The 144179-nt window shown below is 35.4% G+C and overlaps 1 protein-coding gene and 1 long non-coding RNA gene across 3 annotated transcripts, besides 6 other annotated features; one reads left to right on the top strand and one right to left on the bottom strand.

The window, feature by feature from the left end:
* Positions 1–28856: 28856 nt before the first annotated feature.
* FGF10-AS1 (FGF10 antisense RNA 1) lies at positions 28857–54114 on the bottom strand. Its single transcript, NR_108034.1, has 3 exons — positions 53933–54114; positions 47497–47609; positions 28857–30455 (listed from the first exon to the last, which is right to left on the bottom strand). It is a non-coding gene; the product is annotated as an FGF10 antisense RNA 1 (long non-coding RNA).
* Positions 52481–53782: an enhancer, noted in NCBI's record as "VISTA enhancer hs516". NCBI's record gives its function as "enhancer in: limb[4/6]" and the evidence as "EXISTENCE:transgenic organism evidence [ECO:0001131][PMID:17130149]".
* FGF10 (fibroblast growth factor 10) lies at positions 53426–142599 on the top strand. Of its 2 annotated transcripts, XM_005248264.5 has the most exons (4): positions 53426–53698; positions 53790–54488; positions 132316–132419; positions 137654–142599. In XM_005248264.5, exons 2-4 carry the CDS (start codon positions 54164–54166, stop codon positions 137849–137851), a joined length of 627 nt encoding a protein of 208 aa, XP_005248321.1. In that variant the 5' UTR covers positions 53426–53698; positions 53790–54163; the 3' UTR covers positions 137852–142599. The 2 variants fall into 2 exon arrangements, with proteins under 2 accessions (XP_005248321.1, NP_004456.1); NM_004465.2 differs by having other exon boundaries at positions 53426–54488.
* Positions 56103–57150: an enhancer, noted in NCBI's record as "FGF10-int1 enhancer". NCBI's record gives its function as "enhancer in cardiac outflow, forebrain, lens, pharyngeal arches, pancreas, motoneurons, dorsal root ganglion" and the evidence as "EXISTENCE:transgenic organism evidence [ECO:0001131][PMID:22303449]".
* Positions 56987–57016: a protein binding site, noted in NCBI's record as "GATA site". NCBI's record gives the evidence for it as "EXISTENCE:protein binding evidence [ECO:0000024][PMID:22303449]".
* Positions 57045–57072: a protein binding site, noted in NCBI's record as "ISL1 site". NCBI's record gives the evidence for it as "EXISTENCE:protein binding evidence [ECO:0000024][PMID:22303449]".
* Positions 72700–72869: an enhancer, noted in NCBI's record as "experimental_85945 CRE fragment used in MPRA reporter constructs". NCBI's record gives its function as "activates a minimal promoter by MPRAs in K562 erythroleukemia cells, with activity observed for both the introgressed and non-introgressed 5:44370164 variant alleles {active_cell/tissue: K562}" and the evidence as "EXISTENCE:reporter gene assay evidence [ECO:0000049][PMID:34662402]".
* Positions 113794–114008: a silencer, noted in NCBI's record as "fragment chr5:44328940-44329154 (GRCh37/hg19 assembly coordinates)". NCBI's record gives its function as "represses an EF-1alpha promoter that drives an FKBP-Casp9 reporter gene in an ReSE screen in K562 erythroleukemia cells {active_cell/tissue: K562}" and the evidence as "EXISTENCE:reporter gene assay evidence [ECO:0000049][PMID:32094911]".
* Positions 142600–144179: the final 1580 nt, after the last annotated feature.

Raw genomic sequence — 144179 nt, 5'->3', positions numbered from 1 at the left:
CATAATCCTCGATCAATCTTATAGTTGTATGTGGGATTTTTATACCCTAAAAAATAAAGAATATGCCTTCTTTTCTAGAATTGAATATTTATAAAAACTTGATGAAATGCCAGCATAAAAATAAGGTTATTAACAAAGTTTAGAGATAATATCATGCAGATCATATATTAATATGTAAGAACAGAAAGGGTAAAGTTGCTTATATCATCTTAAAAATTTTTTAAATTAATGTTAAAAATTAATAATGTTAGAAATTATTGAATATCTAGAGACTGAAAATACTGGAAATAATTCAAATTAAAACTCATGCGATATAGCTAAATTATGGTTTAACAGGAAATATATAGCCTTAAATTAATATATTAGAGAACAAGAGAAAAGTAGTGAGCCAACATTAAATTCAAGAGGCTAGATGAAAAACAGTAAAATCACGAAAGTGATAGCTAGAAAATAAGAGAATGGAAATTAATGGAGTATAAAGTAACATTAGAGTTTTTTTTTGTGCTTAACTTTTGAAAAACTCATAAAATAAATCTTTGGAAAGCTTCATTAAAGGAAAAAGTGATAAGAGCAAATAAATATTACAAATCAAAAAGAATGTAGCTACAGATAAAGCCATGGTTAAAAAATACATGAGAATACTTCATGTCAATAATTTTAAAGTTTTAGACAAAAAAAAATTAAAAAGGGTATTCAATTTACCTTTGAGACTAGTATAAACCTGATATTCAAAGCAGAATTAAATAAATTAATGTCACATCAAATTCAGAAATGTTAATAAAAATCATGACCAAGTGGGTTTTCTAAGTAACGCAAATATTATTCTAAATTAGTATATTCATTAATATAAGAAACATGAATGGATTAAGATGAAAAAATACTATGACCTTGTAAAAGTTTGCTATCTAGCATTTAATAAAATTACCCATTTATGATTTAAAACTATTGTAACCAAGAACAAAAAAACTTAAGAGTACACATTGCTTTTAATGGTGAAACTTTAGAAGTATTCCCAATAAAGTTAGGAAAAATTCTTTGTAGTACTAATTAGACTGAAATAAATAAAATTAAGGAAACTGGACTTAACAATGAAATAAAAGGGCATTTCCTTTTCTCAGTGGCTCTGTGAATGGGCAGCCCATACTCAATCCACATACAAACTTTCTATTGATGGCAATGGGATTAGTGTGAGGTTTAAGTACAAAACAAGCAACTGGGATCTACTCTTTGTTTAAAAGATTTCCTATGCAGGATGTTAAAGAGAGGCAAAGGCCCTGTCATCCTGCTTGAGGGCCAAGTCCTCCTGTTTAAAATCTTATGAACTCTTGGGTGATCAAACTTGTTGCAATAATAAGCCAGGCAGGGTAACAACATAAGTACTGAACATAAAAGTTTTTCAATTTTAAAAGCTTTCTTATGGTCATTAAACATTTCAGACAAACACTCATTATGAACTAATTGGTAGCAAATGTTAATTTGAAAACTTAAGCTGACTTCAAGTTATAGTCTTTTGGTTTTGTGATTTAAAAAGCGAAATATTGAGAAATCGTGTGAGCATCTTTCCGTGCTTAAAAATTCCAATCACCAAACCCTATTGTTCTTTAGATGCCGACCCTGAATAAATTGAGCCTTCTAATCCCAGAGTTAACTTCTCTAAATTCTTTATGTCATGAAAATAACTTCTGATCTCCTGACATTTTTCACTGTCATTCTCTAGATCCATTGAGACATGTTTGTGTAATTCTCAAAAGTTTTGAAATCTTGAGGAAAAAAAACAGGCATTTTCTATAGAGATGTCTACCCCTTCTTAGAATTCCTTTACCTTTTTCTGTTATTCTATAACATCAAAATTTATGGAGCATCGTAATAGGGACTAAGCTAAGTATCTCAGCAATTTTCTTCTCTTACTAACCCCAGATTCCCCAGGCTGCATGATTATTTTTTCTTTCATAGACTCTACATTTGTTGTTCTGGTACATAATAATATTCTTACCTTCTATCAGTTCCAGCAGAGGGTGGGAAAGTTGAGGGTGGGTAGGGAGGCACACCAGGGCCAAACCTGTCTGATAATACATACATGTTTTTTACTCACCAAAATTCCCTTTTTACCACTCCCAAGGTTTTCTCCAAGGCTTTTCACTGCTACTCTATTTTTATCACCTCCTTTAAATCTTGGGTTAAAACTCACACCTAAAAGTCATTTTTATGAGCTCTACTTGAGCTGAGTATTGCTTTATATTCCTCAATTTAAAATGCAAGTTGTGAATTTTGATTTTTAAATCATTGTTATAAATATGTGTTAAATATATTTTACTTCTGTGTATTCTTTCATACTTTAAGCTTAGCCTGAGTTATACTTTCTTTTTTCTTCCCTCTTTTTTCTTTCTTTCTCCTTCCCTTTCTTCCTCCCCTCCTTCCTTTCTTTCCTTTTCTTTTTTCTTTTCTTCCTTTTCTTTCTTTCCTTTCTTTCTTTCTTTCTCTTTCTTTCTTTCTTTCTTTCTTTCCTTTCTCTCTTTCTCTTGCTTTGTTTTTCTTTCTTTCTTTTTTCTTTCTTTCTTTCTTTCTTTTCTTTCTTTCTTTCTCTTTCTTTCATTCCCATTCTTTTCCTTCCTTTCTATACTGTCTTATTTTATTCCCCAAACTGGTAGTTCTTTAAAAATACTTGACCAACTAAGAATTCATTTTTATTAGCGGATATAAAATTGATAATACTGCACATGAAGGTTGGTCAGAAATTATTCAGAGGCAATATAGAAAAAAGAGCTTCCACTGATCTGTTTCACGGTTTTCATTATATAGATGCATGTGTGTTTATATCAAGGTGAATAATATAGCATTTTGGTTATACTATGATATAGTGTAACCATAGACTGTGGTGCCATATCCACGTTGTGATCAAATCTCAACATGGATACATCCTGGATGACTCTGGCTGAGTTACTTTACTTCTCTTCTACTTAGTTTTTCAGTCTGCAAAATGGGGATGATTATAAGCACCCACTTCATAAGATTGTTGTGAAGATTAAACAGATTAACATATGTAGAGGACCCAATATAAAAACTGCACACGTTTTAGTTATCACAGCTTGAGAGTCCCAACTTCAAACTCCAAAGAACTCTGAAAACAAAATTACTTCTATGATTAATTCGAAAGCACTGAAGTTAACTACGACAAAACTATTTATGGTCTTTCTTATTTCTTTTAATGTGACTACACTTACATTACCATACAGAAACATTGAAGTATTTTAAGGACCTTACTGGGGGATGCAATGTTAAATTCAATATATAAAACATGCTACATTTCTATGCATATATATGCATGTGTGTGTATATATATATATATATATATATATATATATATGTGAAATGCATCTGGCCCCAAGAGTTTTAGATAAAGAATGCTCTACATTTCTGCACTGATATAATTTCAGTTCAAATTTATGAATCTGACCTTGGCATACTGCATTTGATACATGAGTTGGAAATGAGTGATTATTTCTATTTTTGAATGTATATCACTCCCGAGGACCTTTTCACCTTCTCGTCTCATGATCTTCCTTCTCTTTTCTCTGCTCTTTATTTTGTGCTCCTCCTATCATCCTATATCAATTATAAATTGCATTCAGAGATGAGTGATGGTCAAGTGAAAACTTGACTAGAGAGTTTCAGGTATTTTTATGCTATGCTAAGAAGTCCAGTGATGGGAAGTGCAGGGCTAGTAAAAGTGGCCCTTAGTCTCAAAACAGTGTCAATGTCCAAGGGAAGAGGCAACCCCAGCAGACTTCCATTTACTTCCTATTGTCTGAACTATGCACATGCTCACTTGTAGCTGCAAAAATGGTCGGGAATCCTAGTTATGCTTTTGTTTAAAATATTTAAAACTAGAGGCAACAAAGAATAAGGAGATTGAGATGGACATTAGTCAACCAACCCACAATATCTGCCACTTTATCCACATGCAAAATGACAGGTGGTGTAAGAACTGAATTAGAATATATTGTCATCAGCAATGTATCAAGATAAAGAGAAAATGTTTCAATTGTTTAGGTCCCCTATTTTATAATGTAACCATATTAGTAACCTTAGTGGTTACTTTGAATGAAGAATTGAATCTTCTAATCTCCTCCTGCAACTATATTTCCAAGCTTTTAGCCTGTAGCCTTTCTTTTACTTTCCCTATGTACAAGTTACATTTAGAACTCTTCTTTATTTTCCCATAACTATAATTAAAGCATGTGCATATGAATATCCATGATTCTGTGAGGCTATCTACGGAGATATCTTTCACAAGCATGAAGAATAGGAGTAAGAATGTTGTTGTATGTGTAAGCATGTGTTTGTATTCACACCTTCAGTGCATCTCAAACTTTAAAAAAAGGTGGTATTACCAAGGAAAAATGAAAACAAAACACTCTTTTCCATAATCTCTTCTTCTTCCTTTGTATAAACCTTTCTCTGAGAAACTTCAGTGCTAACCTGTTTTTCTCTGTTTCTTCCCTGATCCTTTCTTGCTGTGGATGTCTCCTCAGCAATAAGTAAAAGACTAATAGGAGCAATCATTAAGTTTGTAAATTCTATGAATTAGTGAAATATTTTCTGTACATTTTCTCTTAAATTAGCAATCAACAAATACTTTATTGGCATATTACCAAAGCCTACTATAGCTCCTTTCACACTTGTTTTATAAACAAATATTTCATCCAATCCTCTTGTTAGCTTCCTAATAGACTAAGTGCTTTTATTGAATTGACCACAAAAAGGTATAAATATTTGTGCTGAAAGGTTGCAGAACATTAAAAAACTATCGGCATATATAAACTTTTTAAAATAAGATTTTATTTCTGTGATTATTTTCTCCTGGCCCTTGTCTGTGTTGAAATTAGCTGCTATTGTGTTGATCAATTATAACTTTTTGTAGTCCTCTGGTATTTTTTTCCTTTACTCTGTTAGGCTAGTTTGTCATGAACAAATTCTTTCCCCTTGCTACTCATGTTTTTAATATATTTAGCTTATCTCACCCCAATTAACCCCGTAGGAACACTACTAGAAGATCTTTCCATACTCCATACTCAGAATTAGCTATTCATTCTTACTCTTTACTCCTTATTTCATAAGAAGTACAAAGGCAATAATATGGCCTCTATTTCTTGTCCCATTGTCACCAACCATCACTTCTTCTAAGGAAATAAATTCAAAGCAGTCTTTCAACATTATAGTATATTCTACTCATGAACATTCAGTAGTCATTATTGTTTATTCTTTTTAGAAAATTCTAACACCTCAGAAGAATAACAAGGACATAAAGGACTCCTCTGAGATTATTAGTCCATGTTCTTACTTGGGAATTAAGCTATCCCAGAGTGAGTAAGTCTCAAGTGCTTTTAATTTCAGAGAAAGAAATAAATCTATTTTCAATTATTATTTGGTTTTCTAGTTCTAAGACTCTGGAAGGGTGTGGCAATGAGGAGTACTCTGTATCATTATACAGCTTCTGGTGTTGGGGTACTGACATCAGAACACTGGATGGTATAGCCATGATTCTAACAAAATAAAGTCTTCTAGGTTTTCTAAAGGTGAATGCAATTGGTGATAATAACACTTCACTTCTGTAAGTAACATTGTCAATCATAGTCAAAAGCACAGTAGTTTTAATAAGTTAATCAACCAACCAAATTGATATATACAAACTAATCATTTTACTTGTTTTATCACATTTTCTGTTTCATTTTGTTTGTGTCTCCTCTGATGCCACCATTTGATAAATAGCACCATTTGTAGATAAAATGAAGTTATATAGAGAGATTAATTTCTAAAGTCAACACAGAAGATAAAGATGTCAGAGTCAAATTTACTACAAACCTGTTATAAGAAGATTCTTCTGCTGTCTCTCTATAAATCTATCTCATCATTTTTCTCTCAAAGTTGAAAGGATGGCTCATTTTGTTTTGTTCTGGCTGAACATCTGATATATAGATGATGTATTCTTGGAGGTGAAGGGCCATTATGTACAAAAGTATAAAAACATCTTATAACACAAGAATTACATAGCATGGCAAGATTCCCAATTTTTAGAACCAATATAAAACCAAAACTGATTGGGAGATCAGCAAAGTCTTATCTCTCCTGATATTTATTACTGAAAACATATACATATTCTCATTGATTGAAATGTCAGGCAGAATTGTCCACACTATTTAAATTATTGTTATTATTACTGTTATTGTTTTGGCAGAGACCAAATAACTGAATTCAAGTAGGTGTGATGCACACATAATGCGTCTTTGCTATACTTCACCAAATTGCCCATGCTAAAGTCACCAATGATTTCCACAGGATAATTTTCTGTTACTAGAAATCTGTTACTGTTGACACTACTGACCACTTTTTCCTTCTTTTTATTAACACTATCCTTCGTTGGTTTCTAGAATCCCATTATCTGTTACTTCTGTCTTTACTTATTCTGAGTTATTATGGGTTTTATTTTTTTCTTAAACCAACTTTTAAATATTACTATTTCCAATATTCTTTTTCCCTTTACTTCTTTTAGTTGCTCACAGTGTCACTTACCATCTTGATTTTCCCGAGTTCCAAATGTACAATCTCTAACCTGAGATTTTGATTCATGTTTTCTGGTCCATTTACCGTGTTGACTGGGATGTCTCACAGGTATATTAAAGCTAAGCACATGATCTTTATTCAAACTTTCTTCTACAACATTCCTTTTTTTATCAATAATTCTACAACCTGTTCAGTTTTCCAGAAAACTCAGTCATTTCAGCTTTTTTTGCCATAAAATCCTATGTAAAATTACTCATTATATTCTGTCAGTGCCACATCTTAAATATCTCTAAAATTTGTTCTCTCTATGGCTGCTATTGTAGTTCAAGCCAACATGTTTTTCTTTCTTAGGTTATGACAAGAGATTCCTTGCTGGTCTTCCCCGTAGCAGCTTTGTTTCCAGTATGTCAGCTGCAATAATATTACCAGGATAATCTTTTGAAAATGTTTACTACAACTCAATTATTATGAATTAAATTGTGTCTCTTCAAAAATCATATGTTGATGTCCTAACTCCTAGTACCTCAGAATGTGAACATATTTGGAAATAGAGTCACTACAGATCTAATTAATTAAGATGAGGGCATATTGGAGTAGGGCGAGCCCCTAATTCATTATGACTGGTATCCTTACAAAATGGGGAAATATGGACGCATACATGCACACAGGGAAAACACTATGTGAGCATGAAAGCAGAGATGGGGTGACACATCTACAGTCAAGAAACACCAGAGATTTATAGGTAACCACTAGAAACTAGGGGAAAGGCATAAAACTTATTTTTTTCTCACACCCTTTATAAATTAACCCTGCCAATACATTGATTTCATATTTCTAGCCTCCAGAACTGTAAGACAACAAATTTCTGTTGTTTAATCCACCCAGTTTGTAGTACTTTGTCATGGTAGCTTTGGCAAACTAACACAATAATTATTATATAATATTTTTGTACTCTAGATTTTTAAATTTTCCAATGGCATCCATTATTTATTGTTTCAAACACAAATGTCTTACCATAATACAGTATATAAGACATAATATGATCTTGGTCATATTTACCTCTTCACTTTTGTTTCTCATTGCTTTTTTCTCTACTATACTTCTATATATTTCTCTTATTTTGTGTGTGTGTTTAGTGACCTTCTACCTGAAATGGCTTTTCTGCCATCACTGACTGGGTGATTTCAACCTGTTCATTGCGGTGCATCAATGGCATCTCATTCTCTGTAAATTATTTCAAGGCGGAGTTAGATTTTCATCCCTCTGTTCTCTTGGAATCCTTTTTCCACTCTTTTGCCATGTTTACCAGGACACTGTCAAATGTCACTGACTTTCCCTGACCACCCACTAGTTTCTCATACATTGAATTCTTTAAGGGAAAGGATTTTGACTTGTTCATCTGGCACCAATGGAAGTTAAATATTTTGAATAGATAAATGAGGCCAGACATTCTTCCACCCTCTCTTTACTCCTTCACAAACCCTTTCTCTTTTTCAGCAGGGTGCCTAGATAACCTATGCATCCTTTTATAGTTCTACTTTATAGTTAAAAGTCTAAATTTGTTTGTTATTATTTTAATCAGATGTTAATCAGATTATATGTTTCCTTCAAAGTTGATATTTATTTACAAGCTGGGGAAAGAACATGTTATAAACATATTTTAAAGTCCTGTTGGCCAGGATTCACAAATTTTGAACATTCAGTGCAGGAAATCATTGGGCAAGGGAATAAAGTGAAATGGTTTTAGCCTATCAAATGTCTTTCCAATTCAGACCCATGGTTTAGAGCTTAATACGAAACTGTACCTCACAGCAGTGGGCAACACTAAAGTTTAAAATGAAATTCAATAATTGCACAAGGTCCTTGGCTAGAAATGCACTGCTATAGAAGACAATATTGTCAAGTGGAAGAGGAGAGACAAATTACTCAATACAGCATTGCATTTAATATTTGTTTAGTAATATTTATTTTAGCAAATATTTGTGACAGTTAGTAGACACAATTCTGGTCATAGTTCATGATAATATTTCCTTAGAAAGAAATTTAAATACAATATTAATTTCAGGAAATTGTGAACTCCACTTGCTGAATTTTTTGCACTGTGACTCTCAACTGATTGTATTGTATTTTAATATTCCACTTAATGTTCAGTTGGGATCACAAAATTTCAAGTCAGAAAGCACAGCATAGGTTATCTAGTTAAAATCATTTTTAGAGTAAATTACTAAGGTCTGAGTAGGCTAAATAACTTGCCTAAGTTCATGCAGTTGTCTGGTAAGTAAAAATAGACTATAACTCAGATCTTCTAACTTCTTATGAAGTGTTCTTTCCTTCTTAGTATATTTACTTCTGTTGGAAGGAAAATCCAGTAACAAAAATGTAAAGAGTAAATATACTCTATCCTTCGATTTCACAAAGAACACCAGTGTATCATAAATTATTTATTTTACTTAAAAATGTAAGTCCAAGATTGCACATTTTACTAATCTAAAATTGTATTAACCATAATAAACAGTGAGTATGAGTTTGGGAACTATGCTTTGGTTGACTCATGTCTATTTAAAATGCTACTTACAGTAGTTTGAACTATAGTTTTTTCTTTTCAATTAACATCCATCCAGAAAGCAAAGCCCTGCCTCAAACCATTTCATTGACTACCTTTTTATAAAACAGTCATTGTAGAATACAAATATGTGAAGATATTAATAAAATTTTATGTATCAGGATTCAAAGATCTGGCATTACTGTGAGATCAAAAGTTGCTGGAATTGTCTATTTCTCTATTGTTTTTATGTATCAAATATGAAGTTCTTTACTTTCAGTATTGTGTTGAGTACAGGAACATGGAAGAGTACTTCACACACAGTCCATGTTCAATAAATAGATGTGTGGTTAAAAAGGTGTATGTATGCCGAAGAAAACACTTTAGATCCTTTTTAGACTCAGGCAAGAAACAAATTATAAACACATTATTAAATAAAAAGTTTTGGCATTACTATAGAGCTCTCTGTCAATGATTGTATGCTTTGGCTCCCTAGAGTAATAACGTACACAAAATATTATATTTGGGGTTTCAGTTCTAAGAAAATTGTGTTACAGTTTTGCCCACTATTGTGCTTCCCGCTGTGGCCTACCAAATAATTCACCGTAGAAAGTTGAGTTGCCTTTTGTTATTGATAGAATTTCCATAGAAATTATCCTTTAAGAAATAAATGTTCTAAATAGTATTGTACTTAGAGTTAGGATTTGTAGCTTCTGTCACCAACAAGCTGTCTAACTATAATGGGTTTACCCTGTAGGGTAAGATTGAAAAAATGCTTTAATGCTTTTTCCAACCTCTACCCGGATCTCTATTCTACACTGATCAATCATATTTTGAAGAGAACTCTTTGCTGTCTAGATTTTATATTATATGAAGAGTTTCATTTTCGTCACCAAGACTCAATTTTCTTTTACAAAGTTTAGTCCAATCCAATTCAAATGTCAATTCTTATTTCAAATTCAAATAACATATTTCTCTGCTTTCCAACTTCAGGCCTGGACCACCCTGCTAAGGAGAGGAGAATGGTGTGATCTTGTGCTCTTTCCACCTTTTATTCTTTGTTTCTGACTTTCTACGACTTTCATTCTTTGTTTCTGGCTCACTCCTCTGCCTCTAGATCTCTTTTTTCAGTTGAATGTTGAGGAAAGAAAAGAATGTTAGAGGAAAAAGGCCAACAGTCTTATATGTCTACGTTCTTGACAGGCAGCCATGTATGACTTTTATAGGCAGGCACTCAAATATAAGCATTTTTATGAGATACACTTGTGAATTCTTTAGAGGCCTACATAGAAAATGTCCATACTATTCACCCACCAAATGCCCTTTCTAGATGGTATCAGTTGTATTTTCCTAAATTCTGCAGTGACAACAAACAAACCCATGCCTTAGTGGCTTATAATAACAAAGGTTTAGATTTAATTTATATTACATGTCCTCTGCAGGTTGGCCTTATCTTTTCTCCCACTTCTTTATTCTGGGGTTTGAAAGAAGAAACCAGCCTTTATCTGAGACCTGCTGCTGTCATTACAGAAGAAACCACAAGGTGGTTACAACTTAAAGAAAATTTTAATTGAGAGTGTTATATGCCACTTCTGCTTATATCCCATTGGCAAAGCAAGTCACACAGAAAAGGCTGAAGTTGATATGGCAGAACGTATAATTTTACCACAGGTAGGGAAATAAATATTTTTAACAAATAAAACAATCTTCCACCATGATCGCTTGTACTCTGGCCCTATCCGTCTTTAGCTTCTACCCCTGGATATATACTTCATACCCTCTATTTTAATTGAGAGACATTCATACTAGCAAGCCTCTCTCCTGGGTGGAGTCTTTTTAAGATGGCTCCAATATACATTATAATACATCTACTTACTGCCGATATCTGATCACAGTGTCCATGGCCCTAGAGTCATGTACGATTTTCATGTTCAATAATAGGAAGGCATACTGTTCTTCGGCTGCCATCTCTTCTCATCTTGTTATTGGGAACTGCTTTAACCTGATTTGCATAGTTAACATTTTCCAGAATTAACAGGAACTAGGATGTATGTTCTATCTGCTCTTTAACTCAAGATAATCTATTTCTCCCAAAAGCTTCCTTATCATGATCTACTGTGATGCACCATTAGGTAGGCCAAGAAGTTTCTTATGTTCAGTAAATGTCAGACTGGGGAATGAGATGCCAGTGTTTCATTCCTGAGGAAACCTTCAGTTTCTTTGAGGAACTCCTTGTTCCTTTCTTGTCTGAGCAGAGGAGCAGGCACTTCTCCTTTCATTAGAAAGGAAAGATGATGAAATGCTAGTATACTTCTTTCTAGGCTAAAAGCTCATGAAATATATAAATGCACTCTTTGTTAAGCTCTACTTTTCTGTTTATATAGTCTAGGAGTCATTATGAGGATTGAGAGTTGAAGAATCAGGTTGGCCATCTCTTCTTAAGCTCTGGCAATGATGTCTGGTATCTCCTTGAAACTCTGTAAAATACGGAAGTTCCTCATGGCTATTACCCATAACTTTGGGAATTTAGCTGACATTGAGACAGACAGACAGACAGACACACACACACACACACACACACACACACACACACACACACATACAGTCTTCTTTGATACCCTTTTTATGTAATCATGGACAAGTCAATTAGCCTACACAGGACTCAGCCTTCTCATGTGGGAAGAAACATTATTTACTCTAGAGAACTCTAACCAAATATTACTAAAACCACTACGACAAGTGGGGAGATACTTTGAACAGGAGGTGGGAGGGACACTTTGATCCTGGACTTATTTCTACACTAATAACTAAGGGTAAAATTTGGTACTTTTTTTTTAAAAGCACAAAACATATTTTGAACCATTAAACATTTGCCTTCATTTTAGGTTGCTTTTCTGATTAAATAAAACACAATTCCAATTGTAGCAATCAAACATGTAGGTCCCCATTAGGCCAATTTTAAAACACTTCCTATTTTGTACACTTCCGAATTTTCCGTCCCCAACTATTCCTTTCACGTCGTAGGAAATCTATTTCATTGAAATAAAGAAAATGTTTTAAATTAAGACAAAAAAGGTCCAGAGAACTCTAAGTTCAGTCCAGTTATTCTTTGAAACTGCAACTGATGAAAAAAAAAAAAAAAAGGCTTTGCTGGCCTCAGTTTATTTTACATTCTTAATTTTATTCAAATGTAGATATTTTGTAATTTCCACTTCCTTTCATTTAAAAAACATGAGCTGTCTCAGGGGATTATGGAGATAAAGCTTCATGAAGTACATGTATCCTGTGGAAGCTGGTTTGTACATCATGCACGCCCTTTGCGAATAGTCCGAGATGTACCTGATGTGCTGTGAACTCTCTGGACCTATCACGTTGTGTGTATAGCACATAAGCTAAAGGAATGCATAGCTTTTCTGTTAAAAAGGCCACATAAAACAAAAAGAAGAATCAAATTTCCACTAGACTTGCACATAAAAATTTTAGTTTCACACATTGTTAATCTTATTTCAGATTTTATAGGGGTTGTTTTCTACTTTTAAAACAAAATATTGCAGTAAACTGGTGTCTCAGTATTTAAAGATTTAATAATTTTGACATGTCCCATGGCACATACTGTACTATGTGAAATTTCCTTTTAAGGTATCGGTTCTCAGTTGGGAATATGTAATTTTCAATCACATAGTTATTTGTTTATAAACAGGCACCATACACTAGAAAATAGCACTTGAAAGTTGAAAGGAATTTTTAATGGTCAGCTAAAAGTTTATGCAACAGGTACTAGAAAAGTAGGAAGAATAAAGTAAGAGGACAATATTGGGTTTTCTTTTTAACGTTAGGTACCTCACTCTAGTTTCCAGTTGCATCTGATATCTAACTCTAGTATTTGATAATCTAAAAACTGTCATACTAGGGGTAAAAAATGACCAAATTCCCATGGAGAGTCTAGAGGTGAGAAAGCACCAGGTAGGACAACCTAAAGAGAGCTCCATATCCTTCTAGCTTGCTCATACAGCTTTCCTGCAGGGGAGGGGGAGTAATTGGTATAAAAACTGTGTTACTTTTCTTTCCAGAAGTAATTACAAATTATCTCGGGAGCTGCAAGGTGATAAACCCTTCAGAGAAATTGAAAGACCAGAATTAATTGATTTTTATTCTTTGCCACATTGAAGGAGAAAATGGGTTCTTGTATAACACAGAAAAGCAACCTAAGCAAGAAATTGAAGGGAAGAGGTTTTGAGAAGGCAGAGGGAAATCAAACCAAATCAAGTACAATTAATGACAGAATATTACACAAACAAAAATGGAAAGAAGAAATTTGATCCATTGGAGGGATCTTTGGGAAGAGATGTATAGTTTCTGGAAAGGAAGCAGTATGTCCTATTTCTTTGAAAAGGTGAAAGAGTCTTCTAGAGCTAAGAAATGTGAAGAACTTACTTACAGGAACTACAAAAATGAAATAGAGTGGAGATAGCCATTTGTAGAGCTTACATGGACAATCAGTAGTAGTTCTCCCTTCCTGAAATGAATAGCTTAATCTTGATAGAGAGTTGTCTGGGGCTTATAAATTTACTGGCCCATTACTGTACCTGGAACAAAATAGTCAGTCAACAAATGTAGCTTAAGATGAGCAAATAAATTAATGAATTCTCTGCCTCATCACCACTTAATAACCATGTTGAATGGGGATAAATGATATAAACAGAAGAAATCTGAATTTCTTCTAGGAATTATGAAGAAATTATGAAGTCCTAAGCAGGAAACTAAAATATTTGCTGGTAGCGTGGTCTTATCTATGTTTCTATTTTAGGATAAGAGATTTTGTAGATATAAGATTAGTAAAATAATGGCTAGTTAAAATAAATAAAGAACAGGATCTGGTTGCTGAACTAGGGATTATTCTGCTAGACTGATGAACACCTGGAGTATATTGCACAGAATCATTTGGAAGCCTGCCAAATTTATACTATAAAATCAAAATCTAGGAAAAGGGAAACATTGTCAGTTAAAACTGTAAAACTAGATATAATGAAGGGTATCAGCCATTACAATAGAACAAGTTATGTAAGTGATACAGATTTTTTTAAAAATTCCTAATAAAAATCACTAAAAATAAAGTCAAAATTACTATTATGTACACAAAGCACAGAGTATCAGCAACATTTGGAGTATAATTCAACATAGTAAAACACTAAGATTTGTCATTGGAAATGCACAATCATAACAATGAAATATGTAGTTTGTTTAAATAAAGACTTGGAAGAAGAGGTAGATGGAGTCCACATGTCATGAAGATACAAGCTTTAGTGGAACTCTTCAATTTTGCTTTCGTTATCATGAAAGAAAATACCTCCATGAAGATAAAAGAAAAGAGAATGAAGTGAAATGGTAGAAAGAATGTTCCATAACTGAGCTTCTGAAAGAAGGTCTTGTTTCTGCTCTTAAGAATGAGAGTGAGCTTGGACCCTGAAACAGTGTCAAGAGATGCCTCAACATAGGGGTCCAGGGATAGGTATTATTAGAACAGCATTCACCTAAGAAGGTAGTCCTTCTAGTTGGAGAGGGAACCTGGATCTTAGTTGAAAGGTAAACAGCACTGAATGAGAGATTTAAAGATCAAGACATGACAGAAGATAGGAGTGGTCAAAGCCGGAAGGATTAAGGGTGAGCTAGTATGTTATGGAAAAGTTTGTGGCAAGCAATTCATAATTAAAGCAATTGACAGAGAGCAAGAGAGTGTTTGTATTACTTTCCTAGGGGATGTTTAGTGTACGAGAGGTGGGGGTAGAAATGTTAACAGGTGACAGTAACAGCAGCATAAAGGAATCAGAGAGCACAGACCCGAAAAGAAAGACAAATATCATGGTGTTGGAAATGTTTAGCTTCCTTGTATTCTGTTAAATTCTCTCCTGGGAAAAGGCGGTTTGATATAATCATGTCAAGCACAGATTTTAGAATAAAATAGGCTTAATATGAAACCTGACTCTGGAGGGCTCTGTGACCTTGGGCAAAAAAAAAAAAAATCTCCACATTGACCTCAAATTCTTCATCTGTAAAATGGGAATTCTAATAGTAATCGCTATAATGTCAGGAAGATTAAGTAAGACTTTAATAAGATGGCCAATTCAAAGAGTGTACCTTGCACATAGAAATCCGTATATAAATGTTAGTCTACTCTTATTAATATTCAGCTAAAAGTAAATTATCTGATACATCCTTTTTTTTTTTTTTTCCTCACTCTGTCACCCAGGATGAAGTGTAGTGGTGCCATCATGGCTCACTGCAGCCTTGACCTCCCAGGCTCAGGTAATTCTCCCATCTCTGCCTCCTGGGTAGCTGGGACTACAGGTGCACACTACCACTGCACAGCTAATTTTTTTGCATTTTTGTAGAGATGAGTTTTCACCATGTTGCCCAAGCTAGTCTCAAATTCAGCTCAGGTGGTCCTCCTGCCTTAGCCTCTCAAAGTCTGATAGGTTCTTCATTTGTCTTGAAGTAAATTGTTTTCCCCTAAAAGTCCATCAAACTGACTGTCAAGGAAGACTTTGTTGAGGGGTGGAAATGAGAGGACCTCTTGAGAAAGTGATTCTGCTGTGTCATCTTAAAATAGGCTTCTCTGATTCAATGTGCTAACAAAGTATATGAAGTTCTTTTAAGTGTGCTCCTTCTGACTCAGTTGGACTAGCGTGGGGGCCTGAGATTCTACATTTATAACAAGAACCCAGGAGATTTCATCCTACTGGTCCATGGACTACACTTTGAGTAAAAAGGCCATAGAATACCCAAAATTGAGTAAAGAAAACATGGCAGGAAGTCAGATATGTAACATGGGTTTCAAGAAAGCAAATTTTAGAGGCCGCAGAAAGATTGGTAAGATTTATTGGATCAAGGCCTGAAAAGAAGATGGCTCAAATCCAAAACCAATGACATAAGTCACAGTTTTCAGAAGTAAACCTGAAGGGAATTTCCATATACCCACACCAATCAATTAAATAACATAAGAATAAGTACAGAAAGTTAAATAAAAGGAAATAACTAAGGAAGGAGAAAAAAGTGACCTAAGCCTGAAAGAACAATATTAGCAAGTTGATAAATCTTAAAATATATTAAGGTTCATTAAGGCACCTAAAATTCCTTTTAAAAGCCATTCTATTAGAGATGGAAATACTGTATTATAGCATATAATTCCTCTAAATGGGTTCAAATGTTTCTATTTAAATAGACTATATTTCCTACTAATTAGAGATCACTGACAGAATCTTTGTAAAATCATGATGAACCTAAAAGTTCTAAAAGACCCTAAATGACCAAACATTTTATTTAATAGTAGTTTCCATTTCCTAATGAACATTTCCATTTAGTATCATGTTCATTAGAAGCAATGTTTAATGAACATGATGTGAATTAATTCCTGATTAGATTTGAGACATTGTTTTCAAAAGATAATACAGACAAAATATTTTGCCAATATTTTTTTCTTTAACCAATGATCCTGTTCATCTTTAAAGAACATATCCAAATGTAACTTTGTTGGTAAAGTAATTAATTATTATCTTAGATAAAATTAGTTACATTTTCTATGTTCCCATTAATCTTAGAGTGAATTTCAGTCACTGTACTTACAATGTATTTTGGTTTCTCATTCACACATGTATTTTCTAACTTGATAGGGAGTGGCTTATTTTTATCATTATAATCTTTGTGTTCAGCAAAGTACATGATATTTAAAATCAAAATTTTAAATATAAAAATTGGAGTCTACACACATAGAGCATATGCATACATGGAACATAATTCAGTCTTCGATTACATTCATCAAAATATAGTGTCCAGAGTAAGGAGGATGTAAGTCCCAGCCAACTGAGTGGTACACAAACTATGTCAAAAGTATACATTTTAGAAAATGCAGGATAGCCCAGTCATTAAGTGCATAGGCTATACATTCCAGTCCAGACTACCCTGGATTCAAATGCCTGCGCTGTCATGTTAAACAACTTTGGGAAGTTGTTTAACCTCTGTTGCTTACGGTTTCCATGTGAATAATAACACTACTACTGCATAAAGCCGCTGGAATGATTACATACAATTATATACGTAAAACACTTAAAGCAGTGGCTAGCACATAACAAGCTTGTTATTGTTATTGCTACTATAATTATTAGTGATTATTAATTATTCTAGGTACTGCCCTTTAAGCACCAGTGACAAGCAGCCCAATCCAGGGAGAAGTGACCAAGAGAGCAAAGCACTTGAAATCATTTCTTAAGGAAAGTTAAACTATCTCAAGCTGTTAGGCTGGAACTGAGATGGAGAAGGGTGGAAGGGACAAGAATTAGGATAGCTATCCTAAACAAAAAGGCAGTGAATAACTTTGAGTTAGGACACTCAAGAGGACAAAATTGGACCAAAATTGGAAACCACATGGAGGAAGATTTAGGCTCAAATAATGGAAAACTTTTCTCATACAGAGTAAATCTAATGGAACATCTCTAGATGTATTTAAGCAGGACTTTAAGACCTCATTGTTAGGGATGGTAAACATGAGGTTGAATCATTGAATGTTAGGAGGGCTAGGCTAGCTGGTTCATCTGTGACTTGAACTCTATCCTATTCATTTTACAGATGAGGAACTGAGGACTAGAAATACAAAATAACTTGAGGCTTACACACAGAGAGAACAAATTAGTGGCAGATCCTGGCCTAGAACCCAGTTTATCAGATTCCCACTCTAGGGTTCTTTTCTAGGAAGTCCTCTTGTTAGCAAAAAGAAAGCACTTTCCAGAACCAGTGGGGGTGTATTTCCAAGTAACAATGTGAAGCAAATGTACAAGTGAGGCAGAGGGAAGTATGTGAGAAAAAGTGAGTAGAGCAAGCCATGTAGAATAAAGTCATTGAGTCCTGGATATGTAATCCCTAGGGTTTCTCTGGTGACTTTTTGTATCCTATTATCAGACATGGGTTTATTTGTATGTATACATGATCACAGAGCATTATGTTTTATTTATTTAGTTAGTTATCTAGTTATTTAGTTTTTTGAGATGGAGTTTCACTTTTGTTGCCCAGGGTGGAGTGCAATGGCGTGATCTTGGCTCACCGCAACCTCTGTCTCCCGGGTTGAAGTGATTCTCCTGCCTCAGCCTCCTGGGTAGCTGGGATTACAGGCATGCGCCACCACGCCTGGCTAATTTTTGTATTTTTAGTAGAGATGGGGTTTCACCATGTTGGCCAGGCTAGTCTTGAACTCCTGACCTCAGATCATGCACCTGCCTCGGCCTCCCAAAATGCTGGGATTATAGGCGTGAGCCACCGCTCCTGGCCTAATGAAATGTAAAGTTTTATGAGTATAGATTATATAAACCTGAGAATGTATTTGCTAATTTTGCTCCATGTGTCTCAACTATTCATCTGGGATAAATGTATTCTAGGTTTCAGTTCAATGAAAAAAATAATTAAAATCAAATCCCCTCTTTCATTTTTCTACCAAGAGGTCAGTGAGTCTATGCTCAAATATCTCATTAGACATCATCCAATTTTAAATGTCTTTAACAATAATAACAAAACTGAGTGAAAAAGGGAAGAGAAATTTCCTTTGCACAAAACCCATTTGGTTCATAGGAGAATTTATTCCCTTTTTAAAGCATTGATCATATGAAGAATAAAAGATAGATTAATGGGCTGAATGATAAAACATTAGATCATTGAAGTTTATTACAGATAAAGTAATAAACAAATCTTGACTGGGCAATAAACTATATTATATACTCCAAGTAAGTTTTATAGTCAGAAGATATTTTGTTTCACTGTGGGAAAGATAGGAATGTTTTCAAGATTATCCTTGTTCTCTAATTTCTCAAAATGTTCGAGATTATGAGTTCTCTCCTTTGTCTTTCCTTTATCAGAATATATGCCTATTACAGCAAAGTATATGTTTTATTCACTGATACACTGTCATGTGCTTAGAATAATATTTGACATATAATTGTCACTTGATAAGTATTACTTGATTACATAAATTAAAAATTGAACAAATTGACAAGTGGTAGATAGAACAGGGAGATAGAACAGGGAGAAGAATAGTTCATGGAAGCTACTTTAATTTTACCAGATTTATCAAACAAAAAGGAACTTCTTATAGTAAAAATAAAATCATTGCTTATCTAAAGTTCAAATTTAACTGAGCATTCCGTATTTCATCTGGCAAGTGCACATTTAGAAAAGAAAAAAGAAAAAATCTTAGGACAAAAGTGCCATCAATATTTACATATAATAGGGAAAGAAAGAAATTTCTTCCAAGACTATTTTGATACATGTAAGGAAATCAAATTATATGTGTTTAAGAAACAAAACAAAACTTAAAAAGTATCGAAAGGGTTAAAACTTTCTTTAAAAACACAGTTTGGTTTATAAAATCTTGCTAGACTCAGGGATGTTATGACCTGTTCCATCATGTGTGTATGTGGGTGTGTTTTGGGATAAACCCTAAAACAGCTTTTAAGTGTTTTTTTATACTTTGTTATTCCCTACTTGGAGGTCATCAGGGATGAGCTGCTGCTGCTGGTGGCAAACATGGCCTTCTACTTTGAGTTTTACAGTGTAGTCTCAAAAGAATTATTACATTAAAAGTAAAATAACACATCGATTCACAGTGCCGAAACATCAAACAGGAATTATTTTATTCACTGACACAGAGAAGTAGGTACTTGACAATCCTCCTGGGCTGCCCTCTTACTGATCCTTCAGTGCTCAATTTAACAATTAGAAAAAGTGAAAGAGATATTAATTATTTGTGAGTAGACATGTCTCCCTAATAATATCATAAACTTCAGGAATACTAAGAACCATATATGAAGCATCTATCTTTTGTGTATCTGGTAAATAATAGGTACTCAATTATGGATTGAAGAAAATTTTAGGACGAATGAAAGAAATATAAATAGGAGTGTCAGCATCTTTTCTATTTTTTTTAGTTAACTTCTTAGTATGTTTTTCTGTTCTCATCGGTATGTTTAAATGAGTAAATGAATGAAATTCTGGTGCCTCCGTTTCTTTATCTGTAATATAATAATGTACCTATCCAATGGCATTGTTATGAAGATTAAGTAAGTTAATGTGGGTAAAGTGCTTGGAATAGTGATTGGCGCATGGTAAATTTTATCTATCATCATCAGCAGAAGTGGCAGCATTTTTTATAGTTAGATCTTTTTCCAATGAGAGCTTCAGACTGGACTTCTTTTGTCCTAATAGTCGCCCCTCCAGTTAGAAACCTGGCCTTGGGCTGGATAGGCCCTTTTTTGAGGTTTTAAAAGAAGTGTCACCCCTTCTGGATGAACCTAGGCTCAAATGTTCCTTGAAAAATGATGTGTCCCCTTCATGTTTACTCGATCGTTTATTTTTCTTCCCCATCCCTGCTTCTTTATAATTCAATCCTGAACGTTGATTGTCATAGCTGAACTCTGTTTAACTGTGTTCTTGGATGCCTCAATATTTCCCTTTTATTCTAATAAGCCTATTGTGATGTCATTGTCTCAGCTGTTTTTAATTAAACTACTTCAATGGATAATGGAGAGTGACCCTACAAACTGGCTTTTAAAACACAGATCTGTTCAACACAGAATAACATGTTTTATACTAGGTTGTCTATTTACTAGTTTTATTAGAACTCCCTACCATCTATTGCTTGAATAGACTCAGATTAAGATTCAGATTAAGTAGGTTATAGCCTGGAATATCTAGAATACTGAGCTAGTTAATGTTCTTTCCTTATATACAATCTCTCTCCAATTGTTTTAGACCAGAATTATATTAACAATTATAATGAACATAAACTATGTTTAGCAACATTAATTTATGATTATTATATAAAGTTGTTAAAATTTCCCTCTTCCGTACTGCCAAATTCACCGTCCTGAATTATCTTGCATAATGGTTGAAGATAGGAGACTATTTCCATTGGGCTTTCTTGCTTCAGCAACACTTTCTGATGAGATCATGTTCCAAATATGCTAGAAACCCCTGTTCCTCTCCCTGCTTGCTGCGTCGTGGAATCCAGGGATGGTGAGCCACCCTCGATTTGCAAACTGTACTTAATTCACTTCACCTTTAATCTGTTTCACAAAGTATTTTCTCTTGTAGTGAATATGTATGTATAATGAATATATATAATTAATTTTTAAAATATTTTTAGTGCTAATAAAACTATTCTTTTTATAAAAATGTGTAATTCAATGCATCTCTTACCTCTTTACTTATTCATATCCTAGATAATCTAACCCAGTGGCTGTCAACCTTGGCTCTTCAGTGTGTTAAAAACACAGATGTCCCTCCTTACTTCCAGAAAAGTGAATGGAAATGTTAGGGGTGGAGCCAAGCATTATATTTTAAAATAAACTTTATAAGACATTCTGATGCTCAGCTGTGAGATTCTTCCAATTGCATCCTAACTGAGAAATAATTAATCAAGCTAGTAATATTATTATTGCTTTATTACAAGCTGAAAATACTTCTTAAAATGTACCTGCATGGATAATAAAGAAGACATTCAATATCCAAAGATGAGAAAGAGTTGTATATTAGTCTTACTTCTTTGGATCTTGGCAAATTATTTTGTAATTGGGAACACCTCTTTCTTGGAAAGTCTTAGTCTCTAGAGAGGAACAGTGGAATGGTAATGTTAAAAAAAATTACCTGGGGTACTCTTTAAAATATGCTCTATATGAGTGACATTAGAGTCCTTCACTATTCAAATGCTTTTTTTCTTCCTTTTTTGTTTTTTGCCTATTAATTCTTCATGTTGAAAAGGGCAAACCCAAAGTACAGTCACATTATGTAAATGAAGTTGAGTTAATTATTAGCAATAATTTGCAATGTGATGAAAAGATGTATTCATTTGAATTTTAATAATCAGTTTTTATTCATGCACTTCTAAAATAACTTGTGGCTTAAGGAAAATAGAATATATAAGTGCAGTTGAGAAACTTTTTCTTAATCCCAAACATATTGCATACATTTTAAATAATGCTAGACAGAAGATACCATATCATGGTGCTTCAATTATATATTATAATATTAATAAAATTCAGAAAATTTGCTAATCAATATGCATCATGATTAAACAGATAAATTCCCAAGTAGTTTTGTAGCCAAATTTTCATAAAACTCTCAGTTAAGGAGAAATAGCCTTTCATGGAAAGGTTGTACTCCTAAGTTTAAGTAACTGTTACTTGGTCTCTGAGTCATATAATGTACATTTATTTCTATATATCATAATGATCCCTTAAAATAGAATGTGGTCTAATAATTCCTAATATCTATTCAAATATACACGAATAACTCAATTACTCAGAGGTCCATTTTCCAGGTTATGAATTATTTATTTCTTTTGTTTTGAAGAGGTTATTATAGCTGTCAGGGGCAAGAGAATAGTAAAGCTCCAGAACCTGATGACAGTGTTTATAAGATATTTAAACGTGGAAAAGAGGCATTAGTTACAAAATGGAATAACTTTTAAATTAAGGAAGAGTCAAAGCAAAATGCTTCAGTATTTCTAAGACTCTTTCCATATGGATTATTGAACAACAACGTAAAGTGAACCCTCCAAGAATTCCCATGAGATTTTAGTTTGTAATGAAATACAGCAGATAGGATTTTTGCCAACAGTAGATCTAGGAAAGGGGCTGACATCAAGAACTGTAGCCATGATATTTATTTGATACTACTAGCAACCCAAACCAAAGTTCTGACTGTCATTGATTGTGTTTGGCTGCCCTGAGCTCACTGAATTCTGGGATGATTTAAGTTTTTCCAAACAAAGAGTATTTTATTTGGCTTTTCCCCATGGATTAAATTGGAGCATAAGCAATAGAATAAGGCAGTGCTAAGGGTAAATGCTATTAACGACAAGTATTGATGTGACTCAGGTAAATTCTGTATGCCTAAGACTTCTGTGAACAATGTTCAGCTAAAAGCTATCACTAATTCAGTTCTTTTGAGTGTCAGAAGGTTTTTGGATAGATTTTACTGCCAAAATGGCAACAAGTGATCAAATGAAGAAGCTGTGAGATTTGTAACTACCCAAGATTTTACACGTTTTTTCATTAAGCCATTTTATCTATGTTCCCTGAGTTCCATTATACATTAAGAAGGATTTGTAACCACATATGCCTATGGAAAATGTATTCTCTTTTAGACAACCGAATTGACATGTTCATTATTGCAATACAATTGCATTAGATTTGACTTACATAATGAATGGGGAATAAATTAATAGCTGACACAATCCTGTTTTGGGATATTCGACATCTTCATTATCAGAAAACCAAAGCCTTTATGGCACTGATTTATGTACACTAAAAAGTTACTTTAAACTATCTTGCAGTCTCTTATACTTTAGTTAATTTCACCCAAGATATTTACTTGTGAACGATACAATGCTATACTACCTCCTAGAAAGCATTCTTCCATGGAAACAATAGTAGAATGGCAATAGCTTGCTTATGAGATGGAAGGAAAAACTCAAAAATAGGTCACTTACCAGCTAAATTTTATTGCTTGGACCAACTTAATCCTAGAAAACATCTGTGACAATTGTCCAATACAGTCTGGACTACTCCTAAAATGTTTGATTTTTAAAATCCTTATTCTGGCAATTCTTCTTTTAATGTTAGTGTACTGAAATTAGAGATGTGTTTTGCCTCTTTTATAGCTCTATTACCCCAACAAAAATAATACTTAAAGTCTAGAGTTAGCTATTATTTAAAAAAAGAACCTCAGCTATAAAATGTCAATGACATCATGGCCCAAATCAACAATTACCAAAGTTCTCTGGACGTTGTAACTAGAGCATTTAAGTGAAACAACAACAACAACAACAACAACAAAAGTTGTGACTCTAAAGCTAAAAATGTTCTTTCTCCCAAAATGTTAAAAACAGTGAACGCAGACATACTTTGGGGGAAGGGAGCTGGATTACAGATCCTTATCATAACTTAGAAGCATCAAATAAAAAATTAGGAAATTAATTAACTACTAAGATACTTAAGTATTAACAAGAAAAATCAACTAGACACACATTTGGAAACACCTAAATAATTACAGTATCATCTATCAGCTCTTCTAATGCCTGAAGACACAACATTTCTATTCATCATTCAGATTCTTCTTGAAGTCTGCCTTTTGGAATGATCATAATCAGAAGCAATGTTTTCCTAAATTCCACCCTGCCTGGATTTGAATGTGCTCCTCATGAACTGCCAAATGCATTTCCCAAATTTCATGTCCTTATTCTCAGTCCCTCTACCTAGAGTCATAATATATATTTGACGATAATATTTTACAGTCTGAAATTCAAGGATCATGCCCTTGAAAGCTGTTAGAGACATGGAAGGCAATGCTATTTTGTAAAACAGCCAGGTGAAAAGTCATAGAAAGGAGCATGACCTACCAAGAACTGCACAGTAGGTACCTACCCCGGAGTGCTCAAATTCAAATTATTGAAAAAGCAAGCATAGAGACAACAAACAAAAAAACACAAAGCTAGCCCAGCAAGATAGATTAATGAGATAGCTTCAGCCCAACAGCTGCCATGTTGCAACATTTAGCCTAGATCAGTGGTTCTCAAGACAAGCTGCAAATTACAGTCATGGCAGCAATGGAAACGAAACACAACTATACATGCCCACCACTTTCCTCCAGAAATGGTGGGCAAATGGTCTGGGGTGGGGCTCAAAGCACTGGAATCTTTTAACAATTCCCTAGCTGATACTAATACCAAAGTTGAGAACCATCGGTCTAAAAAAAAAAAAAGATTTTATTGAATTACATGAATTTATATTTTTCTGCTTAGATATTAATCCCTATGGGACAGAAAGAGGCTGCTGACTTTCATATTTACAATGAAGCCAATTTACTAAGCTGTTTTTCAAATGCCAGTGGGAAGTTTCCCTACACTGTCTTTGGTCACACATTTATTCATTAGAGAGATAGTTGAGGTTAGGGATACAGTCAGACATACAGAACAACTGTAACTGTGTATTAAAGTTATGCAGAAAAACAGAACCAAGAGGATGTATACGTGTGTCTACATGTGTGTGTATGTGTGTGTGTGTGTGTGTGTGTAGAAAGAGAGGTATGGTGTATGTGTGTGTGCATGTGTGTTTGTAGATGAGGGGAGGGAATTATTTTAAAGATTTGGCTTACATGATTATAAAGGCTGGCAAGTGCAAAATCTGCAAGGTAGGCCAGCAGGCTAGAAACCCAAGGAAAAGTTGACGTTTCAGCTTTAGTCTAAAGATAGTATGGAGGCAGAATTCTTTCTTCCCCAGGAGACTTCCTCCTTTTTACTCTTAAGGTCTTTGGCTCATTGTGGTTGAGTTCACCACATTATGGAGAGTAATCTGCTTTACTCAAAGTCTACTGATTTAAATGTTAATCTCATCTAAAAAAAATATTCACAGCAACATTTAGACTAGTGATTGACCAAGTATTTGGATGCCAAGTTAATACATAAAATTAACCAGCATGCTATGCAAACCACCCCACAAATGAAAAAATGGAACAACTTGCTTTTCATTAAACACAATTGCATTCTCTTACTTACAAATTGAACCTCTTGGTTACCGATGTGTTCTAACCGACCAAACTAAAGGCCTGAATAACAACCAGTTTTTCTTATTTTCAGGCCTACGTTTCTTCCTTTATAATTTTCTTCCTTTAGAAGACGTGACATTATCAAGAGAATCTTCCCTAGCTAAGATCCTTAGCACTAGAAAACTTACTTGATTTTATTCTTTGCCTCATCATCTTTCTACTTACTGAGTTAATGTACACTTCAAAGTAATGAACTTGCCTTTTTCTAAGGAGCTCAGAAACTAAAAACAACTTAAATAACTATTGTACTAGAACATACAAGATTTGGAAGTGCTATAGTTTGAAGGTGTCCCAGAAAGCATGTGTTGGAAACTTAATCCCCAATGCAACAGTTTTGGGAGATGGGTCCTAATGGGAGGTGTCTAGATAAATAGATTAATGTTTATTATAAAAGGGATCGAGACTGTATGCTTGATCTCTTGCACTCTCTCTTGCCTATGATCACTTGTTCTTCTACCTTCTGCCATTGAGTGATGTAGCAAGAAAGCCCTAGCCAGATGCAGCCCCTCAACCTTGGACTTCTCAGTCTCTAGAACTGTAAGAAATAAATCTGTGTTCTTTAGAAATTACCCAGTCTCACATATTCTGTTACAGCAGCACAGAGTCAAGTAAGAAATGTGTTTATAATAGTGTGGCAGTTTTTAAAAATGGTTACAATTTTTTTGTATCTTCTTGCATCTAGAAGTAGAGTTTATGTCCCTTTTTCTGAGTCTGAGAATCCTTGTGCTCTTTCAACCAGTAGAGGCAAAAGAAGGGATGTTCTATGACTTCCAAGACTAGGCTACAAAAGGTCTTGCAGTCTCTGTCGAGTTTTCTTGAGATGATCTGAGGGAGGCTAACCTCCATATAAGAAGTGTGACTATTCTGAGATTGCCATGCCAGAGTAGCTACCTGAAGGCATTGAAGGAGGCAGTCCCAGCTGAGCCCAGCCATTCCAGCCATTCTTGCCAAGGTACCAAACAAGCAAATAAAGTTTTCTTAGACTCTACAGACCAGGCTATTGATTGAATATTATGATTGCCCTCATTTGATACCACAAGGAACAGATTCGAGTTCTACCTAAATTCCTCAGCCACAGAATTAAGACAATATAAAAAGATGGTTGTTGTTTTAAGCCACTCAGTATGGGGATAGTTGTCACACAGAAATAAAATTGGAGAACTAGCAGTAATGACAGAGGACTAGAAACTGAGAGCTGAGACATCCATCTATCTTTTCTCTTGAGTTAATGCAAACATGAGTGAAGCTGATACACAATGCAGACTGTCAGAAAGCTAAATCTTCTCTGGAAAGGCTAGCACAAGGCTGATGATACTATCATTGTGTTCTGATGCCTACTTAATAGCTGTGATATAATGAAGGTACTTCAAAAATATGTATATTGAAGACTTCTTGACTTTAAATCTTAAACCTGATTAATCTCCAGTAATCCTGTATTCACTCATCTGTAATGCAAGAAATACAGAGCACTCAAGATGCTGAGGAGGAAAGATCACTTGAGACTAGAAATTCCAGGCTATAGTGCACAATGACTGTGTCTGTGATTAGTCAAACTGCACCCCAACCTGGACAACATAGTGGAATCCTGTGTCTTTAAAAAAAGAAAAAAGAAAGAAAGAAATTCATATTAATCAGCACAGTAAATCCTGTTAAGTCTACCTTCAAAATATTCCTCAAATTCATTTACTACTCTGCATCTCTACCATTGCCTTCCCAGGTCACTATTATTCCTTGCTTGGTTTCTGGTAATAGCCTCCTAACTGGTTACTTCTCTTTCATTTCACTGCTCTGCTTAAAACCTTCCTTTTGCCAGGTATGGTGGCTCACGTCTGTAAGCCCAGCACTTTGGGAGGCTGAGGCAGGAGGATCACTTGAACTGAGGAATTTGAGACCAGCCTGGGTAACATAGTGAAACCTTGTCGCTACTAAAAATAAATAAATAAAACCCCAGAACAAAAACAAAAACTCTTCCTTTTTTCCCATTACCTTTAGGTTAAAAACTCAATGTCCTCACCAGGACCTATTAGGTCGTGAATGATTTAGCCTCTATCAGCATCTGCAATCTTATATCTAGCAGCTTCACTGTTTACATACCATGTTCCAGCCACACTGGTCTTTTCCAAGTGCCTTGAACTTCCCAAACTCTTTCCTGCCAGTGTTTTTGTGCTTACTGCGCTCACTGTCTAGAACACTCCTCACATGTCTGGCTCCTTCTCACTTTTCACGTTTCTTAATATTCTCTATTAAAAAACACTTTTTATTTTACTCACAATAACAATTTCAAGATTTACCATCTTATTTATTCATTTTATGCTGTATATTTTCTCTACCAGCAAATAATCCCCAGGAAGAAACAGAGACCTTGTCTGTCCTAATCCACCATTTCATCACCATTGCCTAGGACCATGCCACAGACATAACAGATGCCCAATGAATATTTCTGAATGTCTAAGTGATTGAACCAGTACTTCAATTTTGACATTTTAATACATCTATAAATAATTGAGTGATCTGAATGCCTAAATTTGGCTAAGAGGATAGGTTATATGGCAACGTGCTGATCTATTTGAGTACTCTCTCAATAAATGCTTTCAGTTGTCATCAGCACAGTTCTCATTCATCTTTGATTTAAGCATTTGTCATTGTGCCCCATTGTAGAATAGCATAATACAATGCATACATGCCTCACCAATCTGACACATCTAAGGTCACACTGTTAGTAGTACTTGAATATTGCTATTTCCAACTTCTCATTTTCTCATTCAGAAACTCCAATGCCTTAACACTTCCCACCCCTTCAGCAACAAAAAGGATCTTATATGCACTTCAATATCAGTTTGAACTGTAATTACCCACCATCCTCTGCTACTCCAAGCTCTATCTTCACCATCATTCCTTGCCTCACACAGGCCCCTCATTTCATTAAGGTGCATATTCCTACCTTTTTATTTGCAACATTAATGTTCTCAGTGCTCAAACAGTATGTCAGGAGTCTTTGCAATGTTCCATCCCACTATATTAAGCTCAATGGGTAGGGTTCCATAGCAGGAGAGCTTAAGGATCTGAACTAGAGTAAACTCACAGTACAAGTAGACTCAAAAGCATATATGGCTCTCGACAATAGAAGTGTATTTCTTGATCATGTGACACTAAAAGGTGAGAGAACAGGTAGATGGGTCTGCCATCTCTTATACTTTCAGTCACACAGAGACCCAGATTGGTGAAGTTTCTGCTGTCTTCTGCATGAGACTTCCAAAGTTCCCTGGGAGAAGTTTTTATTATAGGCAGCAGAAAAAAAAGAGAGAAGATCACAGAGGAGCACTTCCATGAGCCAGATCTTGAATAGCAACATCACTTCTTACAATATTCCACTGGATAGATCTGAGTCACCATGGTAATGCTTAATGACGACGAGAGCTGAGAAATGTAATACTTATCTGAGAAGTCACTTTTCAGTAACAATTCATGAATTTTTGCTGGATAATTTTCTCTGCCTACCACAGCCCATAAATACTTTAGAATATAGTGGAACACCTTTTCCGGATCACACATAGAGCCCTTCATGTCCTCAGGATGTCCACATGCTTCTAGGGTAGGTATATTGGGACTGGTTTCAGGACTTGGCACCACACCATACCCAGAATTACCATTTCATTCTTATCTCAGTCTCTGTTGCTGAATCTGCAAGCTTCTGCAAAGGTTCAAGTTTCTTTCTGTATCCTGGCTTGCAGAGGCTTCTATTGAACCATAAGTTACATCTGTAACATTTTGGATGAGTACAGTTTTTTTTTTTTTGCCTTCAAGGAAACTCTTCAACCCTCAACAAAAAGTCACTGGGAGAAAAATAGAGATTTTCTGGTGATAGTGTTGCTCAAAACTATCTACCAATCATACCCATACCACAGCTCCAACCCTTCTCAGATCCTTGTAAGGAATTTGAATTAATCCTGGATATTGGTTGGAATTTATGAAGACATAGGGGATAAAGAAAGAATTCCAAATAAGAGATAAGACTTCGCTAAAGACTGACAGGAATTCATTCATCATACATTCATTTATTCATTAAATATATATAGCTCTCTGAGGTTTAGAGAAAGAAAATGGCTTTTTCATGTATAAACAAGTATAATATTCTTTACATTAACTATAAACTGCCTCATGGTAGGAGCTATTCATTTTTCTGTTAGTAATCTTCACAAAGTTGATTCTAAATCCTATTTTACTAAAAATTTAAGAATACATCTTAAAGTTCAAAAATAGTTCTTGGAGGTGATTTCATTGATAAAGATCTTTTTAAAATCAAGATCAGAAGTAAGATTAGAATAAATGCAGAAAGAGTATAGGTATTTTCAAGATGAAGTCAGAAAGCAACTAAAAATACAGCTGAAAATAAGGTTAATATACTTAAGAATTGTAATTACAGGCAAGAGTCCAATGTTCATGAATCTCAATCTTCAGAAGACTGGCTAAGTAATGACATTTGAGAAAGCCAGTAAGCGGCAACTCTCCAATCCTTCTTTGTGAAGGAAAGCTGGACAGGCCTAGCCTAGCTGGCTTGAGTTTGAGGGGCCGCCTCAGAAGGTAGAAGTGCTTCTTGCTTGCATCTGTGGTGCATGGTGCCAGAGTCCAAATACAAAATTTTGTTCCAAGAAGAGATGCCAAGGGTCCGTTTGCAGAAATGTGTCCAAATGTTCTGTCAAACCAAAGAAGCCTGAAAGTCAAAGCCAAGACAGCCAATAAACACCAAGAAACAACAGGTCAGAACTGGGCAATAACCAGGATCAAATGACTTGGACTATCATTGTTCCAGGTGGGGTATAAGCTAAAATAAGCCAGTATATATAAAGAACATAGAACAGGGCAGAGAGTAAGAAAAATGGTTTCTAAAAAATAGCTAGGATAGAAATCAATTCTAACACAGATTTCTAGGAATGTGAAATAAGTGGTAACAAATGTAACTTGAGTTGAAAAAAACTGATAGATCTTGGCTCTTCCTAAACATATTCTTTATTGACTCAACTTTCAAATAGAATTTTCAGTTTTGACCAATAAAGTAATTGGTGTAGAATAAGAAATTATTGCCAGAAGATTTGTATAAAATATTAGAACCCTAGAAGAATGCACTTTTTCAGTAATCTCCTCTTGAAACAACTTAATTGCTTATCTTCCAGAAAAGACATAAAAAGCAGAGGCCTAAAGGTGAAGGTTTGATTAGACAGGAATTTAATAGCCATGTAGTTTGAGTGTAACTTAGATTGCGTGTCCCTGAAACAAATTCAGACACAAGAATCCATGTGCAAGTGATTTCTGAAGAAAGAACTCCCAGGGTAAGGGAGTGAGACAAGCAGGAAAGGGAGGGGAACAACGCAAACAACAATGCAATTTTAGGCAAAGCCTCCTGCCCTAGAGGATAGCTGCAACTTGATTCCACCAGGGTTCTCTGCAGTCTAGGATGTATGTCAGAGTTATTCTGCCCCAGTGCAAGAGAGCTGGCTTTCATATTTTTGCACTGCACTAGACCTTCTTTAGTGAAGAGTTACCCTGTGTGGAGGTCCTCTTTTGAGCAATCATAGGTACAGGTTGCTGGAAGCAAAAATGCGGGAAACTTAGGGTCAGAGCTCCGTGAAATAGTAAAAGGCATCAGAGGGAAGCCGGACAGAAGATTGATAACTGTGGTGGTGTTAGAAGTAATTTTAATATGTATATGTGTCTCACTCCTTTTGGGCTGCTATAACAAAATACTTTAGGCTGAGTAACTTACAAACAGCAGAAACGTATTACTCACATTTCTGGAGGCTGGGAAGTCCAAAATCAAGATGCCAATAGATCTGGTGTTTAGTAAGGGCTCACTCATTACTTAATAGATGGTGCATTGTTGCTAAGTCTTTACATAGCAGAGGGCACAGGGAGTTCCCTTGAACCTCTTTTTAGTTGGGATAGTAACCCATTCACGAAGATGAAGCCCTCAGGCCTTAATCACTTCCTGAAGGCTCACCTTCTTACTACTATCACATTGGGTAGTAAGCTCTAACATATGAATTTTGGGGGACACCAATATTCAGACCATAGCAGTATATAAACTCTGTTCCATTAAAATACATTTTACATAATCATATGATTAAGTATTCTTTTATAGGAAAATAGTATTTTATTAAAACTGTTATAAGAAAATATTTAAATCAACTACAACAAAAAGTGAAAATCTGTTTACTTCTCAATCATAAGCAAAATAAACCCATAAACCGAGAGATATAATAAAAATACAAATAGGAAGTGTAATAAAAGTGATCTGGGATGATGGTAACCTAGTAACATAATTTTATAATGACCTAGTAACATAATTTTATAATGGCTGAACAGTGTAAATTCATGCATCACCATAAGACATAATAACACGAATTACATTGAAAGGTAAATTAAAAGAAAATATATAAGGTATACTGGAATGGTAATTGCATTATGATAAAATGTGTTATTAATGAAAATATGGCATAAATATGATTTGATATTTTAAATAAAACTTTTAAAATGTGATGCAAAATCTTTACGACGTTCAGAAAGCATATGACAGATGAGTTATAGAGTGGGAGTTAAACTCAGCTGTATCTGCTAACGGTTAAACAAAATCTAAATATGAACATAATGATATCGAATGATACTCCCAACACAAAATTATCAGATATGTAGGTAAATTTTTTTACAAATAAATTGAATATGCTTTTATTAAAAAATGAATTTTCTCTGGTAAGTATTTATTCAAAAGCAATATGTGTTTCCTACCATAACTGAAGCAATGCAAGTATACATAAAGAAAAAAAATCTAAATCTAAAGCACATATCCTCCATTTCTATTTCCTCAATTAACCAATTTTAAATTGTTAGTTGTTTATTCTTAACATATTTATCCATATGCGAAATGTATATAAGATTTATTTTTGTTCATTTAAAACAGTAACAGTATACACAATACTTTCTACTTTCCCTTGCCCACTTAACAATATTACATGACCATCCGTCCTGATAAATATACATACATTTACTGGATTTTCAAAGGAGAGAAAAATTTTCAATAATAGGAATGACACAAAATGTATAAAATTATTTCTCTATGAATGATGAATATTAAATATGAAGCTTTTTCTATGTCACTATAAACATTGATACACTAATAAATTTTGTACCTATGTCCTTGTATGCCAGTGTTTTATTTCCAAAGGATAGATTCCCAGAAGTGGAACGTCTGGGTCAAAGAGTATGTACATTTTTTAATGTAAAGATAAAAATAAAATTCAGTTGATGACCAAGTATTTTTATTTCACTAAGAACATAAGAAGCAATCAAAAGGGAACTCTCACAAGCTACCTGAGACAAATTTGCCACTTGACAGGATCTATATCATATACCATGTTCTCTCACCCATGGTAAAATTAACTGTTTATTCCCCTAAATCTAATCCCTTCATCTATACACCATATTTCATTCTCTCTTGCCTACTCAAAGATAGTTTCACTCCAACACTTCTCCCCTTTTCTTCTGTCTCTTACACAAACTCAGTATTTCCACTTTATCAAGACAAAAAATCTTGGTGCTATCCTCCACTATTCTTTCTCTCATGCTGAACATACAACACATCAGCAAATCAGTTTGATTATACTCTAAGATGTAACCAGGATACAATCACATTTCACCACTTTTAATGTTATAACCTTAAGTCCAGCTAAAGTCCTGGATTACTGCTCTAGTTGTCAAAATGGTCTCTTTGCTTCTACCTTTGTTCTTTTACAATCTACTCTTAACTCAGTGGTCAGAGTAATTCTTTTCACCCTAAGACCGATGATGCCACTATTTTCCTAAAAAATCTCAATAGTTCTTTACTTCTGTCAGAATAAAAACCAAAGTCTTTACACACATGAACCCACAGGTCCACCTGCAGCTCTTTACCAGACCTTTGACCTGATCTCCTGTTACTCTACACCTTGCTCATTCTGTTCCAGCTAACTGACCTCCATGTTCTCTCTTGAATGTGCTAGATATGGTCCACCTCAGGGTCTTTGCACTTGTCACCCTTAACTATAACAAGCTTCCTCCAAATTGCTGCTTACTTAATTTCCTCACCTTCTTTAATTCTGAACTTGGGCATAATTTTCAGAGTGAAGACTGTAACAACCCTATTTAAAATTTTAGGCACCTCCCATATCCCAATCCATCCAGTCCTCTCTGTGTTATTGCTATGCAGCACTTACTGCTCTTAAATAAAATGTATAATTTCCACATTCTAGATCAGTTTAGATATTTCATAATTGTAAATCATTTTTATTAGTGTTTAAATATTATTGTATTCACTTGTCTTTATATTGTCCAAGATTTCCTTATGGAAAAAGTTTAACATACAACTTAGTGGAACAAATTTTGTAATAAACATCCTAATACTCATCACCTATATTTGACCATATACATTTTACTGTACTTGCTTTATTGCATACATCTCTATGTCACCATCATCCTGTTTAGCAATCCAGCCACTTCACTTTATATGCATTTCTAAATGAATTGCACACATCAGGTTTAATTCACATTTTCCTGATGCCAGATAATGCTGAACACTTTTTTACATGCTTACTGTCCTTTTATATATCTTGTGTTGTAAAACGTCTGTACAGTTTTTGCGCATTTTAATTGAGTTATTTGTCTTTTGCTTATTGAATTATAGGGTATCTTTGTATAACCCATATACCTGCTCTTTGCCAGCGGTATGTATACAATTTTCTTCCCACCTATGGTTTGCCTATTCGTTTTTTTAACTGTGTACTTTGATAAGCATATTTTAATTTTTGATAAAGTATAATTTCTCAATTGTTATAGGTATTGTTTCTGTAAACTAAGAAATCTTTGCTTACATGAACATCATGAAAATTACATTTTATCTAAAAGTTAGATGATTTCAGCGTTTATATTTATGTCAATAGTCCATTTTGAGTTAATTTTTGTGTATGGTGTCAGGGAATTTTTAATTAATAAATTTTATCTATTGGAAGAGTTTTAGGTTCATGGCAAAATTAAGCAGAAAGTACAGAGAGTTCCCATACACACTCTGCCCACCGCCCCTCAACAACTACCGCCCCCACTATCAACATCCTGCACCAGAGTAGTACATTTGTTACAATCTAAGAATGTATATTGACACATCATTATCACTTAAAGTCCATAGTTTACATAGTGGCTCACTCTTGGAGTTGTACATTCTATAGGTTTGGATGAATGTATATTGACATGTAACCATCATTGTACTTTTTTTTTTTTTTTTTTTTTGAGACAGAGTCTTGCTCTGTTGCCCAGGCTGGAGTGCAGTGGCGCAGTCTCAGCTCACTGCAAGCTCCGCCTCCCGGGTTTCAAGCGATTCTCCTGCCTCAGCCTCCCGAGTAACTGGGACTACAGGCGTGTGCCACCCTGCCAGGCTAATTTTTTGTATTTTTGGTAGAGACGGGGTTTCACTGTGTTAGCCAGGATGGTCTCGATCTCCTGACCTCGTGATCCACCCACCTCGGCCTCCCAAAGTGCTAGGATTACAGGCGCATTGTACTATTGTATAGGATAGTTTCATTGTCCTAAAAATCCTCTATCCTCTGCCTATTCATCATTTCCTTCTCTTGAACTCTCAGCAACCACTAATTTTTTACTGTTTCCAGTTTTGCCTTCTCTGGAATGTCATAGAGTTGGAATCATATAGTAATTGTAGCTCTTTCAGATTGTTTTCACTTAATTAGTAATATCCATTTAAATTTCCTCCATGTTTTTTCATGGCTTGATAGCTCATTTCTTTTTAGCCCTGAATAATAATTCTTCATCTGATTGTAGCATAGTTTATTTATCCATTCATCTACTGAAGTATATCTTGGTTGCTTCCAAGTTTTGGTAATGATGAATAGAGCTGCTATAAACATTCATGTAGAGGCACAACTTTTCAATTCATTTGGGTAAATACCAATGAGCATGATTGCTGGATTGAATGCTAATGGTATGTTTAGTTTTGTAAAAAACTGCCAAACTGTCTTCCAAAGTGACTGTACCATTTCCTTTTCCCACCAGCAAGTGAAAGACTATCTTTTCTCCACTGTACTGCCTTTACTCCTCTGTCAAAGTATAGTTGACTATATTTTTATGAGTTTATTTCTGTACTTACTATTCTGTTTCATTGACATATTTGTCTATTCCTTCACCAACACCAAACTATCTTAATTACTGTAACTTTATAGTAAGTATTGAATTTCGGTAATATCAGTCATCTATATTCTTCTCCTTTAATAATTTGTTGGCTATTCTTGGTCTTTTGCTTCTCCATATAAACATGGTAATCAGTTTGTGAATATCCACAAATTATCTGCCTAAGATTTTTATTGGGATTGCCTTGAGTATATAGATCAAGTTGGAAGTAACTACTATCTTGACAATATTGAGTATTCCTATCTATGAACATAGACTCTCTCTCAATTTATTTCTTATCTGCTATTTTTCATTACTGTTGTATAGTTTTTCTCATACAGATCTTATACATATTCTGTTAAATTTACATCTAGGTATTTCATTTTTGGGGTGCTAATGTAAATAAAATTCTGTTTTAATTTCAAATTCCATTTGTTCATTGCTGGTATATTAAAAAGTGATTGACTTTTGTACATTAAGTTTGTGCCCTTCAACCTTTCTATAATCACTTACTAGTTTTAGGAGCATTTTTGTTTATTTTGTTCATATTGTCTACATAAGTGATCATGTCATCTACAAAGACAGTTTTATATCTTCTTGCCCAATTTGTATATATTTTATCTCCTTTTCTTGTCTTTATGCATTAGTTAGGACTTTCAATATGATGTTTAAAAGCAGTAGTATCTAATCTTAGTGGGAAAACTTCAAGTTTCTCATAGTTATTATGTTACTGTGGATTTGTGTGTGTATGTGTGTGTGTGTGTTCTTTATCAGGTTGAAAAAGTTTATATTCCTAATTTCCTGATAGTTTTTTTAATAAATAGGTGTTGAATTTGATATGATTGTGTGATTTTTATTCTTGAGCCTGTTGATGTGATGGATTACATTGGTTTAGAATGTCAATCAGCCTTGAATACCCGAGATAAATCCCACTTGGTCATTGTTTATAATTCTTTTTATATATTGTTGGATTCTTTTTTTTGATTGAATATTTTTTGAGGATTTTTGTTTCTATGTTCCTGAGTGACATTGGTCTGTAGTTTCCTTTTTTGAATTGTCTTTTTTTTTTGAGATGGGGTCTTGCACTGTTGCCCAGGCTTGCAGTGGCATGATCTCAGCTCACTGCGACTTCTGCCTCCCAGGTTCAAGTGATTCTCCTGACTCAGTCTCCTGAGTAGCTGGATTACAGATGCCTTCCCCCACGCCCAGCTAATTTTTGTATTTTTAGTGGAGATGGGATTTCACTATGTTGACCAGACTGGTCTCGAACTCTTGACTTCAAGTTATCCACCCGCCTCGGCCTCCCAAATTGTTGGGATTACTGGCATAAGCCACCATGCCCGGCCATTGTAATGGCTTTATCTGGTTTTGGTTAGGTAATGCTGACCTCATATAATGAATTAGGAAGAATTTCCTGTGCCTCTATATTCTGTAAGAGATTGTAGATGATTGCTATAATTTATTGCTTAAGTGTTGTTGTCAACTTCATCAATGAACCCATCTGAGCTCTCTATTTTGGAAGGTTGTTAATTATCGATTCAATTTCCTTAATAGACATAGGCCTAATTCCAATCATCTATTTCTTGTTGCATAATGATTGGCAGGTGGTGTCTTTCAAGAAATTGGTCCATTTTACCTAGGCTGTCAAATTTGTGAGGAGAAAGTTTTCATAATATTTTTATTATCCTTTTGATATGCATGGGATCTATAGTGATGTTCCCTCTTTCATTCTTATACTAATCATTTATATTTTCTCTCTCTTAGCCTGCCAGAGTTTTATCAATTTTATTGATCTTTCCATAGAACTAGTTGTTGGTTTCATTGACTTTTCTCTATTAATTTCCAGCTTTCAGTTTCATTGAGTTATGCTCTAATTCTTATTATTTCTTTTTTTCTGCTTACTTTGAATTTCATTTGCACTTTTTAAAACTATAGTTTCCTAAGGCAGATGCTTAGAAACTTTATTTTAGCACTTTCTTTTTTAAATATCTGCATTCAGTGTCATAAATGTTCCTCTATGCACTAGTTTTATAGCATTCTACAAATTTTGATAAGTTGTGTTTTCATTTTTATTTAGTTCAAAATATTTTTTGAATTCACTTGAGATTTCTTTTTTGACCTACGTGTTATTTAGAAGTCTGTTGTTTAATCTCTAAGTATTTTGGAATTTTCCAGCTATCTTTCTGTTATTAATTTCTGCTTTAATTCCATTGTATTCTGAAAGCAGACATTGTACAATTTTTACTTTAGATTTGTGAACATGGAATTTATGGCCCAGAATGTGGTCAATATTGTTGAATGCTCCATGAGAGATTGAGAAGATTTTGTATTTTGTTGTGTTTGGATGAAGTACTCTACAGATGTGCATTACATCCAATTGACTGATGGTGTTGTTGAGTTCAACTATGTACTTAATGATTTTCTGTCTCCTAAATCTGTCCATTTCTGACAGAGGGGTGTGAAAGTCCCCAACAGTAATCATGAATTAATCTATTTTTCCTAAAAGTCTATGAGTTTTTGCCTCAGGTATTTTGATGTTGTGGTGTTAGGTGCATATACATTAAGGATTGTTATGTCGTCTTGAAGAACTATCTCTTTATCATTACGTAATGCCTGTGTTTATCCATGATAATAAGTCTGCTCTGTCTGAAGTTAAAATAGCTACTCCAGTTTTTTTTCGGTTTTTTTTTTTTTTTTTTTTGAGACAGAGTCTCTCTGTCACCCAGGCTGGAGTGCAATGGCACGATCTCGGCTCACTGCAACCTCCACCTCCTGGGTTCAAGCAATTCTCCTGCCTCAGCCTCCTGAGTAGCTGGGATTTCAGGTGCATGCCACCACACTCGGCTAATTTTTGTATTTTTTTTTTTTTTTTTGGTAGAGACCGGGTTTCACCATGTTGGCCAGGCTGGTCTTGAACTCCTGGCCTCAGGTGATCCACCCACCTCGGCCTCCCAAAGCGTTGGGATTACTGGCATGAGCCACGACACCCAGCCTACTACTGCTTTTTGAAAAACAGTTTTAGCATGGTGTATCTTTCTCCATCCCTTTGCTATTAATCTGTATGTGTCTTTATATATAAAGTGAGTTTCTTCTCAAACAACATATAGTTGGGTCTTACTTTTTTATCTACTCAGAAAATCTCTTTTTTTAAATTTGTTTATTTAGACCTTGATGTTTAAGATGATTATTGATATAGCTGAATACAATGCTATTATTATTTTGAACGAACTATGATCTGTTAGATCAATTAAGAAAAAAGAAAATTAAGGTTTATTATTTCAATAATCAGGACCTTCAATACAATGTTGAATACAAATGGTGGTGACTGTGTGCATCTTTGCATTATTCCTGATATGTGGGGGAAATATTAAACATTTTACCACTATAAAATGTTACCTGCAAATTTTTACATAAGTCCAATTTCTTTAAGACATATGAGGCAGTTATCACATAAGTTGGGAGTCACTGAACTTCTCTAAATCTATAAATTTGTATCTTTCACCTACTTGCGGAAATTTTGGCCACTATTTATTCTCTTTTGTTTGTGTGCCACATGCTCTCCCTTCTCTCTTTTGGGACACCATTGTGCTATAGGTCCCAGAGTTTCTTTGTGTTTTAAAAATCTTTTTCACCCTATTCTTCAGATACCTAATTGCATTGACCTATGCCCAGTTCCACTTCTCCCTTCATAGTCACAAACTCTGTCATACTTCCAGGAACTGTGTCTACATATGACAATGCCTGGCAGAATAAAAGGGACATCTCTTTTTATTTATCAGTAACGTTGCCAGAAGACTTCCCCTATGCCAGAACTATGTCACATATCCATCCTAGGCCCAATTGCCAGCAAAAACAATGGTATACTACTTTTGGTTTAGTGAGTTATATGGTCTTCAAGAGGAGAGTTGGTTCAACAAATAAATTAGAGACTCTGTCACAAAGGAAAAAGCTGGTTGTACTTCTTGGATAGGCAGCCAGCAGTCTCTTCTACATAAAGCTCTGCATTGCAAAATTCCAAAAGACAATTTTCATATAGACTAACACAAGAATCATGGGCCCCAGAATTGTACAATTTGGTGCTGTTAAAATTAATTACTAGACAATTTTTAAAAAATAGAATTGGGAAATTCAAAAAATGAAAACCAGTTTTATTTTCATCTAACTGCAAAGCCACTTCAACAGGAATGAGATCAGTATTGGTTAAAATTCATGATATAGACACTCTAAGCATAGTTTAAAAGGAACAAGGAGGATATTCTAAGGTATATAGATTAGCATATAATCATTGTTGACAAAAATACGGAAAAAGAAATGATTAGACTAAGATTTTGTAAAAAGTCTACAGTAAGTTTTCTCAGGGGGAAAAAAGCAAATAAAGTTGTGTTAGTCAGAGTTCTCCAGAGAAATAGCATGAATAGGATATATATATCCTATTCATATATATATATATATATATATAGCTATAAATTTATTTATTATCTTATAATACATCTATATATTGGCTCACAGAATTATGGAGGCTGAGTAGTTCCAAGATCTATAGTCAGAAAGCTCAAGACCCAGGAGAGCCAATGGTGTAGTTTCAATCAGAGTTTGAAGTCCTGAGAGCTCATAGAGCTGATGGTATAAGTTTCATTCTGAGTGGCCGTGGCTTGACACCTAAGAAGAATTGCTTTTCCAGCTTGAGTCTGAAGGCAAGAATTTTTTTTTTTTTTTTTTTTTCAGACAGAGTCTCACTTCGTCACCCAGGCTGGGGTGCAGTGGCTGTGATCTCTGCTCACTGCAGCCTCTGCCTCCTGGGTTCAAGTGATTCTCATGCCTCAGCCTCCTGAGAAACTGGAATTACAGGTGGGCACCACCACACCTGGCTAGTTTTTGTATTTTTAGTAGAGATGGGGTAGAGAGGCTGATCTCGATTTCCTGACCTCAGCCTCCCAAAGTGCTAGGATTACAGGTGTGAGTCACCGTGCCTGGCCAGAAAAAGATTGATGTCCCAGTTTACCCAGTTAGGAAGGAGGACTTCCTTCTTATTTATGGGAGGGAGAGCTTTTTCATTCTATTCAGGCCTTCAACTGATTGGATGAGGCCCACCCATGTTAGAGAGGGCAATCTGCTTTACTCAGTCTACTGATTTAAATATTAATCTGATCTGCAAACGCCCTCGAAGGCACACTCAGAATAATGTTTGACCAAAATATCTGGGCACTTCATGGCCTAGTCAACTTGACACTTGAAATTAACCATCACAAAAGTATTTCACTGGGTGATGATAAAAGCAATTATTTAATGACAAACTTCTCTGTTTACAGAAGTATTCCTAGAAGAAGAAAGGACCAAAATAGGCAGTAATTAGATCCAGTTAGTTCAAGAGTGTGATTCATATTAAAAATTAAGTCATCTTTTCAGATGAAGAGAAGGCCAAGGACTTTTTCCTTTGGATAAATTCCTAGAAATTATATCATTTTTCTGTTCATTAATGCAGTTTTGGATAGTTTTTTGGCAATTAATTCCTATTTTAGCTAAAACTGCCTAAAACACCAGTGCAATTAAGGACTGTCAAATATTAAAAATGTAAACAGAGTAGTATCATCTCATCATGGTTAACTCCTATTACTCAATTTCTTATCTTTATGCAAGTACCATGGGTTTGACTTCCAAACCCTTCCCATCATAAAATACCTACATTTATGCAACACCTTTTTATAGACACTTGCATAAGACTTAAAAAATCCATTTAGTCAGAGTTCCCTTTTATCAACATTTGCATTTTCTCACTATATTACTCATTATCTTTTTTCCAAAAAACAACAAAATTTTACTGTTTGCTGTAAAATATTGGTATTGTAAAAAGAATATTAGAAAGTTGGGGCATGCGGCTCCTAAAGATTCTGTCATTAATTAACTGGATAATATCAGGAAAGTAATTTTTCCTCTATGGACCATAGTTGTTTCATGTGCAATTGTGTAAAAAAATGAAAACAGAGCTTGATTTTAGACAGGACTTTCAGTTCCATAATTCCATGATTCCATGAAATAACCAAGTAACTAGATTGGTTTTCCATGTTAATGACCACCTATTTTTACTATTGCCATTAAGTGGTGCTAATACAATACATACATCATTATTCTGGATCTCATAGGTTAGAAAATTTTAGAGCCAAATGGTCTCTATCCCTTTGCCTAAGTATTATCCCTAAGACACAAAATTATGAGTGTCAGAACCAGAAATATAATGTAGATTTCCTAATTTTTGGTTTAGCACCCTTTACCTCTTTTCCCATTCATCTGAAAATATAATAAACTATGTAAGCCTGACAAGTATTCTGAGTTATTCTTTCCTCCCCATGTGACAGAAGATACTATTAATAGAATTTATTAAAGCACAGGTTATCAGGCATTATTCCATATCTCATTCCATATTATATCATCATTCCCTATCTCCCTTTCATCCTCAATAGACTTGGCATTCTCCAGCAATGTGAAAGTCTACTAAGTGAAAACTAAGAAACTGTATATTTTTCTACAAGAAACAGTTCCAGGAAATACACTTTGTTGGAGAATAAATCCAGAATAATATTCAACAACACACAGCACACACATCCACTGAGGAAAACACTGATCTGTTTCAAAATATTGTCCAACTAAAAACACATTACTTCCATACTCTATGTATTTTAGGTCATTTTATCATGAAAAATCATTTAAAAATCTATTAGTTGAAGACTCATTCCCAAATAAAATCATGTTACTTGTACTAACTTTAATACCTATACAATAGTGCTAGAAATTAAACATTATAAAAAAAGAGGTTAACTTAGGTAAGGGGCCTGTATTAGTCTGTTCTCACACTGCTTGTAAAGACATACCTGAGACTGAGTAATTTATAAAGGAAAGAGGTTTAATGGCTCACAGTTCCACATGGCTGGGGAGGCCTCACAATCATTGCAGATGACAAAGGAGGAGCAAAGTCACGTCTTGCATGGTGGCAGGCAAGAGAGAGCATGTGCAGGGGATCTCCCCTTTATAAAACCATCAGATCTCATGAGACTAATTCACTATTACAAGAACAGCACAGAAAAAACCTGCCCTCGTGATTCAATCACCCCCTACCAGGTCCCTCCCATGACAATGAGAATTATGGTACAATTCAAGATTTGGGTGGGGACACAGGCAAACCATATCAGGGTCTTAAATAGTGTCACTTTTGGAAAATGTGCTCCAGGTACACACTCCCTTCCATCAGGCTCTTAAACATACAGCTTCTTTACAGGAACATCACACACTCCTGAAATTGAGGACAATGCCTCATCCACTTCTCTTCACCACAGAGGGAAGTGCTTGGGCACTGGCTCTTAGTCTTGAGATGCTTTGACCAAAGGCAGGGATCTGGATCAGAGCCCCTTCCATTTGCATGCTGCAGGAGGGCTCTCTGCATCCCTCCCTTTACTAGTCCCTTGTAGGGAGCAGCACTGTGACAAAACATTCCACCTTCCCCTCCTCCTATCTGAACATAATGTTCTGTTTCCAGCTTCTGCACTTTCCTGATGGAAATTGGAGTACACAGCTTTCTCTTTCCTTTCCACCAACATCATAAATGTTGGCCATAAATGTTTAATTTTTCCTAATGGTCATTCACCCTTCCTCAGTTGGGTAGCTTTCAAAAATTCATTTTGTAAGAAAGACAATTCAACCAGGAGACAAGCTTTCCTCCAAATGACAGAAGCAAATATGTTTGAGACAGAAAAATGATGAAAATGAAATTGGCTCCCCAAACTTTATACAGCAATTAATTTCTTCATAAAACCTTTATATGCTGTCATGTGGATACAACTGTGTGTATTTTCAGTAGGCCTGAAAGGATAGTGTTTATCATTAAAATGTTCCTAAGTACCAAAACGAATTATACTTTATATTGCTAAATCTAAAAGTTGCTTTATTTAAAAAAGAAAAAAAAAAACTCTGAGGCTGAGGTTTCTAACTTTACCAAAGATGTGGTTTCCTTGCTGTCTGTATTTCATTTCCCTTGCTTCTTTACCAAAAGATAAACTAGTCACTTTTTCCCCTGGCTTTGCTTAGTTATAATTTTTTTAACCTTACAAACAATTTCATTTTGGACTTTGATAATAGGAGATCCTGTCTTTAGGTTAAGACTCATTTTACTACTTTAAAGTTTTACTTATTTTAAAAATGCAGTAGCTAAAATTCAACTGACACACTCAAAATACCAAAACAGAGGTGAGAATGGCAGCAGAGTTTGTTAGCTAAATTCTAACTCTTAAGTAATGAGTAAATAGGGATTTTTTTTCCTCATAGCCCCCCTTGAGGTCATTTTAAGAATCTTCACTAAAGTAAGCTTCAAATGCTCTCAGGGAACATCCTCAGCTAGCTTGCAAAGTTTTTTTTCTCCACTAATTATGTAGAATGGATGTGCACTATCCAGCCTTAGATTTCTAGGCAAAATAATCAATTTCTTTTTCATCTTGGTGGAAAAGTAGCCCAGAAGTTAGGTATCTGCCCCCAAAGGAAAGAAGAAGGGTTAACTTGACACAGAGCAGGGTCCCAAGTCAAGGACAAGGGCTCTCTTTACTGCTACTGTTGTAGTATCAATAATCAAACAGAGCAGGTGGTTCTGCAGAACAAACCTCTACATTTGGGAATGAAACAGAGAAGCAGAGGTATTGCTTTCATTTAAGTATGCCTTCAGAACCCAGAATTTTCTAGAATAAGCAATAAAATCAGGCACGTGAAAGAGAAAAATATAAAAAGACATAATGTGAAGTACCACTGTCCTTACTCCTTAGGCTCTCTCAACATGGAGTCCCCCAGACTTTGCCAACTGGCATTTCTGAGGTTCAAAGTACTGAATCTGGGTGCCCAGGGCTTTTCTAGGCAGAGGATTGTGTCAGAAAATGGAAATAAATGCTGGCTTTGCCACTTGGGCAAGTAACTTCACCTGCCTGGATGTGGACTTTCATATCTAAGGTCCATGTTCCTTTCTACTTTTTCCCCTATCTTGTCAGACTGGAGGGCAAATAACTTACGCATCTAATCATATAACACTTAAATTTCTTTGATAAATCAAATGCTCTTAATTGCCTTCCAGTTACAGTGGGCTACTTTTATTGTTCTACTATGCAATTCTTTTACTAGCATTATTTCTGTCAGTCTAGAAGTTGACCTCTAAAACAGAATCTAGCAATAATTAATAGAAATAACATTTATCTGTTATAGATAGATATTGAACAGTGCCAAAATTGTATATGTAAGTCTTTAAGCTTCTTATTATTTTTTCAATCTATTCCTAATGATCTGATAAGCTTTATTTTTCAAATTCAAAACAAGACTAGATGTCTAATAAGAGGTCCTTGAAGGGGTGTGTGTGTGTGTGTGTGTGTGTGTGTGTGTGTGTGTGTTTATAAAATGACAGGAATGAGTTGGGTGATTTCCCACAACTAAGTTTCAAATTGTAGAAAATACATGATTAAAATATTTCTCATATATATTTTAGGAAATTATATATTTATATATATTTTCCTATTTTTAGGGAAAAAATATATAAAACAGCAAGTATAGGCGAAACACTGAAAACATACCAGCTAAATAAATAAACATTACTATCTAGTGCTGTAAGGTAGGAAGACTCTACCTTAATTCACCCACAGATGAACATGGCTACAATGGTGTAAAGCAAAAGAATGTTTCTTTCTCAGAAGTTGGCCGAAGAAATATTTCTAAGTTCTTTCTCCCTCTGCCAATATAATTCAAATGTCAAATTAAAATAGCCAAACTTCTGCTGATAACTGAATGTATTAGTCTGTTTTCATGCTGCTGATAAAGACATAACCTAGACTGGGCAATTTACAGAAGAAAGAGGTTCAATTGGACTTACAGTTTCACATGGCTGGGGAGGCCTCACAATCATGGCAGAGGGAAAGGAGGAGCAAGTCACATCTTACATGGATGGCGGCAGGCAAAGAAAGAGAGTTTGTGCAGGGGAATTCCTCTTTTTAAGACTATCAGATCTTGTGAGACTTATTCACTATCATGAGAAGGGCACAGGAAAGACTTGCCACCATGACTCAATTACCTCCCACTGGGTCCCTCCCACATGTGGGAATTCAAGATGAGATTTCGGTGGGGACACAGCCAAACCATATCACTGCAATAGGAATATGAAAGCCAGAATTTATACTTAACATATAGGAAAGAAGGAGACATTATAGATTTTTAAGAAGAAATGAATTTCAAAAGGGCCTACTGTTGAACCATAAACCTAAAAGCAGTCTCCTTCACCCCTAGCTAAGATTCAAGAGATTTATCAAAAAGCTGTCCTAACTTAGCGATAGCCCAGAAGTTTTCAACCACAAGGTCAGAACCTTCCGAAGGCAAACATTGCAATACACCTTGAGAATTTTCCAAACATCACGTGCCAAATGCCCCAGAGATTCTGAAATGTTCCCTCTCTTCCTTCTTGCCCCACAGCCTCAGAAGGGGCCACTGTTATTCTTGGAAGTGCATTATATCTGTAAGTATGTAAGGCTGAAGTGCTTGCCATTCACTAGTTTAGTGCACAGGAAGCAGCTTGTCACTATCGGCCCTGTCATCCTGGGCAGCTCACTTCGTGATCCCAGATCTCTCTTTTTTTTTTTTTCCACCTGTAAAGTAAGGGCAGTAGAACTAAGAGAGTTAAAGTATTTTCTAGCTATAAAGATACAAAATTCTATAAATTCTCAGGGTTATAAGATTAGAAGATGAAAGACTAAGCCCTGATCTGGGCTTCATAGACTCTAGGCTATATTGATTTCTATAAGAAGTCATTTGTTTATGAAATTTGTGAAACTGTCTAGACAGTGAGCAATACACAAAATTATCTGCAAATGTATTTCATCTTGGGGTTTTTGGTGCTTTACCTAGCTTTAGCACCTAGCTGTACAATTGAGGGCTGCATATTTCTTTATTTATTTTTAAAGATCTGTCTTTAGTTGAAACGAAAATGTTCAAACAATACCTCTCAGTGGGCTAGAAAATAATATTAATTTCCCCCATTCTTTTATACACCAGACTATTAACAAACATCAGTATAACATGTTTCCTTATAAAAACATTAATGATTTTAAAAATTAGTAAAGATTAATATTAGGAAATATTTAAACTAAAAAGAAAAAAGCTGATTTTAATTTAGAACTTTACAGTTTTCCATAAATGTATGTCATTTATGAACATAATTTCTACTTTCTTGGATTCCTTTTCTGAAGTCATTTATATAAATGTATTTTATTGAACAGTCAGCAATCAAAATAAATTACTCTTTGATTTTAGACCTCAAAATCATTAGCTAAATAAAAAACTCTGCAATGATCAATCAAAATTCAATATTAGATTATACATTTCTAGAGGGCAAATGTCATGCGGCATTACCTTTCGTATGGTTTAAGGAATCCTGTACATCACCAAGCAAGCATTAGATGCTTCACAACCTGCTTTGTAGTAATTTGCACTTCCCTGTTATCTCAGATATCCAAAAAACCACATTTTATGAACTGGTTACTTACTGTGATGGTATATACTGCAGTTTGAAGTTAGTGTCCTGAGTAGGACAGAATTCTTCCCAGTTGATTTAAGTGAAGAGACTTTAATAAAGTAACCAGTTACAAAGGTGCAGGCACTGTGAAAGAAACAAGGGATAATGATGATAGGCAAGTAATAGACAGGAACTGCTACCAGTCCTTGAGCTTAAGAAGATGGGGAGGAAATATTATTTTAGGGTTGCCAGTGATAGCCAGAGTCCTAGAGGAGGGGTCACCCAGTGGGAAGGGATACAGACACTGCCAGAAAAGTGTCACTGAAACATAAAGGAGGAGAGGAGGAAATATCCAGAGTTCTCTCGCCTTCTGTGTGCTGATCTAAGGATTCCATTCTCCCATTGACAAAACAAACTCAAAGTCTTCTATTTAAAAAGGACCGGTGATTCACACATGTCAGCACAGAGCTGAGCAGAGGAGGGGAAAGAATGGATCTGGGGGCCAATCGAAGGAAATCCAGTACAGCAAATATTGCATTGCCCCCAACACAATAATTTTTAATTCATAGAAAATACATTCTTTTTGTCAAAATTTGCTTAACAGAGGCAAAATTTTTCAAATAGAATGGATATCAGGTCAAATTATATTTCATAATAAGAGGCACAGAGGACAGCAAATGGATTAGGGAACTTTTATTGGGAAGTAATTAAAATAATAAACTAGAAAGCAAGAAATATGCTTCCAGGAGTCTGGGAGCAGGAGTAAAAGAGAGGAGGTCGGGTTGGGTTGACAGAAAGGATGCAACCAAAATCTCCACACTGTAGAGAAAATCTAGAAAAAAGGATTGTGCCAGGGACATAAAATAGGGAAAAATCAAGTCTTAATCATTCGTGAAGCCATAAATAGAAGTCACAGTTTTCCTTAGCTCTTGTTGTAGAGAAAAGGAAAATCAAAAAGAATTTTCAGGGGCTCTTCTTTCTTTTTCAATATCTGTCTTTCCAATATCTGGTTTCTGAGTCCTAAGATAACCATATTTTGCCCATCATTAATGATAAACTGCCTAAATTCATGCATTCAATCATGCATGCACATTCTTTATGGGGTAAGTTTCTCTGTCTAATTTATTGGAAAAACCTTGCACCATTCACAATGCCTACCTAGCATATAGTAGGCACTCAATAAACATTAATTGAATAAAAACCAGTTAAATGTCTGTTGGCATGACATTACAACTTTAAAGAAAATATTATAATCTGTCAGTTAATTCACAAACATAAATGACTAATATCAGAATGTTTACAATTTTGCCATAGATAGCAGGACTAAGATGCCTAGAGAGCTTGAAGTAGGAAGAGGCACAGATCTACAAAAGGACAGCTGGGAACACAGAAAACAAACAAAACTTTTCAGAGACTTCACAACTTTGTCAAGGGAAGGTTCTGTTTACCATCAGCTGGGAGGGGACAAACAGCAGCTTTGTGAAAATATGTTTGTTGTGTTTAGTGCCAAGATGCAAAGTTCAGTTTCCAGGAATTTGTGGTGATTTATTGTATGTTTTAAACAATCTTATATAGAATTCTTTTCTTGTTACAAAAGATCCTTTTTATCATCTTGGCCATATTTCCTTCCTAATAACAGATCATTGAGTCTGTTTGAAAGTGAGGGAACAGAAAATTAACCTTAGTTTCAAACTTTGAAAAAAACTTGTTTAAGCAACCTATGCTTTGAAATATCACAATACTTTATGGAAAATTAATATTAGAACGCAGAAACCCGGATCAAATTATAAATCTACTTTTCTAGAAAGTCTCATCAGTTTTCTAGAGGTGAACTTATAAATTCAGATTCTATTAAAAAATTGGGGTATTCTGAAAATATGGGGTATTCATTACTTTTTGATTGTGCTCATCTCGGAAGCATTGATAAAATATCCCCCTTTGCCAAGTATATATCAATATTTATTTTAGCTAACCCAGCTGGTACTTAATAATTCAACACTATTTTATTACTTTTCTCTGGTTAATCTATTGCAGCAAAGATATAATTGCTTTTCCATAACTAAACCCCTAACTCTTTTTATCATTTCTACTCTGCCATCTTAGACATATTAGAATGATGAATGGTCAATGGTAAGAAAGGGAGTAGGGAGGAAGAAAAAGAATATAAACAGGACAGGTGTTGCAAAAATTAGGGTAATAGCCTAAGGTCTATCACAGGAGTTCCAAATTCTGGTCTACCATGGAGTGACCTGGGAATCAGCTTATTCATCTATAAAATACATGTGTTGGATTCAGTTATAGCTAAGATTCCCACTGGCTCTGAAGCAATGCACACCACTATCTGTGGGATAACACCTCTTTTCTGTTCACTTGAAGCTCCTGGTTTAAAAACAATAAGATATCACTCCTTCATTCACCCAAATGTGAGTGATTATTAGCATCATTTCTAGCTGCAGCCTGGGAAGTGCACAAGTCCTAATGATGACTTAAAACTGGCATGTTCTGTGTCCAAAAGGGAAAAATGGGCTGTGACACATACTCATAAGGTCTGCACCACAGGGTGAAAAAATGAGGCCTGCATATGTCTAAATTTTTGAACAGCGTGGCTGACTTTTGACCTTACTTAGCATTACTTGAAGCAGCTTACTGACGCTGCCAATAACATCATACATAATAGGGCACACATCTTGTAACTGAACCATAGGTAGTGCTGAGCAACATAAAGAATCCAGGCAATACATATGTAAAATGTAAACTGCTCAAACACAATAGCTACTGAAGGATCTGCTAGTACATACACTGATTGCTTCTCTGAGGTTCAAGAGCCAGGTTTTAGGATTCTTCAATGGCTGCTGCCATGGTCTTGTTTTAAAAAGCCTCAATCATTTCTCAAGACATCACACGTAACAAAAGGCTGCATCTATTTCTCTCAATACAGAGCTAGCCTGATAGTAGCAGATATGTTTAAGGGCATAGAAATAAAGTATGCCTTCCAGAAGTTGGATAAAAGAGAAAAACAGCCTTTGAGAATTAGTAGGTACCACTCTAATCTGAAGCTTGTACTGTCCTTTTCAATCCTAGCAAAGAAACAATTAATAAAGGAACCCATTAAGACCTGATTATTGCAGCTAAAAAAGGAAGGTAGAATTTCAGTCCTTTGAAGTAACTGAGAATGATTCAGGCCTCATTACAGAGATATAATCTACATTCATACATTTATGTTAGTGATTCAAATCTATTGGGAGAGATTGAATTCCGTTAAATAGTGCATCTTTCCTGTGGAACTTTTCTCAGGCTTTCTCGGGCTAACCTAAGAGGTGACCTAACAATGCAAAGTAGTCGGGTATTTAGGGATTCAACTGTGCTGTAAAAGAAAGGCTGCACAGAAAAGAAAAAGAAGAATGAGATATAATCTAAAAAGCTATGTCAGCTTTTCCTTTGGGCTGTTTTGTAAATGCCCTCTTGTCATCACGCTGTACAGAAGAGCAGCGAAGGGGCTCTAGAACTTTCAAACACTGCACCTGCTGCAACCAGATTTTAATATGAAAGTTTAAAGACATCTTTTCCCTCATTTTAGACAGAAAAAACAAAGAAACTCCTAGCTAAAAGATCTGAATGGCTTCTTCTACTGGAACATAAAGTTGGTAGATGTGTGTATGAGAGAGAGAGGGAGAAAGAGAGACTAGCTTTGGATTGGAGGGGCACATGTCTAGGGTGAGTTTAACAAAAATTCTTAAACCCCAAAGTGGCATCAATAGTGTTGGTTCCTATTGTACAGAAACCCCAAAATAATAACTTCCTGTGTTTTGTAACTTTTCACAGCAGAATCTTTATTGTATGGTTTCATCAAACATAATTTTTAAAAAATGTAGTTTTAATTAGTTGTAAAATCAAACATTTGGATTCTTCTGGACCATTGGGCTGAAACCCAAATCCATGGGAAACACTACACTGTCTTTCAGGCATTTGTCCTCTCAGGTATAAAACTGTGAACTAAAACATTGAAATTCGCACTGTTGGTTCATTTTTCAGTATCCTAAAGAAAAAGACTCGCTTGATGTGTGCTCTTTATTTGCTTAACTTTCCAATTAATATCTACAGAAATTAGAGCTAATTATATTAAACTTTAAAAACCTATTGTAATGTTCACCACATTGTTGAACTCTTCTAAATAAGCACTGCATGAGTTATAACTAATGCAATTAAAATCCTGATTCTAGTATTAAATGATTCTATTTCAAAGGATTTGAATACACAGAAAAATATAAGAACATTCATGTAAACTCATTTTTCAAGTCACTAAATACTTAATTGAGCAATCATTCCTAATGCTCATCTCTAACGCTAATTCTTTTTTCTTTGCATTTCCTCTGGTTCACAACCAATATGGAGGTCAAACGCACATCATAGGGATCCTAGCTTGTGTGAACACAGACTCTTCTAATTAGTTCCCTCCAAATTACAGTTGCTGTTGTTAAACTCCCAGTTCACCTTGAAGTGTTTCTCTGTCTTACATTGGCAGCCTAATTTTAGGTTGAAACATATGAAATTACCACTTTTGTAGGTACAAAACCTTAAAATGTTGGCAATTTTGTGGGCTTCAACAAAACACAAATGTCTAACTGTCCTATGTGACATAGATAGTTCATTCCAGTACATGTTTAGGCATTCCTTCTAGTTAAACGTTCCCTAGTTTAGAGTCATTCTTAAAGAAGTGGTCCTCTAGGAGCTGTTTCTTATTCAGATTGGAATGGATTATCACAGTATTTCCTTTTTTGTGCCTCTTAACTCTTGGCAAAGGTTTCTTAGCCTTGGACTTAGTTCTGTCAATACCTGGGCTGTGAGCTAGTTTCTGCGAGCAAGGGAGGAGTTGGGGTGGCCTGAAAGAGTGTGAAAAGGAGAGGAGGACTAGTAGTGCAGTGATATTGTAAAACAGAGCCCTTTAAACATTAAATGTGAAGATAGAAAAAAAAAAAACCTCCCCTTTATGACAAAGTGCAAAGGAAATTGCATAAAAAAGAAAACAGACAGCAGGCTATTCAGCCAAATTATATGGTAAAATCTTTGCGATCGCCATAAAGTGCGTTTGCTTTGAAGTGCACGCATGATTCAGTGAAGGGCTCATGTTAGCAATTAGAAATCGGTTATTTGGGTCCCTGATTTCATTTGCGCCGAGAGAGGCAACTTTTAAGGGTGACGATAAATCTCCCTGAGCTTAAAAGGCAGAGAGGGCCAAAGTGTGAACTTTTTACTTCAGCAACGGAAGCGAGAAATCAGTGATTCATTAAAGAGGAGACCTCCTTGGAAGCTGGCAGCAGAGGAGGAAAGGACACTAATTATGTCTTCCTTTTCTGTGCTCGTTCTGACCAGTTTATAACCTGCTGCTTTGGACGGTTTAAAATCCTCAGCATCTTCTGCTTTCTCCCAGCCCTCTCCTCTTCTGGGAGTGAGAAGGGAGGAAAAGTCAGCCAAGCACCAGGCTCCAGGTGGCTCTCAAGTACTTCACTGCCAAAAGAAATGGGGGTGGGGGGAGGAGATCCTACGCTGGAAAGCAAGTGAGAAAGGGGCTCCCCAGAAGGGATTGGTTCAGGCTGGAAGACAGCAAAATTCGGAAAGCGGGAAGATACCGTCAGCGCCGTGGCCCGCGCTGCAAGCATAGGACGCTTTAGCAGCGAATTAGACAGAGCTAGAGGCGCCGGCGGAGGCTGCGGCCGCAACAGCCGCGGCGAGGAAGGGACCTGGCAGCCCCCGAGCTCGGTGCAAAGGCATCGCGCTCTCTCCTCGCTCCCCTGCTCCCCCACCCCCTTCTCTGCCCCTTTCACCCTCCCTCTCCCTGGCGTTCCCAGCAGCCTAGGGTTTCAGATGTCCCACCGCCGGTTGACCCCCTCCCCCCTCTTCTCCACCCCTGCAAATGAGGTTTGACCAGCAGAGGCAGAGCCCACCTCTGGCTTAGAATCACTGACATTTAGACTCCAGGCTTCAACCTGTTTACAAGCGGACTTTCCAAAGGAAGGGGGTGGGAGATAGGGCCATACAAAACACCAGCCGCCGTCCCCCAAAACAAAAAGTGACTTTCGGCAGCCTTCAAATCGGCAGGCACCACTAAAAACAGAAAGGAAGAGAGGGAAGAAAACAACGGCGACTGGGCAGCTGCCTCCACTTCTGACAACTCCAAAGGGATATACTTGTAGAAGTGGCTCGCAGGCTGGGGCTCCGCAGAGAGAGACCAGAAGGTGCCAACCGCAGAGGGGTGCAGATATCTCCCCCTATTCCCCACCCCACCTCCCTTGGGTTTTGTTCACCGTGCTGTCATCTGTTTTTCAGACCTTTTTGGCATCTAACATGGTGAAGAAAGGAGTAAAGAAGAGAACAAAGTAACTCCTGGGGGAGCGAAGAGCGCTGGTGACCAACACCACCAACGCCACCACCAGCTCCTGCTGCTGCGGCCACCCACGTCCACCATTTACCGGGAGGCTCCAGAGGCGTAGGCAGCGGATCCGAGAAAGGAGCGAGGGGAGTCAGCCGGCTTTTCCGAGGAGTTATGGATGTTGGTGCATTCACTTCTGGCCAGATCCGCGCCCAGAGGGAGCTAACCAGCAGCCACCACCTCGAGCTCTCTCCTTGCCTTGCATCGGGTCTTACCCTTCCAGTATGTTCCTTCTGATGAGACAATTTCCAGTGCCGAGAGTTTCAGTACAATGTGGAAATGGATACTGACACATTGTGCCTCAGCCTTTCCCCACCTGCCCGGCTGCTGCTGCTGCTGCTTTTTGTTGCTGTTCTTGGTGTCTTCCGTCCCTGTCACCTGCCAAGCCCTTGGTCAGGACATGGTGTCACCAGAGGCCACCAACTCTTCTTCCTCCTCCTTCTCCTCTCCTTCCAGCGCGGGAAGGCATGTGCGGAGCTACAATCACCTTCAAGGAGATGTCCGCTGGAGAAAGCTATTCTCTTTCACCAAGTACTTTCTCAAGATTGAGAAGAACGGGAAGGTCAGCGGGACCAAGAAGGAGAACTGCCCGTACAGTAAGTAACAAATGCATGCTCCCCTCCTTCCAATTATCCACCCCCAGCCCACACGGGGGGGAAAAATCTGTTCCAGATGTGGCCAGCTAAATATTTACGTCCCCAACCCCTGTAAAATGATTAAGTGGAATACTTTCACACTAATTCACCCCCCAACCCCCGTGTATACATTGTGCTGCCGCATCCCCTCCCCTAAGCGCGCTCCCTTCACATCCCCCACCCCTTGCCGCTCTACCCACCCCTTCCCTCCAGCCTGTCACTAGCCGGACCACGCAGGGCGCTCAAGAGAGTTGTTGCAGTGCAAAGATGCCCCTTTCTCTCTCCACCGCCTTTCCCACCTCATCCAAAGAGCAATTTTTCCTTCCTTCTGGAAATGGCTCAAGTAAACACATTTTGTTTCTTTTCCCTGGCAATCTTGTTAAGAGTTTTGGGACAGGCTCCTCAAGCTGAAAATAATTATCCGCTGTCAATTATAGGGGCTTTGTGGGAACTTTATTTAAGAAAGAAAAGTCAATTCCACTCTCTCCCCACCCCCATCCCTTTACCCCACTACCTCTAGATATGAGCGAAAAGCATTTTTCTGGTTTTGATTTTTGTTTTGTTTTGTTTTGTTTTGGGTCCCTTATGTTAGTTTGAGTGATTGCAGTCCATGAAGTTAGCTTTTCAGGCACCACCGCTGCTATTTGTCTTCTGCCTGCCTTCCCTCTTGGTAACATGATGCTCATGTCTGCATTGTCAATAGCGTATGCACTGCTTTGTGGTGTCCTGTTGTACTGTTTCTTCTGAAACCTCTCATATTGCAGAGCCATACTACTACAGCATTGTAAACATCTGGGACTGGATTCACACAGACCTCACACAAATTTCATTGTCATTCTTTTATTTTCAAAGTAAAAGTCATAAGTCTGTTTCCATGGCTATATTTTATCCCACAGTGTGACATTTTCTCCTCAGCGTAAATTATGCCTGGGATCCCTACATTTTGGTCTTGCCTTTTCCCTCTCTCTTTCCTTCTTTCTCTCTTTCCCTTCTTTCTTTCTTGCAGGGGTGTGGGCTGGTTGGGGGAAGAGAACTAGAAGAAGAGGGGTGGATATTGTGTCTCTTCTTGAATCAACCCAGCAAACCCAGATTACTCTGTTGACTTCCTTTCTCAGATACTTTCAAGTGGTGAGACTTATTCATCCACTATTGATTGTTATGTGAAAGGAACCCAAGGCTCTGTAATGGCACACTGAAGACAGTAGACAATGATGTTTAAACATCTTTAGTGACCATTTGGCATTATCTCAATGGTAAATTCCAAGTCACCTTTAAAGGGGACATTTTTGTGTTAGTTGTTCAGGAATTCTAAGCATAGATTGTCTTGTCAGTTAACTTAAATACGTCAGTCAAACATTTCAAGATTCCTTGGTTTAGAAAGTACCAGGTACTAATGGGAATGACAGTTGACCAGAATTTAGCATTTTATTTTTGAATACAAATTTACAAGAATTAAGAATTTAGTTTTCTTCTGTGGGGATGCACACACATTCAACATTAACTTCTGTTTCTCCTCAGCCACTGGTTCTATTTACTAAAATTCACAATATGTTTATAAGTAATAAAAATACGTGTAGAGGTGCTTTTAAAGTGTTTCATTTTATGTTTCATACTAAAGATATTAAGTACCACATTATCTGATTCAAAGAAAGTAGCTGAAATAATGTCATAATGATGACAATTATTTTTGCTTAAAAATCATTTGTTACCCGAATTCATTAGATCCTATGTATATAACCTTTAAGGTTTTTCGATTAAAAATTTAAAAACTTTATTTACTTCTAAAATAAAATAGTTGTGGTGTCATTCAGTTAGCAGGATGGGGAAGAAGCTATCCAAACATTGGGCTGGACAGAGTGAGCTGGGAATTAACAACAACAACAAAAAATTCTGATGGACTCATTTCTTATTTTTCATGGAGAAAACTCAAAAGAATATGATAAAGTTTCAGAGTGTTATCCTTGAGCAAACATTTTTCTTTTTAAAAAATGTTTGTGCTATACTTTAAATGTCTTTATGATATGACTTAAGGTCAAATCTGCTCTGTTTTAGTTTACACAACCTAAATTGCTATTTTCTAGAATAATAATCACGTGTGATTAGCTGCAGAGTAAAATGATTTCCACAGTACACACTGAATTTCATCTTTACAATAAGAACTATCTGCAAAGAAGAAAAGTATACAATATATATTGTATAAAAGGGGTGTAGAAAAGTTCCATCCTAACTGTCCAAAATATACTAATATTTTATTTTCTCTGTGATAACATATATTACTTGTTATAATGACAAGCTAAATATCTTATATGGTAATGCAATCTTAATCAACGGTTAACAGTGAAAGGGGAGGGGTTCACTCTGCTAAATATTGTCAAACCATAAATAATTTAGGCTTTCCAAGAACATCTGTGTCAAAACATAGCAAGTGAAAATTAGAGATTGAAAAAGCCTTAATTTCACATGTGGCCAGGTAATCTAAATGCTGCTACGATTTCCAGCTGGACTGATTCAGCTGAACTACATGGTATCATTAAGATATTGTCTAAACGTTGCATAATAACATGTGAACAAACTTTTACCATGCCTACAGGGTAGCCAGCCAGCTGTCCACCAAATGGTAGCTTGTTAAATACTAGGATCTCTAACCTCTGAAGAGTGTCAATTCCTTTTCCAAAAACCACATTTCAGTAACATTTTCCTAAACAAGTTATTAATTATTCTCAATACACAAAGCTGTTCTTTTGAGGTTTGCTTATTTGAAGATTAATTTTCTTTGTTACTTTTGACCCTAGTATTATTGCTGCTAAAATACAGTAACAGCTTATCTAAGAGGTTATATGTTTTTGTTGTCCTGGGTAATTAAACAACTGTTTTCTGGCTTTTTGCCAGCAGAATGCTAACAAAAGGGAAGTAAGACAATCATTCATAAGTATTGCAAAATCATTTTTAACTTCTACTTTCAAAGCTAGTTCCCAGAAATTCGATGGTTCTAAAAAGACTACATGCGTTAACAAAGCTCTTCTCTATATGGGTGATTATTATAATTTTTGAGGGTGGGGGGCTATACTTTTTGTTTGCTTCTTTGCCATGATATGAGAGTAGAATAAAGAGAGCAGAGATGAATTATGTTTCTCCTGCTAGAAGTCTGAGAAAGCTTGAATAATTTAGAATAGCTGTGGTGTATCTGTCACTAGATATGTGTAGGCTCATTTAGGTTTTGTTTTATCATTCTTTACATCTAGAGCTTTGCCCTTGAAACCTTACCACTCGGCTTTAGTTCTGACCTCTTAGAAAGGCTGGATACAGCTGTTAGGTATCCTTGCAACTGGGACCAGTTGACTTATTTCTGGATGTGAGTAAAACAGCTGTGAGCTTCTCCCATGGTTGTCATTTGTAGAAAAGAGGGATCTAGTGAAAGGAAAATGTACCCTAAACTTGAGACAATTAAGAATAGATATTCCAAAAAGGGAAACTCACAAAAAAGGCTCCTGGGCCTTTCTGGGAAAGAAGAATGGGAGGCAATAGAGAAATCAATATGTAAAGAGTATGTAGTATAGGCTTTATCTCTTTAAATACACACTTCATTTAATAGTCATAATAGTCCTACAACTATCAACATTTTTCAAATTTGAAAACTCATACTGAAAAAAGTAAATTGTCCAAGGTCATTCAACTAGACATGGGCAGAACCAGGATTCAAGCCCCAGCCTATTGGTTGTATCTCTCCTTTCTTATTGTACCTTTCTGCTACTTCCAACATTAATATCAATTTATTAGAATTTGACACCTCAAATCTCTAAAAAACAAATTATCCAAATCTTTACTTGCTTCTTGCTGTGAACACCCGCAGTTCTTTAGAATTAAATTGGAACAGAAATAAAATGACAATTGCAGAAAAACAAATACATTAAACGTGTCATTGCAGGTGGCCACATGATATCAGACAAGGTTAGTGTATTCTCTAGGTAAACTCTCTCTTTTGATATTTGGGAATATAATTGCTTATGGATACACACAAAATACACATACATCAATCTCACTCATGTTAACAGAGGTCATTAGGAATACATGACTATTTAAGAAAAATCCATGAATGTCATTTTATATAGTAATTGTTTACAGCTGAGGGCCAAATGTTTAATTGTTCCCATGTGTAATAAAATAATTTGATTGTAAATACCTGTGATAAATTGGACTGTTGCAGAAACTTCTGATATATGACTCTAAAAAGGGCGACGTCTTAGAGACTTAAGCCATACATATTAAGAAAATTTTAAAATAAACCTGCAAATCAAAAAGACACTTTACCATATAAAATGATAGATTATTATCTGGGATTATTACTTTTTAACCAGGACTAGAGCTTATTGTAGGAAGCTAAATGAAGTGAGAAAAAAATAATTGTTGAGGAAAATAGGAACTCAGAAGTGATCTTCTAATAACGACACAAGAGTTTTCTGTGAAGAAAAACAATTTATGGCTTCCACTGGTATCTTATTTCAGTTGTGGTTGTTTCTAGAATTTGGTTGCATAATTTATAACCGGCAGCATTTAATCACGAGCATTGAGGATTTATGAAGGTGGAAGACACTGTATTTAATGTTTACATGACATTGTCCTGTTACCTTTACTGCATTCCTACCATATGGACCCTCCACTTTGATGGATTTATCATAAATCTATTAAAAATGCACAATTCAAGAGAGTTTCCTCTTCATAAACCTGATTTATAACCTCCTACGAGGAGAAACCTAAGGAAACAGTTGTCAGGAATCAGATGCCCGTATTGGAGCATGAGAATTCAGAGACACCAAATTCTAGGTCTTGGATATTTCAGTAACCTATTACCTAAAGGTGTGAATGACTCTTTAAAAGCAGTTGTTTTCAAAATGATGTTTAGGCACAGAATTTTAACAAAAGAAAAAGAAGTAGAAGAAGCGTGTCTTATAGGATCAAATAAACTCCACTGTCTTCATAGTTTCTTCTACATTTATGCTATCCAGTTTAGAGTGAAAAGCTTTATTCCAGTGCATTTCTTTAGAATTTAAAGAACTGATAGTAGAACATGAATGAACACTTTAAATTTCTATACAATTACTTTAATGTCCAGAAGCAAACCCCATTTATTATCCAAATGTCTAACTTTCCACAAGCCAAAATGTTGAAAAAAAGTTGACAGCTCATTTGAAATGGAACTAATGTTCCTCCCATTTATGAGCTGCCTGTGAATAACTACATCTTTCCTAAGCCTTAATGTCTGTATGCTTATCTGACATTGTAGTGCAAATGATATTTCTTTATTATGCTTCAGAAAGAAGAGTAATATATGTGTATTAGTTCAAAGTGATTTTAATCTATCTTAACATTAATTCTGTGAACTTTGCAATGAAGAGTAATTCAGATGACATTTTTAGTATTACTGTTCCAACATCTGTCAACATTTATAGTTGATGTTTGCTTAATATAAGTAAAATATTAGAATTTTCCTTCCAGAAATTATAAATCTATTTTATTTTACAGTAAGATGGAATATACAATTCATGTTTATGTAATTTTAATACAGTTTTATCACAATATAGACAAGTAATCAACTTCATTTTGTCTCAAGTCATTTATGCAGAAGGATTTAAATCTTTCATGGTATATTGCAATGATCTAAGATAATTTACATTTGACATTTGACCAAGGGTGTTTATTACTTTGTTTCACAGATTTAAAACATTATTTTGTAATCGGCACTCTTTCTTCTCAGTGCATGTTACCTTTATCTGTGTCAGTCAGTCAGTACAACAAAGAATAGCTTAGAAATGTACTTTTAAAATTTGCGAAAGGAAATATACCTGCATCTTGGAAAGCCACTAGTGACACTCTGATACTGAATTAATGAATACAAAATGTTGATGTTTTACAGAATCAGTTTAAAACCCAGTACTTAATTTGTATAGATTTTACACAAATAGAAAGTTTCAAGACATCTAAAAGGGAGCCAGGTCACCCACAAAATAATGACCTTAAAGGCTCCCTTCCTTTTAAATCAGATCAATTGTGTTCTTTCTTTGAACGCTGTGTTCTAATTGGCACAATACATCAAAGAAGACACTCAGAGTAGATTCCCATGTAAGGTGGACAACTGGACAGTGACTTTTTACTGCCGCTAACACGTGCATCCAATTACTATCTGATAGATTCATAGTGCTGGCAGTAAAGCATTGCCTTATTTTATAGTTCACCTAATAATTCTTCAACCTAAACCTGTCCACCTTTACCTATACCCATTCTGTCAGTATGTGCATTATTAATGAATAATTTTCAAAGTTTTGGCATGCTTCCTGCAAAGAATGATGTCATTGAGCTCTTAAGGAATCATCTAACCCTAATAGAAGGCAAAGTATTGATTAACTTGATATACCCCAAATTTCAAAGAATTGTCAACTAAACCTAATAATTGCACCACAACTAGAACCTAATTCTGAATAGGGTGGGTTAAATTCCATCTAATTCTGAATAGTGTGGGATTGCTGCAAGATTTAGAACTTTTTTAAAAAGGTATTTTTAATGTTTTTCTGTAATTATTATTACTTTTCTTCAAGGACCTTGTGTTAACATGCTTTACTGATAAGCAGACATGTTATTTCATCCTTAACCTTTTTTGCTCCTGTGTTGAGGACAACTTGACATGTTCATAGAGTCTTTACAATTCAAGGCTCATTGACTTCTTTCTAATAGCTTTGTTTTGAGTTAGTCTGTGACAACCCTGCTTCTGAGCCATTGTAAATCCCTAATAGTTTATCGTCCCTTCCTCACTCCATTATTTTCACCTTCTTGGTTTTGTGTGTGTTTTTTTTTTTATTACTTTTATCTGGTTTCTGAACTGGCTACATACCTTTAAGCCCAGGGAAAGTCATTCATTAGTATTACTTGGCACCCAAGGTGACATTCAGGGCCAGAGGCCTAGACATTTTCAGATGCGTAGCATCTAAAGCTGATAGTTTTGTTTTTATTTTGCATAAAAATCTTCAATGGTGTAAATTCAATATACTCCATCAGGACCGTCTTCTCATTTCGATTCTGCAGTGAATTCCTTCTTATCCCAGCATTCCAGGTCAATTTCTTTTAAGCTCTGCTGTAAGTGAAGTGGACAAACCACTGATAAGCCCCCTTCAGAGTGCTGATTATCCCATTACTAGATCATCATTCTGCATTTTTCCTCCAAGTTAAATTTTTGCTCCCAATAACTCTTCCTGCTTTTCCTATTTTCTTTTAAATTATTTGCATACATAACACTTACTAGCTACTTTGCCATTTTTCTCACATTTTTGCCTTTGTCTGGGCTACCATGAAAGAAAGAAAGTGAAGATGATTTTGAAGACAGGGTCTCACTCATGATCACAGCTTACTGTAGCCTCAACCTGCTGGGCTCAGGCGATCCTCCCAAGCAGTTGGAACTGCAGGCATGTACCACCCTGCCTGGATAATTTGCTGATTTTTGTTTGTTCGTTTTGTAGAGACAGGGTCTCACTATGTTGCCCAGGCTTGTCTCAAATTCCTGGGCTCAAGCAATCCTCCAGCCTCGGCCACCCAAAGGGCTGGGATTACGGGTGTGAGCCACCATACCCAGCCTGAACACTTATATTTTTCTACTTTAGTTTTCATTTATTTTAAAAAAGATGAATGCTGATTTGGAGGTCTTTGATATTCCCAACTTCCAGAATGGCACTTAGATTATCAAGCTTCTCTGTGTACCCCTGTCAAATATATGTGGCTTTTAAAAATAAAACCTAGGTTCTCAATAAAACTTTTTAAATCAGGAAACAATGTAAAATAGGTATATGTATGTCAGGTGAAACAAATATAGAAATACGTATGCCTTTACTAGGAATTTTTGAAACACCAACAGGAGTTAGAATCTGAATTAATTCCATAAGTGTTTTCATATACTTCTAAGAATTTTTTGGCACTGATTGATGAATTAGATTTAAGTCTATCATATGCAGAATCTGACTATTGACATATGTTAAATTTATGTTTTAATAATAATAAAAGTCAAGCTTGTTTTTACAATTGTTTCCAAATTTTAAGTAACTTTAATTTACTGATAGAATTATTAAAAGAAGAATTAATATTCTGTAACATGGGGTAAATGGTAACATATGGACACTGATTTACATACTATTGATAGTCTAAAGTAAGATACCTTTATAATGGTATTCATAGCAGTAATTACCAGATTTTGGGTGTCATTTTTTGGGAATATCTCTGCAGAAGGATATGATTCCACAAGTATTAAAGAAAAGTGCTAGTGATGTTAATCACATTATAGTATAAAAACTTGATGAACAAAAATAGTGTTTTAGAGCTCAAATATGCTGACGTCCAGGAAGCAAGAGAGACGGTAAAGATCACATAATGAAATTTTTTAGAAGCCAGAGGGAAAAGTAGAAAAAGAGAAGAGGCCCTAGAGTGTTTAGACACATACTGTGAAAGGAGGAGGAGATGCTTTGCTGGAGTGATGAAGACAAGGGTTTTGAACTCTCAGGAAAGAGATCAAGCTAATGAGTAGCACTGCGAAAGGGCTGACATGACAAGAAAGGTGTGAGGGAAATATAACCCAAGCCCTGGCATTCAACTGGATGTTAAATTAACTGAAATGAGAACCTATGATCTAAGAGAAGTCCCACAGAAGTCATCGCAGCCAGGCTATCAAAGTAAGGAAAGCTAAGTCCCAGTTCCTGCTAAAGAGGAGGTATGATAGAGTGATTAAAAGTATGGGCTTTGATTCAAAGGGATAAAAAGTATAGTCCCGGAGTGAAAGCAGGCTTTGAAGCCGCAGACCTGTAGGCAAACTGCGAGGTAAGAGTTGATAACTTTGGGCAAGTTGTCATCAGTAAAACAAGGATATTAACAATACCTACCTTTTTACTACATGGTAAAGATGAAATGAGATCGTATATTCATTCATTGATTCATTCATCTGAAATTTGAGTGCTTGCTTTGTGTCAGATAGTGTGTGAGGCACGAATAAATGCATTGTTGAAAAAAGTTGGTCTTTCTGCTCTCATAGAGCTTACACTCTCCACAGATAATGTCAAAAACGTTAACCAAGAGGTGATATGATGAAAAATTGAAGTGAGTGTTATCAATGACACAAGTACAGTGTTTTAATAGAAAACAACTGGGAACTACCCCAAAGAGCACTGCTAGAGAAGCCTTTTGAAGAGGTGAGAAGGGAACTACCCCAAAGAGCACTGCTAGAGAAGCCTTTTGAAGAGGTGAGAAGGGAACTGCAAAGGGAGAGTTTGGTGCCTCATTCAAGAAGTACAGAGAAGGCACATTGAGGCTGGATGTGGCAGAAGTTTGAAATCTGAATTGACACACACACAGCTTAATGGTGCCTGTCACATCATAAGCCTTAATCAAAAGGATACTATATGAAGAAAAAGTAAATACGATGCTTCCTCTTATTTCAAGGGGAAACATCAGGAAAGCAACAATTATATTATTCGATGAAGTGGAAATTAACAATGCTGGAATTGAGGAAAGAGGCAGGAAGGAGAAATATACTTGGTTTTTGTTTAAAAAGGGAAATATCGGCCAGGCGCAGTGGCTGACCCTGTAATCCCAGCACTTTTGGAGGCCGAGGAGGGCAGATCATGAGGTCAGGAGATCAAGACCATCCTGGCTAACACGGTGAAACCCCGTCTCTACTAAAAATACAAAAAATTAGCCGGGCGCGGTGGCGGGCGCCTGTGGTCCCAGCTACTGGGGAGGCTGAGGCAGGAGAATGGTGTGAACCCGGGAGGCAGAGCTTGCACTGAGCCGAGATTGTGCCACAGCACTCCAGCCTGGGCGACAGAGCGAGACTCTGTCTCAAAATAGAACTACCTGAAATTTGATTTGGAATTGTAATATTCATACTGTTCTGAAGTTTTGGGGAAAAAGTTAGAGGCCTGGTTCTTTAAGAAATTGGTAGAAGAAACAGATTGAGCACTTCTAATCCAAAATTCTCAAATCCAAAATGCTCCAAAGTCCAAAACTTTTTGAGTGCCAACATGATGCCACAAGTAGAAAATTCCAAACCTGTCCTCATATAACAGATCACAGTCCAAACACAGGGGCACAGTTTATTCAGCATCCCCAAGGGGAAAAAAGACCCTCCCATCCCCCTTCAGCTGCTGTTGCTTAACAGCTGATACAGGTATTCTGGTGATGCTACTGTGCTGCCTAGTTACCCCCAACACATGATTTTTTCACTGTAATAGTGGTATGTCATGTTGTTTACTCTTAAGTACTTATGTATGAATAAGTGTAAGAAAATGATTGCTTATCAGTAGCATTTAAATTCAGAGTCAGGAATGATGGTGATGCCAAACAACCACAGATTACCTACATCAACGGCTAAGATAGTGACATCTTTGCTTTCTGATGGTTCAATGTATATGGACTTTGTTTCATGAACAAAATGATTTAAAATATTTTAAAAAATTACTTCCAGGCTGTGTGTATGTAAACCACAAATTAGTTTTGTGTTTAGACTTGGGTCCCATCCCCAAGATATCACATTATGTATATGCAAATATTTCAAAAACTGAAAATTCCAAAATCTGAAACCTTTCTGATCCCAAGCATTTCAGATAAAGGATACTCAACCTGTATTTGAAAACTGAAGGTAACTTGAGGAGAGAACAAGGTGCTTAAAATAAAGAATAGAAGATGAATATTTTCAAGGACACAAGCTGTAAAAGGTTAAAAGAAAGAAAAAAAGAATAGCGAAATAGGTAACCGTGGAGATTTGATGACTATAGAATAAAAGGCAACAAAGAAAAGTAATTCTTAATTTTTAAATATTTCAGAATAAGTCTTATATTTCAACTTACAGTTTCGAGACAGCATTATCACAGATACTTAGTTCTTATTAAACTTGGTAGTTGTTTTTTGTTTCTCATCCTATTACTGTGACCTTTTTGGCTCATACCCTTAAAGCATTTGTAGTCTAGAAGTAGAAAGAGGAGATCATCACAGGGAGTTGGAAGAGCATATAAGGCAGTTTCTACTCAATGCCAAGAAGCAGGGCAGAATTTAAGTAAACAGCAGTCTCTAACTGAGGGAGAGATGCATGACATCAGGAGGTCACACTGAGGATAAGGGACTCCAGCTAGACAGAGATAAAACAAGAGAAGGAAGAATATTCTAAACGAAGGCACATAAGTGTGTGGGTGCAGAGTCAAACATGAAGTTTTCAGGAAATCACAGGGAGGAAACAAAGTTTGCATGCAGGTGGGCATCTTCTGACAGACAAAGCAAAGTACAGTAGAAGGTGGTATCATGTGAGAGGGAAGTCTGTAAATGTATCCTTACATTTGCGGATCTAAACTTTCTGGCAAAATATTACATTGACATGATTTTTATTTAAACTTGCCCTTTACTTTTTTTTTTCATTTTTACTTTTTGAAGTAAAAAAAGAAAGAAAGTGGAAGAATATTTCAAAAGAGTATTATCTATATTATAATTGACAATCTAAATATAGTAAGTAGCAAGAAATTGTAGCTTAATCAAAAGAAAAAAGAACTAATTTTATACTAGGGACATGGAAAAGAAGAGTTCTTCTGCTCTTCACTAAAATGACATTATTCTTCATATTTCTGATTTGCCAAATGATCATTATTTTACAATTTAAAATACTTGGAACTTCAAAAGTTCTTAATATGTATATTTCACTGTGAAGAGGTTTTGTAATTTCCAGCAAATCCCCAAAAGGAACACCTGAAGCATCAGTATTTCTTGCTCTAGTTGTGGGTTTTTTGTTTTTTTTTTTTTTTTTTTTTTTTTTTGGCATTTGTATTCTAACTTGTCTTAGATTTACTTGGTTTAGATAATCAGAAAAAGAAACAAAGTATGCTAAACTTCTTTTTCTGGAAAAGGAGTACATGTAAGTGTTTTTTAAACAAACTAGGAGAAACATACAGACAGCATATATACGACTACACCCCCCTACTGACACTATGAGCTCTTGAGTCAGACTTCTTGGTGTAGAATCTGGGTTATTTATAAAACTTCATAGTTGTGTGATCGTAGCCAAGTTACTCCCTGGGTCTTGGTCTCTGCATCTTTTAAGTTTAGATAAACCAACCTCACCACTGTTGGAAGAATGAGTCATAAATTTACAAATGATACTATAAATGTAAAGTTGTATTAAATATAGGACCTAACACCATGTAAGAGTTTGACAATGTTAGTTCTCATTACTCTTTTATGCCATGACTGCTTGTGTTGTTACTAATTATTCCATTATGTGAAAAATTCCCTAAATCATTGAATAATAAAAACTTCAGCAGATTAATGCTTTCATCAATTGATTCTCAAAAAAATTTTGTAATATGGGTAAGATCATCGTTGTTATACCCATACTATGTTTAGATGAGAAAATTAGGCCTAAAAGTTATTGTGCCAGACTGACATTATAGAGTTAACATAATTGAGGATAAAACCTAGGCCAGTCTTAGTGATGGTGATCTTCTATCTTTGCTTGCCTGGGACAGTCCCAGTAAATGTCTCTTGTTCTGGCATTTTATTATTAACACCTGTTCAGTCTCAGTGTACTATCACAAGACCATCCTAGTCTTAATCAGTGTGGTCTATGTAAGGCACAAATCCACACAAGCTAGTTCCCTCTTAGATACTACTACATTCCATCACATCCCATGTCATATGTCATATAATATCATGTAATCTCTATATTCCTTCACATGTCATATAAGACCCTCATGATTTACTCCCTACCAACTCCCTGGCCTCGTTTGTTACTACAGTGCCCATTATAGCTATTTTATGTTGATTTCAGTTCTAGAACCTGCCTTGTCCCTTCCTGTTCAGCCTTGCCAGACACTGCTAGGTCGGCCTGGAATGATGTCCCTGCCCTCTTTCCCAGCTCTTCTTCTTTTCAAATTTCACTTAGATGTCATCTCTGGGAAACCTTCCTGCTGTCCTCTCAAAACCTGTGCTTCCAAAAACCATATACCTAGCATTATAATGCAATACCACACTTGATTAGTTGACTGTTTACCCATCTAGTTTCCTCATAAACAGAAAACTTGTTGAGAGTGAGAACCACACCTCACTGACTTTTACATGCATGCACTTAAGATAGTATTTGGCATATAATAAGTCCTCTTTCTATATATTATTAGGTAAATAACTGCTTTTAACCATATGATCTTGGTCAACTTACTTAGACTCTCAAAGTTCAGTCACCTGGTCTGGAAAGGTGATTAATATGCTACCTACCTAAAATGATGGTTGAAGTAAATTAGCTCTTAAAATTTCACTTAGTTCTAAGTTCTACAATTCTGAGAACCTGAAAAATAAGTTAGTAGGGCTATCATTATTTAAGAGACTGTTAAGTACTTAAATTCATTAAAATTTCTGAATTAAAAAAATGTGTAATCATGAAGTGAATCATTTTTCATGTTTCTCTACTTTTCCTAAGGTTACTACTGATAACATTCAGTGGGGATTAAAAATTACTTTATCCCCTTTAAAATTCCTGCTGACTATGAGACAGTTATTTCTAGTTTCAGAGTTGTGTTTATGGATTCTTGGATAATTTGGTGGTTATTAAAAAATGAGCAATTCTTAGTAATTATTTTAGAGAGGAAGAATAAAGTGCTGTAAAGAGTGGGAGTAAAGGGAGTGGTCTTGTCTGTGTCAAAACATTTACTGTGGATCTTAAGCAGGTCATTTACTTTATCTTGGCCTCAGAGACTTAATCTATAATATGAGTGTATTGAACTACATTATTATTAAAATATTTTAGTTTAGTATATTTATTTCACAGACTAAGGACCAGATTCCTGGAGTGTACCTATATTAGGAAATAAAGCTATATTATGCTGAATAATGAGCACCCAAAGACATCAGGTTCTAATCCTGGAACCTGTGAATGTTACTGTATTTGTAAAGTTTTTGCAAATGTGATCAAGTTAAGGATCTTGAAATGAGGAGATTATTGTCATTGTCCAGGTAGGCCCTTAATGCCATCACAAGTGCCCTTATAAGAGAGACACAAGGAGATTAGACATACGTAGAAGCACAGAAGGCAGAAGGCATTTTGAAAATGGAAACAGAAAGATTTAAAGATACAATGTTGTTGTCTTTGAAGATGGACAAAGGAGTCATGAGCCAAGGAGACTGGAAGAGGAAAGGAACAGATTGTCTCCCTAGAACCTACAGAGGAGTTTGGCCCTGCTGACACCTTGCTCTAGGCCCAGAAAAATTGATATTGGATTTCTAGTCCCCAGAACATTGAGAGAATAGATTTATATTAGTCTAAGACACCAACTTTGTGGTAATTTGTTGCAGAAGCCATAAGAAACCAATACAGATATGGTACTTAGAGCAGGGTCCTGCTGTAACTCAACCTAAAAATGTGAAAGTGGCTTGGGACGTGGACAGTGGACATAAGCTGGATGGATTTTGAAGCACATGATAAAGAAACCTGGATTTCTTTAAACAGACTTCTGTTAGAAATATGAGGATAAAAGGTGCTAAGGTGAGGATTTAGGAGGAGGTGTGAGGCACAGTAGAGAATGCCTACCTCATTTAGAGAATACATATAACATCATAAACAGAAAGCTGGTGGACATATTAATATTAACAGTGCTTTTTTTGAGGGCTCAGAAGGAAATTAAGAATATGTTATTGAAAACTAGAAGAAAGGCAATCCTTTCAGCTACAGAAATGTAGCTGAACTGTGTTCTACGTTGTATGAAAAACAGAACGTGTAAGTGATGAATTTGGATATTTAGCTGAGGAAATTTCCAAGCAAAGTGTTGAAGGATCAGCCTGGTTTCTTCTTCCTGTTTATAGTAAAATGCAAAAAGAAGGAGATAAAGTGAAAAAAGAACTGTTAAGCAGAATCAAAATAGCACTTGATGATTTGGGAAATTCTCAGCCTATCCAGATTGCAAAAGATGCTAAGTTGGGAGATTCACTGTTAGGAAAGCATGCTCTGAAGAGAAGGCTAAGGGTACGACTAGACAACCTTATGATAGTGCTGAAGAAATGAAACATGTGATGGATGGATTCCCTCAGCCACCTCAGCAGAAGTCAGGAATAGAGATGAGGTTACCTAGGAAAGATTTGTAGAGAACCCTCTCATGGCATGAATCCCTGTGACATACATGGGAGGACCACAGAGTTTTTGAGAATGTTGTATCAGCAGAAACACTGCCAGCTGGAACTAAAATAGACAAAGACAGAGCAAGTTGAAGGAAGGCTGTCAGACTCCCAAAATTCTACAGGCAAGTTGATAAAACTATTCAGCTGCAAACACATGATAGCTTTAAAGAAAAAGGATCACCATGAGTGCAGAGCCTTGGGTACAAAGGAAGTGCAGAGGCATAGAAGCAGAGACTCTAGCCATGTGCCCTGAGGCAGGACCCTCAAGTCACAGAGGCTGATTCCCAGGCCTTGAAACCTAGTGGAGTTTACCCTGCTGGATTTTGAAATTGCTTGGGACCAGTGACTTCTTTCTTCTTTACATTTTTCTCCTTTTGGAATAAGAATGTTTATAACTGTTATACTACGCTTGTTCTACCATTGCATTTTAGGAACTGATAACTTTTTTTCTAGTTTTATGGACTCAGTAATGGAGAATAATTTTGCCCAGGATAGATCATACCCAGAGTCTTATCCATATCTGAATTCCATTATTTACATTACACAATTTGAGATTTTTGAGCTGCTGTTACTTAAATGAGATTTTGGGCTTTAATTTAGGTAGGATACAGAAGGCTGAATAATGGCCACCCAAAAATATCAGGCTGTAATCCCTGGAATGTGTGACTATTACCTTATATGGTAAAGTTTTGCAGATGTGATTAAATTAAGGATTTTGAGATGAGGAGATTATCCTGGATTATTCAAGTGGGCCTCATATACCATGACAAATGTCCTTATAAGAGAGAAGCAGAGGGAGATTAGATGTACACACAGAAGGCAGAAGATGATTTGAGGATGGAAGCAGAGATTTGAAGATGCTACACTGTTGGCTTTCAACATAGTGGTAAGGCCATGAGCCAAGGAATGTGGCCAAGGAATGTGGCACCAGAAGCTGAAAGAGGCAGGCAATGGACGCTGTCCCCTGGAGAGCTTCTAGATGGAATACAGCCCTGCCAACACCTTAATTTCAGCCGAGGGAAACAGATATTAGAGTTCTGGCCTCCAGAACTGTGAGAGAATAAATTTCCGTTGCTTTAAGCCATCAACTTTGTAGTAATTTGTTATATCGGCCCTAGAAAAGTAATACAGGAATCTAAGACAACTTTGTGCAGCCCAAATTAAGGATAATTTGACAAAAACAAAGCACTATCTTGTGGTAGATAGTACTAAGCATGGACTCAAATAGATGTAAGTTCTAACCTCTTAACGAATGGTGTGAGTCAGAAATGTCTCTAAACTTTTGTTTTCTCATTCCGTCTATGAGGATTAAATGAAATAATCTATGAAAAGTATCTAGGAAAGTATCAGGCTTATAATGGAACCTCAAATTTTAGTTGAATCTAAAGGGATAACAAATTTAGTTGACTATATGCTTTTAAAACGTTATTTTAAAATATAGTTTATTTGCTTACAATACCTTGACTGCTAGGCACTACAAAAGCAAAGGGCTTTGGTTGTTTGATACAGAACCTATCCATAAAAGTAGCCTGTTTTTCCTTTGGGCGATACATTCAATCTGACTTGATTAAAGGGTTTCCATTAACCTGGCCCAAAAGCCCCTTTTCTGAAGATAGGCGCTAAACCAATGGGAACCTTTCCTATTTAAAGAAGCCCCTTTATATTTAAAGGTGAGAGAAGACCAATTTTTAAAAATGGGTAATTAGTGTTGCCTTAGTTCATTTTCTGTTGCTTGTAAGAGACTACCTGAAACTGGGCAATTTATAAGAAACAAAGTTTGTTTCTTATACTTCTGAAGTCTGAGAAGTCCAAAGTCATGGAGCCGCATCTGTTGAGGGTATTCTTGCTACTGTGGACTTTCTGCAGGGCACCGTGGCAGCAGAGAACATCACACATCAAAGGGGCTGAGTGTGGTAGTTCAGGTTCCTCTTTCTCTTCTTATAAAGCCGCCAGTTCTACTCCCATTATAATCCATTAATCAATTAATCCATCAATGAATTAATCCAATCATGAGGGCAGAGCATTCATGAACCAATCACCTTTTGGTTCCTGGTGCCATACTGGGGATTAAATTTCAAAATGAATTTTGGAGGGGACAAATATTCAAACCATAGCAAATGTAATTAAATTTCAGTAACTGGTACATTCTGAAGGATTTTTCAACATTTATGTTGACATTACTGTGTATTTACTCTTTGAAACTAACATCTTTTATCATCTATCTTCTCTCACTATGTGTAGATTTCCTTTAACATCCTACCTTTAAGCCTCTCACATCTCAAAATGTTTCCATAATACATAGTACAACTCTCCTAAAATTTATTAACATCTTTGTTTACATCACTTGAATTTTTATGGCTTGGAAAAAAATAAGATTCTAAAACTGGCATTTCCTCTTACAGAAAATTTGTTTCTCTCATAGTAATAGGGGCTATGAAGTTAGAGACAGCAGACAAATGTTTTGTTGTCAAGTCTTAGGGTAATGGAGCTTTTATGGAGCTGAGGCTGACTGAAACAGCTGCTAATTTAGAGTGTTATGGAGCTTACTTCTTTTTCTCCTCAACACTCTTTGTCTACTGAGTGCTGGGACTATAGTAATTTGAGAAGAGAGATGATGGTTGTGATATTGGGAAAGGTGGTGCAATTAGGAATGGGGCTCCAGTGCAAGGGAACGAGATAAGAAATGTGACCCAGGATTACCTTGAGCACAAAGAGCACATGAGGATCAATTCTACCAACCCCAGTGCCATTCAAGGATTTTTACTTATATTATCTGAGACTAGGCAAATAAATGCATATGTTCATTCCAATCCCCAGGAGGTTTCTGAAACTTTCTTAGAGATAGAATGCCCACAGATAAGAGTTGTGCATTCTGATTTGAGATCCATACCCTACCTATTTCTCTTTATAAGAAGATTCTTTCTAATGAGCATTTAGAAAACAGGCTTGGAGAAGGAGAGGAAAGCCAGATTGGAAATAGGTAGTAATAACAGGCAGTAATAGATATTTCTCAAACTTGGGTCTATGGACCACATGCTCAGAATGAACTAGTGTGCTTGCTCAAAATGAAAATTATAAAAGTCTCATTCTAGATGCACTGCACACAGTTGGCGGTGGAGGAGGGGGGCAAATATGTTCACACATAGAAATCTGAACTTTAATAATCTCTAAAAAACAATAAAATTAAGAGTAACACTAAATTAAGTGTAGAGGTGATGGGAGGAAAGGACAAAGGTCTTTTGAGCTTGAGATAATCTGAAAAATTTGGCAGAATGAATTTCATACACATATTCCAGGTTTGCACATTTTGTATTTTTGCACATATTCTGGAAAGGGAGAAAGTTCCAGTATATTCTATAAAAAGGGGGTAATTTTTAAAGTAAGTTAAAACACATGCTTAAGTTTAAATGCTCCCTGTTTGGTGAAAGAGATTTTCTGATAAATCTGAGATTAGGTCAGTTTTCAGCTCACTCTTGTAAGTGTCTGAGTGCGTGTGTGCTAAAGCTGGAGGGAGGGAAGAGAAGATATGATATTCATCAAAAGCTGGCTGTTTTCTCACCATGTCAGAGTGCTCCGCCACTGCTATTTATGAGGAAGAGCTGGGGATGCTACACCAAATGACAGTCGTGTAAACAAACTTTTAGGGATTGAGAGCTCTTCCCTTCTTCTTTTTTAAGCCACAGGAATTTATGCGTATGTGCGTCTAACCCCAAGAGTGTTGGCGGGAACCTAGCCCTCAAAGTGATCACTTGAATTTGCAGCCCAGCCTCCAAAACTGGAAACATGAAGAAGGAATATTGACGAGATTCTATAGTTTCCTCAGGAACCATCTTTTGAACTCAAAGAGTTCTTTAATGTCTTATGGTTTATTGAGAAAAAAGTCCTCTATTGTGAGAAATTCTTTCCTTCAGCTGTGGAGATTATTTGAGTTTCAGTTCCTGTAGATGACCTTTTCTCAGACGAGTGAACTGGGACTACAGTCAAAGCTGTGACTCTGTCCACCTTGGGTGTTTCATGAGTATACAAATTATAGGCTCATGTCTATGTAAGTGACATTTCTTTATACCTACAAAATACACATAATACCAGATTCATATTCCATATAATTCATGGAATATCTCCTGTAAAGTCATAGGAAACATGAATATGAAAATATTAATAAAGAATTGACCACATGGGCTGGAAGCAGTGGCCCATACCTGTAATCTCAACACTTTGGAAGACCAAAGCAGGAGGATTGCTTCAGCCCAGGAATTTGAGATCAGTCTGGACAACATAAGGAGACCTCATCTCTACAAAAAATAAAAAAAAATTAGCCAATCATGATGGTGCTTGCTGGTAGTCCTAGCTACTCGAGAGTCTGAGGCGGGAGGATCCCTTTCACTTAGGATGAGGCTGCAGTGAGCCCTGATGGTGCCACTGAACCCTAGCCTGGGCAAGAGTGAGACCCTGTCTCAAAAAAACAAAACAACAAAAAAATTGACAGCACAATACACACTGACGCATTTTTCTTCTGTACAGATTTTTAAAAATATTTTTTCTTCATATCAAAGGCTTCAAAGTCATTTAATAAGCTTGACCTATAGTTTCAGCTGAATTTAGCAGTATGTAACCACTGACAATGGCCATAACTAATTAGTCTGAGATGATTATTGTACTGAACAACCTAAAGTAGTGTGGTTGGGTTTTTCACAGTCCCAAAAGACTTCATGGAGGTGTGGAGGTTTGAAATTATTTGTTATATGCGGTGCTATGTTGTATGAGGCACTTAGCCAAAGACATCTTTTTCCTAATGTTTTGTGCTCCAAAGAAGGCATCAAATTATTATTAAAGAATCTGAATTGCATACTTCCAATTTTACTCATTGAAAAATGCCATCCATCAATTGTCTTATTATATATTTTCCCCTATTAGTGACTATGATTATAGATAGAATAGAAATATATTGCCTCAGTCCTAGACCATCCTACCCTCTCATGTCCTTATTAGTGACTGGCACTCTGATTGAATTAGTAAAATTTTAAATTAGTAACATTGACATTTTGTGAAGAAGCAGACTGGGGACTAGAAAGGGAAAAATTAGAATTTGGAATAGGTTGTTATTAAAGTCATATTTTTATAGTCTGTTACATTAACTATAAAAAAATCCTTGTTTCCCTATGTTGATCTTGGGCAAGGTTTTGAGGCAATTCAGTTTTAATCAACATATGTGTTCTTTATGTGCCACTGTGTTTTTTTTAAATTACTTTGTGTATTAGCACATTACATTTAAAAAACAGATAGACTTAAAAAAAAAAAAAACAGCATACAAAATTTTCTTAGGCAGCATTGAATGATTAATGCAAACTGGGTGAATGGTCTTAACTACTGATATCTAGCTCCTGGTTTTAGATATTGTTTCAGTTCTGTTTTTAGAATAGGAGAAAATAATAATAACTAATGATATTGAATGCTTAGGCCTATGTACTTTATATGTACACTCACTTAATGCTCAAAACAATCCTAGAGTGTGGATACTAGGTTATCCTATTGTACTGATGGGAAAATTTGAAGCTACTGAGAAGCCGAGTAACTTCACTGAGTAGTTAATAATTGATGAGACTAGGATTTGAACCCAGGTAGTATGGCTTCAGTTCCTGTGCACTTAATCACTAAGCTATTGTGCCCTTTGATAAGATGCAACTAGTCTAATTTGAAATCCTTCAATTAGACAGAGGCAAATTAGTCACTATGCTACATCAGCAAATTAAACTTTATAGCTAGAGGAAACTTCCATAGAGTATTCTGTGCTTTCTTGACAAAGTTTGCCTACATAAAGAACAAAAAAAGATCTCTTCTTGCCATCTACAAATGTTTACCTGCAGTTAAAAAAGTCTGGCTCCTGACCACTTTTATTTTGAAACTCCTGATGGCTAAAAAAGAAACAGATGAAAAAAATGGATTTTTTTCAGTAGTTACTTTTCAAAGGATGATAAATGGAAACATTTAAAAAATACTTTTATAGTGTGAATTCATTTTCTATCAGTTCTTTCAGTTTGAAATTTCTTTTGTTATTTGTTTAATATCAAAGATTTTTAACCTTCTCACATATGAGGAACACTATTTATTTTATTTTCTTGCAGTTTGAGAAATATTTGTCTTGATGCCAAACTGCCTGAAGACATACTCTTTTACAAAGAAAGCAAAATTTTAAGAGAAGTTAACTTAGGGTTGCTGACATTTATTTTCTTCTTTATTTAATCTTCCCATAGTTCCCAAGTTCAGAACTTGAAATATTATCTTTATTAAAGAAAGTATTCATATTAAACTCCCACATCTATATGTAGCCATTTTTAAGTCTAAAGTATAAATTAAAAATTATCCAGACACTATCAAATAAAATCCCCATCTTAGCAAACGCTTTTTCCAATGAATTTCAACCAAACTAACCTAGAATCAGCTTTTGGCGAACCTTGTACTAATGGAAGATTTGCTTTTTTGCTTTTGAAGGCAAATTGATATTCACAAATCATATGTCACAAGCCACTAAAAGTGTCAGAATCCCACAGCAGGCCCTTGGTAGCTTGTTAATCTCTCCTGTTTAAAGGAAACAGACTAATTCACTTAAATATAATGAAAGCCATGCCTGCCCCAGCTTAGTCCCTTAAAGCGTCAGCCCATACAAGTCCTGCCTTCTTTCTTCACCTCCTTCTTTCCTGGCTCTGACAATTAAACATGAAACTAAGAAGCAATGCTTTCCTTAATGTTGCCATGTCTGAGTTATTTCAGATGTCACATATGTGAAAATTGTGAAAATGCAGGATGCCTTTAAAAAAAATTTTCATTGACAATATATGCAAGGGGGTATCCTTGCCCACCTTTCACCATTGTTCTCAACAAAGCATAAAAGATAAATCAGGATGTTAAATGCAGGGACCAGATGTATATATAACCTTTTGCCCTCATTATTCTAATTGGTTTCCATTAGGAGGAGGGAGGGAAAAGTAAAACAGCAAAAAAAAAAAAAAAAAAAAAAAAGGAAATAATTGATATAGAGGTGAGAGAGTGAACTTTTAACATTGGATTGGCTAAAATCTGGGAATATTATAATCAGAATAATAGAAGAGCAATTTCAAAAGATCAAATCAAAGGTGATTCATATAACACCAATAAATGGGGAGGAAATAATTTATCTTAATTTTATGCGCCCAGAAATTTTCCAACTGTGGTCAGTGGTGCCCCAACTATATTATTTTTAACACTTCTCATATTTACATGTATTTTTGTACTTTGAAGGAAGAGCCAAATGTTCTCTGACTCTTATTGCCCAGATACACACAATCACATTTGTGGCTAACTATATTTGTATTTAGTTCTCCCCCTTCTAACCATGTGCATTTTCCCCTTTTAGTAGCATTAGCTATTTGTGGTTCTCCACACTGAAATGAACTGTAATATGCAGTAAGGTTAGATCTTCCAATCAAGGACTTCAGTGGCAAAGGACCTGAGACTGGGATGACAACAGAGTCTTACTTTCAACCTAAGTCTTAATCAAAGCGTAGAGTCATAAGATTGAAAATCTGGAGTTAGGGCATGTAGGGGAAAAAACCATTTTCATTGCAAGCATACTGTACGTGTTAGTCATGGCTCAGACTGCAATAGGAATTTTATGGAGCAAGAAAGGGGAGGTGCAAGAAGAAGGTTTTGAGTTTCCTACTAAATGTATTTTTAAATAGCATTACAGCATCAGGATTTATAAAGAAAGAAGCAATAACAAAAAGGAGCTTTTTACCTCTCTCTTTTTTTTTTTTTTTTGCAAATTATTTGAGGATGAAATTGACCACCAGAAAAGAGACATGAGGAGACCAAAAGGAGCTGACTGATTAAAGAGTGAGCTCCTGAATGTGGCAAAGTCTGGAATCCTACAAGACAACCTACCAAAGCCTGTTGACAGCTCATCTTGGGGTATAAAGTCTGAGTGGAGGTCTTAGGTATGGAAGGAGCTTTCAGAGGTCATTTAGGTCACTTCAATCTCTCTCCACAAATCACACTCTTTGTTATTTTAGACAGCTCCCAACCATGCCGACATTTTACAGTAATAACTATAATTGGAAACTTGACAGTATCCATTAATTTCCAATTCTAGTGTTTGGCTATACCTATTTTTATCTATATATTTTTTAACTCATATCTCTTATTCTCTCATTTTAGCTCATTTTGCCTTGGTTTCTCCTCAGTAAGCATGAGAAGTAATTGGGTTTAAATAACTTACTTAAAATCTTTACATATTCTATGTGAAAACCACCTACACAGATAATATTATCAGATTTCTATCTTGGTTTCCTTAAACTCAAAGGATTCACACTGTGTTTCAATTCATTTTGATACTTTATTTGGTTTACAGGATCATTTTACATGTATGATGTTATTTAGTTTTCACCATAACGCCATCAATTAGGTAGCATATGTGGTAGTATCTTCATTATGTATGTGAGAAACCTCATCATATTTCACTTAAACTAGAATTCTCTTTCTTTGATTTCTAATCAGTAATCTTTCCACTGCACTATCATATTAATCTTAAATAAAGATTTGTTAGCCACAGCACTATTTCGAACCAGGTAATTCTTTGTGGTAGGAGCCTGCCCTGGGTTTTGTAGCACATCTAGCAGCATCCCTGGTCTCCACCTACTGAATGCCAGTAACACCTCCCTCCCAGTTGTGACAGTCAAAAACTGTTGTAGGCTGAGGAATTGAAAATCTGACTATATTTGGAGAATAATTGCATTCAATTAATATTGAGTGTCATGAGATTCTCTAAATATAAGATGTGCATCTTCCTGTTAATATACATAAGATTGCTGAGTTATCATTTTTTTGATTATGACAATGCCTGTCACCTCACAGAGGATATCATCCAATACGTTTTCTTAATACGTCTAAGGGCTTTGGTTCTCCATCAAAAAGTAATTTTCCACTTTTGCTTTAAAAAGAGTCACAGTAAGAAATGCTATTTCTTTTTTTCTTAGAAATTTAATTTTCAAAAGAAGAAAATGTAACTCAGATGGGTTTTGAAAGTCTCAGCCACCTCAGCCTTGGTGGATAGCCAGGATCTCAGCCCTGGTGTTTTCTTTCTTTTTTTATGGTGGTCCCTGAGGTTGTGAGTGTCTGAAATATATAGTGAATTCTACAATGCAATTCAAATATAAGGAAGTCTTGTTTATTACCAGGTGCAAACTTGTTGCTTCATTACCATGTGATCCAGGGCTATCTTATTTGTGTAACTGAGGTTATAGGAGAGATATCAACTATGAAGGAAAATGTATGTGGAGACCAAAAGTGTATATGAAATAATGAATAATTTCACGTGAATATGTAGTTAGTGATTGCCCACCTTCTAAGTTAAAAATAGATTTCTTAATGACATAGGACAAATACCAGGTTGCTGAAAGTTACTTCTTCCATATTGTAAAGAGGCTGTTTCAATGAAGAAAGATATTATCAATGACCTTATTGGAAAGTCACATTTAAGGTGGGTGAATCCTTCATGCTCTATTTTTGCCCTTCAACAAACATATCTTTTTTGGTGCTTCTTGAGTGTATAAGACATTTCATGGGAAGTTTCAAACTCTGTGAAATTTGCTTGTACAAATAACAGAAAATTTAGAGCATAAAGCTTTGAAATGTCTTTAAATTTTCCAATCTATGTTTTGAAAATTACTGTTGAGTTCAAGAATGCCTAATGGCTGAGTCCTGTTGCTTCACTGTAAGTATAATTGTATTTCCTTATGAAGGTTAAAATTCCCATTTCATTTCTTCCATTTATCTAAGTTTCCAGGTGTCATTCACAATTAGCCATTAAAAATGATTGTGTTTAATTGAGATTTACCAGTGGCTTTAATACAAGTTTTCACTTAAAGAGCAGTTATGTTTTATATTGCAAGTTGAAAACTGTATTAACGGTGAATTCAGTGAAGGAAATTTAGAGGTCTGAGGCTAATGAAAACTTTTTAATGACATGCAATACCTAGGAAATCATATTCATCTGTTGTTTTTCACAAAAACTAACTCCAGGAAAATTGATATTGTTGTAGAATATTGGAAAAGTTACAGAGGACACTATTTAGAAGTACATTCATTATTCAACAACTACTTTCAGTACTTACTACATGCCAGGCCCCGTGAAATATTTTGGGGACAACATAATTAATAATTGCTGTCTCCCACTAAAACCAGAGACAGACGCATAAACACATAATCATACAGTACAGTAAGTGCTGGAATAACAGGGCAGTGGAGGCACAAAAAGAGAGGGGAAGAGATAACCCTGCCTAGGTCTGAGTGTTTAGGGTAGGAACACTCAGAGCTGAATAGTGTCAATTCAAATTTCTCCAAGAGGAAATTTCTTTAGCAGAGGGTAAAGGATATATAGGATATCTCCAAGACATTAGGGACATTTTGAGTAGAGGAGGGAAGCAGCATCTATAAGGGCAGATAAGATTACAACAATTTGTCATGCTGAGGGAGTATTTGTTCTCTAACATATAGTATCCATTGATACTCTATGATATCTCTATATGGGATAAGAGGACAAAAGGAATACAGGACTAGCTCCTGTGAATAACACTAGTGTTGTCAAATATGAGGAAATATAGTAAGTTGCTTTGTGCTGTTTGCTGGGTTATAGGAGTTCTCCCTATGTCCTAGTTAATTTTATCAAAAATTGTAACATTACAGTGAGTGCTAGAATAACAGGGCAGCAGAGGTACAAAAAAAGAGAGAAGAGTTAACCCTGCCTAGGTCTGAGTGTTTGGAGCAAGAATACTAGGAAAGGAATGGTGTCAATTCAAGTTTCAAGAAGGAATCTCTTTAGCAAAGGATAAAAGATATATGGACTATCTCCAAGACATTGGGGACATTGTGAATAGAAGACGGAAAGTAGCACACATCATGGAGCAGATGATGTTATTTTCATTTTTCAGAAGAATTAAGGAGTAACTAGTCCAAGTTCACAAAGATGGTAAATAGCAGAGCCATGATGCCAAGCTAGGTCTGCTTGACTCCGATTTTCATGAAATATCATCTCTCTTCTATGTGTTTTATCTGGTTTGGCATGGCTTTTTAGAGAGTATAGTCTCTTCAAGGGATCTTCAGGGAATAGAAGCAGGAGGCATAAAGACATGAGATTTGTTTGGGAAAAATAAATACAGATCACCTTTCTGGTAAAGGGAGCAGTTGAGAGAGTGATAGGAGGTGACTTTGTGTCCATATGGATTTGAGAAAGAGACCTTTTGCAGATGCAGACGAAAGGAAATGAGAATGGTATATAGGTGCTTAGGAAGTAGAGACTACAAAACTGCTGAATAGGCAAACCAAAATCAGGGAAAATTTTCAAGCAAACTTACAGAAAATAGCAAATGCAGATTTATTAAGTGAAATATAATAATGAGTTTGTAAGGCATAAAGAATCTGTAGAAGCCCAGTGTTTCCAAATCTTGCCAGACTATGCAAGACAGACTTCTCTCTCCTCCCTGGCTCAGCTCCTAAACAGAGCTATTATCTGCAGAGATAATTCCAGATGCTCTGACCCCTTCCAAATTCTTATTTGATGATCAGTCATCTGGAGTGGAACTCTTACTCCCCATTGAGGTTTCAGAGTGATGCACCAAACTTTGCTCTCCTAATTAACACTGTGGGTCATCCCCATGCACCCAGTAGTTCTTAGAGACTGGACTGTCAGGCTCTCATATCTATGACATTGCCTCTAGGGAGGAGAAGGATGGGTGGACCCCTTGAGTGGCCTTCAAATGCCTCAGCATTAAAATAGAAAGCTCTCATGAGTGCCTGAAAAATCTCAGCTGTTATTTCTCCAGCTTAAAAATGTTTGAACTCAGAAAGCAATAAACTACAAGCTAAGAAGACCCAAGGAGCTTCTGTGGGGCAGCAGAAGCTGCTTTTAGCTGAACTAGCAAACCCTCTGATTGTCATCATTCCAGTCAAGATTTCAGCACTGAAGAATAACCTTGAGAGTTGCTGCTGCAAGGCAACTCTTATCATATAAAATGTTTACTATTCCTTTTAAGTATACAGAGTACCTTTTAACAAAGACATTTCTGGGAACTTTGGTTTGAATTCTTTATTGGGTCAATGAGATAACAAGGATGACATTCATTCAGAAAAGTTAGAAGTTGAAGTTAGGAAAATTAGAGAATTTACCTATGCTTTCTGCAGCAGCAGGCCTCTTTAAAAGATCCAAATTTTGAAATATCATTAGGACAGAATATTTGGTCGATAAAGTAGTCAGGCCATTAATATTCTTTCACAATTATTCACTTGGTGATTGTGTTGCTACAGGTGACTTGCTTCTTTTTAGTGGTAGTGTTAATGATTGTCATCATGCCTTGCAAATATTAATTACATCCTTGCAGGCATCATATAAAGAGACATTAAGATTTCAGCTCCCATGCTTTAAAGTCTTGCAATTAAATTTAGAAAACAAGACAGCTAGTATTCTGATAAGTACCTATAAAAATTCCTAATTGTTGATGCAAAAGAAATGACATATAAAATTAATACAGAGGTAGGTATGAGAAGCCATGAGGTAGACAAGAGGTATTCTTTGAAGGAAGCCTGTAGTCTAGAGAAGTGGCTGCAGGGAATTCAAAGTGATGGCCTTGACTTAAATTACAAATGTTGCTGTTCTGTTCAGGGATCAAGGATCAGATGCTTATGGTTGAATGAATGATTGCCCTAGGGAAGGGAGTGTTAAAGATTAGCAGGGAAAACTAAATGGGCATATCAAAAGCCATCAGAAGATATCAAATGTCAGGATAAGTAGGAAAACTCATTAACACATTAAATGTTTTGCCCTTTAAAACTACTTTTCTTGATGGAGTATATTTTAAACAATTAAGTGAAACCTGTTTTAATTAAAGATTCTTCTGATGTGATTAAGCTGTCATTTTACAGTGGCATGATGAATTGTAACACTTGGACTTCAAAATTCTCCAAGTGCATTTTGGCAAAAGCTATTCCATGAAGTCATAATCTGTCGTCAAGAACCAAAGCATTGAATGAATACTGGTCAATGCAAATTTGTTTCTGTTTTTCAGTGCTGTCAGGATGGGGATGATTTGAAGGGCAACTCTTAGGGTTCTTAAAAGGATATAGGTATTCCAAGGTGATTCAGTTCAGGAAGGTGGCATTTTCTAAACAATCACAGGACTAACCCTGGATCACATATTTTCAAGATGGAATTAGATTTTCTAGTCCAGTAGAAAGTAGAATGATAGACCATGAGACTTGGAAGGGTTAGGGGGTGAAAGTTGGAGTGGATGATGAGAAATTACATAATGGGTATGATGTATGTTATTCAGATGATAGGTACCATCAAAGCCCTCACTTGACCATTACACATGTAACAAAATTCCACTTGTATCCCATAAATTTATATGAATTTTTCAAAAAGAGATTTTCCAGTCCAGTAAGGTCCCTACAGTAAGCCACTGAAGAAAGTGGCATTATCACCATTTTATAATGAGGAAAAATAAGATTTTGAGACATTAAGCCAATTTACTGAAGTTACCCCACTAATAATTTAACACTTTAGCCCAGTCTATTAGACTGAAAAGTCCACTGTACAACACCCTCCCTCAGATTCAATCTGCAGGATTGGTCTAGAAAAGATTTATCTAATTCACATTTTCCTTCTTCCAGGTAATGTGGAAGTTTTTGAGATTCAGTGATTTTCCTGGAATGCTATGCAATGACAAATGTCAGGAAGAGTAATTAAGAATTGATTTCCCTGTAGGATTCAGAATATCATATGTCATTATCTTTGAATATGCATGTGATTTTTGCAATGCTATCCCATTCCCTGTGTGCCAATATAACTTTTTCTTCCAAAATCTTTTATGCAAAAATATGCAAGTTAATAGCATTACCTAGTAGCAATCCTCAAAACTTTACTGGCACATAAATTAAATATAAGCACTCTCCAAAGGTGCTTAGATGGTGCAAAAGAAGTACAAGATGATAATTTGACTTTGCTGACTTCAGATCTTGTTAGGAGGCTCTCATTGGGGTATAACACTGCACATAATCAACTGCTAAAAGGCTTGAGCCATTGTGTATGCCAAGGATAAGCGTATATGTATTGCATCACATAGAGAACAAATGTACCACAAAAGCAGAGGGTCTTTATTGGAGAATGTTATTCTGAGATTTTTATTTTAGGAGGGTAATCCTATTAATTATCTAATTTCCATTTTTCTCTTGGCTTCTAAAGTAGATGTATCAATTTTAGATACAATGTACTGACTTTTTATGTTGTCATGAGTAGAGCATGTACCATTAAAACTGATGTGCGGAGGTAATATGCACCACATGGTTTCTTACTGTCTACATGTCTGGCTTTAATCACAGATTCTTCATGAAATGTTGCAAGCCTGGGGTGAGCTAGCTGTTAGATTCTTCTGGGGTACAGCCTGGGCTGTGGATTATTGGTGAAACTGCATTACGAGGCTACTGGGGTTAATTATGTCTGAAAGTTTTCAGTACAATCCACATCAGTTGACACTCTGTGCATACTACATAAACAGTCTGGAGGGAGACCTTTATTAGCAGAGCAAGAAAGCAGCTAGCTGTCTGTGTTCTATAATGTCCTTTGTTTTTTAGAGCTTCTGACTCATGTAGCCCTTCTGTTTTATTTAATGTATTCTTAATCAAATATGTGCTTATTAAGCCAAATAATGAAGAGTCAAGAGGTTCAAATCTTGAACATAAATTCCCTATGTCTAAGAACAATTCTTAATTTAAGATTATGTGCCCCAGGACAGCAGCCCACTGAATCTGGGGGAAAGCATGCCAATGTTTACCCAGAATTTCAACATACATTGTGGCACTGGAAGCCATCCTAACCTGCAGAAGTGCTATGAAGAAATTAGCCAATGAACATACGTTAAAGATCTTCTCCCTTGTGTATGTCGTATCTTATCTGTTGGAACTTCTGCCATGTAGAATCTTCCTAATTGTCAATTAACCATAATGTTCTTATGTATAATATTCTTTCTGTTCCTAAACAAAAGTAGGGTGGAAGAACATTAGTCTAAGCTAATCCAGAAATGCCCTTGCCCCCCTCAAGACTCCTGACTTTAAAGTCACTCAGCCTCTTGGGTACACGATTTCTACTTTACCTGGCACGAACTCTGCATCATCTTATAATGTGGTGGGTTTGGTAAGTTCTGGAGGAGACAGAGGGGAATGCATTATTCCAACAGGTCTTCCTAAGAACCTTCATGGCAGAAAAGACTAGGAAGCTTGAGGGTCCTGATGGCCTTTTAAGTGAAAAAGCACTTATTTGGCTATACTTAGCTATAAGGAGAAATCTGTATTCACCAAGATGTTGAAAAGCAGGAGAATTTTGCCCCCAATTGGCATCTTTGTCTCTAAACTACCTAAGCACCTCACAAAGAGAGGCAAAATAGCATAATGGTTAAGAGCAAGGACACTGGATCAGATGCTGAGTTTGAATCCTGGCTTCACCACTTAAGAGGTATGTGACCGTAGACAAGTTATTGAGCCTCATGTGCCTATTACCTCTCAGTAAAATGTAAAACAGGGATACTAATTGTACCTCACTCAAGGCTATCATGATGGTTAAATTACTTGATATTTGTCACTTGGTAAGTGTTAAACAGTTTCAACTGTGAATTCTCAATTCCATCCATTTCTCTGATAGAAAGTTCATTATTAGTCATTTATGTATAGATCAACTTTTATATCTATAAACTAATAAGAAAAAAACCTGACAAAACTACAAGATAACTTCTTGCTCTTAGCCCAACACTGGGAAGCTGTGACTTTGTGCAAAAACATGATCTTTCAGGGTTTAAGATTCCTCCTCTGTAAAAGAAAGGTTGAAGTAGATCACTGGTATGGCCCCTTTCTGGTCTAACATTAAGTTTTTCCAACTTTAGGGTTTTGTTGTTGCTAAACAAAAATAACTCATCATGTTTCGAAATTACATTAGAATGTTGTTTTTTTTTTATGAAAATCTTAGGAAATTGGAGGTAGTGTCGGTGATCTAAATGGCATCTCTTACCTACACATACATATTTTTTTTGTAATAATCTTTTTTTCAAACAGTTTTGGCAGTTGAAGCAGAAAGAAGTGAAACATTAGATTTTTGAAAGCCAAGTGTACTGGGGGAAAGGGATGTAAGGTCACCTGGTTAGTTTGAAGTGTGTAATTCTTTTCTCTCTCACCTCATTCTGGCTTCTTCAGAATGGCAGTTGGGTAATACTGCATCAGTTTGATAAGGCTGCCTTGCCCTTCCTAACAACTAAAACCATCCTAGACACCTTTTCATGGACACTCCCTCCATTAAAGCACCAGAACTTTAGAACTGCTTTTAAAAATAGCAGATAAATTAATGATGTTCTTGAGTAACACTTTTCACTAGAAGAGTCTGACTGAGAAACAAAGTTGATAATGCTGTACAATATTCTTATATTGAATAAAGGCGTGGAGTCTTTCTGCCTTGAGAAACATAGTCAGAAAATAGCCCTGGGACACCGATATTAGAAAAGGAACAGACACAAACTCCATTGCATTTGGCTGCCAGTAAAGAGCTCATTTTGTTTACATTATTACTCTCCAAAGAAGACAAGATGAAATTGTCATTATCCAAATGTTGTCTAGTGTTTTCCAACTAAGTTCCTGAGCTAAAGTAAGAGATTGCCAAAAACCATGTTTACAACACTGAATGCATTGTGTAATAAAGTGTTAGGTAGATCAGCTAATAAAATTACTTATTTTAGACTTAGATAAGTTGAATTTAGGTTTAATTCACTACCCAATGGGGACAAAGTGAGTTGGTTTTCTGATAAACTGAAACATACCCAACTTTTTGTTGATAACAGAGTGTAAGAGCCTTTAGATATTACCCACGGGAACCACTCCCTTTCAGTGGGAAAAGCCTGCCATTCTCAACTGAATTGCTAATGGTCATCTATTTAATTGATTTTGATTCTCAAATTTGTTAAAATGCAGTTGGCAAAGAATATTTTTTATTGCCCCTGTTGGCTGACCTATGGACTATGAGCTGGAATAGAGTTGGTGAAAGTTTAGGAATGGAGCTGGAATTAAATGCTTAGATTCCCATCATTTATTTCCTAAGGGAAATTGTAACAATTTCACCTCGCTCTTTTTCCTGACACTAAGAATTGTATGACCAACACTCTCTTGTTAAAGTATTAGTGGATCAAGTCTTTTGGGAAAAGCTGCAATGTACTTTGAACATTTGACCCACAGTACCACTTAGGATAATTTATCTGAATTTATTTTATTTATAAGATGCAGAATAGGAAACTGAATCATGACGCTTTAAATATAAATACACTCTGTTCTCAGCATATTCCTGCAGAGTCATATGAAAGAGGTCCTCTCTTCCACGCTGCATTGTATTTTACTTTTATCATTTTAGTTTTGTTTAAGTATTGCGGAAAAATATGGACCATTATATTCTCCCTGTTTTTATTTTACCTTCTGTGCACTAACAATTAGTCTTCCTTTGTTTTGCACTATGAGTCTGAAACGTTTGTTAGTTCTCTGCTTTCTTAGTAAATGGTACCATTTAAAATAGATTGTAAATATATATTGCATAGATATTTAAATATATATTATAAATACATAGAAATATATATGCATACTCAGAGTCCTCTATAAGCTCTCTGTTCTACTTGAGACTTTTCATATCAGATCCTTATACTGTTTTCTCTTTGTGTTTGATCTGTTCTTTTATCATGTCTACAACAAAGATGTTTAACCTATGTACAAAGGGAATATAATTTGACTTTATATACTGCCTTTTGAAGATCATTTTTAATACTAGTTTGAAGCCACATACATCAGAGTGGTTTGGTAAGATGAGATTTTACACATCTTGAAAAGTCCAGGAGAGAATGGTTATACTTGGTGAATCAAATTGTCTTCTTTCCTACCCCATTTTTCCAACTCTAAATACAAGTGAAATGAATGTTCTTGTAAATTGTACTTTCTTTTTATGGCTTTTAGACCATAGTTCTATACACTATGTGCACACATAATTTAGAGACTAGGTACATGCGAAGAGAATAAAGTCACTGCCTTTTAAAGCTCTGTGTTTACATCAACACTGTCTAGCTAGATAGCCTGATGAATGAAAAAGGGAACTGGTATTATAATGGTAGTTAATTAAGACAGCTAATAAAACCAAGATCTGATCGAAGCTGCATCTGGGAGTGAGGTTTTAAGAAGCAGGCAGGACTGTGCACTAATTGTTGGATTGTTATTATATTACATGTGTCTTGGAGAGGAGATAGTGTGACTCAGGGTAGGCAGCAGCTGAATCAGTAGCACTGGGTTTTATCCATCACAAATTTAGTATTAAAACTTCAGCTGTGTTATAACTTTCCTAATGGAGCAAATTCCAACACATGACTTGCTGCAACAGCCAAACACACCTACCACTGCTTTTAGAGATTTTAACCCTGGTATGAGGACAGGTTCTATTTGGATACTTTCTGAGCAGGATAGAAAGTTTACTTACATCTGCGCGGTGATGCTTATGGTTCTGCTGTAACAATGAACAAAATTAGTGTCTCTGAAGATTTTCAGATGCAATTAGATGTAAGAGTAAGTTGATTATTTGACCTAAAAAAGCCCACATAACTGTCCTTTAGTATGAGATAGTTGTAGAGACAGGGAAGATATAACAGAGTATTAACTATAATATACTACTGATTATATTATTTTAATGATTTAATAAGCACTTTTAATTAAAAATATGCCTTCCTCTTAGTCCATGTGAGAAATGCCATTAATTATAATATTAAGGCAACATATATGCTAGACAAAAGCATTTTAGTAAGAACACATGAGTGTTCAACATGCCATCCACTCTCTACTTTCTATTTAAGAGTTTTACTTACAAAGGTGTTACTAGAGATGCAACTTAAGGATCTAGTATATTCTTTGTTAAGGAGTCTGTTTGTATTCTCTTAAGAAAAGGGAACATTTTGATATTCAAAGGCAAGGTAGATCCATCATATTTTAATTCACCTAAACTAAGAACTCCAGAGAGAGTTATAGCTTATTATTCACTATCTTACTCTATCTTTATATTATTACTTGGTTGTATTGCTACCAATATGAAAGAAAAAAATAGAGGAAAAAATCCTCAAATTACTTATGACATAATAGGTGCACTTTTTGCAAATTTATTTTATTTCAGAAATGGAAGCATGTTAGCTGGCTGGATAAACCGGAACTACTCTTTCAAGTCTGGCTGTATTCTAGCAGAGAAAAGAAGAGCCCCCGCCCCCCAGCTTTTTTCATATTAAATTATTGAGTTTTCTCTTCCCATTGATGGCTTAGTAGATAGGTCACTTAATCTTAAAGCAAATAGGGAGAGATGGTGGAACTTCTACCACTTTCCTTACTTACCAGCTATTTTTGCTGAGGAAAAAGTTTCTAGATACATTCTAATTTTGTTAAGAGAATCTTTTAAATTAGAAGGTACCTGAGCTCTCATAATATTTGAAATGTACCCTCAGGATTTACTTTTTAAAATTTATTATTTCTACATAATTACCAAGGGGCTTGACGCAATTTAAAAATACAAACACAAAACAAAACTAATGAAGTGAGAAAATGAGAATAAAAGCTAAATAATGAGGGTTTAGTTACAACAGTTTTATTGGAAACTGTACTGGAGATTGCTATAAATCATAACATTTAGCTCCAAGCTTATTGAAATGTAAAGAAAAAAGAAAACGCAGAACAAACCATATAGTTCTCAACAAAAAAACAAAGCACAGCAAGCAAAGCATGAAAACTAACAACAACAATAACAAACAGGTCATTTAGACGATAAACAAATATATCCTGGCACTGGATTCTTACATGGATATTGAAGAGGGACTATGGACTATGCATTGGGAATCTAATATTAACTAAGAAGAAAGTGTTCACAAGACACTGTTCTAGGAAATTTACCTGCATAATCTCATTCATAATCATCATAAGATCGCTATGAAATCAGTTGCGTCTCTGTAATAAAAATGAGAACACAGAGACTATTTGGTTTCATTGCACCTACAGATGGCATTGTGTCATACTAAGAAATCTTTTTTAAATTACAAAACATTTTCTCTAAGAACGTATCTCAACAATTCTTGTGAGAAGCCTAGCATATAATATTAGGAAGACTGAAAGTTTTTATTTTTAATAGTGTCAAAAACAACTTCTGTTAGCATTTATTGAGGACATATTATAATTAACTCGTTCAAATCTCAGAAAAATCCTTCTGTTAGGTACAAATAATATTTTATTGATGAGGAAAAAGAGTCACAGAGGGAATCCTGGGAGCACTTTCAAATACCGTAATGAGAGCTTCTCAGGTATCTTCTAAATTGAAAGGTTCTCTTGGTAGAATCAAATGTACCTGGAAAATGTTTTCTCAGCATAAGAAGCCTGGGTAAACATAATTATAGAACTTAGACATTTCCCCAGGAGAATGTCCAAATCATGTACTCCTGCCAATCTAAACTAGCACAGGGGTGGGTTTTAAGATACTTTCATAGATGTTTTTGAGCTTTAGACTGTTGATCTCAAAAATTAGCTGTCTCAATCAGAGTTATGTCAGCAGCTGAGTAGGAGTCAGGTGGAGTTCCCGAAATGCACAGTGGATATTTTGTTCCTAAAATGTAAGAGCTAGGCTTGTACCCTGGCCCTGGTAAGGGTCATGCTACCTCTGTATTGGTGTCCCCTTTTAGAGGTATGAAGGGCCAGGCATGAGTTCCCTCTGTGGCAGCTTTTGCATTGTGTACAAGCAACTCTTTGACTAAACCATTGAAATCTACTGTCAGAGCACAAGATTTCAATCAAAGAATTGCATCGAAAGTCCCTCAAATCCTCACCCTGCTAACGGTGTAAGTGGCATGGCGTTATCTTTATCAGTCCCAATGTTGTGCCCAGTGCTGAATGATGGTCACCCATGCAGTGCATCCCCAAATGTGCTCCTCTTTCATGGACTATGCTTCTAATTAATTTTTGGCCCTACTTAGTCTGAGATGGAATCACTGATAATGGCATAACTGATTGATTCTATAAATATTTATTAGTTTCTTTTACTACTGAGTTAGTAGTATTAAAATTAGTAGTAGTAGTATTAGTAGTATTAGAATTTCACACTTGGAAAATCCAGACCTTAAACGTAAAAATCAAGATATAAATCAGTAAATATTTAACTCTAGATGTGTGTGCACGTGTGTGTGTAATTTAAAAAAGGAATGTAACTGTTGTTTATCTTTTGGCAAAAATTATTACACTGAATCATAAACTATTGACTCCATCTCTCCAAATTTATCCTGCAAGAATGGAAATTCATAGGGTTCAAACTAATAATGGTAGTAAAATATTAATAGAAATGTTAGTATAGAAAGTAGTCACAGGTAATCTGGAAGTCTTCTTCCTTACAGATAAGATTCCAACGATGGGACTGACTTGGAAAGCATTGATTTCTGGTTTTCAGAGGAAAAGTTTACAGAGTAGCATGTTTCTTTGTTTAATTAAACGGTATTTTTGATCTAACATTTAACTTTAGTTTTACTTATAGTTCTCAAATCGTCAGAGATATTTCTATTTTTAAATCTTTGGAAAACCACTGAACTGTTAAAAAAAGATTCTATCAAATGGGATAAATCAGAGAAGGTGACATCTGTTATTGATATAGGACATCTCAATATAATCTCTAATTATCAAAAATATGAGAATGAACTGCTGACTCATTTTGCCAATTATGTGTCTATCTATCTTATTATCTGTTTATTGTTGGGTGAGAAATCAAACCACTTATTTATATAAGAAAATTGACACATACTGTCATGTGTTTAAAGCATGTCTTTTGTATCTGATTAGTGTATTTTGAATGAGATAAATAAGAAATTCTGCCATAGATTAGCATCTTCTTCCTAAAGAAAAAGGATAAGAGAATAAGAGTATTTTTAGACACAATAAAATTCAAATTTTAATGCGGGCTAAACTTAATTAGCTCACTTTTCTTCATTTAACAATGCCAGAGTAAGCAGTCTTACCCAAGAAGGTTAATTTTAATTAATAGATATTTACCTACTTTAAGTACTTTTAAAATTCTTAGCCATGTGAAATATAATAATTATCAGCGGGCATTATTTACTAAGCTACCAAATGATACAAATAAAAACAAGTTTTCTGAACTTGGAAACTTTCAACCTGGAAGTTACCAAAATCACATTCTTTTAAAGAAATAACCAAAGTGCTATCTAATACATGGAACAAAACCAAGAATGAGCCATAGTAATTTAATAATCTCTTTGCTAAACCTAGATACTGATTTTTTTTTTCATGAAATGAATGATGGATAGAATAAAACATTTTTATTTAAAAAAATTTGATACATCATTTTAAATTGGATACATTTCTTTAAAATAATACACAGCAATAATATATAAAACTTAAGGACATATATGTATATTATATATATACACACACCTATGTGTTGTATGTATGTATATGTTATGCATACATATGTTTATACATGTAAACATTACTTTTTTATTGCTAATAGTATTGCATGCCCATTGTTAGAAATATGTAGATAAAGAGGTATTAAAATAGCTACTCATAATTCTACTACCTAGAAGTACCTGTTGTTCTATTTTGGTGAATTTCTTTTTATTTTTTTCCCTGTATCTATGATTATATAATTACACATTAAATGGATAATCTGAGGAGACATCATACTGTATACAGTACATTTTATCCTGGGTTTAGGCTTTTCTCATGGATACTTTTTCATATCATTAAAATATTCATATGTATTAGTTTAAGATTCTTATATTCTGACTTCTAGTTATATCTTAGTTTACTTAACCATTTATGTATATAATAGATAATATACATTTATTATATATATTTAGAAGAGATACATATCAATAGTTAAAATATTCACAATAATCCTGTTTGATATTCTTATTATCTCAGTTTTTGACGTGGACAATTTCAACTCTAGATGTGTATGTGTGTGTGCGTGTGTGTGTGTGTTTGTTTAATTTTAAAAAAGGAATGAACCTGTTGTTCATCTTTTGTCATAAATTATTACACTGAGCCATACACTATTGAGTATACTTTTCCAAATATATTCTAGAAAAATAGACACTCACATGATTCAATACAGTACATCCAAATAACAAACTACTAAACAAATGAGACTTAGACTTTTCATAACTTTAGATGGCAAAACTAGGATTTGAACCCAGGTCTGTAGGAATCCAAAGACTATGACCTTAACTACTCAACTTTATTACTTTCAAATACTTGTCTAGAAGCCAACTGTTTAGGTCTAAGAGTATTCAAAATTTTTAAGTTATTGATAGATATTCCCAAAGAGTTTTTTTAGTTTTCTATGAATATATTTAGCCTTAGCAAAAGTAGAATATCAAGCTATTTTCAAAATGAAGTATGAGTCAAACTGATATGTCATGTACACTTTGGCCATATCTAACTTAGTGATTTCAAAATAAGAGACTAAAGCCTAGCAGAGCAAATAAAATGGCATATATAGAGATATATACACACACACATATATATATATTCTGATATATATATATATTCTGATATATATATATATATATATATATATATATATATATATATATATATAAAGAAAATGCTTTCCCATTTTCTTAGGCAAGAATTATCATTGTTAAAAGTATTAAGACCACAAAGACCTTAATTTGTAAAGTGGTGGTAAAAAAAAGATAGCTAAATTGCTTTCCATATGAATTTAATAATTATCTGGCTGCTGGGGTAAGCAGCAAGACAGATGAGATGGCTGAAGAAATAGGAGGTGAAACAAAACAGAATGAGGCAAAAGATTATAGAGACAAGTGCCTATGAGAAATTTGCTCAAAGTAGAAAGTGGGAGAGGGGCAGAGAATGTAACCAAAGTATCCTAGAAAATAAACACAACTTTAATTTAATCTTAAATTATTTAAGCTGGACAGATCTATAGTCTCTTTTTAGCTGCAAATGTTAAGCAAAGTCTGCTGTGTTCATAAATTTCTTGAACGAGTTTTGGAAGGAAACATTAAAGAAGAGAAACCCTGGTTCACCATGCAACTAGTGCAGAGCATAAGGAAGAAGAGTCATAGAAAATGAAATCAGAATTGTAGTGGACACATAAGATTGAGCATTTAGGGTAAGCCAGAATTTAGAATCAGAGGTGATGAGGGGAAACATAAGTCACCACTTCCCAGAATTCTCCCCATGTAGAGCTGCCAGATAAAAATTAAATATGGATTTCTATTAAATGGCTTCCAATTAAATATGGACTTCAGATAAATAACAGATTCTTTTTATAAATATGTCCAAAATATTGCATGTAATATAAATACACTTAAAATAAAAAGCCATTCGTTATATATCTTAAATTCAAATTTAATTGGGAATTCTGTATTTTTATTTGCTAAGTCTAGGAACCTGCTCCTAAGAACCTCTAGAGATAATGGGAAGGCTGGAAGTTCCACCTTATCTGGGATGGGAGTGATAGAAACTTGCACTGAACTTTCTTTACAACTCAGAAGGTCTGGTGAACACAAATATGCACAATTAGTGTCAAAATGATTATAAAATCCAGATCCCATGTTAAGTGCCCTTTCTTCTGTCCCTAGTTCTGTTTTCAGAACTAGGTGAGACTACTCCATTAGTAAGTTGTGTTACTATGGCAAGGAAGTATGGCAAGACTATCCCATTAGTAAGTTTTATTAGTGTTAACTTTGTTTAATACTTATGGAATATTTCATCCTACTATTGCCAGTGGTTTCACAAAAGCAAATTATATTTTTAATAACTCACTGTTAACCCACCTTTATATGCACAACTTTTCAGAACATATGAGACATTTCTTTTAAAAAAAAGTTGCAAGTCTACTTGTGCCTTATTAACTACTTCATTCATGGTATAGAGAGATGGCAGGTAGAATCCTCAGGAGCTTCTGTTAACCATCCACATATTGTCAAACATTTTTGCCCAGACACATTCTATTTACATTTTATAGCAAATCGTGGCAGTCTTAGGAAAAGACATATTCCAGAGGGATTGTGTGTAAGACTCCTATACTGACCTTCTAAATTAAATAAAAATATAGCATGTTCCCAACATAAAGAAAATCATATTATAGACACTAAAAACAGTTGTTCTATATAAGACAAATGGTAAAAAAGAAAATAATAGTTTTTCTATAGGAACAATAAAAACCTTGAGACAGAGCCATTGGGTCCCCTCCACCAGCACAATGGAATCCTACTATAAGGGCATGAGATGAGTTTAATTAGCAAGTATTGATTGAGCACTTATTTTGTGCTATAGCTAGACCTTTTGCTCTGTGCTAAAATTGCAAAGTAGGTCAGTCCATGCTGTCCTGTATGATTTATTCATGTGGCAATCAATATTTGGGCAAAGTATAAAAGGTGCCCCCCAAAAAAGAGTGATTCTTAGCAAGAGAAGAAAGATTTGCCAGGGACGAAGCATCACAAAGAACAGCCCTCAGAGTTTTTGAAGGATGGATATAGTTTTGCTAAACAAAAAGAAGTTCTATTCATACTGCCCTAAGATGTGTGAAAAATGGCAAGTACATCAATATTGCTTGAGTAAAATATGAGGTGGGCAGAGCCAGACTAGGCAAAAGTTACCATATTATAAAGGGTTGCTCGCATTTCTTCATGATGGTGACATAAAAACCAAAGTGTTTTAGGCAGGAGAGTGTGACTTGATCCCATATGTAACTCAGAGTGATCACTTTTGACAGTGACGTGAAGGAGAGAGTCGAGTGAGGCAGGAGTCATCCCAGGAAGCATAGGGAGGACGCAGTTATACTAGTCTGAAAGGGAGATATTATGACTCATGCTTAACTTCATGAGGGATAGATTCATCCATTCATTCAATTATCTATTTTTTTCTACAAATATTTATTGAGTATTTACTATGTTCTTGGCCTTCCTCTAGGTACTGATTATATGAAAGCAAACCAACAAAGACATCCCCACCCTCATGGTGATTATGCTGTAGAGAACAGAAATAAATTTTTCAAAAGCATATTAATTCATTTTTTGAAATTTATAATTTATAATTTTATTTTTTAAGAAACAAAATAAGATGCTGTGCTAGAACTGCATTATTCAATTCAGTAGTCACTAGCCAAGCATAGCTATTTTAATTTAAATTAGTTGACACAGTAAAAGAAAACTAAATAAAATTATTCTGTTTCTCAATATTATTAGTCATATTTTAAATGCTCAACACTCACATATTGGATAGCATAAGTTATCAAACATTTCTATTATTGCAAAAAGTTCAAGATGGAGCTACTTTGAGACCGATTATTTGTATCAGATTATTTACTTATGAGGCGATGTACTGAGACCTGAATGACAAAGTGTAGAGTAAGCTATACAAAAATCAAGGAAATAAAGCTCAGGCAGAGTGCATGAGTTCTGAAGAATGAAATCAATGTGTGAAAAAGAAAGAAGGCCAAGTGGGCTGGAGAATGTTGTGTGAAGTAGAGAGTAGTGGGAGAAGTTTGGAAAGTAGATCCTGGTCATGTAGGCCATGCTAGAAAATCTGACATTTATTCTAACTAAGTAGTGATGTTATCTCCAAAATTAATTGACATGTTAATTTGGGAAGCTAGTGAATGGATTGATGTAAGTGAAAAACATGATATAATTTTATATTTGTTTTTTTTAATTCACTTTATTTTGGGGACTGGGAAAAATGAAGGAAATATACAAATGAGAAAAAAATGATGGTTTTGGATAGCACTGACAGTGGAGCTGTAGAGAAGTGAAAGAGTCAAGACATTTTGGAGGCAGAACAAGTAAGTGTTCATGTTTGACTGTAAATGGGGGTGGGAGGTACATAGATAAGAGGAAAAGAGTAAGTGGTGTTGTTTTGTGCTGAGATTAAGGCTGTGGGACAAGGAACAGCTTCAGGAGGACAAATCAGTTAATTTTGGAGATAAGATCACTATTAGAATTTCAAGGGCAGCCGTTAAGTGATTAGAGGTTTATGAGGTTAGAGAATAGGTCAAGGCTGGAGATGTATGTTTGGGCATCATCAACATATGTATTGAATTTAAAGTCATGAAACAGAAGTGCCTGTGGAGGCAGCATAGAACACTTAGGCCTGAGTCCAACGTCAACCCAATATTTTCATACTGAGTAGAGCAAGAGAAGAAAACAGAAAAATGACTTAGAAGTACTAAAGGGATGGGAGAAAAATCAAGAGAGTGATATCTCAGAAGATGGATGAGAAAACTTTCCAAGTATAGAAGGTCAGCTATGTTGAATGCCATGCAAGGAGGGGTAAGATGAGAAAAGACAGTTGAAATTGAGCAGCATTGTTGGTGCCTGATGAAAGGCAAGTAGAAGTTCGATTTTTTTTTTTTTTTTTTGAGCTGAGAAAGGGAATGAACAGTGAAACAATGGGGAAAAACTTTCTATTTCTGAGAAGGGAAGCAAAGAAAAAAAAGGAGAGAAATTTTGAGGAAAGCTTGAGGTCAAAATAAGGTTGTTTTTGTGAAGAGATCCCCAAGCATGTTGCAGAGAATGATCCTGTACATTGTCAGATATTGATGATGGTAATGGTCATTCACTTTGGTTAAGATGAATGGAAGTTCAATAATAATGGAAAATTGTAATGCATTAATAGTCTTGTAAACAGAAAATATAAAACCTAGCTGAAGTATTATATTCTTGGTTAAATTCTATTTGTTCAGTTTTATTTTACTGATTTTTTTCCTCAAGGTATCTTCAAATCAAGTCTTCCCATTTTCTCATTCTATATTCATTATTTTCCAGCAGTATATTGTTTGTTTTGGAATTTGAAGACTATTTTTAAGGTCAAGATATTTTGCAGACTCCCACATGGGGTCATTATACCTACATTATGATGAAAAGCTAGTGTGGATGCTTTAAAATAAATTTTATTATTTTGTCACTAAAAATATCCAAATATATTTGAAAATAGTGTATATACATAATATATGCTGATTTAAGTTACAGACAATCTCTAATGTGACTCTCGATTGTAATAACTAAAGTTTTTTAGGCACCCAAGGCCACAGATGGGTGGTCCCTATCAACATGAAAAGAAGGGAGCTAACAAGTAATTGTATATACTGCTTATTGCCTTGAATCAGGGAAACTACAAGGAATATACAAGTGCTATTATCCAAATTCGAAAAGTTATTTTTTCAAATGAAATCCTTTGAAAGTTCCAAAACTTCCTTTCTTTTACTGACCCCTAGAAACCACTGACCCAGTACATACTATAAAATCATAACAATGCTGAAACTTAGTTATTATTAGCAAATGTTCCACAGAAAATCATCATGAAGGAAAACTTGTACTCTCTCAATCCTGAGTATTGGAAATGCAAAATATTTGACCCTGGAAGCAGAAGTGGGTCAGAGAGTTGGTTTAACACACACACACACACACACACACACACACACACAGAGAAAACAAAACAGTAAAACCCTAATTTTGGTAAAGGAAAAAAAAAAGGTTAACTTTTGCCCCAACTATAACTCATCTCAAATCTGATATTTTTACTGTTTGTTTGAAATTTTGTAATAAAAAAATTCATTTAATCTTTTTAACAACTTTCAAATGACACATCTTGTGGTTTTTATAGTACCCTAGTAACAAATACAATTGCTTAAAATGCTATTTTCCTAACAGTTTGTCTTTATTCAGACATGGTATTATCATCTGCCTGAATTTATCCCCATTCAAGCATGAATCCATAAAATTGGACTGTGGCAATGGGATGCATTAAAGTACTTGGGCTGGACTAGCAGCTTGCCTCAGACTTGGAGCTGACAGCTTTTCTGTGTTTTCAGTCTCACCTGTCTCTCTGTTCTCTATGGACGTCTCTTTGCTTGCACTCTGACCAGATCTCTGGCCATCCAACCTGGCTTGTTCTGTTGGCCCCTATGTCTGGATTCACATTTGTTCACCTCTAGTTCTTTAATCAGAGTTGTGCTTTGATCTGTCTGCATTCAGCAAGAGCTTTTACTTTCCTGGGTTGTTAAACCATCATTAGCAGTATTTTCTCAACACCAGTCATTCACATACCACTACTACAAATGTTGCCATATTTGTCAGGCCCTATCCTATTATTTCCTTAATTCTTTTCCTGCAAATTGACTCACTTTGTATACTAAAATTAATGTATTTTTAAAGACAAATTATTATATCACTCTAATAAAGGGAAAGCCAATATCTGTTGCCATAAATAGAAGGTGATCACATAATTAAATATAATAAAAACAAGATACCATGGTTAAATTGTGGCTATATGCTATGTTTTGGCAAAAGAATCTAAGTCTGAGGCCTCAGATTTCATTTGTTGGAAAGGGAGATAAGCAAGTTTTCCAGAGGTGTTAAGGACATATTAGTAATAAACTGAGATTTTCCTTGACATAACCAGAAGAACTGAAAAACAGGAAGTGTTTCATTTTATGATTTAATGTTATTTCATACTACTTGTATGTGCCACCTCAGAAGCATCTCATATACCCTCAACATAGCATGAAACATCTAGAATGTTATGTGTCCCACATTTTAGAAGACAGAATTTTAATGTAAAATTAGCTATCAGAGAGTTTGTGCTAAACATGAATAAAACTGGATAATACAATCAGGTAATGCATGATCTTCAGTCGTATTTCCTATGGTTGAGCTATAATATTAGCAATAGGCTTTAAGGATCTTTAGACTTAAGGGATCCAAGATAAGTTATGATTGTAATGATTCTTTGTTTTCTTGTCATTTGATAAGACTTTAGGATTCATAGCATAGATTTCAGTGGGGAATAAGTACTTGTACCTAACTTGTACATAAAGTGGAAATTTAAATTCAAAAAAATTTTTTAAGTAGAGCTTTTAAATGAAAAATTATTTTTGTAAACAAAATGCCTGTCATGAACTATAAACTCTAGACGAGTTATTTTTATTTGTTCATGTAAGGGCAACACACACCCACCCACCTCTATTTGAATCTGCACCCATCTCTGGAAATGCTTCTTTCCTGAAGTTCGGAACTTTGATGGAATGGTGAGGAAATTATTATATAACTAATGAGATCCTACCAAACTATGTGATGCATTTGGGGAAGAGGATTAATGCTTTGGAGCTAGTAGACAATGCAATAAAATCTAGAGACTCACTTTACTCCGCTAGAATTGGCTTACTGTTCTAGATTCTGTTTACTCATGTAAAACAGAGAGACTGACATCCCCAAATTTGGAGACATCATGGATTTCCTTTAGACGGCAACATTCTCCAACTTAAATTACTGAAATATCTCAAAGCAAGCAACTTATTTTTTTTAATGTAGATGAACTTTAGTGTGGGCAAGGTAACGAACTTCCTAAATATTTTCATTCCCTTTATGTAAGGGTACTCTGTCTTCCTCCTGCCTGTGGTTTACTAGAGTGCTTAACCTATACGTGGCAATCAGTAAACACAGCACTTTGAAAAATGAATTCTGGTTAGTTTTTTTTTTTTTCCTAAAACTTTCTATAAATTTCTTAATCCAAAATCCTTGTTCCCTTGAACTCCAATTGAAGTTATTTTTGATACAATTTATTCAGAAACTTATATGTTATAAAAGAATTTGTGACATCTATATCTAATATTTATTAACTTTCACAAATTGTTTTGTCCTTTGACAGAATGTGCCTAACACAATGTACACTGAATTTCAATGACTGAAGTAAAAGTAAGGTCTAGATGCTGGAGTGTGACTTCTACTTCTTTGTATCCTATAGTTAATAATACATAAGGGCTACTTCATAAGTGTGCATTGATTTGTTTGTGATACTCATGAAGATCAAATTTAAGACTAAAATAATATAATTTTATAAAGGAGACAGCTAATTAAGGAATACGTGGTAGCATGGACTGAGAATAAAAATTTACTAACTTCCAGATAGTTTTAAATTCACAAATGTTATTGCTAGAGTGAGGTTATCAAGATATGCATACACTCTTTTTAAAGAATATTATAGAAAAGACAATATTGCTTTCCCCTCTCTACCTTCAATCATCACCAAATGGTATTTCTGCAAAGCATACAAGATTAGTTGGAATTTAGAAATAAAATAACCACTATTTGTTGAATACTTTCCATACCTTAAATAATGTATTACTTACATAAATTCTATGAAGTAGGGTTGTTCAATATCAATCAAAAGAGTATAAGGCAGACCTGGTTCAGCTCTGTCTGATTTTAAATTCCATGATGAACCCACTGTCCCATGATTTCTCCCCAGTCACTTTGGATCTTATTCAGAAATGTTTCTGTTCTTACATTTAGGTCCTATAGCAGTGCTGAGCAACCATAACAGTTCCCTAGAGGTTTTAGGTCTTCAGATAATGGGTGTTAAATCTCCTCCAAGATTATTACATTACAGTAAGTTGGTCTATTATGTGGACATTATAGAGCTTTCATTGCTCTGCTTCAAAGAATAGACTAAAATAACTTACCTACTTGAAAACACTCATCAGGTTTATGTTTTTTTTTTAATAACAAGGCAGTGAATTATGGAAATAGCTCAGACTATCTATTATCTATCTGAATATATAAAATAATAAACCATATCATATTTCTTCTTCATTGTATTCAGTAAACCAGATACATGACCTAATGAAGTATAACGGAGTGGTGTAGTTTTTTTACATTCTTGCTCCTAAGTATTCCCTACAAGTGAAATTTTACCAATTTTTATCCAATGCAGCATTCCTTATGTATACCACATTTTCAAAAAGACATGTTCAATGAATCTGCATAATATCTGTAGGAAAGAAGCAAGCATAATGTTTTCCATTGTAAAACATTATGCTATAATAGTTATTAGATTAACAAGCATTTACTGCCATTTATTTCACCTAGAACTCATATGCAAACTTTTACGCTAGAACTGAGAAATCAGATAGACTCTAGAAATGCTAAAAAATAAGAACAAAGGAAGACTTGATTAGAATATATTTTTCTCATATTAAATGGAAAGTATATTTCAAGTCATCATGTAAACCAATCCTTAACTTGGGGGTGGTTCTCATGTTAATTTCTAAGGTTTATACATGGACATGGTTTTTCTTTCTTTCTTTCTTTTGTTTTGTCTCTCCCCTTCCACCTTGGATTGATTCTTTCTTTGACTGTCAATTCTTTTTTCTTTTTTTTTTTTCTTTTGAGCAAAGGACAACACATACATTCCTAATTCTCTTTTCTTCTCAACATTTCTGAGTTTACCAAAGGCGGTAGATTTTAAATTCCTAGAAAAAAAGGTTAGCTGTGTATCAAGAAAGTTATTCCACCAGAGTCTAAATTCTCAAAAGCATTTTCTTTCAGAATTTCATGTTAAGTAACACTCTGCTGTCCTAAAGTGAAAACCAACAACTATCAATCATTTAAGTCAGTATTGTCAGAATAATGAAAATTAAAATTATACTGATAAAAGACAATACCTGTAGCCATCACAACAAAGAAACATTTATCTGTGTCCTATTATTAAACACTTCTTTTCATGCTGCATATAATGTCATTGAACTTTCAAAATTTTATTATATCTCATAATATTTTTCTATTAGGTTGGTGCTGTATCTTTTTTAAAAAGCTAAAGAAAGTACACCAAGAAGCTAAAATGTTGGCACTTTATGGATACAAGGGTAGATTTCAAAGGCTTATAACCCTCACTAAAGTGTATAACTTTTGGGCAATTCTTGAAGGGACAGGGAAAGGAGTGTTATTCCTATTCTTTGGGCTACTTTCAGTTCATTCACCTCCCAAATTCTGTGTTGATGCCAACTCCTGCTTTTCCCCTCCACTGCTATTTCAGTCTCATCTGCTCCCGTCATTTTTATACACTCCTTTCTTCTTTAACTCCATTTCTCCTTAACTGTCCAAAGTGGTAGATGTGTGCGAAATGGAAAATTTCATGGCCACTTTGGCTTAGTAGTGGCAAGTGGTCACTGGGACAAAGATGAGGCTACTTTCTAAAGTTCTTCACTCCCAGCCTCTCATAAATCTTGATTATCTTGATTTCTTACCGTTTTCCTGTCCTATTAACTAACCAAATAGTGGAGAAAGAAAGTTCAACTCAAGAGAAATGAGCAAAGTTCTACCTTAATTTAAAGCAATGTATAAGAATGATGCAAGAGATGGACATTGATAGGAACATGAAAAGAATGGGGGCATATAGCCTGAAGTGCCAGTCCTTTGTCTGAGATAATAAGGACTCTGAAAGAAGGGAAGAATTTAACCAAAAGTGGGAAGGTGAGGAGCTGAACAGCACAGAACAGAAAGCATGACATTAAAGATAGGGGTCAAATGGCCAGAGGAAACCTTGAAGATAAGAAGACATCATTCAAAGAATTGCAAAGTGGAAAAAGAAGTGGAAATTTCTCAGTATGGGCCTCATAGGTTACTGTTTCACAAATAGAGTGTTGATAGAAGGTTATCATTGCATTTTAGATAATTTGCAAATACGCAAGGAAAATTGTCTTGCTATACCAGAACAAAGCCCACTTATATAAAGAAAGCTCTTATCCCCAACAGAACGCCTTATGCTAAAAGTTTTTTTAATTTGTGGGGTTTTTCTCTTGTCCTCAACTCTAAATGTCTTTAATATACTGTGAGAACAATTATCATAATTTCTACATTCAAAAGTTAAAAGCCAATTAAATTATAATATGTGTAACATTTTTTGAGTAGTGGGTTAGTTTATACTTACTGGTACTACTGAACTCTAAAATAATTTAACTATTCTGGTCATATTTGTACAACATTTAGAACCTGAGATGTAAAGACTTCAAATAAAAATAATTAAATAAAGCTTAAAATGTTCTTTGTGTTTGGATTTTAGTCTCTATTTAAAGACAGATTAGATATTTTGGAAATTTTCATAAAATACCCTCTTTAAATCATATTCATTGTGTGCTTTGATCGCTTTTAGAAAAAATAGTAAAAGGAAAGAAGCTGTTTAAAATTAAATATAGTTGGTCTTAAATGAACAGGAAATCAGATTCATGGATTTGGCTTTACATGACCATTTACCCACATTCTAACTGATGTTCCTAACATGCCTTAAATTCATTACTAAGTAGCTAGTTAGACAATCTCAATCTAGATACAGTTTGCTTTTCTACATTAATTCTCTGTTATCTTCTTACATTCCTCGCTCAATAACAATAACATGTCTCATTCTTTTGACTTTGATACTTAAAACAGAACAAATTAATCACAAACAGCTAATGAAAATTAATAGAGTACTTTAACTCAGCTGTTGGGGAAATTCTGATAAAGTTATAGAGAAACTTAAATTGTAATTCAAATCTGGGGAGATACATTTGTTAGAATTTAGCCTTTTCATAATAAATGTTTCTTTGAACTTGTGTTGTGATGAGGGAAGACAAGGGAAAAGCTTTGCTGATCTTTTAAACACATCAAAGCCTTAGGAAGCTAAACATGCTGGACGGATGCTTTTGTCAACCTGAATAGTATCTGTGCCGCATCTTTCAATGTAGATATGGCATTTATCTCCTCTAAATGGCAGAAGACCTCCGGTCACTGCAGGGACTCTAAACCAGGAGGTCTACACAGAGCTTCATAATTTCTTTTGGTATCCCTCAAATTTGATTATTGTCATATTTTCTGAAAATCAATTTTGTACTCTGAAAAACAAGTACTAAATATTGGTTGTAGAAAATACAGAAGAGTACAAAGAAAATAAAAATAACCAATAATGTCATCACACAGAAGCAATCATTATTTTAGATTATCTTCCTTCTTTCAGATATGTAAAAACTATATGTGTTATTTAAGATAATATATTAAATGGTAGCTTTTATAGAATTGTGAGCATAAAATATCAAATTTAAAGCTTACATTATTAGCAATTCCTCAACTCATTAATGCTATTTTTAACCTTTTTCTAACATGTTATATGATTGTTGGTGGAAACATAATAATTACATGTTAGAATAATAATTTATTTAATACATACATTTATTTGGACATTTAGATTGTTTTCACTTTGTCATCATTACACATAATAATTGTAATATGCATTTTTTTTTCTGAGACAGAGTCTCGCTGTGTCGCCCAGGCTGGAGTGCAGTGGCACAATTCAACTCACTGCAACCTCCACCTCCCGGGTTCAAGTGATTCTCCTGCGTCAGCCTCCCATGTAGCTGGGACTACAGGCGCATGCCACTACGCCTGGCTAATTTTTTGTATTTTTAGTAGAGACGGGTTTTCACTGTGTTAGCCAGGATGGTCTCGATCTCCTGACCTCGTGATCCACCTGTCTCAGCCTCCCAAAGTGCTGGGATTACAGGCGTGAGCCACCACGCTGGGCCCTAATATGCTTTTTAATGTCCAAATCTGTTTTTGGCATCTCTGACCATTTTATTTTCTAATAGTGCTTCACGCATAGAAAAATGTTGATTTAAAGTACTTTTAATTCAACAAACTGAAATAAATGTTTTCAGTAGATTATTTTTGTGTTTTAGCTAGGCAGTTCTATCATCAAAAGGTAATGATGGTATGGTTTCCTCTTTTTAATACTTATCTTTCTAATTTTTGTTTAATGTTACATTGCATTAACCTGGACTAGTGAGTTAATGTTAAATACTAGTTGCGTCAGTCGGTGTAGTTTACTAAGAGTGAACTTCATTTGAATTCCTGGGATATGCCTCAATTGATCATAATGAGATCTTCTATAATAGACTGTGGAATTCAATTAATTAATGTTTTATCTAGGATTCAATAGTATCTTTCTTTTTGTGTTATCTTAATATTTCAGTATCAGAGTTATGCTACTTTTTTGCAAAATAAATTGGGATCACTAATATAACATAAGCTTACCTATTTTAGAAAAAAAATGTAATAACATTCACAGGTGAAACCACTAGATGTTAAAGCCTATTTTTGGGATTAAAATTTGTTATAATAGTAGTGGCAGAAATAGTGGTACTCTATCTTATTTAAGATAGCCTCTTTCTCAGTTTGAGTCAGCTGTCAGGGAATATAGGATCTAAGAAAATTTGAGGCTCATCTTTGGTTATTTTCAGGTTTACCATTCTGCCTTGCCACTTCCCCAAATTGGTTAGTAAGCGCTCTTTGTCTTCCATGTCACTTCCTCTATCTAGATTTCACCTTAGATGGAACGTAACTAAGATGAAAAGTTGCTGACTTCTGAAATATGCAAAACAAGGAGATTAATAAAAGTAACTGTCATTTTACCATATTCTTTTATCATTCTTCTATATACTTTTAAGGCATCATCTCATTTAATTCTTACCACAGTTCTAAATTCTATTTTTATTTCATATTACAGATGAAAAAACTGGGCTTAGCAAGCTTAAATAATTTGTGGACCCAGGATTTGAACTCCAGCTTTCCAAAGTCCAAATGTATAAGCATTGCTCTATATGGTCTTTCTGTCACTTAGGGTACTCATTAGAGAAATCTTTCCATGAGACAGTTCTTCTCCACCTCTCCCCGGAGGAGGAGGGTGTGGGGAAATGAAGTGATATGATTACAACAAAACAAAGAAGACAAACATAGAATCTGACAATCAGTAATTTTGATCACAGTAAGTATTTGAAACTGATTATCTCTGAATATTATGAAATCAAACCACAAAAAGACGAGAATAAAATATATAAACTAGCACAAAATTATGCATTTAAATACCATGAAAGAAATTTTGAAAAACACCAGTATTTCTTAGACTATTTAAATCATTTTCAGACAAAAATTATATATTTTGAGTAACTCTCATTAAAGAGATAAAATGAATTAGAAAAAAAGAAAGAGAATCAAACTTACAAAGAACTTAAAAATTAGCAGTTATAAAAAGCACAGCTCTCCAAAAACATTAATGAAATACTGATGAAAATTTGGTTTTAAAATATGATGAAAAACATGCAAGTTCATTAATATACAATGATAAAGATAAAACAATTCTACCTTATTCATCTACAAATTTGTGATTCAAATGGTACATATTTTATGTTATCTTATTTCAGTTTTCTTCCCTTTTACTTTCTAGTTGGTCAAACATTTGAATCCATAGAATTGTCCTATTTGTTAGACCTCTGTTGAAGTTATTACTGTTATTAATATTTACCAATTATATTCTGATATTTTAAATATTCAATAATATGAATGTTTATATGAGTTACTAAAATGGGTATGCCTAGGTAAAGTAGCATATTCTATAACATTTGTTTACAGATTGTCTTTCATTTTCAATATGTACTTTCCCAATCTGTATAGTCAATAAAGTGGAAAGCAGTATATTAAAGCTAGACAGGCAACTCTAATCATGGCTTGACTCCTGTATGAATTGGTACAAAGGATGTGTTTTCCATAATTAGCTTCCATGTGCTAAAAAATAATTTAACCTAAATAAATAGAATGTAATTGGCCTTTCTTAATAACACTCAGGTTGTAAATCAATGAATATGTTTAACATGCCAAACATTATATTTGTCACATAGAATTGGGAACATAAAATCTGAATGATTGTTACCAGTAGAATTCCCAAGAGAACTTTTGTTTAGTACCCTTAATATGAAAGTATGTTTTTTGTTTTATACTAAGATACATACTAAGTAGAACACTAGCTATAAATAGAATGGAAAATACAGCCACTAGAGTTTAACTTGATACAAAAAGGAAAATCTGAAGATCTCCAGTCTACTTGGGCATGCTTGAGGGAAGGGAAGGGAGAGTAGGTCATTTCTTCTCACCATTAAGAAAAGATGCATGAATGCCTCTTGGTGAGTGATCATTGTTATGAGTGATTATTGTTATGTTATGAGCCACATATTCCTACCTGTAAGCCTAGTTTGAAAACCAAATTTCATTTATAACTGATGATTAGAAAAAGACTATTCAGATTTATATGTTCCTGTCTTGCTGTTATTTATCACTCTTTCATGATGAAGTTAAATTTTGAGTCTGGAAGTACTTGGAAAAGATTAAATTAAATCAAATACAATATTATATCTTTTTAAAATCCTAACATTAGTAGGGGAAAATGTTCAAGTGAGAATGATTAAGGGAGACAAAGAAAGGGAAAAGTTCTTCTGTGATACAGGGATTTATCTTATGCTTACTCATGATTTTCTCCCAACATTCATGATCAATTTCCACTGAGCCTTTCCTGGGCTTGTTTATGCAAGTATCTTTATTTGTCAGCTGACTAAACAATGTCAGGCACCAGCTTTCGCTAGGCATTACCATATCAGGTGGTAACTACTCTGCAATAGTATCATTTTTTTAGAGCTAGTGAAAAGAGCATTTGGCTGATATTGAAAAAAACATGAGTTTGAATTTCAGCTGGCTTAACCACCAGTTGTGTTAAGCTAGGTAATTCATTCAACCATTAGGACATTTATTGTGTCCAATCCAAATTACTGACATTCTTTAATATGACCTCTAAAGACATTTCCATTGGTAAGCTTCTAACGTTGTGCACATGTGCCCTAGAACTTAAAGTATAATAAAAAAAAAATTTCCCTGTGGGAAGTAACCATATTCCCCTATGTAGTTGGGATAAGAAGGTGGCTTACATTTCTTTTTTTAAGTGACCTGGGAGAGCCTTTATGTTGGTTTTGGATTTCAAGATTTCTTTGTAGACAATGCCTGAGACTATTCCAGAAACAAACTTAGAATATTCTATGAAAGAATGAGAAGAAGCAGTATTTTAAAATGGATTCTTACTCTGGAGTACAGAGATGATATGGCAAAACAGGAACGGATACAAGGCCTAAGGTTGTGGACATAAGGATAGGGCACTATATCCTCATTCAAAATAAAAAAATGGGGCATAACAAAGTTTCAAGACAAGTAACTGATGCTTGCCTGGAAGTGGAAAACTGGGAAGGTAAATTTGAAGTAATATTTACCATTATTATAAGGAAATGATGCCCCTCCTAGTTGTAGCAGCAAAAGAGAATCACCTTTTGCCCCACGTGACCATTTGTTTCTGAAAATAAAGAGGGTGTGGGCCAGAAGATTTAATCTACTGAAGAGGATGAAAGCTACGCTGAAGGGGTAGAGTAGGGAACCAAACTTAAAACAGAGATACAAGTCTCAGGTTCTGCTTTCCCTCCCGCTGCCTCTTCCTACAGCCACGCTCCTCACAGATCGAATAAAAATGAAGAGATGCTGAGACACCAACACACATTATTTATTACTCAAACTGGCAGCCTCACATTATCTCCTTCCATTGCACTAAAGAGGCAGCTGTTGAAAATATGGAACACAGAGGGGAAGGATTCCCCTTCATCTGTTGATTAGCTGGAGTTAACATTTTGAAAATCAATGAAATGCAACACAATCCAGTGGTTAAGGTTTGATGTCATACATGAGTTTGGACCTTGACTTTAACCTCTTTTAGTTTCAGCTTCCTTATGTATATAATGGAGAATATAATGGGGCCATCAAAATAATGGCCGATGTTTGCTTAGCATAGGGTCAAGGACATAGTGATGCTCCATAAATGGGATGACTATTAATCTTCTATAAATTTTGTTATACTTTAACATAGTTGTTTATTCTCTTCTTCTCTGGAATTAACTCATGACAAAATGCCACTGCTGGGTTGGCTTCCTTGCTTAGGTCTATATTCTCAGTACTCAGAACAGTGCTTTGAACATACAGGTTTTTGTTGCTAAACTTTGACTATTCTACTGTCTGGGAAGAAATCTCACTATGCAAGAGTTAAGTGCATCTAGCTATATATACTCAGTGTTCCACCAACACAGCTTACTTCTGTAATAAAATACACAAAAGTAGTGAGTATTTTCTCTCTAGACTGATTTTAATATGTATGTTTACATAATTATAGAATTGTAAAATCTTAACTTTGATTCAAGAAGTTGTAATTTTTTTGGGGGGGGTCAGGACTTCTTTTTAATTAAAATTTACTAAAATATAATAAAAGATAAGAGGAACACAATGTAAGTCCTAATGCATATACTGTCCTATTAAGCCTAGATATAGAAACTTTCTAGAGATTGCTAGTGATCAAGAACTATGTAGTTTTGCCACATGAGCCCTTTCAATCTGGTGGATTTAATTCCTTCTTCATATTCTTCCCCGTCTCCTTCTCATTCTCTTGCCCTTTTCTCTCCTCCTCCTCCTTCCCCTCCTTCTGTTTCTTTTTCTTCCTCTGCATCTTCTGCTAACTAGAAACTTCTTTCATATCCTGTGCCAAATATGTTTCCTTCCTTACTTAAAGTAATTATATACCAAAGAAAATCACTTAAACTCATGCTACTCAAAGTGTGGTCCTAGGACCAGCAGCACTGAAATCACCTGGGAGTTTGTAATGCAGAAGCTAAGGCGTCACCCCAGGTGATGTGTATAGCTTGAGAAGCGCTATTTTAACCAAACTTGTTAACTACTCTAGGGAAGATATGGTTTTATCCACTAGAGGGCAGTAGGACATATGTACCACTGGCATTGCATTTATTTCCCAATTAAAAGCTCTTTTAAGAACCACTCTCAGTTGCCAAATGGATAGTATGCTTGGTTCCTTTAAAGGAAAAAACAACAAAGTCAAACCAGGTTACATAGAGAAATTCAACATGTGAGATTAATGAAATAAGCAGTTCCATGGCACTAGCATAGTATAAAATCAGGTGCCAAATCCTAAATTGTGATTTTGGCTCTTGTTCATAGATCATAGAATTATAAAGCTGGAAAAGTCTTTGATACTCACTGGGGCAACCAACTTATTTTACAGATGAGGAAGGAAACTCCTAGACATTAACTGGCTGTTTCAAATTCATACAGCTTCCAACTTGCCAATCCAAAGCTGGAACTTCTACCAACAAAATCCCTACCCAAAGATTAAGAGAGAGAGAGAGACTTTAACACGATGCTAAACACCTCTTTGTATTATTTAAATGGAAAACTGGGGTTCATACTTGTGCTTTACACATCTATTGGGTTTAATAGTATTCGTTGTTTCTGAAGAGGTGGGGAGATAGGGAGGAATTGGTAGGTTTTTTTTTTCCCTTCAAGTTATTTATATTCTGCTGCACTGCCATCAGAACACAGCTTGCATGTCTCCATCTCAAGCCCAAAAGTGTCCACATTAAATATCAACCAATCACTAAGTATTGAGTAACCACAATATTCATGGCACTGTTAGACATTCTTTTTAGCATGATGCTAGCATGATTTCTGCTCTCGATGATCTTTGGTTATGTGTTATTAACAGCCGGCTGGTAACTGCTTTTAATTTTCAATCCCACATGTATTTTGCATGCAAAATGGGATCAACAACATTGTGTCAGACTCAGAGACACAAAAGGTGATGAAAACTGAGCTGATGGATTCTCATTCATCTAAGGAATTGGCAAGGCTTTACAGAGGAAAGAACCCTAATTGCACATACAACACCCTCAGTACAACTTGCTCACATGTCTTTAAAATGACCTTTTAAAGAATGTTTTAAATGTCAATGCTTTTTTAGAAAACATTGAATCAAACATGAAAATTGCTTGAGAAAAATTTTGCAATCTCCAATTAAAGGCACAGTCACATTTCCAGTTTCCTTTTCCTCTTTCTCTTATTATCAATGGAATTATTTAATAAAGCCTAAAATCACATGAAGTTTATGGATGTAAGAATTTGGATACTGATAGATGTTTACAAACAGTTTCTAAGAAAGAGACTGAATTGTTAAGCAAAGCTCCAAAGTGAAAAATGTAATAAGCAAAGTCTTGGTGGAGTGGCCCCAGAAAAAAGGAGCTCCTAAAATAAGTGCACAAAAATTTTAAGCACTATCTAGTCTGGCTTAATTTGTATCTGGACAAAAGGAAGAGGCTTGTCAGAAATTTAAATTTAGCTCCCAAAGAAATTTTTCAGAACTATGTCTTCAAACCACAGAAAAGCACTTCTCATTTGTCTCTCTCTCCTTTTACCATTAGCTTTAGTATATAAATGAAGTCATAACCATCATAATTTTACCAGGAATCATTACTTATGATGTCTTTTCCCCATGATCTCACCATTAATTATTAAGAATATGAATGCAAATTACTGTTTGTGAGACAAAGTCTGAAGAAAACGTCCATTTTTTTAATTTTAAGCAAACAGTCAATAATCTCACAAAAAATGACGTCTGATCAATGAAGTTGATAATTCTTAGTTTATATTTTGAACAGTTTAAATTGTAATTTTGACATTTTTCTAAGAGACAGATGAGGCTTTATATTGCTTACATAAGCTATGTATGCTCTCTATCCTAACAAATAGTGCAACAGCCATGAAAGAAAACACTAGCATTTAATATGCTTTACCTTCAGCATTCATTACATACACAGTTATTTTAGGAAAGTAATGTTACCATTTGGACTTACTCTACCTATTTCATCTGAGAATATCCTCTGTTTTCCCCTCATTATAATAAAAGAATAGCTCTCAATTATTGCCAGTAATATTAGTGACACACTCATGTTTATATCTCAAATATGCTTTTAATTTTCTGAAACAGAGGCAAATTGCTGGTGATATCTTAATGTTTTAAGGTAGTTAATGCCAAAAGGCTTGGATCTGATCTTAAACTGAATATTTCCCAGATGTTTGGTAGGGTGAAAGGTGGAACTGCTAACAGAAACCAACTTCCTATCCCTGTTATACTTACTTAGGTGAATTTTAAGTAAGGATTAATTAGACATTGAGACCTTATAAGCAGTCAACTTCACAGCTCCCAGAGATAAAAGCTGGGGGCTTGCTCAGTTGTAACATAAGCCATATGTTGAGAAAGCGAAGTCTCAACTGCCACTGTCTCCTTGCACCTTGTTTATAATGCTCCTTTAACTTTCTTTTGAAAATGCAATACTTTTGAAAATGTTGAAAAACTACTAAAGGATTAGACAACTTACTGTTTTTGAGTAAGTATTGGGTAAATACTAAAGTTGCAGAAATACATCCAAAATATTTAACTCACAAGAATGAGCTCATAAATATAAAAGGACAGCTTATGAATGAAAAGAGGAAACTGCTATTAATGTGGCTTATCCTAGACCAGCTTTGTACTGGCAGATACCCTGAGGACACTAAGGCTCTGAAAACTCTGTGTCTCCATGGGAAGCCAGGCTGCCTATTATAGGAAGAGGAATTTAGCGCAAATTCACAGTTGTTTGCCCAGATTCAGTAGGGACTAAAGATGAACTGGAACAAGGTCTTGCCAATTACCCGTGCTTAAGGGTTGGGAGCTTTAGCTTGACAAGATTTTGCCACCTAAAACAGCTGTTTTGTGTTGGAGACCAGATGGTAATTTTGCCAAAACCACTTAAAAGGTCCAAGCCATCAATTTCAAAGCAAATGTTTCTTATATTGGGTACATGCTCATTTTTGTGATTTTTTTTCATTTAAATTTTCATGTGAATATGCGTTCTAGTTTAGGTTGGAGGTGTTGATGAAATAGCAGATAGTGATGCCAAGTTAAGAAACTATCACCAATCTATGCCAGCCAATGAGAAAGATCTACTTCTACAAATATAGAAAAGACTAGGCCAGGCACGGTGGCTCACACCTGTAATCCCAGCACTTTGGGGTGCCGAGGCGGGAGGATCAAGAGGTCAGAAGTTTGAGACCAGCCTGACAAACATGGTGAAACCCCGCGTCTACTAAAAATACAAAAATTAGCCAGGTGTGGTGGCATGCACCTGTAATCCCAGCTACTCAGGAGGCTGAGGCAGAAGAATCACTTGAACTCGGGAGGCAGAGGTTGCAGTGATCTGAGATTGCACTAGCGCACTCCAGCCAGGCCAGCCTGGGAGACAGAGTGAGACTCCACTTCAAAACAAAACAAAAGACTGTACTTGGTAAAACCAAAAGGAATCAATGAAATGCACCTATTTACTAACAGTAAGAGCACAATCTACATTATTAATTCTTCAAATACGTCAACTAGTTATTCTGGGTTGGAATCCACTTGAAATAATTTTTCTTATAAGGTTTTCCTCTTCTTAGGCTATTTATTTATTCAGAGACAGAGTCTCACTCTGTCACCTAGGCTGGATTGTAATGGTGCAATCGTGGCTCACTGCAGCTTCAAACTCCTGGGCTCAAACATCCTCCCAACTCAGCTTCCTCAGTAGCTGCAACTACAGGTGTGCGCTGCCATACCCAGATAATTTTGTATCCTCTCCACTTATCAGTGAGAATACATATTTGTCTTTTTGTGTCTGACTTGTTTCACTTAAAATAACAGCTTCCTGTTCCATCCACGTTGCTGCAAAAGACACTCAGATGGAGTGCAGTAATGCAATCACAGCTCACTGCAGCCTCTACCTCCTTGGCTCAAGTGATTTTCCTACCTCAGCCTTCTGAGCATCTGGGACCACAGGCATGCATCACCATGCCCAGCTAATTTTTCTGTGTGTGTTTTGTAGTGACGCGGTCTCACTATGGTGCCCAGGCTGCTCTCAAATTCCTAGGCTCAAGCAATCCTCCTGCATTGGCTTCCCAAAGTGCTGGGATTACAAGAGTGAGCCACCATGCCCGACCATTAGACTTTTTAAAAGTATTTTAGGAATATACATGAGATTGTCAGTATGGGTTAAGATCTCATAGATAAGATAATTGTAAGGGTTAAGGGAAATGTACAGAATCTGATAAATAAGTATCTTGTAAAGAAAACAACTGGTTATATGTTTTTATGTCTGTAATAAATTTGCCAGCAAATTTGCTACCTAAAGAATTTGTGTCACCATTTTGCTTCAGTTTCAAAGGCAAAAATATCTCTGACTTTCCAATGCGATTACGTTGTTTAGTAGTTAGCCAGCAAGGGCAACTGAACAAAAGAAAACTGTTGATTCTAATGAGCAGTACTCTCTTCACTCAACATCTATGCCAGGATTTTTGGAGGGGTTACATAAAGGTGAAAGGAAAAAAACAAAACAAAACATGAAAACAATTTTCAAGTGCAGCCATTTAAGAGTATAGTATGAATGTCCCTTGAACTTTGTGAGTGGGAAGACATCTAAGGAAATGTCTCTGTAGCTCTCCTTTTGAAAATCAATCTTAACTGGACAAGACCCCTGGCCACAAGCCTATGCAATTAGACTGCATATCCTAGTACCACAAATGCAATTGTTAGCAGCTGTCTTTGTCAACAGGCAAGTTGGAGAAACAATAAAAAGAGGAGCTGGTGATGATGAAAGAGGAAGGGTGTGAAATGGTTGTGTGCTTCCTAGTAGTCTTTAAGTCTCCACATACAGAAAAGAATTTGTGCTCCTCCCTTTAGCTAAAGTGTTGAATGACTGAGAAGGCAAAGAGGGATGAGAAAGCTGTTTGTTGTCTAGAGGAAGAAAGATAGGATATCCTACCATGTCAGAAAGCTGTTAAACACTCAAGATGAAAACACTCATCAGGATTTTAGAATCAACAAGCAGTTGTTTATATTTGGATGTTTGCAGTGGACCTTATTACCTTAACATCCTTGACCAAGTTTGTGAGACAAAGAATATCCAGGGTGTGGACTGAGATATTGGACTTTGTGGTTAAGGGACTCTTTTTAAAAACCTTTTTTAAAAGGTTATTATGACTGCAAACTTGGGTAAGAAAAGGGAGCCAAAGTGGTCCTTGGCTTTTGTTGTGGTTGAAGCAAGTGAATTTAGAAGAAAAAGACTGAGCAGAATAATTCTGGTTTAGGCTTGGGACTCTTTTATTAGTTCTCTTCCTATAGCATACAAGTCACAAGAAATCCTTCTTATGTTTCGTAGATGGCTTTTATACCCAGTAAACATCAAATATTGTCAGTGTGATTTTTCACAGGGATACATTTAGCAGTCAGTCCCTCATGGTACACGTTTATTATTTTGAGTTGAATATGCATATGTTAAATAATGGGAGGATTCAGCCTCAGGCTGGAAACCACGCTGAAGACTGAAGAAAACTTGGGGCAGTGGGTGGGGAGTGCTGCTCTATAGTCCTGCCTACCCTGGAAGGGCTTCTGATTTTACCCCACTGAGTACCCTGGGCAGAGTTGAGACACAATTAAATAGGGAATACCTGCCAACAGAGGAACAGCTTCCCTTTTCCTGTAGTGTCCCCTTTCAACTTGAGAATTGAACAGAAAGAACACCGAGCACTTCTTTCTTCTTTCCTTTTTCTAGGAAAAAATGAGTTTGCCAAGTTGAAACAAGTACTTTTCACATGAGTTTCTTCAGATAAATTTATTAATTTGTTTACATATATACATATGAAATATGATCCCGGTGCTGGTAGTACAGCATCAGGTAAGAGAGGCAGATGAGGTCCATATGAAGAAAGAAGTATGCTTTCAATAAACTAAGGGTGGTCTCAACACTTTGGGAGGCTGAGATGGGAGGATTGCTTGATCCTGGGAGATTGAGAACAGCTTAGGCAACATAGTGAGACCTCTGTCTCTACAAACAATATTAAAAAAAAAAAAATTAGCTGGGCATGGTGGTTTGTGCCTGTAGTCCCAGCTACTTGGGAGGCAGAGTTGGGAGGATCGCTTGAGCCTGGGAGGTTGAAGCTGTAATGAGCCATGATCATGGAACTGCACTCCAGCATGGGTGACAGAGTGAGACCCTGTCTCAACAATAAATACGTAATAAACTAAGGGCAAGTTGGATCTCTTTTAACTTCAAGCTAAATATGCCATCCTCTTCATCATACTTCTCAATTGTACTACATGATCAGAGATCAGAATGTTGAAAGAGTTTGAAATCTGCACACTAAACATTTCTCCTCTAAACTAAAAGATACCTAGTTCTTGTATCAGTGCATTAAGAAATAGGCTCAGCTACACAGTAGCTATAATCTATACATAAGGAAAAATTGCTTAATAGAGTTCTATTCCTGAGTTCCATTTCCATGGTTTGCCAGAGTTTAATTAAGTTTCTCAAGCTTTTTAAGGGCATGTCTATTTTTATTTATTTCTGTTTTGGTTAAGTTTTATTTTTATTTTTAAATGCTTTTTGACCTGTTTTTGTATAAGATAGATGTGTATCTATTCATATACATACCTATTGAATAATAGTGACTGTGAAATATATGCTGTATGATGGGTACTGAATTTGAGTCTATTTTGTTGAAATATAGAGACTTCAAATATATCTTTTCTTTTTTTTAAAATTTTGTATTATACTTTAAGTTTTAGGGTACATGTGCACAACGTGCAGGTTTGTAACATATGTATACATGTGCCATGTTGGTGTGCTGCACCCATTAACTCGTCATTTACATTAGGTATATGTCCTAATGCTATCCCTCCCCCCTCCCCAGGCCCTGGTGTGTGATGTTCCCTTCCTGTGTCCAAATGTTCTCATTGTTCAATTCCCACCTATGAGTGAGAACATGCAGTGTTTGGTTTTTTGTCCTTGTGATAGTTTGCTGAGAATGATGGTTTCCAGCTTCATCCATGTCCCTACAAAGGACATGAACTCATCATTTTTGATGGCTGCATAGTATTCCATGGTGTATATGTGCCACATTTTTTTAATCCAGTCTATCATTGTTGGACATTTGCGTTGGTTCCAAGTCTTTGCTATTGTGAATAGTGCCGCAATAAACATACGTGTGCATGTGTCTTTATAGCAGCATGATTGATAATCCTTTGGGTATATACCCAGTAATGGGATGGCTAGGTCAAATGGTATTTCTAGTTCTAGATCCCTGAGGAATCGCCACACTGACTTCCACAATGGTTGAACTAGTTTACAGTCCCACCAACAGTGTAAAAGTGTTCCTATTTCTCCACATCCTCTCCAGCACCTGTTGTTTCCTGACTTTTTAATGACCGCCATTCTAACTCGTGTGAGATGGTATCTCACTGTGGTTTTGATTTGCATTTCTCTGATGGCCAGTGATGATGAGCATTTTTTCATGTGTCTTTTGGCTGCATAAATGCCTTCTTTTGTGTCTGCTCATATCCTTCGCCCACTTATTATGACACTAAATTTGATGTCTATTTGGATATCATTTATAAGATCCTTATATAAAAACAAATAAACAGGGTTTACTTTGAATTTTACCAAGGAATAATCTACATTGAAATTATGTTACACACAGTTTTTTTCCTGATCTTTAAGAATTAGCAAAAAAAGAGGAAACATTTGCAAAAGAAATTGAATAGTATGAAACTGTTGGATGTTGCTTATTCCTTATAGATGTTTACATTAATTTATTAATCTGACTTGAAAAAGTCAACCACTTTACCTAGAATTAGGTTTTGCCATTTTGGTGGCAAGTTGAAAAGTTGTTTTCAAATTTGTCCAGTCTTTTCCAGCCTTTGTTTTTCCCTGTCTCATATTTATGTACCAACATTTTAATCATCATGCATTATTATAAATTATTTTATTTCAGTTGAATTTAATAATTATCTGACAACACTTTATAAGCTAGTCAGATTTGAGAAAATCAATTTAAAGTCCTTCTTACAATTCATTATATGCAATAAATAATATTAAGAGAGTCTTTCTTCTGGAAGGAATGCCTTCAGATTTTGACGAATAAATGTAAATAAAAACATTTCTTCAAGATATGATATTGTGCGGTTTTATCTAGCTGAACCCAGGTACGTTAAAAAGAAGTTTAAGGTAATGTTTTTCTCAATATTCTTCTTCTAAGTTTTAAAAGTTTTGACAGTTTCAGATAAAATTTGACGAGGAAAGTTAGACATTTACAGTTAACATGGCTTGGATATATATTTTAATAATGCATTTAATAATGTAATATATACAAAGTCAAGTCAGTTCAATAATTTTCTTTTTTTTCAGTGTTTCTTCTCTTTTAACTTTTAGCTTTTGCCTTTCCCTTTATGTCCCTTGTCCTTTAATCTGGATCCCAGCAATATTTTATGTGCATGAGAACTCAAGTACATAGTAGTTTTAATCTATCATCTATTCTTAAATAATGAAATTTCAACATATTCCATTTAGAATCATTTACTAAGACACCAAGAGGAGTATGAAATAACACTTGTTTGTGTGTAGATAGATAGGTAGATAGATAGGGATATACATTATTTTTATCCACTTACTATTCTCTTTGCATTTTTAAAACTCTCTTAATGTTTCCTGTTGATTTTGTAGCACCAATTCCCACATAAAATGTGTCCCTTACCCATCAGTTTTCATTTTCAAATTGGATCAGATAGATCATGTTTTTTCTTAAAGGGCATGAGCACTTTCTCAAGAACATACTACTTTAAAACAATGTAAGCATTTTTAAAAAGTAAAACAGGATAATGGGATAATTTCTGGTCTTTTCTATCAAGAGGAAACAGATCATAATGTGCCAGATTGCACTCATCCTCTCTAGGAATTTCTTTATAGATAGTTTGTTAACTCAAGACTTAATAAAAGTGTTTCATGAGCTTTAGAAAAACATCTTACCTAACAATCCATTTCCCACATTTAATTACAAAAAACAATAATGCATATATGTTGGATTCTAATATCAATCCTTAGTTGCATCTTACTAAAGAATGAGTAATGCTCCCTCCCCACATGTGGTTAAGGTAATAGTACCTGTTCTTAGACCATCTCTAGCCCAGTGTTGCTTTTCCCATGTTATCTGTACTATAATGTCAGATTTTCATGCTGAGTTCTAATATTTGTTTAATTACTTTCTTAAAATACAATTTTTAAGCACCAGGAAAACCCTTTAAACTAATTTCTATGAAAGTACTTTCTCTAACATTTCCTACAAAATACTGGCTGCATGCTTTACTAGTAGTCACATTGTATTTAGTAGTCAGAAATGATGTGTGATGCTCTCTTCTTGTATTTCCAACCTATGGGTTCTGTTTTCTTTCTTTGCCAAGTGTGAGTTGTGGCAAAAATAGGACATTTCCATGGACTTTAGGGATAAAGAACCACTTCAGTCTTGGTAATCATCCCAAAGGGGGTGATCTGTAGTCCAGAAAGCCAGGACCTTCCAAAACATATTGATTAAACATCTCCTTTACAGCAGAAGCCAAAAATCTTTATTGCCAATATTATAAGTTATAGCAGTGTTCCCCAACTTTTTTGGCACCAGGGACTGATTTTGTGGAAGACAATGTTTCCATGGACCGGTGAAGGAGATGGTGTCAGGGGGATTCAGTCACATTACTTTTATTGCGTACTTTATTTCTATTATTATTATTACATTGTAATATATAATAACATAATTATACAACTCACCATAATGTAGAATCAGTGGGAGCCCTGAGCTTGTTTTCCTGCAACTAGATAGTCCCATCTACTCCATAATCTCATTTTGGTTGCTGTCACTGCAGAAAACCCTGCTTCACAAAGATAGAATGTTGGAAATTGAAGCAGGCTCTTTGGTGCTTTTGTGGCAATTACAAGATATTCTGCCTTGACTTTAATCCAGAACATATGGAGATTTGAAGTTGTCTCAAATATATTTTAAAGTCCACTGTCATTTGTGATCTCAAGCAGTTGATCCTTTTCTAACATGGACAAAGTCCATTCACCTGGCTTATTCATAAATGGGTCATGGATCCATTTCTTCCCAGTTTGGGGTCTTTTGAGTAATACTCAAATGCTTTTGAAAGCTGAGGTAAGTGATCATGTACCAGCTGTGAGAAAGAAGGCCCTGGCTCAGCCTCTTTATAAATCACAGCTAATGTTTAAAACATATCAGAAATCCCAATGTTCACTCATCACCCCCATAATTCTACTTTGGCTTTTAATGCAGACCCTTTTGCTGACTTGAACACAGTTCTCATTCTCCCCTGAAGTGACAGATTGAGTTTGTTGACTAGGTTGAATATGTCACACAAATAGGCAAGTTTTGGGACCCATTCTGTGTCACTGAAATGTGCTGCCAGTGGTGATTGTTGTTCTAAAAATCTCTGGAGTAGTTCTCATAACTCAAAAACTCTGGCCAGGGATCTACCTTTAAAAAGCCATCTCACTTCTGTGTATAAGGGAAGATGTAGCTGGGCGCAGTGGCTCACACCTGTAATCCCAGCACTTTGGGAGGCTAAGGCGGGCAGATCACTTGAGGTCAGGAGTTCAATGCCAGCCTGGCCAACATGGAGAAACCCTGTCTCTACTAAAACCACAAAAATTAGCCGGGCATGGTGATGGGCACCCTATAATCTCAGCTACTTGGGAGGCTGAGGCAGGAGAATCACTGGAACCCAGGAGGCAGAGGTTGTGGTGAACTGAGATCGTGCCACTGCACTCTGGCCTGGGCAACAGAGTGAGATTCTGTCTCAAAAAAAAGAGAAGATGTGTGTGCTCTCTGTCTGTCTCCTCACAGAACTGTGCAAACAGACATGAGTTAAGAGCATGTACTTTAATGTGGTTGATAATTTTAATCACATCCTGCAAAATGTTGTTAAGTTCAAGTGACATTTTTTGGCTAGCCAGCATTTCTCTGTAGATGACACAGTGCATAGACTCACATTCAGAAGCGACCTCTTTGACCCGAGCAGTGAAATCAGAAAGCCATTTTAGTCACGGCAGCTACTCTGTCTATGCATATACTGACACAAAATGACCAATTCAGTTTTCTTGATATATATTCATTCAAAGACTTGAATGTTTATGCAGCTGTGGTGTTGATTGCCAACAAAAGTGCACATAACAAATCCTCATGCACATCCTCCTGAAAAATATATTGCACTAAAACAAGCATTGTTGCCTTGTCAACATCAATAGACACATCAACCTAGACTACATACCATGGTGACTCATTAGTCCTCTCTAACAATTGTGCCCTGATATCCCCTGCTATTTCATCAATTGGTCTAGTTATGGTGCTAGCTGAAAGAGGAACATGTGCCAACTTTTGAACTGCAGCCTCTTCTGTAAGTTCATGACAAATGTCCTTAGCAGCAGGAAGGATCAACTCTTCACCAATAGTAAAGGGTCTCTTAGCTGTAGCAATGTGGTTAGCCACTAAGAATGATGCTCTCAGTTTAGACACATTTGATGAAGTGGTGTCCTTCAATGTTTGCTTCTGTTCTTCATGTTCATCTTTTTTTTTTTCTTTTGAAAAACTTCAAAATGGACTGGCACTTTGGGAGGCCTAGGTGGGTGGATTGCTTGAGGCCAGGAGTTTGAGACCAGCCTGAGCAACATGGTGAAACCCCATATATACAAAAAATACAAAAATCAGGCATGGCGGCACATGCCTGTGGTTCCAGCTACTAGGGATACTGAGATGGAAGGATCACTTGAGTCCGGGAGGCAGAGGTTGTGCCACTGCACTCCAGCCTGGGTGACAGAGTGAGACCCTACCTCAAAAAGAAAAAAAAAGTAGAGAAAAAGAAAAAAAAAGAAAACCTCCAAAGACTTGAACTTGACTTTTGACACAGGGTGCTTAATCTGCATGTGGTGAAGAAGTTTTAAAGGTTTTATGGCTTTTTTGGATAGCCAGTCATCACATATTATACAAAGCAGGCTTGCAGAATGAATGTGAATCACCTGTTGCAGTGAACCCATAATTTAAGTGGGACTCTTGTTATTTTCTTTTAAATGCTGAATTTTTGTAGGCAGTCTTAGAAGTCTTCCGCTGTTGCATCACTGGGTCTTTCCCTCCTTCAAAGAAGCACTCCAGTGATGTTTGTTTTTTACTCATTTTGGCTGGGTTAGCTTGAGGGCTTACCAAAACTGTGACTGAAACAAGTGCACAGTGCAGGAAAGAAGCATGGGTGGAAGTGGTAAATACAATAATGGATGGGCCATACATGGACTAAATTAAGTGCTAGATTCTGACTTAAAGCCTGACACCAGATGCAGCACAGATAGGGTTTTGATATGAGTCTGTAAGCAACTGATTTATGATGGTCTCTGTGCAGTCAAATCTGTCTGCTAACGTTCATCTATATTTGCATCTGCTCCTCAGTGCTAGCATCACCACCTCAGCTTCACCTCAGATCATCAGGCATTAGATTGTCATAAGAAGCATGCAACCCAGTCCCTCACATATGCAGTTCACAATAGTGTTCGAGCTCCTATGAGAATCTAATGCTGCTGCTGATCTGATGGGAGGCAGAGATCAGGCAGTAACGACTGATGGGCAGTAGCTGTGGAGTGGCTGCAAATACAGATGGAGCTTCACTCACTCACCACCGGCCACTTCCTGCTGTGCAGCCTGGTTCCTACCAGGCCATGGACCAGTACCAGTCCATGGCCCAGTGGTTGGAGGCCCCTGAGTTACATAAATATATAGTTATGGCAAATGAATCAATGTTGCCATTTGTCAAGTATACATAAATAGATAAATTGTCTTTCTGCACAATCAAATCAAAATTCACATACCACACAGTGGAATATATATTTCTTATAAGTATTATGATTACCCACTAAGTAATCATGGAAATAATCTTTGAAGGAATTAAGAGGCCAATTATGTATTATTCTATACCATGTTGGAAGCTTGTCAAATTTACAATACACATGTTCAAAGTGAGCCTACAGCTTGAACCCCTCAAACTTATTCCATATTAAGTATTTAAAACTACTCAGGGCTGTTCATGATTAGCAAATTTGTGAACACTTTAATGCATCAAGTAAGACTTTTTCTTACAGGAAACCCAATATCAAGATGTGCTCTACTGACCCATTTTATTATTTTCCTTAAATTGAGGAGAAAAGATACTCTATATTATAATTAGTTATATTAAAGAAATTCATAAAAACCTGAGTAAATGTGGTAGACAGTTTATAGCAATGTCTTTAGGGTAAATGTCTATATTAACATGTTGATCATTTATTAAAATATGCCATGCAGTAACTCCTCTAACCCTTTATGTGGCTTAATTTTTTTTCTCTCTTTATAAATAAAATGCAGTGGCCAAGCCCAAATAGAATGAATTGTTTCTGTGTAATGAACAAGATATAAAATCTTTGCCTGGCTGCCAACTGTTTGTAAATGTTAGCAGGAGCCTCATGGTGAGGTAGACTAAGTATTTACTTAAGGCTCTAAGTAACCTTTACAGGTAAGTCCCTCAATCTCTCTGGATTTCCCAATGTCATCTATTACGAAAGAGAATTGGATATGAAACAGACAATATCTAGATTTCTTCGAAATCTTCTCTGACTCTACAATTTGCTAAGACCAAGCCTTAAATGATCTGAACTTTTCTCACTAAAATAACAAGTATTTTTTAAATTTAGTAATTTTAGCTCAAATTAGATTGATCAGAGGTTTTGATTGAACATAGAAGATATCTCAAAATAATGTAAAATAACTTAGTACTTTGGGGAAAAATATGACAGTTGACATGCTTGCCAAAGCTTCTGTATCATAATAGATCTAATCTAGGTAGTAAGTTGGCTTCTACTGATGCATAACATGTTTCTAACATTATTTTGCATTCTGGATATATTTTCCCAGAAGTGATAACATTGCAATGATTGTGCCTTATTTTTGCATGGTCAGTATATGAAACTTTCTGTACAGACTGGCAGACTTTCTGTCCTTCCAATGCTCGCGAGAAGACACAAACCACACAAAGATTCCCTTGGGATTTTCCTTAAAATATGAAATGCATTAGATAAGAATAGAGACAAAAGTGGGATGTGGCCATGATGCTCTGGCAAAAAGCCAGGATTTCGAACTTTTCAGAATTTTTGAAGGGTTGAGTTATCTACTAAAGGAAATGAGGGGAAAGAAAAACCAATAAATTGCTACATAAAACTTTATATAGAAATATGTTTTCTGATACAGAAATGTTTACCTATCGGGAAGAATTACTCTCTGCCTTGCTCATGGCTTTGTTACCATTCAAATGAATTGTGCAGGACTTTTCTAACGTAATCGTTCAGGCTTCTTTTCTTAACTTTTCTGTCTTGTACCATTTCCCGCAATTTATCCCATTGCAAAATGGGATCAAAAGTCAGTTATCTTGGGTCACAGCAAATGACTCAAACATGTAAGTGTTTCCAGTAGTTGTTGTTTTTTTGTTTGTTTGCTGGATTGCTGGTAGTTGGGAATAAGGGTAGAGTTTCTATCTCCAGGGGAACACAAGCTTTTCTAGATCTTTATTTTACCCAAAACTAGCGATAGAATCATTTCACACTTTGTGAATTCAATTTATATCAGCACTTATTATGAACAGTTCTCAAGAATTACAAATCCATTTCTGTCCTAGACACGTGTCATTTGTGTCTCACTGTGAATGTATCCTAAGAACAGAGAGGATAATGTTTGAAAACATGACATTATTACAATATTGATAAGTAATTATTTCCTGAAATATTTCCATAATGTTAAATACATTTAAAAAATCTCTACCAGTGAGGAAAAAATTAGAAAAAAAAAGTCAAGTTTACCAAATCTATTGATCTAGCACAGTGTTGTGAAGAAACCTATTAGATGGTCATCTGCAAATATTTGTTCACTTATGATCACTGTGAAAGATCTGGAGTCATATTTCATTTGTAATAAAAATGCAGTAAGAAATTGATCTTTAACACACTTTAACAATTAATTTACCACTTAAGAATATTGTCCCTATATTGCATTGTAAGTTTCTGATACTTTTAATGTTAGATCAATGACAATGGCTGAATGACAATATTGGTTAAATATAGTCTTAAATTGACAAGTGTTTTGGGATCTGCCACTGTACTCATCAATAAGGCTAAGCTAGGCACTGTATTTATCCTATGACTTGAATTATCAGGTGAGAATGTAAAATGTCATTTTGGTATTTAGCATACTGTGAAAGATATATCATCTTATCCAGAGATAGAAAGGATTTTCTGCAAATTCAGATCTCATTTCTATCTGTAATTCCAAATGCATGTCAAGCGTATTGACAGAACTGTGGAAGATAGAGAAACTAAATAACTCAAATACATTATACTAAAAAGGCAACCAGAGTGTATAATGGTAGGAGGTGGACTAGACATAGATTACTGATTAGCCCAGTCTAGTACCCTCCTTTTAATGGCAATGAGATCATTCTAGAGCAAGTATTAATACATGCTTTCAACACTGGGTGTAGGGTGAAGGATAAAGTGGAGCCCTATTGCTTTGAGACAATTTCTTGACCATGTGCATATATTTAAGGGGGCCATATAGTCCTTTAATTCTTGGTGTTAACACAGTTAGCCCTTTGAAAAAGCCCATAAAATTCTTATGAGTAGTTGAAGGCACTTAAGTTTCCACCAACATTTCCACACTTTTAAAATGGAGAAGAAAATAAAGATTCTGATGACTATCAACAACAATGCAGTATATCTGTACACAAATCCCAAATTCACAATACCATAGTTATGTAGATGTTAAAAATCCCATACCTGTTCAAAAATGAGGTTACTAATTTTCCACATTGTTTAAAATTTTTCTTGTTGTTAAGCTGCCGCTATTACTTGTGTGTATTCCTGTCTGTGGTTCTGCTTCTATGCACACGTTCTGTCAATGCTTTTTTGCATCAAAGCTGTGCTTTGTCTCTGAATCATATTGTATAGAACAGTGTGTGGTCCTTGGAAAAGCAGAATCAGCACTGTTTGGAAATATGCCAGGAATTCTAATTCTCTACTCCAATCTAGAATTACTAAGTCAAAAATCCCAGCAATCTGTCTTTAAGCAAGTCTTCCAGATGATTCTGATGCACGTTCATATTTGAGAACTATTGGTATAGAAGGTTGGTTAACTTGCCACTATTCTGATTGAGCACACAGTAAATATATATTTAGCACCCACTCTCTGAGATTCTTTGCAACCCTATGAGCTATAGGCCAGCGGTCCCCAACCTTTTTGGCAGCAGAGACTGGTTTCGTGGAAGACAATTTTTTACACGAAAGGGAATGAGGAGATGGTTTGTAGATGAAACTGTTCCACCCCAGATTATCAGGTATTAGTTAGATTCTCATATGGAGTGTGCAACCTAGATCCCTTCCTTGCATTGTTCACAGTAGGGTTCGCACTCCTGTGAGAATCTAATGCTGCCACTGATCTGATAAGAGGCAGTGCTCAGGCAGTAATGCTAGTGATGGAGAGTGGCTAAATACAGTTGAAACCTCGCTCTCGCTTGCCTATGGCTTGCCTCCCGCTGTGTGGCCCAGTTCCAATATTGGTCCATGGGACATTACAGTTCCCATAATGTTTTGAGGCTTCACTTCATTTAACTTTGTTTCATTTTTAAAGAGAGGTAAAACCACATTTAGAGCCATTTAGACTCACACTATGGTATGGCCACATAATCCCAGAGGTATTAGTGAAAATGTGATAACAACCCCAAGGAGCTCCCTAAGTCCTTCTGTGCTAGGATATAATAGATGAACTTAGGACACTGACAACAATTCTTGGGAGAGAGAGGTTTCATTTAGAGAGGTTAGTATTTGTGTCTTACATTGTGCTAACTATGATATGTTTCAGCACCTTGATTAAAACTATAAAACTATATAGCATTATAATCAATTTCAAGTTAAAATGTTTAGAGAAAAATAGATGTGACTGATTCTGAATTAATGAGACTTTCCACGTTTCACAATAATTTTTTTTTGGAAAGTACATTCCTCACCCAGAAAAGCACCACTACCACTCAATGAAGCAGAACCTTTAGTTTTAGCTAGTGGCCACCTCAAAGTGCCATTGGGGGAGGTGGGGAGAAATGTGGCTCAAGCACTTGAGCTCTTTCTCTCTCCAAGCCTGTTTTTATGCATGCACTTTCTCTCCCTGGAATGTTCCTTCTCAACTTCCCAAATCCCCCCTATTAAAACCCTGCTCTTGAAAAGTCACCTCAAACACCAGCTGTCTTCTTCAGGATGGCTTCACTATTTAAAGTAATGTATAACATATTTTATCTCTCATACCACACTTAATATATTTTCTTTCTGGTTTTTTTTTTTTTTTGTATTGTCATTACTTATTTGGGTCTTTATTTTATTGAGCTTTAAAACTCCTTGAGGCAAGGACCACATCTTGTTTGCCTTTGTAACCTTCAGAATGAGAGCTAACACCTACCCTGCACACTGGTGCTTAATACACATTAGCTGAATTAATTTACTCAGTCTATAGAATTCCATTGTATATTTATGTTCTATTTATCTAGGAGTGGATAGAAGGATTTTGCACTTATTTTTCACATCTAGTTTTCCTTGTCTATATCCATTCTATTAAATACAAGTTTTATTTGCCATATACTTTCTCCTTTTGTGTTTATGGAAAAATATTTAGTGAGAAACTTACCCTCCAGACCAATAGCTTTTTCATTCTAATAGCACCAAAACAGAAGAAGCCTTTGTCCAACATGATTGCTAGGGGGACAATAGGTCAGATGCTCCTCTTCTGGAGAAGAATGAGAAGCAGCAGCTGGGAAAGATGCTTGTGAATGGCCACCTTCTCAGATTAACTATTTAGTCACTCATCAAAACATTACCAGCCCAAACAATTATATATATGAGTATTAAAAGAAAAAAATGCATTTACACGAAAATTGTGACTTCTAAGTTATTTCCACTCAGAGATTATCAAGTCACAAAATTTTCTCCATTACTAAGGTGATGATGCATCATGAGGGAACATTCGCAAAGTAATATGAACTGATTTTTGTCATAATCGCTTTTGTAATGTTGACTATCAAACTTTATTTTTTAAGATTTTAAATATAATCTAAAATAAGCTTTATAGATTGCTACTATTTACTGAAGAAATTTGCTAAATATTACTTTATTTCTAATGTATTCTTTAAACAATTTTATATTTGTAGACAAAATCCTTCCTAGTTGCCAAAATTCTTAGAATCTGCACAAGATGTTTACTAAACTGAGTCTCATTATCTCCCAACTTCACTTTTCCCAGCTTCCTGACTTGTTCCTTGTACTCCAGTTGGTAAATCAAACCTCTTATGATATTTGAAAACACCATACTGTTTTACCTTAATAATTTGCTCTTGCCTTCCCACCCTTCCCAGCCTTCCCCTGGACACTTCTTAACCTTCATGACTCAGTTCAGGTCTCATCTCCAACAATAATTTGATCGTGGAACCCCAGCCAGTATGACCTGCCTTTACCTTTGCCCCATAGTCCCCTTGTCATCATCTTAAGTCATCACTTACTGCCATGTAACATGTTTTATTGTAATTATCTGTGTTTGTCTTTTATTCCCAATAGTACATAGACTTATCAATAGAAAAGCCATTACGTATTTGACTTTATATTTTCATTTTCTAAAAGCGTACCCTTCTCCTCCTAGGTCTTCCTAAGTGATTGAACTAAATTGTCCAAAGACCCTTAAATAGATTCACAATACTACCTGGGCTATTCATGTTTTAAGGGACATAAAAACTAATATAGTTACAACTTAATATAAATAATAGAATTTCACTACAAGAATATGCCTATAAATTTACAAAATATCTGTTTTACATGAATGGGAAATATAATTCATGTGTCCTTTCATTAATAATATAATTTTCAGGTGTTTCTTTGAGTTAAAAAAAAAAAAACCTTTTTTTATAGCTTTTAATGTTAAGGTAATTGTAGAGTCATAAACTTGTAAGAAACACGGGGAGATCCAGTATGCCCTTAACTCACTTTCCTCCAGGAGGCTCTTTTAACTGGCATTTAGTTTTGATTCAAAATATACACATATAGAACTATAAGCTACTGATCCAACAATCCTCAAACAAAATTCTGGAGCTCCTTTCCAAAAATAATTTGATAGGCAAACTTGATCATCCTCACCAAAGAACAGAAAAACTGGAGTGATTCCTTACAAAAAGTAAAGAAGTCCTCTAGGCTTCAGTCCTTCAGAACTCCCCTTTCACATTCACAGATGTTTATAATAGGTGCAGTCATTGTCCATTACTCACAAGATGATCAAATTATAACTTACCTGACCATACGCTGCGTCCCAAAATTATTTTCAAAATTCGAAAGGATATTAAATCACCTATGTCTTCCCTCTATTTTGAAACAATAACTAAATAATAATATAAAAATAATAGCTAAACCTTTTTAAGCTTGCCTAAACTAGTTGCAAAGTGGAAAAAAAATGGTTGATTGAGTCTTTGAATATTGTGCTCCCATTTCAGGTAAAGCAGAAAGAAACAAAGGGGTATCTAAGCTAAATATAATCTACAATACCACTTGCAGTTCATCCTCAGAAATAACGGGTCAAAAATTCAGTTGTATCTTATACTATTACTATAGCTCAGTCTGTTAGTATAGTTTAATCCCAGGACGTTGCATGCACCTTCACAAATATTGGTTTATTTTTTGCTTAAAATCATCCTTCATTCCTCTTTGTTCTATTAATTTTCAGTTTCAAAAGTATACATAAGAGAATATCTTGCAGTTTACTGACAGTACTTTCTTGTCTTTTGGCCAGACAATGTAAGCAGCTGCCTAATCTTTTGCCCCTGAATTCTACCTCCTGCTCTGCTCTGTATCTTCTGCTTATGACATAAATAAAGTATGTTAGATTTTGTTCTCTAAGATTCAGACGTTATCCTCTATGGCATGCCATCATCCTTGGGAGGAACAGCACATTAAGTCATTAAAGAAAATTATCTTGATGAGTCATTTTGTCAGATGGTTTGCAACAGGGTTCCCTTGTAGGAATGGGAAAGAGGAGGAAGATGTGATGGAGAGGCAAAGTAGTCAGAGATGGGGAGCAATAGAGTCTAAAAGTCAGAGGCTTAAGTGTTAACATCCATTATTACCGACCTTTATCACCTTACCACCTGTGTGTGTGTGAGTTAAATAACCTAAGTATCTTCCGTTTTTATATTTGTAATCGAGACTAACAACAGTATCCTTAGAGGGCTATTGTGTGAATTAAGAAAATATTTTTCAGAATATGCAAATAAATGTGCGTGTGTGTGTGTGTGTGTGTGTACCTTAGGGAAACTACCAGCATAAGGGAAATGGATGTAAAAAAACACAAATAATGTCTCCTTCATCCTTCACAATCTTTCCTTGGTTTTGGCTTGCAAATAGAGTGAGATATATCTCTTTTGATGAAAAGGAGTGCTGTGTTAGGTCAGAGACTTCCTACAGATACATGGACAGAAGGGTCTCTGACATGTAGTCTTGGCAAAGTCTCTGGTTATGTCAACTTGGCAACAGGGGAAACTCAAGCATTTCTATTGGCCTCCATAAGGCTAACCTGTGAAGGAATAGGAAAGAAGGTATTCATCTCTCGAGAATAAGCTAAGCCACTCTATCTCTATGGGAAGAGTGAAAACATATAATCTGTAGACTGCATTGGGGATGGTGTTTCTCATGATACATGACAAATGATAATATGCTCAACTTTCAGATTTCATGTATTAAGCCAATGGGAATTTGTATGTATTGTTCAGGATTTACATAGCCCATTGAAGAATTTCCAAAATCTAGCACTGTTGGAGAAAAACTACCCTCTGATGATAATTAAGAAGATACTAAGCTCCAGGCAAATTCTAATAATTTTATAGGTACTATCTCATTTAATATTCACAACAAAATTATGAGGGAGGTACTATTATGTTGCCCATTTTGCAAATAAAATTGAGTCATGGGACACTTCAGTGACTTCTCCTATGGTAATTCACTAATAAATGTAGAGCCAGGAGTTGAACCCAGACATTTTGGCTCCAGAGGCCACATGCTAATCACGATGCTACTTCTCTACCCTGAACAAACTGCTGAGAGTTATGAAATAAGTAGTTTTAGTTCCCTAGGTCTTCTTAAACTAAAATGGGTGGGCACTTTTAGTAGACGATAAACTGACTTCCCTATTGTGATCTACAAACTTTTCCGAGAAAATTATCTTTAGATGCAGCAATCGAAACTTGTGTATAAGGGGAAAAGGAGCTCTTGTCTACCTCTTACTACTTCCCTCGATTTTCCATTTTTCCTAGGAAAAAAAAAAACCTTAAAAATCCATGTTTATGGATTTTCCCCCAACACAGAGCAGTAATTCTGCTATTTCAGGGACAGTGCAGATGTTGGGATTAGTCTCCCTGTATCTCAGAATGTCAACACATTTGCCAAAAATGAATCTATCAGTTAAATGTAGCCAAGAGATTTAGATTATCTATATCCTAGCAAGAAGAAATAGTTTATCACTGTTTTTAGAGATTGAGGTAATCTGGCATATTATTGACATGTGCTACAGATTTAATTTAATACCATAGTACAGATATGGGCTCTGATAAGTTATTTTGAAATCTAGGCTAAGATGAGTAGAGTTGTTTCAATATTTATAGGGTTGAAAATGCAGAGTTAGCAAAGGAAGCATTTTAATTAAAACAATATTTTCTATGTATGCTCAGAGTAAAATGAAGGGGAATTCTTTTAAAGCCTTATTACTTTTTTCTATATATTTGCTGGAAATACTTGCCGGGTTTTAAGACACATTGAAAAAGATTTGCTTGTTTGCTTGTTTGTTTACCAATGTTTTGTGCCTTTTGTTTTTAGAACCACACAAAAAACAACTCAATAGTTTCTTTTGATTTTACTTTTCTTCCAAATATATTTAGGATTCTTTATTTAGCCTTTTAAAATTGTATGTTTTAGGCATCCTGGAGATAACATCAGTAGAAATCGGAGTTGTTGCCGTCAAAGCCATTAACAGCAACTATTACTTAGCCATGAACAAGAAGGGGAAACTCTATGGCTCAGTAAGTATTCTGCTTTTGTTTTCAAATCCACTCCAGTAAACCATTACCATAGTTTTGGAAAGTTTCCTCCAGACACCGAATAGCTTTGTTATCCTTCTATTGCTAGTAAATAGAGCCACAGTGGGTTAGTCACCACTGTTTCAAGGGCTGGCAAAGCAGCTCTTCCAATTCTGTAATCTCCTCTGTTGTTCACCCATTAGTCTACCACACAGGCTGCTGCTGGCATTTGTCTGTGAATGTTCTAAACTGCTAACCAAGTCAGGCTCTCACGGAAGCATCCGGTCAGATTGGCATGGAAAATGAAGACAACTTGGAGAAAAAACACTAAAAACAAAGATCTTGAATTGAGTAGAAACCCATGTATTATATATGCGTTACGGCTGAAGATGAAACAAGGGCTCAGATGTTTTGCATTTTGTTAAAATCTGAAATGGGGAAATGTGTCAAGAAACACCATTTTGCTTGTTGTTCAATCAACTCTAGAATTTTATTTACCTAGACAATAACCTTTAATTCAAATTATGCCTCAAAATCATATATATATATGTGGGAAATATTCTTTGCAATAGGGTCCTTGTGGAGCAGGTATCCCTGCAGTGCTTTGGGCACATCCATGCCTATATTCCATACCAGGTGTTAAGTATTTGGAATACCACTTCTGCAATCTTGGATCAAACTCTTTTAAACCAATTTCTTAGAAATTTAAGATCTCACTTAAAATGCCAAATAGTTGTTTTATAATTGCAATTGTAATAATAATTAAATTACAAGCAGTGAGACAATTTATCCTGCTCAAGTCCTTAGAAAAAAATGCATCAATCAATCATATCAACATCTACTATATGCCAGATATTGTTTGACATATCAAAGATGCATAAGAAAGAAGTATAGAAATGGGCCTTGACTTCAAATAATTTATAATATATTTAGGGGAAATGTTAACAAATATGAAATAATTACAGCATGATTGGTTGTTACATGTATGAAAGGATCAGCTATAGCAAAGCAGCCCTATAATAAAGTTGGGAACTAGGTTTCAATCTCTTAGCTGTCATTTGAATGATGACAGGAGTATATTAGTTTGTGCATGTGGATCCATCTTATTGTGTCCCTCCCAGAGACAGATCAAGGGGATGCTAACTGAATTTCATTTTTTTCTCTGGATTCTACTGAAGGGGAGTGTATTGAAGGCAACTATAAACTTGGAAAAATTTTAATTTAATTTTTTGGAGGACATGTAATATTATATATGGCCAGAAATAAAACCTGTGACACAAATCTTTTAAATAATTTTTACTTTTGTAAACAGATCCTGTGTCATTTTTACATTTTTATGTAATCAAAAAGGAATTTCACTTTAAATTTGTAAATAAACTTACTTTGTTGATTAGCATAAGGCTGAGAGAACCATTTAGAACCATTTAGTGACCATTTAGAACCAGCAGCTCTTAAACTTGAGTATGCATCAGAATCAGTGGAAGGGCTTATTAAAAGACAGAATAATGGGACCCACAGCCATATTTTCTGATTCAATAAGTCTGTGGTGCAGTTCAATTTCCATTTCTCACATGGTCCCAGGTGTTCCTGATGCTGCTGGTGCAGTAACCACAATTTGAGAACCGCTGGTCTGGATGTAGAGTAGCCTTGTATTTTACTAATATCAGGTCCACTTTTAACTGGGGAGTCAGGCATGCTTTGAGTTGGTCCCTGGGACTAGGGCAAATGCTTTTTTTTGCATGGGGGTCAGAGGAATTTTAGTAAAATTTCTCCATTACCATTGCTCCCCTAATGAACCCAGAGGAATAACAGACCATTATAAAAAGTGGTTCCATTTAGGGGTTCACATCATAATCTCTTTTGAGGCATGTTTAATGTTTTCATTAAACATGTCCAGGTTCTTCCTTGATCTACTATATCAGAATTATTGGGGAAGAGAACCAGGTACATATTCTTTGAAGAGATAACAACACACATACTTAGTCTAGACCCAACGTCCTAAAGCCAGCTAACACTAATTTAGATTAAGGAAGAAAATGTAAATAATTTTAATGAATATAAAAGATTTTAAATACTTTTAATTGATAAAATATACTTATTTAAAAACATGACATCAAGGAGAAATGGATAACTTTCAAATAAACTCTGACATAAAAATATTTAATACTTTTCTTCACATTTCTCCTCTTTTTTTCTTCTGCCCCAACACAGCTCATGGACTGTGCTTATGCTTCATCTTGAGCTCTAAGCTCTGTGAATTATTTCATTCAAATTCTTTATTTAAAGTAGAGTCCGGTGGCTTTCTATTATCTGCAGTGGCACTTATCTGAGATTTCTCTCATTAATGTGTTTGTTGTTCACTGTCTTCTCCCAATAGATTGTGACCTTGGAGAGAGTGAGGTCAGTCTTGTCCCCCACTATTTGTTCAGCACTTAGAACCATACAGAGCACAGTTATACACTGCATAAACCTAACCTCTGGTAGAAGCTCAGCCAATTACAGAACATACTTTCCACTTCCAGCCTGTCTCAGAAAGAAACTCATTCTCTAACCATAACATTCTTTTTTGTGTAACTTTACATTTCTACTAGGAATAATGAAAAATTATGGTTTGTTCAAATTAAACGAAAAATTTATTCAAGTTCAATATTCTGCTCAGAGTGGAATAGAACTAACATCAAAATTTATAAGTGCATATCTAATATAATTCTGTATATTAGGTGACAACTCTTGTAATTCCTACCTTCATTTTTTGTTTCATACAGTATCCATCAATTCCGTAAGCCCTCCTAAAAATCTGACTTGGGCAAAGATTCAGACTGACTGATTAAACCAGTTTTATATCTATTCTCTTGAATTATCTTCCTCTATTCCTTTTTGGAAACTGTATACCTTTCTTATATTTTCATTATTCATTCTCTAAGCAATTTATCTATTGTATTTTGAGTTTTCTCCTGACTGATGGGATTCAGTAAATAAAGTATAAAACTGAATTAAATAGAATAGGTCTTCATAGAGCATGATTTAAGGACCAAAGAAAATTTTCAGGTAGCTGGAAAAAATCCAAACTTCTTTTAAAAAAACTCCCTGAACCCTGCTTTTGAGTCCTTGCTGTAGCCTGAATTTTCTTTTTATACATAACTGCTTATGATTTGCTTAGATCCTGTCAACAACATATATTTTGAGGCCCCTCCTCTAGAGATTTGGTACCTTTGGCCCAAATATTTAAAACATCTGAAATAAAAAGGCTGATACATGTGCACTTCAATTTAAGAAACATTACTCTATAAATTAATTTTGGGGAGGAAAATTAACATTAAGCATACACTCCCACTTTTGTATACCTAGCTTCATCTGAAATATGAAATCACCTCAAACAATCTCAGTCCTTCATTAGTCTCTAAACTGTACCCCATTTATTGATTGAAATGAACATAATTATCCATATTTTAAAAATTACTCTGCTTTGAAAAGTATATAGTTTTAGACAGACTGAGATAAAGAGAATAAAAGTAAATCCACACTAAGGATTTATATTCCTTTCAAATACAGAATTATTTTTGTTTTATCAAAATCCTTACCTTAAATAATTTACCTTTCCTTCTTACTTTCAGCCAGTTAAATCATCATTTGAATGTTATATTTAAATATTACTTTATAGAAGAGAAGCATTTAAGACTAAAAAATTTCAGGACAGATAACTTGAGCTGGTAGCATTAACATAGAATACATCTGCTTCTTATGGTTCTGATAATGTTCTAAACTGTGATAAATCCTACAGACACCTAGGTATATAAACATATACATTTTCAGGAATTTGGAATTTTGTAGAAATTTCAAAAAGTCTCAAGGTGAGAGAAACTGCCAAGTACAGTCCTCAACTGAACTATGCCCACGGGGCCCTTGCTTTGGATGAAGAAGATAGAACCAGAGGGCAAGTGCTCCAATTCCTTAGCTTCTTAACTACTTTAGTTTGAGTATAAGAAAAGAAGCTACTTCTCTTTTTCTGTTTGTTTTTGTTTTGTTTTGTTTTGAGACGGAGTCTCGTTCTGTTGCCCAGGCTGCAGTGCAGTGGAATGATCTCGGCTCACTGCAACCTCCGCATCCCAGCTTCAAACTACTCTCCTGCCTCAGCCTGCCGAGTAGCTGAGATTACAGGCGCCCACCAATACGCCTGGCTAATTTTTTCTATTTTTAGTATAGACGGGGTTTCACCATGTTGGCCAGGCTGGTCTTGAACTCCTGACCTTGTGATTCGCCTGCCTCAGCCTCCCAAAGTGCTGGGATTACAGGCGTGAGGCACTGCGGAGGCTACTTCTAAAGCCAGAGTCTTGAGATCATTGAGCTACTTCCTCTTTGTTATTAACTCCAGAGTAAGAACCTGGATTTGTGGAGTGAGTGAGAGCGAAGCCTTGTCCAGGAATGTCTCCTTAAATCCAATTGGCCTCCTGAACAAAACCAAAGCTCTATGGCTATGGGATGGAACTTCCCAGGATCCAAGTCCTTAAGATACAATGTAGGCATTGCTATTCACCATGCTCATAATTTCTTCAACATAGTAGTTCACAAAACGAGGAATTCCATGTCCTAGTTTTCAATCCCTAGAGTTCACGAGCAAAATCTGTCAAAATTCCAAGCTATAGAATATTGCAAATAATTTCATTAAATTAAGAAATTTGATATTTGGAAGAAAGACATCCCCCCCTTTTGGTTATGCAGAACTATTGTGGTTTTGCTATAAGCTCTGCTTTCTTATGAATGTGTGTGTGTATTTATTATGGATTTGTAGGTAAAGTTTGCAAACTTGACAAGCCCATATCTTTCCTTCAGTTCTATTTTTTCCCATGGGGCCCCTGGTTATTACTGTAAAAGAAGCATTATAACACTATTCTTTATTACTGACTCATCACAAATATTGTTAGTGAGATGTCTACTTCTTGACAATCACTCTAGGCACTTAAACCATATAATATTCAAAGCACATCAGCTTTTTAAAAGGGCTTTCAAAAAGTGGCTATGATGATCAATTAAAATGTATCATGTGCTTTCAAACAGAATGTGTTTTGTGGTTCTGAGATTTACTTTTCTATTGTTGACATTATGTATTAAGTGCACAACTTAGGTACAAATGGCAACTACAAACAGAATCCTTGGACTGGAGTTCTCTGGATGGCTTGTATCAAATGAAATCAAGTACAATCACCATAGGAATAAAAGATTCTGTTTTTCCTTTGCAGAAAGAATTTAACAATGACTGTAAGCTGAAGGAGAGGATAGAGGAAAATGGATACAATACCTATGCATCATTTAACTGGCAGCATAATGGGAGGCAAATGTATGTGGCATTGAATGGAAAAGGAGCTCCAAGGAGAGGACAGAAAACACGAAGGAAAAACACCTCTGCTCACTTTCTTCCAATGGTGGTACACTCATAGAGGAAGGCAACGTTTGTGGATGCAGTAGAACCAATGGCTCTTTTGCCAAGAATAGTGGATATTCTTCATGAAGACAGTAGATTGAAAGGCAAAGACACGTTGCAGATGTCTGCTTGCTTAAAAGAAAGCCAGCCTTTGAAGGTTTTTGTATTCACTGCTGACATATGATGTTCTTTTAATTAGTTCTGTGTCATGTCTTATAATCAAGATATAGGCAGATCGAATGGGATAGAAGTTATTCCCAAGTGAAAAACATTGTGGCTGGGTTTTTTGTTGTTGTTGTCAAGTTTTTGTTTTTAAACCTCTGAGATAGAACTTAAAGGACATAGAACAATCTGTTGAAAGAACGATCTTCGGGAAAGTTATTTATGGAATACGAACTCATATCAAAGACTTCATTGCTCATTCAAGCCTAATGAATCAATGAACAGTAATACATGCAAGCATTTACTGGAAAGCACTTGGGTCATATCATATGCACAACCAAAGGAGTTCTGGATGTGGTCTCATGGAATAATTGAATAGAATTTAAAAATATAAACATGTTAGTGTGAAACTGTTCTAACAATACAAATAGTATGGTATGCTTGTGCATTCTGCCTTCATCCCTTTCTATTTCTTTCTAAGTTATTTATTTAATAGGATGTTAAATATCTTTTGGGGTTTTAAAGAGTATCTCAGCAGCTGTCTTCTGATTTATCTTTTCTTTTTATTCAGCACACCACATGCATGTTCACGACAAAGTGTTTTTAAAACTTGGCGAACACTTCAAAAATAGGAGTTGGGATTAGGGAAGCAGTATGAGTGCCCGTGTGCTATCAGTTGACTTAATTTGCACTTCTGCAGTAATAACCATCAACAATAAATATGGCAATGCTGTGCCATGGCTTGAGTGAGAGATGTCTGCTATCATTTGAAAACATATATTACTCTCGAGGCTTCCTGTCTCAAGAAATAGACCAGAAGGCCAAATTCTTCTCTTTCAATACATCAGTTTGCCTCCAAGAATATACTAAAAAAAGGAAAATTAATTGCTAAATACATTTAAATAGCCTAGCCTCATTATTTACTCATGATTTCTTGCCAAATGTCATGGCGGTAAAGAGGCTGTCCACATCTCTAAAAACCCTCTGTAAATTCCACATAATGCATCTTTCCCAAAGGAACTATCAAAGAATTTGGTATGAAGCGCAACTCTCCCAGGGGCTTAAACTGAGCAAATCAAATATATACTGGTATATGTGTAACCATATACAAAAACCTGTTCTAGCTGTATGATCTAGTCTTTACAAAACCAAATAAAACTTGTTTTCTGTAAATTTAAAGAGCTTTACAAAGTTCCATAATGTAACCATATCAAAATTCATTTTGTTAGAGCAGGTATAGAAAAGAGTACATAAGAGTTTACCAATCATCATCACATTGTATTCCACTAAATAAATACATAAGCCTTATTTGCAGTGTCTGTAGTGATTTTAAAAATGTAGAAAAATACTATTTGTTCTAAATACTTTTAAGCAATAACTATAATAGTATATTGATGCTGCAGTTTTATCTTCATATTTCTTGTTTTGAAAAAGCATTTTATTGTTTGGACACAGTATTTTGGTACAAAAAAAAAGACTCACTAAATGTGTCTTACTAAAGTTTAACCTTTGGAAATGCTGGCGTTCTGTGATTCTCCAACAAACTTATTTGTGTCAATACTTAACCAGCACTTCCAGTTAATCTGTTATTTTTAAAAATTGCTTTATTAAGAAATTTTTTGTATAATCCCATAAAAGGTCATATTTTTCCCATTCTTCAAAAAAACTGTATTTCAGAAGAAACACATTTGAGGCACTGTCTTTTGGCTTATAGTTTAAATTGCATTTCATCATACTTTGCTTCCAACTTGCTTTTTGGCAAATGAGATTATAAAAATGTTTAATTTTTGTGGTTGGAATCTGGATGTTAAAATTTAATTGGTAACTCAGTCTGTGAGCTATAATGTAATGCATTCCTATCAAAACTAGGTATCTTTTTTTCCTTTATTTTAAAATAATAATTGCACCTGACACATAAACATAGACCACCCACAACCAAAATTAAATGTTTGGTAAGACAAATACACATTGGATGACCACAGTAACAGCAAACAGGGCACAAACTGGATTCTTATTTCACATAGACATTTAGATTACTAAAGAGACTATGTGTAAACAGTCATCATTATAGTACTCAAGACACTAAAACAGCTTCTAGCAAAATATATTAAAGCTTGCAGAGGCCAAAAATAGAAAACATCTCCCTGTCTCTCCCACATTTCCCTCACAGAAAGACAAAAAACCTGCCTGGTGCAGTAGCTCACACCTGTAATCCCAGCAGTTTGGGAGACTGTGGGAAGATGGCTTGAGTCCAGGAGTTCTAGACAGGCCTGAGAAACCTAGTGAGACATCCTTCTCTTAAACAAAACAAAACAAAACAAATGTAGCCATGCGTGGTGGCATATACCTGTGGTCCCAACTACTCAGGAGGCTGAAACGGAAGGATCTCTTGGGCCCAGGAGTTTGAGGCTGCAGTGAGCTATAATCTTGCCATTGCACTCCAGCCTGGGTGAAAAAGAGCCAGAAAGAAAGGAAAGAGAGAAAAGAGAAAAGAAAGAGAGAAAAGACAGAAAGACAGGAAGGAAGGAAGGAAGGAAGGAAGGAAGGAAGGAAGGAAGGAAGGAAGCAAGGAAAGAAGGAAGGAAGGAAAGAAGGGAGGGAAGGAAGGAGAGAGAAAGAAAGATTGTTTGGTAAGGAGTAATGACATTCTCTTGCATTTAAAAGTGGCATATTTGCTTGAAATGGAAATAGAATTCTGGTCCCTTTTGCAACTACTGAAGAAAAAAAAAAGCAGTTTCAGCCCTGAATGTTGTAGATTTGAAAAAAAAAAAAATTGGAGCTATTGAGAGATCTGCCTCTGTAGGAGTATGGTCCCAGGCCCACAAAGTTAAAGTGCATCAGCCACAAATATGTGTCCATTTGAGTTTTGGTTCTGAGAATACTCCTCATAAAGATATAGAATCACTCCCTCCTCCTAACTCGCAAAAGGCTGAACAGTGTATAGTATGTTACATTTAAATAAAAACAATAAAAATGTTGGGAAAAGAAAATTAAAATATTGTCCTTGTTTGTTTTATTAGTCAGAAACTCTACCTGGTAATAAAGAGAGAAGCTCAAGTGTGTGCATGGCAGGATGTGGTTAAATGCCCCACAGCCCCAAACAACAACAACAGAAAAAAAAATTACTCAAACATTTGTAAGTTTTCTCTAATGTTTCACATGTGTGAGTTAGCTATCTTTACTCTAATAACAACCAAATGCTTTCAATCTTTTCTAAATATTCAGGTCCACCTAATTTACACAGTGGATAAAGAAAAATGAATTGGAAACGAGGATGGCTTATGAAACAATGGAAGACTTTTGGAGGAAAGCCAGGTGGCTGCAGAATCTGATTTCAAGGGGATGAATGACCAATGAATTTGATTTGAAAATTAGAGAGAAAAAATACATAATAATGCAAGTTGCTTCCAGGGCCCAAGCAAGTTTATGAACCCAATTTACATAGATCAGCATTAATGCTGCACAGTTCTAATAATTTGGATGCTGCCAATTCAAGGTTTGTGATTATTCAGTGAAGTAAAATTTACCTTTTTCATATTACTGAAGGGTTCAGCTGGTCCAAACTTTGTCTAAATAAAGTTATATATGTAGCTTAAAATATTTAAGAGAAGATGTCTAGTACATTAGAAGTAGGACATATACATGCAAACAGATACCATATTGATTAAGAGTTCTTGTTTATTTCATGAAGCAGGACTTTTCCAACTTAAACTGAAAAAAAAATAAAAAGGAAGAGGAATATCTTTGAAGGATGCTCAGGAGAAAAAGGAACTCTGAGTTCTATGAGTACTTAGAAATGAAGTAACGAAGATCTGCTTCTTCTCAGACATTCATTTTCTGTTACCCTTCATTGGTTTTATTTGGTTAGGCCAGATTGCTTCTAGTCTACTTCTTTCCTACTCCAAAACCCAAAACCCCAAACTCCTTTACTACAAGATCCAAAAAGGTAAACATCCTAGATATAACTCTTATTGGCCAGGTTTGGATAACATACCAACCTCTAGACCAATCAGTATAAGAGATTTGGGAATTGTGATTGACCAATCTTCAGTGACATGACCACAGAGAGGCAAGGTGAAGATTTTGGCAGCCCACACAACCGCAACTAGTGAAGAAGAGTACACCAAGGAGACAGCAGTGCTGCAGGTGCAAAAACCAAATGGTTGTTTGCTACATCTTATTAAATGAAGCTGTGACATAAAAACATTTTCTATTCCTATATTTCCCACCAATTCCAATTATTCTTCACCTGTTTGTTTGTCCAAGTTAGAGAGGTTTTAAGATCATTCTCTTTCATATGTTCTTTACCATTGAAAGATTACATTTGCATTGTTTTGTTTTAAGCCAAGAGTAGGGCCCTGGATATAGCTAGGCTCACTGTGGTTTTGCAAACTTTATATTGGGATGAATGCAAGTTTTCACTGAATAAAAAGCTGGTCCTCCTACTTCAACCTGTATCACAATATGATGTTATAAATGTTTCTTTCAGTTTATCCCAAGAGTATGTGCTAGTATTTTCAAGTGTATCGACATATAGAAAAAATCTGAAACCCTGATGTCATTCATTGTTTAAGTGTAAAATAAAAAAAAAACAGAAAAAAACCTGCTTTGTCTTTTACTACATTCAACATGTGACAAAAGAAAACTTTATCACCTAAACTTTATCTATTTGTCTTTTTGCAGAATAGTAAAATAAAACACAAAATGCCCTTGCAAGTGAATAATCTTTGGAAAACACCTTCATAAATACCATGTATTAGTTAAAATGGAATAATCATGATCAAACTAATGAGGTCAAACGAATTGGTCTTGTTCCTAAGTGGCTAATAATGAACATTTCCATGAGCCTGTTCCATGATAGCAACAAAGGGCAACAATTCCATAAACAGAGAAAAGCCACATGCCAAACATACATGCACGTGGCACGTATTATCTTACACATTTTTATTATCCGCCACAAAAGAGTCCATGTTCATTGTTTAATACAGGCAATTGCATCCTCTAGAGATCAGCACAACAAATGAAGGATCAAAACACCCCATGTTCCTCATTACAACTGTAAATTGAACATATGCCTTCATACAACTTAGGCAGTGACCCCAGCTATAGAATAACCAACTACAGTGAGGTCTTACCCCTCCGAAAGTTTGGTTTTAATTACCTTATACACATCTTAAATGCCTAAATCATCTTACGGTTTTCTAAATTATTTAGTTATTATCTCTGTGGTCAATTTAAGCTGCTGACAATGCAAATATTCCCAGCGAGGTCTTTCAAGGGGAAGTAAATTAAAACTAGTGTTTCATGAGGTATTACAATTTTTAAAAGACTGCTTTTTATGGTTACAAGAAGTATTAGGGTTGGGGTCACTAGTCGAATCAACTCAGCATTAAAAAGATTTTAACATCAGGTATATAAACACTAAATGTCTTGATAGCCATTTTTTTCAGTGACATAATCAATATGTTCAGATATCAATGGTGTTTAAGTCAATACCTATAAAATGTTACAAGAAAAATATCTGTTTTAGGGGGCTTTCCCACTAAGGAAGACAAAAGAGAAACACTGAAAGATGGTATGCATGTAAGTAAAGATACAAACAATATCTTATTTGCTTTCCTGACAAATCAGATACTGGGCATGAAATGCATTTTACAATTGGTGTTTATACTCATGCAGCAAAACATGAAACTAAATGCTATTTTCAAGTCAGTATAAGCAATCATTTCTCCTCATCTTATAAAGTTCTGCATTTCATCCTCCAGTATCTCCTAAGAAATAGTCAAATCAGTACATTTCAACTGCAACAATTAGCTTATCTTTCTCTTTCTCCTCATTTTCAATGCCAGGTTATATTAAACAGCTATGTGATATGTATTCCCTTATTAGACTCACAAGAAAATGATAGACTTTATTTAGACAAATCATCTACTTCAGCTGCTTCAAGTGAGTAGACTCCATAGTAATGTTCGTAGAGATTTTTGGAGGCAATTAGTATTCAGAACCTGGAAGTATTGTTACATTCTCCACATTTTTAAACATTTCTGTTTCTCTCCACACATATAAGTATTCTCTCATGATAAAATTAATTATCCCTAATCATTTAAATTAATTAAACCTAGTATTGGAAAAAAACTAAACATAAGGAATATTATGGGTTGAAGTCCTAATTCCCAGTACCT

This window comes from Homo sapiens, chromosome 5 (genome assembly GCF_000001405.40).
Source record: "Homo sapiens chromosome 5, GRCh38.p14 Primary Assembly".
Lineage (NCBI taxonomy): Eukaryota > Metazoa > Chordata > Mammalia > Primates > Hominidae > Homo > Homo sapiens.
This window is presented reverse-complemented; position numbering and strand designations above follow the sequence as displayed.

What these genes read in the sequence shown, in the direction of transcription:
- FGF10 (XM_005248264.5), top strand. Translation starts at nt 54,164, where the DNA reads ATGTGGAAATGGATACTGACACATTGTGCCTCAGCCTTTCCCCACCTG. An exon ending in GAAGGAGAACTGCCCGTACA is followed by an intron (nt 54,489 to 132,315) that starts GTAAGTAACAAA and finishes TGTATGTTTTAG; the next exon opens with GCATCCTGGAGATAACATCA. An exon ending in AGGGGAAACTCTATGGCTCA is followed by an intron (nt 132,420 to 137,653) that starts GTAAGTATTCTG and finishes TTTCCTTTGCAG; the next exon opens with AAAGAATTTAACAATGACTG.